This window comes from Grampus griseus, assembly GCF_964374135.1.
Source record: "Grampus griseus genome assembly, contig: HAP1_SCAFFOLD_50, whole genome shotgun sequence".
NCBI classification, from domain to species: Eukaryota; Metazoa; Chordata; class Mammalia; order Artiodactyla; family Delphinidae; genus Grampus; species Grampus griseus.
In genome coordinates, this window is record NW_028133393.1 from 688,371 (window position 1) to 832,549 (window position 144,179).

Genomic DNA, 144,179 nt, shown 5'->3' on the forward strand with positions numbered 1-144,179 from the left:
AGATCTACTCCCTCTGGGAAACATCATTTGTCTCCTTTTGAAATTATAACTGGCAGACCAACGAGACTAGATGAAGGGTTGTATGAATCTATGTTATTAAAAGGGGACATGTTACATTACTGTAAAAGCTTAATCAAGCGCCTAAAAGAGCATTCTAAGCTTCTTTCTGAAGGCTATCATAGTAATCTATCTTTGGATGAAGATCAGCTATCCCACGATTTACAACCTGAAGGTTATGTATATTGGAAAAGACATCATTTAAAGGGCTCACTACAACCCAGATGGAAAGGCCCTCACCAGGTATTCTTAACTAGCTCACGTGCAGCAAAACTAAAGGGAATCGACTCTTGGATTCACATTTCCCACATAAAAAGGACCCCTGCACCGGACTGGTCCGCAGCGAGGACTGCTGACCTCAAACTCACCTTAAAACGATGGTCAAACACAGGAGAAACTACGCTCCCACCAGGATTAGAAGAAGACGACATCAGAAGTAGGCAGCTCACCCAAGATGCTGGGCCTGACTCGTATGATCATTTATAGTGTTTTTTTGACTTCTTGGACCTTTGCATGTAAATCAAGTGTTTTTCTATCGTAGGCACGATCCTATGCTAGTTTTAAACATCAGTCCAATTGCTGGGTTTATGGCCAGTTACCTGTGTCCAGTACTTCGGGGTTACCTTGGTAGATTTCTCCCCTCCAAGGCTCTAGCTGGTCGGCTCTTAGGAAATTTATTTCAGAAGAAAGAAATGTCAGTCCTGTTCTGGCTACTATGGCTATTACTAGGTGGGAATCCCCTCACCTGGCCAATTAATAATACCTGCTCTGACACTGGCCAAGAAAATGAACTTTCTTTTATGGTCACTCAAGCTCAGTTAGAACAACGGTCTAAGTCTCAATCGAAAACTGTAACCTCCCATTTATTAGAAGAAAACCTCCAACAATTATGGGATGGGTTCATGTGGTTAACACCAGGCTATTTAAGTTTAAAGGCTTTTCTATGTTGGGAACAATTAAATCATACTAAGAATGATCAGCCTAGTAACATTAGGAAATTAGGCTGGGTGCCTTATGAACAATGCCTACATATTATTACCCTTAGAGATCAGGATTTGTATGGAATCGACTGGGTCAGACAACCAGAGATTCACTGGATCACACGAATGGGACTCAGTGGATCTGTAGTACTAATTTATGGCCTTGGCTTCCACCAGGATGGATAGGAAGATGTACCCTGGGAGTCCCATGGATTCAAGGTCATATACATAACAATTTAGAGATGACCCCAGCCAATTTACCACTGGCATGAGCCCTACGCGTCAAGAGATCCGTATTCCGCTGGTATGACCACTTAGCAGCTATTTTTGCGCCTTCAATAGGATTGGAGAATATAATCAGCCATACTGAAGCCTTAACAGAATTCACTCAACAGGCTTTAAATGACTGTAACCAGGCTATCAGCCTGCTGAATTTCGAGGTCTCTATGATGAGAAAGGTGGTGCTACAAAACGGCGTGGCCCTTGACATCCTTACAGCATCTCAGGGAGGCACCTGTGCCATGACTAAAACCGAACGCTGTGTTTTCCCACCTGACGAATCCCCTGATGGAACACCTTTAATGAACCCAATGAAAACTCGGATTTCTGCCTTAAGTCCTAAGGCTTGACGACCTCTTCAGAAACTGGTTTGCCGTGGGAAGCTCTTGGCTTAAATATTTACTTATAACTCTATTATGTTATTAGCTATATTATTTGTATGTTGCCTGTTTTACAAGATTACTGTTTCTTGTTTTACCAAATGTGTGCCTGAGCCTCCAACAAAAATAATGATGACGAAGAGACTTGAAGCGGTTGATCAACTCTATGGTTCTGTATGAGATCAACGACTGTAATAGTGCAGCTCTAGACATGGGAAGATGCAAGAGGGGATTTTTTCCTGGACCATAACAGACTAGTAACGCAGGTGGTCCAGAGACCTTCGGTTACTGTTATAAGGCCTAGTCCAGTAGTAGCACGTTGAGTGGCCTCTCAGCAAAATCTTTGCCAGACTTAGGGATAAGCCTTCCTAGCACCATGGGACGAAATGGCCACGAAATGCCTCCCAAACCATGGTCGAATTTATGACCATGAGGGGGCGCTGCCAGCTAAACATCGGCACTTGCCATCCACCTCTGCGAGGATTAAGCCGCTGCAGCCGCTGACCTTCAACACCCCCTGAAAGGAGCTCAGGGTGGAGAGCAGAAAGGAGGCCCTCTGTGCGCTGGGAGAAACTGGCAGGACAGGCCTTCAGATAGTTAGATATTTTCAGGACAAGATTTTATGACCCCAGTTCCCGTTTCTCCTCACATCTAGAAAAGCACTAAAATCATAAATGGTGACGTCTGCTTCTCATGACGAGCAGCCACCTTCTGTAAAACTGTGCTTGACTGGATGGCATGAACCCCCTTCACCAAAATCACGTACGTACTGACCTTCCTCCTGCCCCTTGGGAGCAGCTCCTCAGAGCCATCTGAAAGGCTGTCTCCTGGGCTAGAGTCCTCAAGTTGCCCCAAATAAAACAACGCACAGCTCTCAGGTTGTGCGTTTCCCTTTCAGTTGGCAATAATGACTGAGCGTTAATGGAGGAGGCCAGTAGGATAAAGAGGCTAATAAAGAAAACGCAGCTTTCGGCTTCTCTGATTCACCGGCCACCTTGAGTGGAAGCCTGGAGGGCTGAGAAGGCCGGACAGACCACCAAGAAGCCGCCTGGGCCCGAACCAACGTTCCTGTGGTCGGCAGGGGAGGCACTGGAAGGGGGAATGTCCTGAGTGCCCTCCTGTGAGACGCCCGCGGGGCAGCCCCAACCAGCCCCAGTTCCTTGCGAATATCTCGGATGAGAGACTCCCGCACGCCGACTGATGGCCCGAGTGCCTGCCCGGCTCCAGATCCCACTCTGTCTGTCCTCATTACTCCAGTGGAGCCTCACGTCACCCTCGATGTGGCAGGTCAGAGAACTGAGCTTCTTGTGGACACCAGAGTCACCTGCTCTGTTGTGACTTGGCCGGGCAGCCCCCTCCCCAACCGTGACTGTCCTGTGTTGGGAGTTATGGACAGCCAAAGGGAAGGCGATTTACTTCTCCCATTGCCTGCGGAGTCCGGCCCATTATTATTATTCACTCCTTTTTGTATATGCCGCAATGCTCTGTCCCCCTCCACGGAAGAGATTTGCTAAATAAATTAGGAGCTAGTATGTTCTTAGGACAGGATAAAATCCAAGGAGGTAAAGAATTCAAACAGAGCGTGCATCTATTAGTAGCCCCAGATGACCCACCTGCTGGTCATCCAAATATTCCCCAAGACATCCCCCAGGAAATGAGAGAACAAGTAGATTGTGCCGTTGGGGATACCTTGGTGCCAGGGAGGGCAAAATGTATTCCCCCAACAGAAATACAATGAAGGAAAAATATCCCTGGAAGAGACAGTAAAGCCTGAGGCCATGAGGGGATGCAACAGCTGCTCAGCAAATTCCTAAAACATGGACGCATGAGGCCCTGCCAGTCCCCTTCCAACATGTCAGTGCTGCCTGTTCAGAAGCCTAAGCGGGAGTGTCGGTTTGTGCAAGACGTCGGAGCACTGAATGAGGCCGTCATCCCTATTCACCCACTGGTGCCAAACCACATACCCTCCTCACCTAAATGCTGGGGAGCGCTCGGTATTTCTCTGCTTTGTACCTCAAAGATGCACTCTTCTGAATTCCCCTTCATCCAGGCTCTCAATACGTTTTTGCCTTTGAATGGAGGGACCTTGACATCCTGAAGGCTTCCCAAAATACTGGGGCAGTGCTTCTGCAGGATTTTTAGGACAGCCCCCATCTTTTTGGAAACATGTTATCAAGGAAGCTGAGGGAACTCAGCCCTGAGGAGAGAACTCTTGCTATAATATGTTGATAACTTATTGATAAGTAGTGAGAAAAAGCAAGATTCAGATCAAAATACTGTTAAAATCCTAATTTTCTAGCAGAAAGGGGACAGAAAGTCTCCCCAACTAAGGCTCAGATCTCACAGCAACGGGTTCAGTATTTAGGATTCGTTTTGACACCAGGGGCTCGAGCCTTGGCCACAGAGGGAAAAACCGCAATGAGTGCATTACCATATCCAACCACAGAGGCAGGTCTGATCTGTTAGATGAACCTCTTGACAACCCAGAGGTCAAATGGTTTACCAACAGGAGGAGTAATATAGACATGGGAGCCTGAAAGACAGGGTATTCCAGTTAGTCTAGGTGAAGCCATAGAAGCCAAGGCCCTGCCACTCCAGAATCAGCCCAGAAGGCCAAGCTAACAGCATGAATGAGAGCTTTGCAATTAGGGAAGGTTAAAAAATTAAATATTTTTACTGACTCTAAATATGGGTTCCACGCCGCTGCCACAGACTCCGGGGGTGGGCACCAACCACTGCATCTGCACACCCCCTATCAAGGGGATAATGGCCAGCACATGCTGAGGGAAGATGAGGCAGGCATCCACACGAAAAGCAGTCCTCGCACCAAGAATATTAAAACCATGCAAGATACACAGGGGTGCTCTCATGTAAAAATAGCCCTCCAAGACCACAGTAGATAATTGTTCCTCCTAACGTCACAGAGTAAGAGAAGTATGAGTACAATGAGGAAGCAGAGGAAGCACTCCCGATTAACAGATCAAGAGAACTTCCCTGAAAGAACGAACAGTGAGACAGACCTCTTTAGTCTGATAGACGCCAAGTTCCAAAAGGAGATAATGAAAATACTGAAGGAATAAAGAAAGGCTAGCGACAGAAGTGCAAATTAATGTAAAAAGGAACTAGAAACTAGAAGGAGGAGCCAAGAAAAATTAGAAAATTCATTTCCTGAGACAAAAGCTGAGCTCAAGGCAGTGAAGAGCAGAATGAATAATGCAGAAGAACAAATAAGTGATCTGGAAGATAGAAAAAATGGAAATCACCCAGCCAGAACAGCAGACAGAAAGCCAAAGGAAAAAAAATTAAAGCACAATAAGTGACCTATGGGATAATATAAAGCGTGCCAATCTACACATAAGAGGGATTCCAGAGGAGCAGAAAGAGAAAAAGGGATCAAAATGTATTTGAACAGATTATGGCTGAAAACTTCCCACACCTAAAGAAGGAAACAGATATCCAGGTACAGGAAACACAGAGGGTCCGAAACAAGATGAATACAAACAGACTACACCAAGACATATTATAATTAAAATGACAAAATTAAAGACGATTCTAAAGGCAGCAAGAGAAAAACAAAGAGTTAATTACCAGGGAACCCCCATAATGCTATCAACTGATTTCTGTACAGAAATTCTGCAGGCCAGAAGAGAGTGGCAAGACATATTCGAAGTCATGAAAGGAAAGAATCTGCAACCTAGGATTCTCTACGCAGCAAGATAATCAATTAGAATAGAAGGAGAGAGAAAGAATTTCTCAGACAAGCAAAAACTAGAAGAATACAGCAATACTAAAACTATCCTAAAGGAAATATTGAAAGGTCTTCTCTAAATAGAAAAGAAGGGACTTCCCTGGTGGCGCAGTGGTTAAGAATTCGCCTGCCGGGTTTCCCTGGTGGCACAGTGGTTGAGAGTCCACCTACCGATGCAGGGGATGCGGGTTCGTGCCCTGGTCCCGCGGAGCGGCTGGGCCCGTGAGCCATGGCCGCTGAGCCTGTGCGTCCGGAGCCTTGCTCCGCAACAGGAGAGGCCACAACAGCGAGAGGCCCGTGTACTGCAAAAAAAAAAAAAGAATTCGCCTGCCAATGCAGGGGACACGGGTTTGAGCCCTGGACTGGGAAGATCCCACATGCCATAGAGCAACTAAGCCACAACTACTGTGCTTGTGCTCTAGAGCCCACGAGCCACAACTACGGAAGCCCATGTGCCTAGAGCCCATGCTCTGCAAAAAGAGAAGACACTGCAATGAGAAGCCTGCACACCACAACTAAGAGTAGCCCCCACTCACCACAACTAGAGAAAGCCCGCGTGCAGCAACAAAGACCCAACACAGCCAGAAACAAATAACAAATTAATTAATTAATTAATTTAAAACAAAAGAAAAGAAGCAATAATCTATAGGAAAAAGAATATCAGAATCAGAAAGTAAATCATTTAAATAAGCTAGTATACAGATTAAAACATTTTTTAAATTAAAATAAAAATTTTGTGAAAGCAATGATAACCACAATGAACAGCAAAATAATAAACATGAAGATGTAGTAGAGGACATCAAAATCGTGGGAGGATAGTAAGATTTTTGTTTTTAGACTGTGTTTGAGCCTAAATGACTATCAGTCTAAAGCAAGTAGATATAGGAAGGGGTTAACATACTTGAAAAACAAGGTAACCACAAGTAAAAAACATACAATGGATTCACAAAAAATGAAAAAGAGAACACAAGCATGAAATAAGAGGAAATCATCAAACCACAAAAGGAAAAACAAAAAGAAAGGAACAAAGAAGAAATACAGAATCAACTAGAAAGCAAGGTTTAAAATGTCAATAAATTATCAATAATTATTGTAAATGTCAGTGGACTAAATGCTCCAATTAAAAGACATATACAGCAGAAACTAATACAACATTGTAAATCAACTATACTCCAATAAAAATTAATTTAAAAATAAATAAAAGAGAGAGTGGCAGATTGGATAATGAAACAAGCGCCCACTATATGCTGCCTACAAGAGACCCATTTTAGGGCAACAGACACACAATAGATTGAAAGTAAGGGGATGGAAAAGATATTTCATGCAAATGAAAGGACAAAAAATCAGGGGTCATAATACTCATATTAGACAAAATAGACTTTAAAACGTGGGCCATAAGGAAAGATAAAGAAGGACACTCTATAACAATAAAAGGATCAATACGAGAAGAGGATGTTATACTCATCAACATATATGCACCCCATGTAGGGGTACCCAAATACATAAAACAAATACTAACAGAGAAATTGACAGGAATACAATAACATAGGAGGTTTTAACACCCCCAGACATCAATGGACAGGTTGTCTACACAGAAAATCAATAAGGCAACAGAGATCCTAAATGATACAATAGAACAGTTAGATTTAATTTATCTTTTCAGGACATTACCTCCAAAAAAAACCAAAACCAAAACCAAAACCAAACAAAAAAAAAAAACCCAAACGAAAACAAAGCAGCATACACATTCTTTTCAAGTGCACATGGAACATTCTCGAGGACTGACCACATACTGGGGCAGAAAAAAAGCCTCAACAAATTTGAGTCTAGAAATTATGTCAAGCATCTTTTCTGACAACAGCAGCATGAAACTAGAAGTCAAACACAGAAAAAAAAAAGAGAAAAAACTGATTACGTGGAGACTAAACAACATGCTGATAAAAAACCAATGCGTCAACAGTGAAATCCAAGAGGAAGACACCTGAGACAAATGACAATGAAAACACAACCTTACAAAATCTATGGGATGCAGCAAAGGGAATTCTTAGAGGGAAGTTCATAGCCATACAGGCCTTCCTCAAAAAAAAGGAAAAATCTCAAATACCCTAACCTACTATCTAAAAGAATTAGAAAAAGAAGAACAAACAAAAGCTAAAGTCAGCAGAAGGAAGGAAATAATCAAAATCAGAGAGGAAATAAATAAAATAGACATTTAAAAAAAATAGAAAAAAATCAAGGGCTGGTTCTTTGAAAGGGTAAACAAAATTGACACACCTTTGGCCTGGCTCACGAAGAAGAAAAAGGAGTAACATCAACTGATACCATAGAAATACAAAAAACCTTAAAAGAATACTATGAATATTCATATGCCAACAAATTTGACAACCTAGAAGAAATGGACAAGTTTCTAGAAACATACAGCCTATCCAAAACTCAATCAAGAAAAAATAGATAATTTGAACAGACCAATCACTGGAAGTGAAATAGAATCTGTAAAACAAAGAACAAAAAAAACCCCCACAACAACACTGCCCCCCACAAAACAACAAACCCTTCCTACAAACAAAAGTCCAGGACCAGATGGCTTCACAGGTAAATTCTACCAAATGTAGAATGAGTTTGAAAATGTTCCTTCCTCTGCAATTTTTTGGAATAGTTTCAGAAGGGTAGGTGTTAACTCTTCTCTAAGTGTTTGATAGAATTTCCAGGTGAGGCCATCTGGTCCTGGCCTTTTGTTTGTTCACAGTTTTGTAATCAGAGACAATTTCAGTACTTGTAACTGGTTTGTTCATATTTTCTATTTCTTCCTGGTTCAGTCTTGGGAGATAATGCCTTACTAAGAATTTGTTCATTTCTTCTAGGTTGTCCATTTTATTGGCATATAGTTGCTTATAGTAGTCCTTTATGGTCCTTTGTATTTCTGTGGTGTCCGTTGTAACTTCTCCTTTTTCATTTGTTACTTTGTCTTGTTTAATTTTTATTTATTTTTTGGCCACACCATGCAACATGTGGGATCCTAGTTCCCTGAACAGGGATTGAATCTGTGCCCCCCTGCAGTGCAAGCATGGAGTCTTAATCACTGGACCACCAGGGAAGACCCCTTATTTTATTGATTTGGGCCCTCTCCCTTTTTTTCTTGATGAGTCTGGCTAAAAGTTTATCAATTTTGTTTATCTTTTCAAAGAACCAACTTCTAGTTTCATTGATCTTCTCTATTGTTTTCTTAGTCTCTATTTCACTTATCTGTTCTGATTTTTATGACTTCTTTCCTTCTACCAACTTTGAGTTTTGCTTGTCCTTCTTTATCTAGTTGCTTTAGGTGTAACTTAACATTGTTTGAGATTGTTCTTATTTCCTGAGGTAAGCTTGTATTGCTATAAACTTCCCTCTTAGAATTGCTTTTGCTGTATCCCACACGTTTGGGATCCCTGTGTTTTCATTCTCATTTTTCTCTAGGTATTTTAAAAATTTTCTCTTTGATTTATTCAGTGATCCTTTGGTTGTCTAGTAGCATATTGTTTAGCCTCCATGTGTCTGTGTTTTTTGCATTTTTTTGCTTGTATTTGATTTCTAATTTCATAGCATTGTGGTCAGAAAAAATGCTTGATATGATTTCAGTTTTCCTAAATTTATCAAGGCTTGCTTTGTGGCCCAGCATGTGATCTATCCTGAAGAATGTTCCATGTGCACTTGAAAAGAATGTGTATTCTGCTGCTTTTGGGTGGCACACTCTATAAATATCAATTAAGTTCATCTGGTCTAATGCATCATTTAAGGCCTGTGTTTCCTTACTGCTTTTCTGTCTAGATGATCTGTCCATTGATGTAAGTTGGGTGTTAAAGTCCCCCACTACTATTGTGTTACTGTCAATTTCTCCTTTTATGGCTGTTAACATTTGCCTTATGTATTGAGGTGCTCCTGTGTTGGGTGCATATATATTTTCAATTGTTTTATCTTCTTCTTGGATTGACCCCTTGATCATTATGTAGTGTCCTTCTTCGTCTCTTGTAACAGTCTTTATTTTAAAGACTATTTTGTCTGACTATTGCTACTCCAGCTTTCTTTTGATTTCCATTTGCATGGAATACCTTTTTCCTCTCCCTCACTTTCAGTCTGTATATGTCTCCAAATCTGAAGTGGTTCTCTTGTAGACAGCATATATACGGGTGTTGTTCTTGTATCCATTCAGCCAGTCTGTGTCTTTTGCTTGGAGCATTAAATCCATTTACATTTAAGGTAATTATTAATATGCATGTACTTATTGACATTTTATAAATTGTTTTGGATCTGTTTTGTTGGTCTCTTTTCTTCCTTTCCTCTTAGTTCTCTTGTGATTTGATGACTATCTTTAGTTTTGTGTTTTGATTCTTTTTTCCTTTTTCTGTGTATATGTATTATAGATTTTTTTTGTGGTTACCATGAGGCTTTGATGTAACCATCTACATATATACATGATTGTTTTAAGTTGCTGGTCTCTTAATTTCAAATGCATTCAAATATCCTGCATTTGTACTCTCCTCCTCTCATGATTACTGGTTTTGATATCATATTTGTGTGTGGATGATCTCCTAACTTTACTGTGTGTTTGCCTTTACTGGTGAGCTTTCCCATTTCATAATTTTCTGGTTTCTAGTTGTGGCCCTTTCTTTTCTGCCTAGAGAATTTCCTTCAGCATTTGTTGTTAAGCTGGTTTGGTGGTGCCGAATTCTTTTAGCACTTGTACGCAAAGCTTTTTTTTTTTTTTTTTTGCGTTACGTGGTCCTCTCACTGTTGTGGCCTCTCCCGTTGTGGAGCACAGGCTCCGGACGCGCAGGCTCAGCGGCCATGGCTCACGGGCCCAGCCGCTCCACGGCATGTGGGATCTTCCCGGACCGGGGCACGAACCCGTGTTCCCTGCGTCGGCAGGTGGACTCTCAACCACTAAGCCACCAGGGAAGCCCTATGTAAAGCTTTTGATTGCTCTGTCAAATCTGAATGAGAGCCTTGCTACATAGAGTATTTTTAGTGGTAGGTTTTTCCCTTTCACTTTAAATATTTCATGCCACTCCCTCTGGCCTGCAGAGCTTCTGCTGAAAAATCAGCTGATAACCTCATGAGGATTCCCTTGTATGTTATTTGTTGCTTTTCTATTGTTGCTTTTAATATTTTCTCTTTATCTTTAGTTTTTGTCAGTTTGATTACTATGTGTCTTGGCGTGTTCCTCCTTGGGATAATCTTGTATGGGGCTCTGCACTTCCTGGACTTTGATGATTGTTTCCTTTCCTATGTTCAAGACGTTTTCAGCTATTACCTCTTCAAATATTTTCTCAGGCCCTCTCTCTCTCTCTTCTCCTTCTGAGACCCCTATAATGTGAATGTTGGTGTGTTTGATGTTGTCCCAGTGGCCTCTTAAACTGTCCTCATTTCTTTTCATTCTTTTTTCTTTATTCTGTTCTGTGGCAGTGATTTCCACCGCTCTGCCTTCCAGCTCACTGATTCATTCTTCTGCCTCATTTATTCTGCTATTGATTCCTTCTCATGTAATTTTCATTTCAGTTCTTGTATCGTTCAACTCTGTTTGGTTGTTCTTTATATTTTCTAACTCTTTGCTAAAAACTTCTTGTCACTTCCCAGTGTGTCCATTCTTTTCCCAAGTTCTTGGATCATCTTTATGATCATCACTCTGAACTCTTTCTTAGTAGATTGCCCGTCTCCACTTCACTTAGTTGTTCTGGTGTTTTATCTTGTTCCTTCGTCTGGAACATATTCCTTTGCTGTCTCATTTTGTTTAAATTTCTGTTTATATTTTTATGTATGTAGTAGCTTAGTTACATTTCTTAACCTTGAAGTGGCTCTCTGTAGGTGATGTCCTATGTATCCCAGCAGTACACTCTCCTCTTGTCACCCAAGGACCAGCTAGTCCCAGGGTAGGTTCTGACCTGTGTTTGCAGACTCAGTTCAGCAGGCTGCAGGATCGTAGTTTCCTTGCTTCTCATGTCTGCCCCCTGGTGGGTGAGGCTGCTCAAGAGGCTTGTGCAGGCTTCCTGGTGGGAGGGGCTGGTGCCTGCCCACTGGTAGGTGGGGCTGGGCATGTCTAGAGGTGGCTGTGGGCACTAGAAGTCTTTAGGCAGCCTGTCTGCTGATGGGTGAAGGTGCGTTCCAGCCCCATTGGTTGTTTGGCCTGAGGTGTCCCAGCACTGCAGCCTGCAGACTCTTGGGTGGGGCCGGGTTTCGCTGCCAAGGACACGAGACATCTGCCTCCAGCCTGGGTTCACATAGGTCCACCACCAGCTTATAACCCCAGAGAGAGCCACAGCTGCCCCCTGCCTCCCCAGGAGACGCTCCAAGACCAGCCGGTAGGTCTGGTTCAGACAACTATGGAATCACTGCTTTTGCCCTGGGAGCCGGTGGATGCGGGACCTTGTGTGTGCCCACCAAAGTGGAGTCTCTGTTTCCCCAGTCCTGTGGAGCTCCTGCACTCAAGCCCCTCTGGCCTTCAGAGCCAAATACTCCGGGGGCTCCTCCTTCCGATGCCAGACCTCTAGGCTGGGGAGCCTGGCATGGGACTTAGAGCTCTCACTCCTGTGGGAGAACCTCTGCGATATAATTATTCTCCAGTGTGTGGGTCGCCCACCTGTGTGGTATGGGGTATCCTTATATTGTGGGTGCTCCACTCCTACCAAGCAATAATGGCCTACGAATAGTGTCTAGAAATACAGGAGTTATCTAACCACTGCTGTGAGAATAGAAATGGTTAAATGTGACTTTCAAGGACCAGAGCTGGAGTGGGAAAGAGAAAAAGTAAAGCGTTTCCATTACAAGCCCTTCTAGACCATTAGAATTTCCAGCACATGCACTTATAATTTTGATTAAATAATTTTAATGAATTAAAAAAATACCAAAGTCAAGTTTACTACTACTAACATTAACTGTATATGTTAGTATTTTCCCACTGTTTTTTCTTTTTTAAAATTGACATATAATTGATTTACAATGTTGTGTTAGTTTCTGGTGTACAGCAGAGTGACTCAGTTATACATATCTATATATTCTTTTTCATAGTCTTTCCCATTACAGTTTATCACAGGATATTGAGTATAGTTCCCTGTGCTATACAGTAGGACCTTGTTTATCCATCCTATATGTAATAATTTGCATCTGCTAATCCCAAATTCCCAATCATCCCTCCCCCCTCCCCCTCCCCCTTGGCAACCACAAGTCTCTTCTCTATGTCTGTGAGTCTGTTTCTGTTTCATAGGTAAGTTCATTTGTGTCGTATTTTAGATTCCACATATAAGTGATACCATATGATATTTGTCTTTCTCTGACTTACCTCACTTAGTACGATAATTTCTAGGTCCATCCAAGTTGCTGCAGGCATTATTTCGTTCTTTTTTATGGTTGAGTAGTATTCCATTGTATATATATATACCACATCTTCTTTATCCATTCATTTGTTCTTGTACATTTAGGTTGCTTCCATGTCTTGGCTCTTGTAAATAATGCTTCTATGAACATAAGGGTGCATGTATCTTTTTGAATTAGAGTTTTGTCCAGATATATGCCCAGGAGTGGGATTGCTGGATCATATGGAAACTCCATTTTGAGTTTTTTGAGGAGACTCCATACTGTTTTCCATAGTGGCTGCACCAACTTACATTCCCACCAACAGTGTAGGAAGGTTCCCTTTTCTCACACCCTCTCCAGCATTTGTTATTCGTGTATTTTTTAGTGATGGCCATTCCAACCAGTGTGAAGTGATACCTCATTGTACTTTTGATTTGCATTTCTCTAATAATTCGCAATGTTGAGCATCTTTTCATGTGCCTGTTGGCCATCTGTATGTCTTCTTTGGAGAAATGTCTATTTATGTTGTCTATCCATTTTTCGATTGGGATGTTTGGTTTTTTGAGTATGAGCTGTTTGTATATTTGGAAATTAAGCCCCTGTTGGTCACATCATTTGCAAATATTTTCTCCTAGTCTGTAGGTTGTCTTTTCATTTTGTTTATGGTTTCCCTTGCTGCATTAAAGCTTGTAAGTTTACATCCCATTTGTTTATTTTTGCTTTTGTTTCTATTGCCTTGGGAGACTGACCTAAGAAAACAGATACAATTTATGTCAGAGAATTTTTGCCTCTGCTCTCTTCTAGGAGTTTTATGGTGTCATGTCTTATGTTTAATTCTTTAAGCCATTTTGAGTTTATTTTTGTGTATGGTGTGAGGGTGTGATCTAACTTCATTGATTTACATGAGGCTGTCCAGCTTTCCCAGCACAACTTGCTGAAGACACTGTCTCTTTTTCATTGTATATTCTTCCTTCTTTGTCAAATAATTGACCATAGGTGTAGGGGGGTATTTTTGGGCTCTCTATTCTGTTCCATTGATCCATATGTCTGTTTTTGTGCCAATACCATGCTGTTTTGATTACTGTAGCTTTGCAGTATTGTCTGAAGTCTGGGAGGGTTATGCCTCCTGCTTTGTTCTTTTTCCTCAGGATTACTGTGGCAATTTTGGGTCCTTTATACTTCCATATAAATTTTAGAATCATTTGTTCTAGTTTTGTGAAAAATGTCATGGGTAATTTGATAGGAATTGCAATAAATCTGTCGATTGCTTTGACCATTTTAACAAGATTAATTCTTCCAATCCAAGACCAAGGGATATCTTTCCATTTCTTTGAATCATCTTCAGTTTTCTTTATTAATGTTTTATAGTTGTCAGCATAAAAGTCTTTTACCTCCTTGGTCAGGTTTATTCCTAAGTATCTTTTTTGGGGGGTGTGATTTTAAAAGGTTTTTTTTTTTTCTTTTTTTTTACATTCCCTTTCTGATATTTCACTGTCAGTTTAAAGAAATGCAACCAATTTCTGTAAGTTAATCTGGTATCCTACCACCTTGCTGAGTTCATTTATCAGTTCCAGTAGCTTTTGTGTGGAGTCTTTAGGGTTTTCTATAAATAGTTTCATGTCATCTGCATATAATGACAATTTTACCTCTTTCCTTCCAAATTTCTGCATCTATTGAGATGATCATGTGGTTTTTGTCTTCTGTTGCTGTAGTATATCACACTAATTGATTTGCATATGTTGAACCATCCTTGTGAATTTGGGATGAATCCAATTTGGTTGTGGTGTATGATCTTTTTTATGTGCTGTTGGTTTCGATTTGCTACTATTCTGTTGAGAATTTTTGCATCTATATTCATCAAAGATATTGGCCTGTAATTTTCTTTTTTGGTGGTATCTTTGTCTGGTTTTGGTATCAGGGTGCTGGTGGCTTCACAGAATGTCTTTGGGAATGTTCCTTCCTCTTCAATCTTTTGGAAGAGTTTGAGAAGTTTGAGAAATTCTTCTTTGTATGTTTGGTAGAATTCACCTGTGAAGCCATCTGGTCCTGGACTTTCATTCGTAGGGAGTTTCTTTGGTTTTTGTTTGTTTGTTTGTTTTTTAACAGATTCTATTTCACTTCTAGTCATTGGTCTGTTCAAATTATCTATTTCTTCTTGATTCAATATAGGTGGACTGTATGTTTCTAGAAACTTTTCCATTTCTTCTAAGTTGTCAAATTTGTTGGCTTATAATTGTTCATATTATTCTCTTATGATATTTTGTATTTCTGCAGTATCGACTGATGTTACTCCTTTTTCACTTCTTATTTCATTTGGGTTCTCTGTCTTCTCTTCTTGGTGAGCCTGGCCATAGGTTTGTCAATTTTGTTTACCCTTTCAAAGAACCAGCTCTTGGTTTTATTGATTTTTTCCCTATTGTTTCTAAAATCTCTATTTTATTTATTTCCTCTCTGATCTTGATTATTTCCTTCCTTCTGCTGACTTTCGGTTTTGTTTGTTCTTCTTTTTCTAATTCTTTTAGGCGGTAGGTTGGGTCGTTTGAGATTTTTCTTGTTTCTTGAGAACGGGTTGTATTGCTATGAACTTCCCTCTAAGAAATGCTTTTGCTGCATCCCATAGATTTTGTATGGTTGTGTTTTCATGGTCATTTGTCTCAAGGTATTTTAAAATTTCCTTTGATTTCCTCATTGACCCCTTTTTTTTTTTTTAATAGCATGTTGTTTAGTTTCCATGTAATCGTTTTTTTCTCTTTTCTTTTCCTGAGGTTGATCTGTAGTTCCATCCCACTGCGGTCAGAAAAGATGCTTGAAATAATTTCTGTATTCTTAAATTCATCAAGATTTGTTCTGTGCCCTAGTATATGGTCAGTCCTAGAGAATGTTCCATGTGCACTTGAAAAGAATGTATATTCTGGTTTTGGGAGGGAGGTAATGTCCTGAAAATATCAATTAAGTCTGACTGTTCTACTGTAACATGTAGGATCTCTGTTGCCTTATCGATTCTCTGTCTGGAAGATCTGTCCATTGACGTGTGGTGTTAGTCTCCTACTACTATTGTATTCCTGTCAATTTCTCCCTTTATGTCTGTTAGTATTTATGTATTTGGGTGCTCCTATGTTAGGTGCATATATGTTGACGAGTGTAAAATCCTCTTCTTGTATTGCTCCTTTTATCATTCTATAGTGTCCTTTATCTTTCTTTATGGCCTTTGTTTTAGTCTGTTTTGTCTGATATGAGTATTGTGACACCCCACTTTCTTGTCATTTCTGTTTGCAGGAGGTATCTTTTTTGCACTCCCTCACTTTCAGTCTGTGTCTGTCCTTTACCCTAAAGTGGGTCTCTTGTAGACAGCATATTGTAGGCTCTTGTTTTATTATCCAATGTGCCACTCTCTGTCTCTTGATTGGAACATTTAGTCCATTGACATTTAAGCTAATATTGATAAATATGTATTTATTTATTGGCAGTTCAGCCTTGTTTTCCAGTTGATTCTGTGTTTCTTCTTTGTTCCTTTTTTTCTCCTTTTGTGGTTTGATGTGTTCCTTTTATATTATGCTTGTGTTCTTTTTGGTGTTTGTGAATCAATTATGTTTTTGATTTGTGGTTACCCTGTTTTTCAAGTATGTTAACCACTTCCTGTATCTGCTTGCTTTAGATGACAGTCATATAGGTTCAATCACATTCTAAAAAAAAGAAAAAAATCTACATTTTCTTACTCTCCTCCTCCACATTTTATGATTCTGATGTCCTCCTTTACATCTTCATGTTTATCCTTTTGCTGTTCATTGTGCTTATCATTGCTTTCATTAGAATTTTGATTTTTTTTCCTTTTAATCTGTATACTGGCTTAAGTGATTTACTTTCCAATTGTGATTTCCTCTTTCCTATGGCTTCTTGCTTCTTTCATATTTGGAGAAGACCTTGCAATATTTCCTTTAGAGTAGGTTTAGTATTGCTGTATTCTCTTAGTTTTTGCTTGTCTGAGAAATTCTTTCTCTCTCCTTCTATTCTAAATAATCTTGCTGCGTAGAGTTTCCTAGGTTGTGGATTTTTCCCTTAGGACGTCTTTGAACATATTTTGCATCTCCCTCCTGGCCTGCAGCACTTCTGTAGAGAAACCAGCTGATAGCCTTATGGGGGGGTTCCCTGGTAATTAACTCTTTGTTTTTCTCTTGCTGCCTTCAGAATCCTCTTTAACTTGCCATTTTAATTATATGATGTCTTGGTGTAGGTCTGTAGTGTTCATCTTTTTTGGGACCCTCTGTGCTTCCTGTATCTGGATATGTTTCCTTCTTTAGGTTTGGGAAGTTTTCAGCCATAATTTCTTCAAATACATTTTCAATCCTCTTTCTTCTCCTCCTAGAATCCTTATTATGCATAGATTGGCACACTTTATATTATCCTGTAAGTCTCTTAGGTTGCTTTTTTTTTCATTTGGCTTCCTGTCTGCTGTCCTGGCTGGGTGATTTCCATTATTCTCTCTTCCAGATCACTTATTTGTTCTTCTGCATTATTCATTCTTCTGTTCACTGCCTTGAGCTCAGCTTTCATCTCAGCAAATGGTTTCTAAGTTTTCTTGGCTCCTCCTTCTAGTTCCTTTTTACAGTACTCTGCATTTCTGTCAATAGCCTTTCTTAATTCCTTCAGTGCTTTCACTGCCTCCTTTTTGAACGTGGTGTCTGTTAGACTCCGTTTCATTGTTTTCTCACGGGCGCTCTCTTGATCTTTTCACTGGGAGTGGTTCCTGTGATGCTTCATTTTACTTGTATTTCTCTTGCTCTGTTAGTTTAGGAGAAACAATTATCTACTGTGGTCTTGGAGGGCTATTTTAATGTGGGAGCATCCCTGTGTAGCCTGCATGGGTCTAATATTTTCGGTGCCAGGGCTGCTTTTAGTGTGGGTGCCTGTTGCCTCCTTCCTCGGCATGTGCCGTTACCAGCTTGACAGGGGTGTGACTGGTGTTGTGACCAGAGCCTGCACCGGATGTTACCCAGCACCTCCTATTTGCTCTGTGACTGTCGCAGCCCTGTCAGGGGCGGGGTCTGCTTCCTAGCTGTTGGAGTAGAAGCCCCAGCCCATTTCTGAGCTGTGTTTCTGAGATGCGGTGCAAGGTAGGAGGGATTGGGGCACTCCCACTGGGAGAGGATGAGGACTCCTCCACTGGAGCTGTCCACCTGTGAGTGAGTGTGCTCTGTGGTGCCACCTGTCACCCGTTGTGCAGGCTCACAAGGTACACTGTTGTTGGCACTGCCCTCACCCCCGCCTACACCGTGGGGTACTTTCCCACTGTTAATACTTATCCACTGTTGTTAAGCTTCTATACTATTTTATTATAATATAGTGTTTAGACCAACATAGGTGAATCTTATACCCCAATTCCATTTAGTTTAAATTTATATATCATTTGCCTAACCTACAGCATCTATTTTTTCCCCCACATATTCATGTCACTGGTGTCAGGATGGAGTCACATAATTTGGCAAGTTTTTCCTTAGTGGTACATAAATTATGGTGATGTCTTATCATCAGTGGTGTCTGCTATTTGATGAACTAGGACACTTGTAGGGAATTATACATCTAGGTATTGTTCCCCTGCATCACTTTTTGAATCTATCGCCTGTTTGTTTGTTAGGTCTTTTTCTACTGCTCTGCCACTCATCACACTGCAGCCATGTGCTGGCCTCTAGGGTCTTTTCCTGAACACCTGAGTGAGGGCCTCCGGACCAGCTGCTCCCAAGCCTGGGAGCTCACATGGCTCCTTCAGGTCTCAGCTTAAATGTCACTCCCTTTCAGACACTGGTTGACCATCCAGTTGAAATCAATCAGCTCTATGGCCCAGAAACATTTCCTATCCTATTACCCAGTTCTATGATCATCAAAGCACTTTCTGTGATATTTTCAATTATTTGTCTCTTTCCTCACTAACAACGCATAAGCTCCAGGAGAACAGAGCTCTGGCCTATCTTGTTCAACACAATATTGCAGCACTTGGAATAGAGCCTGACACCAAGCAGGTGCTCAAATATTTCTAGAAAGAAGACTTCAGGAAAATAGTTACCCTATGGACACAATATCTAGTCATTTAGCAAGGTAGTATGTTTCAAATTTATAAAGAACATTGCTTCCTTATTTTCCTATGGAAAAGAATCTCATCTCTAGAAATCATTTTGTTGGGAAGATCCATTTCTGATCACTATCCAGTTAAATATAATTTCAGAAATACACTAATGGCATAAACTAAGAATAATTTCCATAGCATGGAACAATTCATACCATCCTTAATTTATGTGTACATATTCCAAACCTACCTACTCTCGACCAGAACTGATATCAAACAGGTGGCAAACTAGGAGGAAAAGAAAAAGGTTGTTTCAAAAAATGCAAGAGTGTGACTACCTTCAACTTTTTAAATTTAAAGAAGAGTAGTCATCTCTTCCAAAGGAAAGATGAAACTAAAGTTACTGTTTATACTTACTTATAAATTTCTCCCAGCCCAATTCAAAAAATTAACTGAAATAAAGTTTGCAGAACATCTAACAAGAACGATAATGAATACCTGTCCATTTCTTTAATACTTACATTTTACATATATGACAAAAGGATAAAATAAGAAGGCTGAAATTCTGAAAAACTGTAAATTTCTGCTTTTTTTAATTGAAAAAAAGCCCACGATTCTTTGGGAGGTGATACAAGAGTGTTTGTTTTCCGGTCAGATCATAATCTCTACAATTATTTCTGTAATAACCATAAATTCCAAGGGTTCCCATTCTCCCCACCCCAATTCACTTTTGGCACCTATATGTGAAATATCACTTCTGAAAAATGGGGAAAAGTATGCTGAGCACTAGGTTTTTATGGCTGTCCTCCTTTGCTCATGAAAAATTTTCTGGCTGCTGAATTCAGAATATTGACACAAGAAAGACAATATCTCATCCATAAAAATCTTTGTCTAACTAACGAGATGGCTGTCTCAGAAACAAATTTATATTAGAAACAGCAGCCAGTTCTCAGAGGTAAAGGGGCAGTGGCTTCTCCACTTCTGAATTTACTGAGCAATTCTATGAGAGGTAGCAGGTGTCTGGCACAGGCTCTGGCTTCATGAGTTTAGAACACAATCTTAAGTCATCACGTTCTTCAGAGGAACTTGGGCTACATTGAAAGAAACAAAAGAAAAGGTCCTCTCAGCCTCTGCCAGGAGGAGTGGGTCAGGACAGAGCGTGGGTTGCGGATGGAGAAGGAGGGCCCTGACCCTATGACTGGCAATTACGAGAGGATTTAGCCAAAGGACTTCGTTTTAAAATTCTGATTAGAAAAGTATATCATTTATACAGTATATTGCTCTTGAGTCTTCATGTCGCTTATTAAAAAAGAAGCTCCTACACAAAAATCAGAATGCCACAGGAGAAAAGCGGCCAACACAGACTATAACTAACTGGCTGATACTTAACTACGAAGGGTACAACTCTTCCTTCTTTCCTACTGAGAAGGATTTCTGGGCTTGGTGTTGATCTGTTTGGCCCCATTCAACTTTATTTTTTTAGCTCTGCTTCAGATCCACAGGGTATGGCCAAGAGACCCCAAAAAACCTCCGAATTTTCCAGCGTCATTAGAACCTAATGGATGTTTCTGAGAACCACTGTTGAGCTGACAAGGGTGGGGGTAGCCTCACCCCACCCCCGCCTCCCAAGACCTAATAAAATAAGACACTTTTATTTCAAAACAAAAGACGCTATGTTACAAAACTGGGGAAAAAGTAAGAAGTTAGGAAAGTCCTTCTTAATTAACACTTGGCTAACGCCTGCCTGTAGCACTACATACGTGGCTTATTTTAGGAAGGAAAAGAGGGAGGAAACTCTGAAACCTCCCGACAGAGGAGCCATCCCATTGCACAGTCAAGGGCTTATTTCTTCTGCCAGCCACTGGTTCACAAATATTTTCCCCATTTACAGAAGCGTGTGTGAATGAGGTTGGGGAGAGCAGGGAACAGGCCGAGAGGTCGACTGGAGTCTTGGCTTGAGGAACCTGCCCTCTGTCCTTAGTGGCGAGCGACATGGTCCAGCACCCTGGCCTTCACAGTAAACAACATCTTTCTTTAAAACTTTTCTTGTTCTTGCTGCTTTTCTTGCCGTTCTTGTCTTTGTTTTCTGACATCTTCTTTGCTCTGATCTCTCTCATGAGGTCAAAGAACACCTGGGGTGGGGAGGAAGGGGTGAAAAGAACAAGGAAGAAAAAGCCATTTAATGATTTAATGAAGCAATTCGACCAAGCAGGGTATGTAATTATAGTTTAAAGTATATGTAAAGCCAAATGTATTCTTAAAAACCATGGGCCATCAAAAACAAAAGGTCTAGGGCTTCCCTGGTGGCGTGGTGGTTAAAAGTCCGCCTGCCAATGCAGGGGACACAGGTTTGAGCCCTGGTCCGGGAAGATCCCACATGCCACAGAGCAACTAAGCCCATGCGCCACAACTACTGAGCCTGTGCTCTAGAGCCCGCGTGCCACAACAACCGAAACCTGTGAGCCTAGAGCCCACACTCCATAACGAGAGAAGCCACCGCAATGAGAAGCCCGTGCACCGCAACGAAGACCCAATGCAGCCAAAAATAAAAATTAATTAATTTTTTAAAAACCCCAAAAAACAAAAGGTCTAGAGCAGAAGAGAACAACTAATGTTAGAAACGTATTCTAATTCCACAAAGGAAACCTCTCTGCTCACATCATACAACGGGTCAAGCTAAGGGCAGCAGCGTCATACCATTAGTACCACTCAGCAGCTTATTTCAAACTGATGAAACCTGTTCTGGGGATAAGTATGATGAAGGATGAAACATCACAGGACAGACCGACAACAGTTAGAGACACCGAGAGTGACAACAGTCAGCAGGCGTCCTGGCTTCCAACCACCGAGAGTGACAACAGTCAGCAGGCGTCCTGGCTTCCAACCACGGGGAAGGGAAGGGAGGAGAGCGCCTCAGGGCCCCGCCACGTTCCACCGAGCTGAGGAGTCCTGCCCTGAGCCTAAAGGCACGAGCGCCATCACGTAGGACGGCTTCGCAGCCTAACCCCCGACGGCAGACTCAGACCGGGGAACGTAGCAGGTGGGGCGGAGGAGGGGATGCAGCTTGAACAAACAATGGGGCCCCCGATGCAGGGCAGGGGGGCGGAGGGGCAGAGGGGGTGTCACCCTCCCCACGTCTGCCCCTCCCTGCCCCGCTCCGCGTGATGCCAGCTGCAGGGGCTTCATCAACAGCTGATGAGACGTGTCATTGAATGCCAGCATGCTATCAGTTGTCACAGTGGCCTGGGTTTTGCCCCCTGCTACCAGCAACCACGCCCGGGTACCGACTACATGCCAGCAGCCAAAGTACGCCTCCTACAAAGAAAGATTTGAGATTTCTCACAGAGAAGACGGAAAGCGTGAGACTGAGTGTAGCCTTTGACCTTTGGACGTTTGCGCAGAACAGGCTCCTGTTACTTTCTAGAGGAAAGCGAGACTGGGCTTTCTGAGTGGGGGACTCCACGAGCCCTCACCACTAGCTCAGGGTGCAGGAAAGGACCCCCCCAAACTGCATCAGGCTGACCTAAGCACCCCTTTCCTTCAGCCTCTCAGGAAAGCGCCCCCTCCCCCATAACAGGGACCGTGAACAGCTTCGAATGTCGCCGGTTTTTCCTTGTCCTAGCAGCACAAGGCAGGCGGAGGGAGGGGAAGGAAGGGCGTGTGTCCAGCTTCACGTGATGCCCAAGCTGTTCATCGCCAACCTCCTTTCCTGTGACCTGTTCACAGCGAACACAACGCTGCCCGGCATCAGCTTCTGCTGGTTCCCGTTTGGCAGGTCCGGCCGGTCCCGGGCAGGAAGGGGAGGTGACAAGCCGGTGTGACGGCTCCCACCCCCCAGGTCGGCAGTTCCAAGCCCGGAAAGTCTTCCTGATTTTTTAAAAATAAACTGCACGACTGGACTTCCTGTGTGTTTTCTAACTCTACAGCTAGAAAACAATTTGATAGAAACGGAAAGATTTGGAAATGCACAAGAATCAACGTAAGAGCTGAGATAGCAATCAAAGAAAAGGGAGCTGCCGCGTGAACCTGCTTCGCGCGGCAGATGCAGCTTAACAGACTGACGTTGTTGGAGAGGCTTCCAAAGCAGACGCCTCCCAACACCAGCGTCCTTCCAGCAACCCCGCAAGCTGAAGTGACACCTGGCTTCAAATCCCTTTCTCCTCAGGTGAGAAGCAAAGGAGAAAGGAGAAGGGATGTGAGGGACTCAGGTGCTGCACAGACGGCGCAGACGCGTCCACGGCTTGGCTGCAAAGCGACGCGCGTCGGTCTAACGGAACCCAGGCCGTGACGGCAGAGAGACGACCTCAGCTTTTAGGTCTGGGGCAACCGATTTGAACTTCAGCTTTTTAAAAGAAGCCCTCACAATCGCAATCACTGGAAGGTGGGTTTTCAAACCATCGGTGTTCATCACTGTCAAGGTCATCCTTTCCTTCACTTCAGAGATTTGAACGAAAAACTACGCTGGGGGTGGAGAAGAGGGGAGAGGTCCCTGGACGCAGAGACGAAGTTATAAAGACTGGACCCCTTGGCTCTGCCGGTGGGCAGGGAGGTGAAGAGAACAAATCTACCCAACCCGCCAGCGAGGGCAAAATCAAGGGCCCCCGAGGCGCCGGCCCTGCGCCTGGAGGACGCAGGCCGCTGAGGCCGCGAGGGCAGGGTCTGTGGAGGCCGCGCCCTCCCCGTGCCGCTTGTGTGACGCCAGGACCCCCGCGAGGTGCCCCCCCCGGCTCCCCAGGACCAGCAGGGGGGAGCGGGGCCCACCTTGTCCACGTTGGCCCGCGTCTTGGCCGAGGTCTCCACGTACTGCACGCCCCACTCCTCGGCCTTGGCCCTGGCCTCCTCCAGCGGCACCTGCCTCCGCTCCTGCAGGTCAGACTTGTTCCCCGCCACCAGCAGCGGGACTTTATCTTCTTCCGCCTTAACGCGGAGGATCTGTTCCCTGGGTGACAGGTCAAGAAGAAGGCGACTGAGCAGGCCAGGCCGGGCGCCGGTCCCCCCACAGGCGGGCCGCTGGCCCAGGCCCGTCCCCAGGGGGCACCGCTCCAGCCCGTGGCCAGCCAGCGGCTGCAGGCTCTGCTCCCAGCTTGCTGCGCCCCAGGGACGCGGGTGCTCACTACGGACGCGGGTCTGGGGGCTTCCCTGGAGGTCCAGTGGTTAGGCCTCTGCGCTCCCAATGCAGGGCGTCCGGGTTCCATCCCGGTGGGGGGGAACTACAATCTCGCATGCGGCATGGTGTGGCCAAGAAATAAATGAATAAAATGAACAGCAAAACGGGAGAAAAGTTCTTAAAAAAAAAAACAACAACGCAGGTTTCTGGGCCCAGAAGCAGATATGTGGGCAGGAGCCCAGGATTCTGCATTTCAACAGCATCCCCAATTTAGGCTTCGGCCAAAAAACAAAACAAAGGAGAAACGTGGGACCCTCTGTGGTAGAAACCAGATGAAAGAAGTATCTTCATATACGAAACGCTTAATAATGCCCCTGGGGGAAAAAAAAGTCTGATTTCTTTGTGAGAATAAAAGCCATGAAACCCAGGGATTTTCATATGGTCTGTTAGCAGACCGTGAAATCAATGCAGTGGGACAAAAACCGGTGATTCTTTTTCCTCAGTCAAGTAGAATATTACAGAGAAGCAAAGCAACATTTGAGGGACGCTCACAGTAAAGGTAAGTACGGCTCTGTGCCACTCCTGCTTCAACTCTGTCTGCACCTGTGCACCCCGCCCCCGCCCAGGTCTGTGAGGCAGGAGCCCCACTTCAACATGCCTTATTTTTCTACTACAAAGTGGGGGAAAAAAATGAAATACTATAAGGCCTATGGAAAAGTACTTCAAAAACATCTTCTCTAAAATAACTGCTACCTGTAGCACATTAAAGTTTACCTCTACTAAAAATAATCAGCTACCTAAAATCATTTTGGAAAAACAGAGTATTCAAGAAATTAAATATTCCGCTTCCATTATTTTGAACCAGGGGGAACCTGCCTACTTCTGTATTCCCACACATTCCCAAAAGAGACCCCTTCAAAAACGTTTTGGTGGGGACTTGCACTGACTTTTATATAATATGGGGTGACATTTCATAATAATAAAAACGTTTAAATTTTTTCCCATACAGTCGGTTTCACTACCAGATATCAATTTTTTACAATTGGGGTGTAGTGGACTTACAGTGTCATGTTAGTTTCAGGTGTGCAGCACAGTGACGCAGTTACACATATACATGCATCCCTTCTTTTTCAGATTCTTCACCCTTATAGGTTATTACAAGATAGCGAATAGAGTTGGCTGTGCTGTACAGCAGGTCCTTGCTGGTTCTCTACTTTGTATGCAGACTGTGTGTCTGTTAATCCCAAGCTCCTGATTTATCCCCCCCTTTAAGCAAAATGAAAAATAAGCAGATGCTTGAAACCTGTCTCTGAGGAGCTTTGCCACACTCTGCATTTCACAGGGGTCAAAGAGCGTGCACTGTGCTTAGAAGTTAGTGATCAGTATACATGGTGAACAGTAAAAACTGATCACATTCTGGCTCGTTAGTCTTGCAGAGCCGTGACTAATCACCTCATTGATAAACATATTGAACGAGAAACAGGAGTACCAAGCTCTGGTCTCTTGTAACAAGCCTAAAAGTTTCAAGGAAGAGAGGGTGTACTGACATTTTGTTTTACGTTGGAGGCTTTCCGTTTGGAAGATAAATGCAGAAATGCTGTTTTACAACTGCTAACAGGCATGAAGCGACTGAGTTTAAGCGTAAGGGCTCCGAGGATCTACCCACACCCGCCTGCTTCCAGCACCGTGGGAAACCGGGGCAGCCTGGGGCTTTTATCGAACTTCCCAGAGTTCAAGCCACAAGCACTAACTTCCGCTTCCTTTTTCTTTTAGGTCATCACCTGTCCTTTCTCTTCTTTCATAATAACCAAAACCCTCCTCCCAGGAGGAGGTAAGGAGGCACGAGTGCATCTGTGTGTGTGCAGTGAGTGGGGGCACAGGCAGCACTTCCTTAATGGGTGACTCACGGGGCCGATGGGAAACCCAAGGCTCCGGACGGGGAAGAAAACAGGGCGGTGAGTGCATCCATCCTGTTCGGTCCTCAAGAAGGCATAACAGCAGGATCGTGTAGATGCAAAGCCAACTGTGCACACGTGGACTATAGCCACTTACAGAAGCTTCTCGGCACATCAGGAAGAGCTACGAATAACAGGATTTCTCACAGGGAGTCCTAGCCGGCTAACAGCTCACGACATACACACCACAGCTGCCGAGAATTGCGTCATCCACCCTCGGGAGGCTTGGGGCCACGAAGACAACAACTGAGGCTCCGCCTGACTCCTCTCTGCCCGTCTCCCCCGAGGCCGAGGCCGCTCCTGAGCGCTGCCCCCCCACCCCCGCCCACCGATGCTCCTTCCACATCCTGGGGGGACGTTTAGCTTCCTCGTTCTCACCTTGGGCTGATGACCTTCATTTCTGACCAGAACTTGCTAAAGAATGAAAAAAGATTACTGGTTGTTTTTTTCCTTTTTAGTTCCCTATTAGACTCTAGTTCTGGTTCTTACAATGAAAAGTCACCTGGGGACTTCCCTGGCGGTCCAGCGCTTAGGACTCGGCACTTTCACTGCACGGGTTTGATCCCTGGTCGGGGAACTAAGATCCCACAGGCCACACGGTGCGGCCAAAAAATAAATAAAAAGTCACCTGGATGGATCTGTTTCTAAGGAGGGGGATGAAAACGCACAAGTGTATAAGAGAGATGGGAAAAGGATGGGGAAAGAGAGAGACCCTTCCCACTAGAATCCCTGGGAGGACTAGGCCCACACAGCTCACTATTTCTTTGTAACAAAATGAACTTCAAGGATCTCGACATACCGCGATGTTAAATAAATTACAGCGGTGGATACTCACCTTGTGCCCACACAGTGAGAAGAGCCTGGGGCCGCCACACCATGAAGGGTTCTCCTTAGGAAATCTAAGTCTAACGTGTCATTTTATTTCATCTCATCAACAAGAGCATTTTCAGGTAAAGAGACAGAACGCTAAGGACACTTGCCCTGGGTCACAGTACCGTGACAGGGCGGGGACTCAGACCGCCCGGGTCTATGTGAACCTGAAGCCGGTGCTTTCCGCCCCACTTGAGCTAATGTCCCCAAGGGAGCAGCACACGGTCACTCCGACCCAAGGCGTCCACTCTGCCGACATCTGAGGTTTCAGAAGCCTCAGAGTAGAGCAGAACTGTTGCTTTTCTAGCAAAACTGGGAAAAAGATAAAGATAGTTAACGCTTACCAACCCCAGTCTCTCGGGATTTACATGAAAACAAAACTACCGGCTCTTGGCTGTAGGGAACGGCTTCGTCCTCTCGAGGAACAGATCCTTAAGATCATTTATTTACATGTGGAAGTTACAAACCTGAGAAGCCCAAAGAGAGCGTAACAAATGACGAGCTATCAAGTGCCAAGATCCAAAAAGCCCCAGCAAGCTCTTCAGAGAGACTTCGTCCTGAGACGCACTCCACTCAGCCCCAGACTCCTTCCCAGGCTGCCATGAACGGAAGGCAGAGGGCCCCCCGGACGCACCTGAACTCGGCAGTGGCTGTGAATGACTCGTGCTCGGTGATGGAAAACACGAGGAGGAAGCCCTCCCCACTCCGGAAGTAGTTGTCGCGAATGGCCGCGTAGTCCTCCTGTCCGGCTGTGTCCAGGATGTCTATCTGGACCTCCTCCCCGTCCAGGACCACCTTCTTCCTGTAACTGTCAGCCTTGGTAGGTTCATAGTCCTCCACGAACTGGGCAAACGGACGACACGATTAGCAGGTAGCAAAGTTCTAAGACAAAGAACAGCTGCCAAAAACATTTCAATATATGGGTGCTTTGCTTATCATCAACCGCGGCTTTACTGAGCGCTGACGATCATCACACCACGTGTGAGGCACTAAGGACACAGAGAGCTCCTTAGCTAGTACTTCCTTGTTGCTTCCAACTCCACCATTTGTTATTTTGTTTTTAAACAATAAGAACAGATATCCCCACTTTACAGATGAGAAGAGACCAAGCAGAGGGCAGAACGCTTGGCAATATTCTTGTCAGTATAAAATTACAGTTAGGGCTTCCCTGGTGGCGCAGTGGTTGGGAGTCCGCCTGCCGATGCGGGGGACGCGGGTTCGTGCCCCGGTCCGGGAAGATCCCACATGCCGCGGAGCGGCTGGGCCCGTGAGCCATGGCCGCTGGGCCTGTGCGTCCGGAGCCTGTGCTCCGCAACGGGAGAGGCCACAACAGTGAGAGGCCCATATACGGCAAAAAAAAAAAAAAAAAAAAAAAATTACAGTTAAACACTGGCAAGGGTAAGAAACGGGAGCTCTTATTCATAATCAACAGAATTATAAAACTCATCTGAAAAGTAACTGGTCAAGAGGTACTCAGAGGCTTAAATAACAATACAACATGAAAATCTCCAAATGGGTCAAAGATTAAATGTTAAGAATAAAACCCTCAAGTACTAGAAGAAAACATGGGTGAAATCCCTTTATTACCTTGAAGTAGGGAAGGCCTTTTTAACTATGACTCAAAATCCAGAAGCCATGTAAGGAAAAATTGATAAATTAGACTACATAAAAAGTTTTAAAACTTCTGTATGACACAACACGCTATAAACAAAGACAAATGACAAGCAGGGAAAAAGTATTTAAACCCATATCATAGAGAACTATATATTAACTAGAAACAGGGAGGAAAAAAAGATCAACAAGCCGATGGGAAAAAGTGGCAACAGACATAAACAATTCACAGAAAAATACACACATATGATGTTAAACATATGAAGATGCTCATCCTCACTAATAAAGAAAATGGTAACTACATGGAGATACCATTTTTCACCTACCAGACTGGCAAAAATCCCAAAGTGTGACAACACACCTCTTGCACATTGCTAATGGCAGGAGACAGCAGTACAGTCTGTACGGAGACCAACATGGCGACACCTAATCGAGCGAGAAGCAGTCCTCCTCCTAGGAATCTAATCTACAGACACACCTGCACAGCAACATACAAGGTCATCCACTGTGGCACCACGTGTAGCAGCAAAAGATGAAAAAGCACCCAAATGCCCAGGACGGGGATCCACAGAATGCAATACTATGCAGCTATAAAAAATGAGGGAAAACACACCCTGGGAAGACAAAACAAAACAGATTTAAAAGCTGTTAAACAGGAAAACTGAAGCAAATGAACGTAAATGAATATTATATTGGTAATGTAACCCGACAGAGAAAGAATTAATCCAAGAGACTTTAAAAAAGAATATTTGGAGAGAATACATCCCACTAAAAGAGACTAAGGACAAAAAAAATTCAAAGAAATGTTGAACTTCCCTCAGTGGTTATATTATTCAGTAGCAATGATATGAATATTTCAAAGTTATTTTCTTTATATTGCATTATACATAGAATAAATAATTATTTTAATGCTAGTATAAGTCAAGATATTCAGGGAAAAAAGTTAATGATAGCAATGTACTATTAAACTTGAATTCATGCTGGTATAACTGGATATCTCCACATGTCAAAGAATGAAGCTGGATCCCTACTTCACATCACATACAAAAACTAACACAAAATGGATCAAAGACTTAAATGCAAGGGCTGAAACTATAAACTCCTAGAAGGAAATGTAAGGTGGAAATCTTCATGACCTTGGATTTAGCAATGCATTCTTAGATATGACACCAAAAGCACAAGCAACAAAAGGAAAAAATACATAAATTGGACCTTATCAAAATTTTAAAATTTCATGCCTCAAAGGACACCACCAAGAAAGTCAAAAGACAACCCACAGAATAGCAGAAAATATCTGAAAAGCATGTATCTAATAAGGAACTTGTACCCAGAATATATAAATTAACTCTTAAAACTCAATAATAAAAAGACAGTTTTAAAATTAAATGAAATTAAATGCCACTTTAAAAATAGGCAAAGAAAAAAAAACAAATGAAGAAAAAATAGACAAAGGATCTGAACAGACATTTCTCCAAAGAAGATATACAAATGGCCAATAAGCACATGAAAAGATGCTCAGCATCATTAGTCATTAGGCAAATGCCAATCAAAACCACGAGATGCCATTTTACACCCATTAGGATGCTATAATCAAAATGATGGACAAAGGCTTCCCTGGTGGCACAGTGGTTGAGAGTCTGCCTGCCGATGCAGGGGACATGGGTTCGTGCCCCGGTCCGGGAAGATCCCACATGCCGCGGAGCGGCTGGGCCCGTGAGCCATGGCCGCTGAGCCTGCGCCTCCGGAGCCTGAGCTCCGCAACGGGAGAGGCCACGGCAGTGAGAGGCCCGCGTACCGCAAAAAAAAAAAAAAAAAAAAAAAAGATGGCCAATAACAAGCATTGGCGAGATGGCAGAGAAATCAGAACCATCATACGTTGTAAAACAGTGCAGCTGCCATGGAAAACACGGCCTTTCTGTAGTTCCCACAAAGTTAAACACAGAGTTACCATATAATCCAGGAAATTTCCCACTTAGGTGCACACCCACGAGATTCTGACATGTCTACACAAAAACTTGTAGACGACTGTTCACGGCAACGTTGCTCATAATGGCCAAAGGCGGGAACAATCCAAATACCTATCAACTGACAAAAGGGTACAGAAAACGGGACATATCCAGGCACTGGAGTATTATTCCGTCATGAAAAGCAAGGAAGTACTGATTCATGCTGTAACGTGGATGAACCTTGACAAATTATGGTTGGCAAAAGAAGCCAGACACAAAATATCACATAATATATGAGTCTATTTATATGAAACATCCAGAACAGACGAAGCTATGGAAACAGAAAGCAGATTTGTGGTGGAGAGGGACTGCCCGTGGGTAAGGGGTGTCTTTCTGGGGGATGAGAATGTTCTGGAAGTAGTGGTGACGGTTGCACAGTTCTGTGAATATACTACAAACCACTGAATTGTACGCTTAAAAGGGTCTACTTTATGATGTGAGTTACATCTCAATTTTTTTTAAGCATGAAGCGCTGATACAGCTATAACGCGGATGAACTTTCAAAACGTGATGCTCAGTGAGAGAAGCCAGACACAAAGGTCACACGCTGTCTGATTCCACATATGTAAAGTGTCCAGAACAGCACATCCATAGAAACAGAAAGCAGTTGCCAGGCCGGGGGCCGGGGGGTGAGGTGGTAATGAGGAATGGCTGCTACAGTGCAGGGCTCTTCGTTTTGGGGTGATACAAATGTTCTACGATTTCATTGTGGTGATGGCCGCACATCTGTGTGAATACACTAAAAATCACTGAATGGTTCACTTTAAAAATGTGAATTTCAGGGTACGTGAATTCTTCATAAAGCTAGCATTTAAATTTTTTAAAAATTTAAAAATCGAGTTGAAAATATCAATATGAACTTATGGACCCTCTGAAGGACCTTGTGTTGTCAATCAATAGCTACTAATTCAAATGATTTTACATCTAAAGATAACCTAATACTAAAACTAAAGAGGGTACTTCCCTGGTGGCACAGTGGTTAAGAATCCGCCTGCCAATGCAGGGGACACGGGTTCGAGCCCTGGTTCAGGAAGATCCCACATGCCACAGAGCAGCTAAGCCCGTGTGCCACAACTACTGAGCACGCGCGCCCCAACTACAGAGCCTGCGCTCTAGAGCCCACGAGCCACAACTACTGAGACCATGTGCCACAACTACTGAAACTCGCGCGCCTAGAGCCCGTGCTCCGCAACCAGAGGAGCCACCGCAATGAGAAGCCCACACACCGCAACAAAGAGCAGCCCCCGCTCGCCGCAACTAGAGAAAGCCCGCGTGCAGCAACGGAGACCCAACGCAGCCAAAAATACATGAATTAATTAATTTGAAAAATAAATAAAACTCAAGAGTCTCTTACACTCATATAACAATCTTAAAATAGAGAAAATATGAAAATTTGCCTATGCTTCACAGCGGTGTCCTCCTGTTAACGTCCTTCCAGAGAGACAAATACATGACCACCCCAAAAAAACCACCGCAACACCCAGTGCGAAGGTCTCCATACACCCTAAAGCACCTCGGTTGCCTGCTCCTGCACTTCCAAGGATGAAGCAGCAAGAGTCCCACCCGCTCCTTTAACGCTGGAAGTCAGAACGTCCCCCATACGGCAGTGGGGAGATGCGTCCGCGCCGGGGAAGGGCGCTCACTGTGGGAGCTTAGATCACAGCCTTGGCATCTCCATTCCTTGTTAGCAGGAGCCACCGCGCCGGCTTGCAGGGCTGCCGTGATCCGCCACAGACGCCCAGACACGCGGTCTAAGCCCAGCCTCTCACGCCTTCCTCGCGAGCGTGGCAGCTGCCCGAACTGACCGTGGCCAGCCTCACCTCACCGGCACAGGCAGGCAGCTAAGCAGTCTTCGAGTGCATCAGGCCAGGGGTTCCAAGGGCAAGCGCTCCCTCTGCCTCACTGGCAGTCCCTTCCCATCTTTCTAAGTCAGAACTTAGACAAAAATAAGGACTTGCGAGGCTGTGGCTGCTTCCGTGATCCAACTTTCCTGGAGATTCCACCACAGAAGCTAAAAGGTTTTTTTTAAACAAAGGGCAAAGCACTGGACCAAGAACAAAGGGTCCGAGTGGCTCGGGAGGTGTCAGGCAACCCGCACCCCGAGCACGGGACTGTTTCCTTTTCTCTGGCCTCCCGGACAGGGGGAGCCACCGCTCCTCGGAACTGCTGGCAGAGCTTCAGGAAAAGAACGTCTCGGCTGCAGCTCCAGAGGGATTTGGTAAAGGAGCCCCGGGTGAGTCTGCGATCAGCTGGGCTTGGCCGTCACCCCTAAGGTCTCTTCAAGCTTCAAAACTGTGATTCTAGAGCCAGACCCTTCAACCTCGCAGCCACTAGCCGGGCACCAGGGGCTCAGCAGCCACAGGCGTTGGACAGCACAGACACAGAACACCCCCTGCATCACAGAAGGTTCTAGCGGGCAGCACCGTTAGGGGAATCGACACGAGCACCGCATCTCTCTTCTGCTGCTGCTGTGCTTTTATCTTACCATTCCTTCAATCCTTCAACAACTGCTGCTTTCTGGTCCCCACATACGTCAGCCAGTGGGAAACAGAGACTAAGGCCAAGCACAGCTTCCCCTTGGTTCTCTGAAGAAACTAGGAAGGAGAGGAAAAGCTCTTGATTCTTCTGCATCTCCTCCCCTCCCTCTTGCTGTACACACAGAAACATACACAGGGAAAGTGACACATCCCGTCTAGACTGCCCTGGTCTCCTGCGGTGTCAGCCACCAGGCCAGACAGGATGGCTCCAACCTCACCGCGGAGTCGGGCTCGGGGCCCGAACGTGCTCTCAGATTTGGCACCCGGGGCCCCTCGGTCACCGCGTGGTGGAGCAGCCTCCCCTTCCCTGACGTGGCTCCGGCCAGGCCGCCCCCCAGACAGCAGCGCGACAGACCTTCCGGTCTGGACGACTCTCCCGTGTGGGACCCTCCGGCACACTGCAGCACGTTCGGCAGCATCCCCGGCCTCCACCCACTGGCGGCCAGTCACATCCCCCCATTGTGACAGCCCCAAATGTCCCCAGACACTGCCCGTCATTCAGCGGTGGGGGCAGGACACACAGAATCCCCCCCATCGCCATTAACGCCTGCTCTTCTAACCACGTCTCCCACGCTTTGATGCCTCTCCTCCCTGTCCCTTCCTCCCCAGCCTCTGTTACAGAGGGAAAATGAGGGATCTTTAGGAAGCAAGTCACATTTTTAAGGAAAAACAAATAAAGACTTCCAAGGCAGATTTTGTAACTTGCCTCTCTTCTTTTATGCAAAAACGCTTGGCGTGGGCTTCTCTGGTGGCGCGGTGGTTATGAATCCGCTTGCCAATGCAGGGGACACGGGTTTGAGCCCTGGTCAGGGAAGATCCCACATGCCCTGGAGCAACTCAGCCCCTGAGCCACAACTACTGAGCCCGCAGGCCCTAGAGCCCGTGCTCTGCAACAAGAGAAGCCACCGTAATGAGAAGCCTGCGCACCGCAACGAAGAGTAGCCCCCGCTCGCTGCAACTAGAGAAAGCCCAGGCAGCAATGAAGACCCAACGCAGCCAATAAATAAATAAGCTAAAAAAAAGAAAAAAGTTTGGCGTAAATTAAACAGATTCTGCTAGATTTCCCCACTTTGGCCCCTAGTGTAAAATAAAGAAAAACAACCCTCCAAAATAAAAGTATACAAATGCTGAAGAGGGTGTGGAGAAACGGGAACCCTCCTACACTGTTGGTGGGAACATAGACTGGTGCAGCCACTGTGGAGAACAGTACGGAGGTTCCTTAAAAAACTAAAAATAGAGCCGCCATATGACCCAGCAATCCCACTCCCGGGCATATATCCAGAGAAAACTCTAATTCAAAAAGATACATGCACCCCTGTGTCCATAGCAGCACTATTTACAATAACCATAAAAAAGAATGAAATAATGCCATTCGCAGCAACATGGGTGGACCTAGATTCTCATACTAAGTGAAGTCAGTCAGAAAGAGAAAGACAAATACCATATGATATCGCTCTTATGTGGAATCTAAAATATGGCACAAATGAACGTGTCTATGAAACAGAAACACCCTCACGGACATAGAGAACAGACTTGCCAAGCGGGAGGGAGGGTAGGAGAGGGATGGATTGCAAGTTTGGGATTAGTAGATGTAAACTATTGTCTAGAGGATGGATAAACAACAAGGTCCTACTGTAGAGCACAGGGAACTCTATTCAATATACTGTGATGAACTGTAATGGAAAAGAATATAAAAAAAGAATGTATATATATGTATGACTGAATCACTTTGCTGTACAGCAGAAATTAGCACAACATTGTAAATCAACTAGACTTCAATTAAAAAAGAAAAAAAAGAAATTGGTCATGTAGAAACATACAAACAAAAAGTTTCTCATGATAAGATACAGTGGGGTGTGACCCAGGGGGAGATGGTCTGGAGGTTTTGGTTTTGGTCTGAAGCTTATTCATTGCAGGGCCTTCTTTTAAGGAAAGAATACAAGATTACACATATAATGGTAAATACAAAAATGATTATCGAGAAGGAGAAAAGAAATTATAATTCATTACACAGTTTTTAAAATACACAAATACTCTGGTGAACCCAACCCTCCGGGGCCCCTCGATGGCTCACGCCCTCGTACGGCATTCTCCGCTTGAGCGCACAAGACCCTGAGGCTGGCTTGCAACCAACAGTGTACAGGCAGCGTGATGACACGACCCCGTGACCACGTTTTTGTGCGGAAGGATCCGTCGTAGCTACCAGACACTTCCCTGCTGGCCGGGGAGAAGCAAGCGGCCATGGGAAGAGCTGTCTACAGAAAGGACCATGCGGCGGAGAACCGGGGGCGACCTCCAGCAGCCGGGGCCCCGTCCTGCACCCGCCAGCAGCCCGCGGGCTCGCAGGAGGCCGGACTCCCTCCCCACAGCCTGAGAGAGACCCTGGGCAGCACCACGCTCAGCCGGGCCAGACTCCTGGAAACTGGAGGTGACGGATGTCCGTGTGGAGATCCGCTCCATGGCAATACTACAAATACCACTCGCACCCCAAATCCAGCTGAATAACAGTCTTGCTCGTTGAGTGCTGACACACCTCTGCAATACCGTCCTACTCTGTTAGCTGTATGCGTCTGAGCTATCTCGTCAGATGCCAGGGATCCTGAAGCACTGGGCTGGCCAAGAAGTTCGTTCCGGCCTCACTGAAAGATGGTCTGAAACACCCGAACGCACTTTTGGGCCAAGCCGACGTTGCCTATGGAGAATTGAAAACTAATTCAGTCCTTCCTCTAGCACAGCTGGTCCGAGCTTTTCTTTCATGACGGTTTAGCGAGGTTTCTTCGGGTGACGTTCCTAGTAAGGGCGGTTTGGGAACTACTGGCAAATTCAGGCCCTGCATCCGTCTTCCCTGTAAGGAGCCGTGAGGCCTGGAAAAACCTTCCAGACCGGCCTCTGACACCGCGTTTGGAGCCGCTGCCCACTCACTTGCCGTGCCGGGCGCCTTGGACACAGCCCTCCCCGCGCCCCCATCACAAGGCCAGGGCCCCTGCTAACTGCATCCTTAAGTCGGCTTCCCTTGGCCACATCCCAAAATGTCGCGGTCACTGCAGCACACCCTGTGTGGCAGGAAGCTGGACGGGGCGGAGCCTGGTGGAAAGAGGGTCATCTTAGCTGATCGTGGTGACAGTGTCCTCTGCCGCAAATTCTGGAAGGCACGAGCCGCGCAAAGAGGGTGCCATCGAGAGGCCCCGAGGCTCCGGCTCTGGTCTGGACACGCTGCTGCACTACCAGCCATCGGCCGTCAAGCAGGGGTCAAGGCTGTGCCGTCGCACTGGACTCGGCAGCAGCGCCATCACCCCCAGGAGGTGATGCAAGCTTGGGGCTTTAGCTTGAACCGGGGGAACCAGAGCAAGGAGAAGAGATGGAGCTCTTAGGGCAGCTCAGCTGTCCCCTTCAGTGCCTGTACGGGCTGGCTGTGACAGCTACGCATCTGGCCCGCCCTTTCGACACCTCCCCCCAGCTCCTGTCATAACACAATGACGGAAACGATGCGAGCAGGGACCCCGCGTGTCCCTGCCTGAGCCGAAATGGCTCGCCTAACATCAGCGGTGCAGCTCTTCCCCTGGTGGGAACCCCCTGGAAAGCTACTCAGAAGCCACCGTAGCACAGTTTGCCCCATGACCCTGATGAGCCCCAGGGAATGGGCCCAGGGACGCAGCTGGAGGAGGGACGTGGCGACAGCAGGCCCGACGGGGAGGCGTGTCTTACCTCATCATACATGAACTGCAAGGTCAGGGCCGACTTGCCCACCCCTCCGCTGCCAACCATGATCACCTTGTGAAGGGCCAGGGAGCTCTGGCTCTTGCTCTTGTTTGCGGCCATCCTGCTGGGTTTCTGCGAAACGCGGCCAGAGGACCCAGACGAAGAGCTGCCAAGGAAGAAGACAGACTCAGAGGCGGTCTGGTTCCACCCAAAGGAAATGACATGACAGCCCTCCAGAAAAGCCTGACCCAGACGTTCCACCAGAGAGGTCATTCTCCCAGGCTCCAGGCAGAGATACAGCCCCCCAGGCACTGCCGAGTCACAAACCAGAGCTGAGCCGACCCGAGGGAAAGTGAGACGGAGAGAAGAATCGGGCGTGCGCACCCGACGCCCCATCACGGGGGGTGGGGGAGGATGGCCCACCAAACCCGCACGCCCTCGACAGAGCTGCAGGGGGTGCGAGCCACGCAGCGACCCCCGCGCCAGCTGTGCCACGGGGGCCGCTCAGGGCCCCAGCATCTCTGTACCCTCGCTCCCTCCCCGCCCCTCCAACACACCCACACGGCCCTCCCAGCGGACCAAGGTGGGCTCTGAAAGCAGGGTGAGCAGACCTGCTTTTAACAATCAGCATCCCTTCGCGACACAGGACAGTTAAAAGGAAGACAACTAAATTATTTATTCCACGTTGATTTACATTAAGAACTAAATGAGTCAGACTTTTCCAAACAACAATCCATTACTCAAAATCAGTTTAGCCTCATCAGAAGTGAGATAAAGTGAGTAGAACAGAGCAATCTTGGTGGTGGGGGAAGAGAAAGTATTCTCAATAAGCACATTTAACAGGTACCTAAAACTTGGCATCTAATTAGCCTGACAAGCTTTTGCACAGCAAAGGAAACCATAAACAAAACAGAAAGACAGAATTTTCTCCCTTACAGAATGGGAGAAAATACTTGAAAATTGATGCAAGCGACAAGGGATTAATTTCCAAAATTTACAAACAACTCATACAACTCAAGATCAAAAAAAAACAACTGACCCAATCAAAAAATGGGCAGAAGACCTAACTAGACCTTTCTCCAAAGAAGACATACAGATGGCCAACAGGCACATGAAAAAATGCTCAACATCACTAATTATTAGAGAAATGCAAATCACAACTACAACGAGGTATATCACCTCACACGATTCAGAAACGGCCATCAAAAATTCTACAAACAATCAATGCTGCAGAGGGTGTGGAGAAAAGGGAGCCCTCCTGCACTGCTGGTGGGAATGTTAAGTTGTGGCAGCCACTATGGAGAACAGTATGGAGGGTCCTTAAAAAACTGAAAATAGAGCTACCATATGCTCCTGCATAACCCAAGTGCCAATTTTTATTTTAAACGATTTTTATGGAAAATCTCTCTCACAGATGCCACAGCGTAAGGAAAAAGGGCAAGGGCTCGGGCATGTCACGGGCCCAAGTCTGGCTCTGCCATTCGTGAGATGTGGGACCTGGACACTAGTTATTCAGTTTCTCTAAGCCAGTTTTCTTATTTGCAGACACAAGTAAACCACCACCCACCCTGCAGGATTTTTCTGAGTATTAAATGAGATAACACATGTGAAAGATTGAAGCCCTGTGCCTAGCATATAACAGGAACTTAAAAAGGCTGGTTTCCTTCCTATCTCATTTTTAAGAGAATTTTTTTTCTCATTAGACACGATGGGCACCTATTTCTGACAAAGTAACTTGAAAATACCGCCAGTAGAAAAAAAATAAATACACACACACCATTGCATGACAGAAACAACAATATTTTAAATCAGTGATCCCAGCCTCGGTGGCACAAGGAGATCCCTGGGCAGTTTTAAAAACATCCCCAGAGATTCTGATGGAGTTTGGTCTGGGATGCCTGGGATCGGAGCCTGGGCATGAGAACATCTAAAAGCTTCCCAGGTGATGACAGTAGACCTCCAAGGTTGAGAACTTCTATGAATGCACAGCTGGGCTCAAAAAAAATCCCAGTGCTGGGGAGAAAAAAAATCAGAGCTGATATTTCTGTGGTCCTAGGTGGTTGCTGCTCTGGGTAACTTAGGATTTAACACACACACAAGTCAGTCCCTCAGAGACACCAAGAGCCTCGAAGGAATGCACCTTCAGGTAAAGAATGGACGAGTAGGACTTCCCTGGTGGCGCAGTGGTTAAGAACCCGCCTGCCAATGCAGGGGACACGGGTTCGAGCCCTGGTCCGCGAGGATCCCACATGCTGCAGAGCAATGAAGCCTGTGCGCCACAACTACTGAGCCTGCGCTCTAGAGCCCGTGAGCCACAACTACTGAAGCCCGCATGCCACAACTACTGAAGCCCGTGTGCCACAACTACTGAAGCCCACGAGTCACAGCTACTGAGCCTGTGGTCCGCAACAAGAGAAGCAATGAGAAGCCCGCGCCCAGCAACGAAGAAGACCCAACGCAGCCAAAAATTAAATAAATAAATAAATATATTTCAAAAAAAAAAAAGAATGGACGAGCAAAACATCGGTCCACTGTTGGGGAGGAAGAGAGTCCCTCCGCCTTCCTAGGCTCTTCTTTCTGGTCTGGGAATTAAACTGACATGAAACCGATTAACAGGAGAAAATCCAGCAAAGTCTAGTAACACGTGGACCCGGGAGAGACCCAGACAACCTGAGTACCTTGTTCAGACGGCCGAAGCCCTCACCTTGGATACCGTCCTTGCCCAAAGCAGAAGAGGATGTTGAGGATGGGCAGAGTCGGTTGTGAGAGGTGACATGGGAAGGCCGGGTAAACAAGGGCAAGGTTCTTCAAGTCCTTACCTTTTCCGCCCCTAGGAGCTGCTAGAGATTCGGTCGTCCTCGTGTCCTGGTACAGCGAGGGGGACGCCCTTGCATAGGGACATTCCCCTGGTAAATGTCCCTGTCTCTTACAAAACGGTGACTCCTACTTGGTTTTCAGAATTTCTTCTACGCCTGCTGTTTCCCGGAAAATAACCAGCTTAAAACTATTAATATGCCAAAGAGACCTATTCTGGGACGGTACCTGCTCCCCTACAGCACCAACAGCGGAGGACAGCAAGGAAGCATGTCTGCCCGAGCCCTGGCCGTAGGAAAGTGTGCCCTGAAGCTGTGACCGCAGCACTCCCCCAAAGCCAGGAAGCAACATAACAAGTAACCCCAGGCTGCTCAGGGTGCTAGGCTACAACCTCTGCGGGGGGACGCAGTGAAGACGGCTCAGGATTCCTACAACCAAGGCCCACGGATAGGGGCCCACAGCTGCGACCTCCGAGACACCTAAGGAAATACCCACCAGGAGGGTCGGCGTCCGTAACAAGTAGGACTTCTCAGGCAGCCGCCATAAAGAGCATCATTTGATCATTTTTAACGAAGGCAGAGGCAAAATGTGGGGAAACTGCATTATCAGGAGGCCAAGCGTTGAACAAGAATCACTCTGAATGTCTACAATCCTTTTTTAAGTATTTAAAATGAAAAGTAGTAACAATGTAGGGGAGGAAAAACAAACCCACCTTGGTTCATTGGCTGGGGCCCTGAAAATCAGGCTGACGAGAGACTGATTAAGGAGAGAAAAACAAACAGAGGCTTCTGAACAGGTGCATCTCACAACCACGCAGGAGAGCGCAGTGGTGGCGGCCCCACGGGGTGGTGGGACTCGGGTTCACAGAGCATCTTAACCAATGAACAACGAATGCTGCAGGGAAGTGACAAGACAAAGGAGGGGGCCTTGCACTTCTGGGAGGGGGAAACTGACGCAGGGTGCGGGCTGTGAGCAAGGGGCGTTACCCCGATTCCTCGGGGGCCTCCTCTGGGTGATTAAGGATCGCCCCGCCCTTCCTGGTGGAGAGGGGAAGGGAGAACTTTTCTTTGTGTCTGTTACTTTTCAGTTGCTTTCAGCTCAAAATAATCCTCATGTCAAAGTGGCATCTTTTGGGGTGACATATTCTGACCCCCCCTTCGGTGCTCAGTAGAAAATTTAGAAAATACACAAAACTATCTTAAAAAATAAGAGAAAAATCCTGTCACCCAGAGATATTCGGTATTACAGCGTTACTTCCTGCCCGTAATTTAATCTGTATATTCTTATATTTTAATCCATATACTCCTATATTTAACATCTTTCTGAGATCATACGTATGTAGTTTTGCATGTTATTTTTCACGTAGTATAGCTACCTGTCTTCTTAAGCAGTGAAGACTGACCATACTCGTAGCTTTCCCGGGTGATTCAAGGATCATCATCACTATGGAAACCAGTCGTGTGACCCGCTGCTCTGGGTGGGATCACTTGTGTGCTGGCTCCCCTCAAGCTGGACCCTCTGTCCACTCTCCCTTTTCTAATGACGTGCTTTTTAATAAGCCTTCTAAGCAATTAACTAGATAATTAAGCACATTTGAATTGTGACTAAAATAGGGTAAGTGGGATGAGAAGCCGGCCTCCCCCGAAGCCTCAGGAAGGCGAAGCTGCTTTGGGCCTAATTTCTGGTCCACAGCTGCCACCACAGGGCCGAGGTCAGTGCCTGAGGCTGGAAACTCCAGACCACCAACCCATCACAGGATTTCTCCGAAGCAGCCTTGCTTCCATGAATTATTAGAGTTGTATGAAAATGGAGAAATCCTTTTCCAGATTAGGGGCAGGGGTACTTTCAAACACACGTAGACATCTAACTCTGAGCTGTTATTTTCAAAACACAAAGTCAGCTTCCCTAGAAGAAACCACAATAAATGGATTGAAGACTGTTCAACAAATCCACAGATATTTGCCAAAATATCTGTGCTCAAAGCTCAAAAACTGAAACCACCATGGTGGTTCTTTCCAGTCTGTATAACCCGTGAGCACTTGACACACGGAGGGCAAGGCAGGAGAGTCAGCCTGGACCGATCCTGGAAACTGCAAACCTCCAGGCTCCTGAACCGGAGATGATAAACCCCTATTTGTTTAGACCATTCTGAGTCTATTGTTACTTGTGCCGAAAGCATTCCAGAAACAGTCTTTGCACTCCAGAAACTCAAAGTCCAGTGATTAGTTACAGAAGATTAGTCGGCGATTATAGTATGGCTGACAAATTCTACGGCAGAAGTATCCAAGGGCTCTGGGGTCACAGAGGAGGGACATCTAGATCAGAGCAGGTCAGGGGATGCTCTTACAGGGAGAACTGAGATGTGAAGGAGGCAGCTGCAGAGGAGGAGAAACACCAGGAAGAAAACAAGTCAGTGAGGCTCAGGAATGTCACGTCGACAACTTAATGTTTATAACAGATGTGCCTCGCCCATAAACATGTTCTTAAAGAATAACACAGCTATCCCTACCCCGAACATTTTATTAGCAAAAGTTCCAAGTTTTCAGAAAAGTAGAAAGAGCTGCACAGTGAACCCATATTCGCAGCCCTGGATTCTACCATCAACATGTTACTCCATTTGCTTTATCACAAACCCAGTCATCGGGCCTCCCTTGACCCACCCATCAGTCCATCTTACTTTCTGATGTGTTTCCACGGAAACTGTAGACATCAGTACATGCCATCCCTAACTTCAGCAGACATCCATTGTTTACAAAGCAATTATACTTCTCCCAGAACCATCTCCGAGGGGCTTGCAAACCTCTTAATCTCTTCCAAGAACTCTTTGGGTTCATCGCCAGTACACAAAAGCCACAACACAGACCTTCCAGCAAGGGGAATCGGGGCCCATAACGCCAAGTCCTGGCAGGCTCACACCTTACAGTCAGAAGTTTTTCATCGGGGACTTGGGAGACACACCAACAGACACCCTTTAATACGTCTCTACTACCTACCGACTGGAAAGCTCTGTAGTGGCTTCGTTTTTGTCCAAAAAAGCCATTTAAACACTACTCTGTGCTAAGCTGTGCATCTCTGCCCTTAGAAAACGCAGTCTCCTAAGGAAAGATGTATAAACAAAGCATGGAAATAGAACTGCCCATATGCAGTGATAAAGACGCTACAAGGTCTGACGGAAAGCATGATGAACTCCGGGAAAAGAAGATCCAGAAAGGCTTCGACATGGAGTCCAAGTTCACTCAGCAGAGGGGCTGAGAGCGAAGCTTCCCACGCATAACGGAAGGCGTGCGGAGCAACAGAGGCATGAAGCGTCCTGGCGGGTCCGGCATCACGTGACATGGAAGCGCAGGTATGGGGTGGGGAAGTGACAGGGCGGCGCATCTCAGAAGACAGATTTTTCATCTACAAATGAGCCTAAAACGCTGTCTGAAGAACCTATCCTAGAGAAAGCAGGGAGCCACTGCGGGTGGGTCCCCCAGCCCAACCTAACTGTAAGGCGTGGGGTAAGAATGAACACGTACCCTCCCGTACAGAACAGCAAGACAGCTTCATTTAGGTGGCTGGCAAGGAGACAGAAGAGCCGGGAAATGGTTTTCCTACGTGATGTTCCATAGGACACACTAATGTTAGAGGGGGCTCTCCACCACCAAGCACCGATTCAAACACAAGAACACATGTTCCCCTGAGAAGCAACATTCTGAAAGCAAATCACGGTCTAGATACAGGAACCATGCAAATGTGTGTGGTTTCTACTGCCCCCCAATCCCATGGGCTAATACAGTCATTAGTCTTGCGTTCAACTTAAGCTGGGAGAGAACAAATCAGTAGGTAGAGTCAACCTTGTCTGTATCAGAGGGTTGTCATGAAAATCAAATGGGAATTTGAAAAGGTAGACAAAAAGTACTCTTCAGTCCTCATAAAATTCATCTGTCCTGGGTAACATGGTACACAAAAGCACATGGGAAATGATCAAACACTGTACACGTGCAAAGAATTGCACTTAGCACTTCTTCTCCAGATAATATGACTTGAAGGTGGTAACCTGGATATTACTAATAGGCCATAATCATAATATGTAAGTCTCTTAGAATATTATTCAAGTTTTTAGTCCTTTAAATCATCAAAATGGAAGACAATCCTAAATCTGGGACAATCTGAGCACCAAAATAATTACGGACAGTAATGAAAACAAACCACTGAAAAACAAAGGATTCAAGAATCCATACCTAGAGTAAATATTAAACAAACCAAGGGAGACAGGAGGGCTCCTGCTTAGAGTAGAACACCAAAGGCGGACTGATAAACGTACAGGGTGGGAAAGTGAAAAAAACCCCAACATTTTGCAGCTATCAGAGTAAGGACCGGTTCAGGCAAGAATCGTTAGTAAGATGCTAAAGCTAAAGGGGAGATTTACGTGAGGAACAGGATACTTTTCATGGCCTTAAAGCATCTGCACAGATTGTTTATGAATCACACTCTGCACTTTAACAAGCAGCACTATTCTAAGGGTCAAGACAAATCCCCACTGTTTACCACTTCCTGTTACGATCCCAATCAGGAACAACCCGATCTAAATTAGGTCATGAAGGACCCTCCCTCCCAAAAAACCAGCACTCTCAAATATGAAGGAACACAGGAAAAGGATGGCAGGGGGTGTAAATGCTGAATAATGACGAAGAAAAGCACAGTGACACTGTCTACTCAGGGGACACCATTTCCCTTACACCAAATTACACATCGTTGTGACAAAATGACTATATGCATGAGTGCGCACGTGTGTGAGAATACGAGCTGACAGCACTGAACCCCTACATCCCTATCCTTTTAATGACACGACACACACTTGTGGTTACTTGTAGACCGTCTCACACACACTCCCTGGACAGATAGGTAGGTAGCGTCTTATTCCTATGTGTGCCTCCAGGGCCTGCAGTGAATCAGAGACCTAGAAATGCCCAGAGAATGGGTAAAGAATGAATGAACGGTGAGGGAAGAGTTTGCAGAAACCCTTATTATGAGGACGTATTTTAAAGAATTTTCCATAACACGCACTATGGCACATTTCTCATCCACGTTCCATTAAGGAAACGTCTCCTGATTGTTCTATCGTCAACACTGATTCTAGAAGGTAAGCAATGAAAGTGGCAGCCCTCCTCAGAGGTTCTTTTTGTAGTTCAGCAATAAATGCTGTTAGCTACAAAAATAATAATTTCTAAATGCACACCTGTGCAAGCACAGGCACACACACATGCTCAGAAGCCAAGTTGAAGAGATGGGGCAAAGATGGACAATTAAAGATCAATAAAGATAATAACTGCAATGGACCAAAACACATCTAATTTGTTCACAGTGAAACTAAGAAAGCACCTATTCGTCACCTTGAGAGGACAAGTGAAACAACTCATTATTTTAAAAATTGGTAAATTAAATCTTTGAGAGGCCATTTTCCAACCTCATGTACAATGCCCCCAGTATTCTCCAAAAAAAAAAAAAAAAAAATTGGGGCTTCCCTGGTGGCGAAGTGGTTGAGAGTCCGCCTGCCGATGCAGGGGACACGGGTTCGTGCCCCGGTCCGGGAAGATCCCACATGCCGCGGAGCGGCTGCGCCCGTGAGCCATGGCCGCTGAGCCTGCGCGTCCGAAGCCTGTGCTCCGCAACGGGAGAGGCCACAACAGTGAGAGGCCCGCGTACCGCAAAAAAACAAACAGAAAAAAGGTAAATTAAGGGAAAGAATTAAAAAGGTATCTTGCTTCTCCTATGTAAACTGTACTAACTGGTGACCAATAATAGATGAAGCAAAGTTTCCCTTTACAAAATATTCTAACTAATCAAGGGATGATGGAATTGGGGCTATCACCATTTTGCAACCCCTCATGAGTTAAGAAATCTAATATCAATGGCTGCTAACATTACAAAAAGAGACAACCTGACATCTTGAAAAAGACACATAATTATCAATGATGTAGTCCTGACAAAAAAGCTTCTAAACCTAACTACTGATTTAGCAGAGGTGCAGGAGACAGGAAAATGCTGAACATACCACACGGACACACCATCAGCAACACAGAGGCTGTAGAAAGCTCTACGGAATAAGCCACCCAGTTTCTTCAACAAATAAAGTGCAAGAAAAAAGAAAGACGGAGAGGGGACCTGTAAATTCTGAGACCTAAGAGCCATATCAACTGACTGATACACATGCCTTATGTGGATCCCAGCTGGAACAAACACACACACAAGAAAACTGGCGAATTCTGAACACTGGCTGAATTGGATAATATTAAGGAATTATTCTTTAAAAAAATTCAAGTGACTACATTTAACCTCATTACAAAAGAAGCTAAATGATATATGGGATTTGTTTCAAAGTTATCAAGGAGGAAGAGAGGAAGTAGGGATGTAGATGAAATAAGATTAGCCATAAACTGTTGAAGCTGACTGATAGATACAAGGTAGTTGATTATATTAGTCTCTGTACTTTTATATATATTTGAAAATTTCCACACTAAAAAGTTTTTTAAAACAATGAAGACAAACATATAGGTGCCTGGGTCCCACTCCCTTAGAGATTCCAATTCAGGCACATGGAAACCTAGGTGCTCAGGCTGTGCAGGTGATTCCAATTCACACCTAGACTGAAAACCATCCCATTAAACTTTGAGTTCTTTGAGAACAGAGCCTGTATTTTGTTTACCACGATTTCACCCATTACCTATCACAGAAAACATATTTAAATATTAATTGGATGAATTAACTAAGATGGGAGCCATTTTCTCACCTTAATTCTTTTTTTTTTCTTTTAACATCTTTATTGGAGTATAATTGCTTTACAATGGTGTGTTAGTTTCTGCTGTCTAACAAAGTGAATCAGTTATCACCTTAATTCCACAGCAATCAGAATACTCATCTAGCTGCAACCATGAATCTAACTTCAACTGGAATTCTTATTTCCTAATGACTATTGGCTGACAGTCTCACAGATAACACTGTGCTACCACCTTTGTTTTTGCAAGGGCCATGGTTCATTGCTATCTTACGAAAATTGATTCACTTTTCACAGACTGATTCAAAATTATTTTCCTGAGTTTCTAGTAACTCGATGGAGATGAGAAATATCACTGCTTACCTCTCTGATGTCATCCCTAGAGATGATCTCTTTATTTTTCATTCAGCCCATCAAGTGAATGCTTTCCTCTTCATATTCACCTCCTAACTAGAGAATCTTACTCATCATAGACTCTTCTATTTAACTTCTGTTCTGCAAATTCAAGTACTACAACCATCTCCATATATTCACACTGAAGTTTTAAAGTCTTCAGAAATAGGGGAGCCCCGAGTAAACGAGAAAGTAAATTTTTTAAAGATTGTTTCTCTTGGGAAAGCATAGAATTTTACCGTGTGTGTGTACAGCACAGGGAGCTATATTCAACTTCTCATAATAACCTATAATGGAAAAGAATCTGAAAAAGAATATATAGATATAGACCTCAATCACTTTGCTGTACACCTGAAACTAACATGACATTGTAAATCAACTCTACTTCAATTAGAAAAAAAAACCCTTTGGGTGTGAGGCTGCTTACCTGACACCGAGGGCACCAGGTGACAGCACACCTGGCTTTGAAAGTACACAAACAACTCAAGTCCAGGGACTGAGACCCAGGCAGGGCCGGGGAGAGGGGGGGAAATACATGACACAGAAGCACTTCCTCCTGAATGAATAAAGCGTGAACTCTACATACAGCTGAAGAAGCTTCCAGGGAATCCCACTGCTCTGCCCCTCGTATGTCTAGGACTCTTGTCCACAGTGACAGAAGCCCAGGTGAAAGTAGCTTAAGCAGAAAAGTCACCGATTGGCTCACACAGCCGATGTCCAGGGACCCGGCCGATGCCGCCAGGACCAGAACTTGCTCTCCCATCGTGGGTCTCCCCTCTCCAACCTCGTGGCCCGCTACTCTGCCCCAACCATCGCCCGCCTCCCAACCCCAGGCCTCTCGCAGTCAGCGCTCAGACTCGATTCCCTGTCCTGTGGGCTTCCACATTCACATCACGTCCTCAGGGAGGCCTCCCAGACCGCCCGGCCTCAGGCGGCCTCGCATCCCACACCTCTGCCCTTTGCGCCTCTCACTGCCCTGACCCCAGCCTACAGTTCCTTTCTTTTTTCCTACTTACTTGCTTTTTGCTATTCATTCCACAATAATTGAAGCTCCCTGATGGCAGGCCCCAGAGCTGCCTTTCCCTCTTGTATCCTGCCATTGCACGGATTATTTCCCTTTTATCATCACATAAGTCATGCTGCAACCTAAATAACGTGGATTTTACCCAAACTGTGATCATCATGAAATCTAGCGCATGGCGTTAACTTGACACTCGGGGATTCATTCATATCTCATTTCTGGTACTTATGGTCAAAAGCCTAAAAACTGTAAGCCACTACTTCCCTATTTCAAAGCAAAGTTTGACAAGTGGATAACATTAGTTTATGTTTTTAAGGTCTGAGAATTTGTCACTAAAGAATTTTAATCTCTTAAGGTTGTTATTTCAATACTCTTTAAGAGTCTCATCATTTCACCCACTGCTTTAAATGAGCACTTATGGTCATCTGATTGCTATCTGGTTGGCAGCGACCTTTCTGACTGGCCGTCTCGTACCCGATCTGCCTCTCGGAAGGGAGCCCAGGCCCCTGCAGGGGACAGCTGCACCTGGACGGCCAGGTGACGGGAAGGGCAGGACAGCTGCTCTGAGCACCTGAGCTCCAGGGGCTGCTGGCCAACCAGCCAGGGGTCTCCACAGCCACAGACTCACGAGGGCCGCGGCTGAGCCCTCCCGCAAATCTATCTAGCAAACAAAGACACTCGGTATGGACTTCTCTAGTTGGTGGATTTACATGTTCTTACTGCTTTTCACGAAACGGGGACTCCAGGAGTAACGGTCCTGGCAGGAAACAACTGCAGTCATCAGAGCGCTCAGTCTCTCTCTGTAGTCTCAGCCTTTCCCACGTGTACTGACTCAGAGAAGGAAACTCCAGGGCGCCCTCCCTGTGTGTAGCTGCTACTGCCCCCAGCACGGGGAATAGAATATTTTTATCTTCCCATGCAGGTGTGACTCAGTTTCCATGTCTATGAAAATAAGGAAGTTGAATTAAATGATCTAAGTTCCTTTCCAAGTTTTTGCTGTTTTTTTTTTCTTCTAAAATTAGATCTGCAAAACAACTTAGTGCTCCCGTGTGCCTAAGGAAATTTGTTTTAGGTGTTTCTGTTCCCTAAAGCATATCTCTTTATCTGTTCTCCCGCCAAAGGGGGAAAAAAAATCAACCTTAAACGCAAACAAACTCAATTAACTAACACAAAGCCAGAAAGCTCTGAGGCGCTTCTCATAAGCACCTGCCTCTGGTCTGTACCTCTGGGCACATGCTGTTCCTTCCTCCTGATGGAGTGGCCGCCTGAGTATCTCCACCCCCCCCACCTTCCTGGACAGCCCGCTGCCCAGCTTAGCTGACCCTCCCAGTCTATGCAGGCTCCCAGGCCTGTCAACACCACCCATGGCTGCACTGGATGAGGTCTGTCCCGCAGAGACACCGAGAGCTGCCCGTTCATCCTGTGTGCCCTGTGCCTGGCACTCAGGAGATGCTCAATCCGTGGTGGATAAGAAAAGCAAGTTCCCGTCTGGGTTGGGAGGCCTCAGAAGGACAAGTGGTAGCTGGTAAACGCTGAGAAGCTTATGCCCTGAAGGATGACTCTGCTGAGCTACAAGCTAAGCAATAAGAAACGGTGGCGGGTAACTGGCAAGCTCTGGCTGTTTAAGAATGTGTGATTATTTCTGAAATAAAGACCTCTCCCGCCAGGCCCCCACCCCCCGGGAATCTGAGGATCTCACTGGCCTCGGAGCGGGCCACCAGTTTAGACCTGAGCTCCATTCACCTGCACAGGCCGCCGTGGAGACACGGGAGCTGCTTCACTTCCCGACGGCCGAAGGTCAAGTCTGGAACTAGCGTACGCGGGCCCGTCCCCAGTGACTAACCCAAATAAGATCCTGTTTAGAGACGTGCTACCACCACTTCTGCATTATCTGCTAGCACATCACATGCACACACACAGAGCTATGTGACCAGGAAGGTCACTTAACTGGTCGGTGGCAGGGCTGGGAGTGGCCACCCAGCCGTCCTGCCTCAGAATCCCCACTCTGAGCTGGACACTGTGCTGCTCCATTAGTGGCCTGGGGTGGGGTGGGGTGGGGTGGGAGAGACCTTAAACGTGGTGTGAAATCCTGGAATTCATGGATCAGTAAAGCTCATCAAGAGACAGAAATGCAGAGGCAACTAGAGCACAAGTTCTATCAATAAAACACAGACCTGAGAGGAAATGCACAACAAAAAGCAGATAGAATAGATATCTGTACACCCGTGTTCAGAGCAGCATTATTCCCAATAGCTACAACGTGGAAGCAACCCAAGTGTCCATCGATGGAGGAATGGAAGCCAGAATGTGGCCCATCCATACAGTGGAATATTATTGAGCCTTAAAAAGGAATGAAATTCTGACATACGCTACAACATGGATGAAGCCTGAAGACATTCGACTGAGTGAAATAAGCTCCCACAAAAGACAAACTCCTTGTGATTCCACTTATCCGAGGGCCCTGGAACAGTCAGAGTCACAGAGATGAAAAGTAGACCAGCAGGGCCCAGGGGCCGGGGCCAGGAAGATGGGCTTCGTGTCCAACGGGCACCGAGTTTCAGAATGGGATGATGAAAGTGCCTAGGAGTCGGGACAGTGGTGATGACCGCACAACAACGTGCATGTACTTAACGCCACTGAACTGTACGTGCAAAAAATGTCAAAATGGTAAATTTTATGTCATGTATAGTTCACCACAACTTTTTAAAAAGTAGGTATATACCAACTGCAGTGTGGATCAGGAGAAAAAGCCGCTCAACTTGAAGTCTGGAGCCTGCCATGAGGGCGCTAACGACCTTGGTTAAGTTGCGTTTCTCAGCCTCCGTGTGATGCATAAAATACACAGGAGATCTGTATCCTCCGGGTCATTATGAAGAAACGAGAAAAGCCCTATCGCGATACCTGGCTCTGAGTAAGCACTTCACCTTTGGAGTATCACTCTGATCCTCTAGAAAGTCTCGAGAAAGAAACTGGCCGAGGCACCGAAGCTAAGCCACGGCAGGGCACCACCATCCGCGCCATGTCCTCCGGCGGGCCAGCCCCGGCCGCCACCTGCTAGCTCAGCGGCTCACGGGCCAGCCCGCCAGCACTCTCCGCCTCTGCACGCGGCAGCCCTGGCCTCCAGTAGCTTCCCCCGCGGGCCCACGCCCCACCTTCCCCGGCAGAGACCCTGCAGCCCCTCCCTCCCGCTCACCATCCTTCCCAGCACCCGCGCCTGGTGGAAAAACGCTGCCAGGGCGGGAAAGCACACCACGCAACCAGCCTCAGGAAGCGTCACAGGCCGGGCATTTAGGGTCACAAAGCGGAACGGGCATGCACTCCCCGCTTCCTAGAAACCTCCCTGGGAGGCTCCCCAGGCCCTCCCCGTGCTCACTCTGCCCCCGTGCCCTTACCTCAGCTTCCCCAAACAGAGGCCACGAGCATGCCGCCCCTCTACTCCCCCCCCCCATGCCCAGCATCCACACCCACCTCCTCCTGGGCTCCTGCGGGCCAGCCCTCCACGCAGGCTCTGGACCGCGTGCTGCCCCCTTGCCCAAGAGCGGCACTCTGCCGTCACCCTCCTTTCCCTGCATCGCCAATCGGCCTTCGCCTCCCTCCGGGATCCTCCCCTACAACATACAGACGCGGTCTGCTTAACCTTCGTCCTAAACATATACGCCCCTCTGGCCGGTGACACAATTTCTCTGTGGGCCTGGCTCTCCGTGCCAGTGCCTCTCGGGCAGATTCCCTGGGAATCTTGTTCAGACGCGCATTCTGACTCGGCGGGTCTGGGGTGGCGCCGATTCGGTTCCGCCGGCGCCGCCCAGACGCCGCCCCCGCCACAGAGCCCCTCTGAGCAGCAGGGCCTTGGGCTTCCTCCCTCCGTTAAGAATCCGCTCGACCCGGCACCTCCCCCAGCACAAGCTCAGCGAGACCGTCCCGTCAAGGTCGCCGATAAACTCCATGCCGCAGACTCCAACTAAACTTCTCTTTCTCCTCTCCGGTCCTCTCAAACACAAGGGTGCAGCAGCTGGGACAGAAGTGTGCCCAGCAAGGGGAAGGCGCCTAGCGGGCCAAGCAAAGAGCCCTCTGCATCTCCCTGCAGACACGGCCCCCCGGGCCCTGCAGCCCCACTGGCAGGGGTGCCGTCAGGTCCTTCTCCTCTACCTGGCTTCCCGTGTCAGTCCTCCGAGCTCAGCCTTCCCCCTCACGTCCCCACTCTCCCCTGTGGGGATCTCATCCGTCTCAGCAGCTTTATCTGTAGCCCCTGAACTCTCAGGACGCAGCCCAGGGTGCTCTCCTGACCTCCAGGCTCCTTCACCTCCTCTGCCTTGGGCCACCTCTCCCCGCTTGGGTGTCTCACGAGACTCTCCAGCTTAACGTTCCCAGAAGAGAACTCTTGATTCTTCCCCCCTTGAAACCCGCTCTTCGTGATTCCCCATAGCCAGCCATACTCATCACTAAAACCAGAAACCCAGGAGTCACCTGTGACCCCTCTGGCCCCGCTGCCACCTCAACTCACAGCCAGTTCTGCTGATTCCACCTCCAAGTCACACTCCAAAGCCATCTGCTTCCACAGCCCAGGCCCAGCCACCAACCACTGACCGGCCACGACCTGCTAACTGACCTCTTATCGCCACTTCAGCCTCCCCGCAAGCTCTTCTCCGCACAGTCCCGCTGTAAACAAAAGCCCCTACAAGCGGACGCGTGTTTACGGCCCGCTTTGTGTTTCCAAACCCTCCGCACACCGTCGCCCCCAAGACCCCGCACCGGCCTTCCCCCAGCCAGCGCGCCTTCCTTCAGCTCCCAGCACAGGCCAAGTACTGCCCCGCGCAGGACCCCTTCCACGCGCTCTACCCTTTCCTCATCTGGCTGTAGGAAGACCGGAAGCAAGAGGAAGCACGGTACACTCAGGCAACTGAAGAGAGACCCACGTGGCTGCCTGGAGCAGAAGGAAAGAGGCGGAGCCTGGCATCCTATGAAGGCAGAGGGGAAAGTAAGGGCCAGTAGTTTAGGGATTTTAGCCTTTCTGCTGAGTGCACGGAACAGCCTTCCAAGAGTTGCAAGCAAATGGGTGACAAAATTAGACTTGCAAGTTGAAAAGATCATTGTAGCTACAGTGTGGAAAAGCAGAGGGGCCCAGGGCAGACGGGGCCAATGCAGCAGGCCTGGCCTAAGGGAATGGCAGTGGACAAGGGACGGTGGACAGGTTTTCCACTAGTTAGGAGGTTATGATACTGTGAGGTATACGTGGTCGTTCAGATGTGACCTGATTATAGTTCCCACATGTCCTTGGCCTTTGCCCACAGCTCCCAGAACCCTGGGAATTTCCTGAATGACAAGAGCAAGGGGAGCACCTTATGTTATGTTTGGCACTTGTCCTCAGTTCCTGAAAACGATTCAGAGCCATAAAGGTGATGTGAGTGTCGTCTTGTTCATAGCCAGCCCCTTCCCACCACAACTGGGTTAGGCCGATGACGGGACTCTGGGGAAGCACCCGAGGACGCTGGGGGACCCAGCCTTGAAAAGAGGGCTGGAACTTTCAGCCCCACCCCCTGATTTCTGGGGAGGAGGGAGGGGCTAGAGGTTGAATCAATCACCAATGGCCAGCGATTGAATCAGCCATGCTGTGTGATGGCGCCTCCGTAAGAACCGAAAAGAAGGCGCTGAGGAGAGTTTCCAGGTGGGAGACCAGAGTGCACGGTGGCACGTGCCACCTGGGGGCCCCAACTCCACAAGGACACATGCTCCTGCGACTGGGACCTCACCCTGTGCACTCTTCACCTGGCTGTTGACTCACATCCTTTGTAACAAGCTGGTCATCTAACGAGTAAATGGGCTTCCTGAGTTCCGTGAGCCACTCCCGCAAATTAACTGAACCCAAGCAGGGGGTGGTGAGAACCTCTGCCTTATAGCCAGCTGGTCAGGAGTGCAGGTGACGACCTGGCACCTGAAACCCAATCACGGTGTCACGGGGACCTCCGATCTGTAGCCACTTGGTCGGAAGCACAGGTGACGACCTGGACCCGCGACTGGTGTCTGAGGCGGCGCCAGTCCTGTGGGACTGGGCCCTTGAGCTGTGGAGTCTGGCGCTACCCCTGGGTAGAGTGTCACAGTCGGGTTGAAATGAAGGACGCCCCGCTGGTGGCAGAGGGTTTCTCAGTGGTGTGCCCTCACCCACCCCACCTTGGAATCAGGTGTAGAAACCCTTTAGAAGTTAAAAAACCGGCAGACTTTACTGAACAAACATGCAATTTGAGATTTAAAAAAGGCCTAATATGCAAGGGTGAGGAGAGGTACCACGCTGGCTGAAATCCAGTCCTAACGATGGGATCAGCGCCTCCGCAATGGCTGACTGGCCCCCATCTTTTCCTGTTTTGACTGGCGGGAGGAAAGAGGGGACAATGGGAGAGGATAAACGGTAGGATAAAGGAAAGTAAGACACTAGCTCATAAACTGGGGCAGCGGATGGGAAAAGAGCCAAAAATAGGAAGAAAGGAACGGCAAATTGTGCTGACTTTTCCACTTGGCCTCCTGATAAGTCCAACAGCCTTGAACTGGGCTGGAATGAACAGAAGCGATTCTCAGAAGACTTCATTTGCTGAAGTTACAATTTAACATGATTTATGAAGCTTCTTGTTATAAATATGCTTGAGTCAAAGGATATCTGTTACATGAAAGTACTAGAATCATAGAATTTTTAGAGACGGAAAGAAACCTGGAGGTCACTGACTCAGGCTTCCGGCTCAGGATCCCTAAATTCTTCTCTCCACGTATGGACACTCCAGAAAGATTTCATCTAGAAGCTAAAAGAATAGGGCCCTTCTGTCCAGGTGGATGGTTAAAATGTATTAGGGTTTCAAAAGAGAAATGAAGAATTGCTAAGCAGAGAAATATTGTCCAAAGCTTTATAATTGGAAGAGGGCCTTTTTTTTTTTTCTTCCTCCTGGAATGCCATAGTTTATTTATTGGTCTTAATGTCAGGGCTCCAGAAAACTTTTTCCTGTGATTATGCCTCTTTTCTCCCTCCCCCCTTTTCAAAAAATCTTTTTATTGTGGAAAGTTTCACACATACATAAAGTCAGGAAGAAGCGTTTAATAAAAAGCCTTGTGTCCATCACCCACATTTTCCAAGAGTTTTTCAGCTACTTTGCCAGTGAGTTTTATTTTTAAAAAATACACAGATCAGGGCTTCCCTGGTGGCGCAGTGGCTGAGAGTCCGCCTGCCGAGGCAGGGGACACGGGTTCGTGCCCCGGTCCGGGAGGATCCCAAATGCCGCGGAGCAACTGGGCCCGTGAGCCATGGCCGCTGAGCCTGCGTGTCCAGAGCCTGTGCTCCACAACAGGAGAGGCCACAACAGTGAGAGGCCCGCGTACCGCAAAAAAAAAAACAAAAAAAAACAAAAAAAAACCACAGATCACTAATGACTGGCTAAGCTGTTCATCAAGGAGATCATTTTGGCAATAATTTTTTACCAATTTGTCCCAGGGTTAAAAAAAAAGCTCAGCTGTTCCATTTGGTTTAGGGACTAGCGAGATTTTAATTTCTAATTTCCAAAGCTACTGAATATTTGGCTAATTAATCCTAGCATCTGACAATGAAGGAGCAGAGAAAGAACACAACGTTTCAAGTGTAGAATAGTAAAAACTCCAGCTGCATTTTAATCTCCCGTGGTACAAACTTCAGGAAGCGTATGAAACAAAACCTTCAAAAGGAAACTGTGGTAGTTAGCCTCCAAGAATGCCAATGGTCATCAGGCTTCCCCAGGGCAGCCCACTCCCACACTGCACCAGGTTGGTCCATGTGCTGGCAGAAGGGATGGTACACGGCTTCCAAGAGGAGGTACCAGGGCACGGCAGTCTCCATCGTGATCATTCTCTCTCTCTCTCTCTCTCTCTCTCACACACACACACACACACACACACACACACACACACACGTCACTTGCCCCGGGGGAGGTGAGCGCCCAGGTTGTGCAGAGCCCTGCGGAGCGGCCACGTGGTGAGCACTGAGGCCCCCAGGCCACAGGCCTGTGCGTGCCCCGTCTCAGGAGAAACTCTGAACCAGAGCGCCCAGCCGAGCTGCTCCCAGATCCTGAACTTCAGAAACTATGTGATCATAAATGTCTGTTGTCTTAAGCTGCTAAATTTGGGCCAATTTATTACACAGCAGTAGAAAATTCACTCAAAAGACAGACAAACTTTTGAGGCAGGCAGCCACACAGCACCAAACTACTCTATTTCCTCCAACTCATGACATATACCAAGCAAAATTACATAGCTTGGAATATTTTAATTTGGATGAGACCTAACTCAGTATTTTGTATGTCGATTCCCAATCTGGTGGGCCTAAATCATACTGTATACATATTGCCCACTAAGCACTGACAAAAGCAACAAAGACAGCAATGTATTAGCCATTATCTATTGATAGCACCCGTTTCTGCATTTAGACTTCGATTTTTTAAAAGGCAAAAACTCCCCAAAGATTGGTCTACAACCACGACAGAGAACACTCAGGAAAATGATAAGCACTTACTTTTTTTTTAGAGTAACATAAACTTGAAATTGAGACCCGGCTGGTATTTTGCAGTTGCTATAGGAACCACACGTACCTTCCCTCTTTGACACTCCGCATCCACATTCTCTTCGTCTTTCTTTCCACTCTCACCCACCCAAAAGCTCACACGCCCTGCCCTCATGTCTGCTTGGCCCCTCTACTTTTTGGAACATCCAATATGTACACGTGCACACCCGTATTTGTATTCCTAGGAACCAAAAGAACTGAGGACACAGCTCATGGTCAAATCTCCAAGGCCAGATACTTACCTGGTATTGGTTAGATCAGGGGGTCTGTGCCAGCAGATAGCTGATGCTCAGTAAGGATCAGGTTCCCTCCTCCTCCTTGCCCACCCCGGCCCCCTCCGCATGATGAGGGAAGGGCTCCATTTCTCTGGTACTCAGTCAGCTCTCTTCCATTCAGACTCCTCAGCAACACTCATTCACTTTAGAAAAACATCCAGCAGGCTCTATGTTCTGTACAGGCAGCCCCCAACTTAGGATGTGAGCCACGATTTTTCACCTTTATGATGGTGTAAAAGAGATAAGCATTCAGTAGAAACCTACTTCAAATTTTGGACTTTGATCTTTTCCCGGGCTAGCAATATGCGGTAAGATGCCCTCTTGTGTGCGCAGAGACCTAAATAGACAACGTCTCCAAAGAAGACGTACAGGTGGCCAATAGGCGCGTGACAAGATGCTTGACATCGCTAATTATTAGAGAAACGCAAATCAAAGCTACAATGAGGTACCAACTCACACCGGTCAGAATGGCCATCATCAAAAAGTCTACAAATAATAAATGCTAGAGAGGGTGCGGAGAAAAGGCAACCCTCCTACACCGTTGGTGGGAATGTAAGTTGGTGCAGCCACTATGGAGAACCGTATGGAGGTTCCTTAAAAAACTGAAAATAGAGCTGCCATATGATCCTGCAATCCCACTCCTGGGCATATATCCAGACAAAACTGTAATTCAAAAAGATACATGCACCCCTATGTTCATAGCAGCACTATTCACAACAGCCAAGACATGGAAACAACCTAAATGTCCATCAACAGATGAATGGATAAAGAAGATGTGGTCCATATATACAATGGCATATTATTCAGCCTTAAAAAAGAATGAAATAATGCCATTTGCAGCAACATGGATAGCCCTAGAGATTCTCATCCTAAGTGAAGTTAGTCAGAGAGAGAAAGACAAGTATCATATGATACCACTTATATGCGGCGTCTTTTTAAAAAATGATACAAACGTGAACTTATTTACAAAACAGAAACTGACCCAGAAACATAGAGAACAAATTTATGGTTACCAAAGGGGATAGCATGTGGGGATGAGAGGCAGGGGGAGGTAAATTAGGGAGTTTGGGATTAACGTATATGCACTACTCTATACAAAACAGGTGAACAACAAGGACCTACTGTATAGCACAGGGAACTCTACTCAATATCCTGTAACAACCTATAATGGAAAAGGTTCTGAAAAATATATGCACACACATATATATGTTTCACTTTGCTGTACACCTGAAACTAACACGACATTGTAAACCAACTATACTTCAATAACTAAAGAAAAAAAAAACAAAACTCCTCTCTGTGATGCTGGACCACAGCCCCAGTCAGCCACAGGACCACAAGGGGGAACAGCTGATACAAGACCAGTCCGTACCCTCCATACCCACAGAGCCGGTCTGTTCTCCACTCTGAGTACAGAATGCAATAAGCTACATGAGATATTCAACACTTTATTATAGGACAGGCTTTGTTTTGGGTGATTCTGCCCAACTGGAGGCAATGGGGGTGCTCTGAGCAGGTCTAAGGTGGGCCAGGCTAAGCAATGGGTTCAGCAGGTTAAGCGTATTAAATGCGTCTTTGACCTACGATGTTTTCAACCTATGGTGGGTCTATCGGGACGTAACTTCAGTAAGTCAAGGACGAGCTGGATTTGGAGCCAGTGAAAAGTGGGACTCTTGCTATCACCCTGAGACAAGTTGCACTGGAAGCCTCAGAAGAGCTGCCAGGATCTCTCAGTGCTATTGCTCTAGGTTGTTACACTGTCTCCACGTTTAGCTTTCAGAAAGAGGCTCCAATTATGTTTCTAGGTGGATAAGAATTTAGTAACTGAACGCAAAGACTTATTGTGGGATTGGGTGATGCAGCCCAAAGAATTATCTCAACCCTGTGGTCTAAACATTTCCAGAATATCAAGCCATCTTCCACCAAGGCAAGAACCCTGAAGAATTAAGGCAAGAAATCAGAACTTCTCCACCTCTTCCACCTTCTACCAAGACCCACTGAGATCCCATTTGCGGCCCTATTCTTGTTTTCCTATCTTTATGTGTCCAGTCCCGTATTCCCAAAAGACATCTAATAAGTTATCCCGCCCACTTTTTTTCATACGAAACCCTGGGCATAGGGAAATCCTGCTGACATCTCAGGTCAGAATAGTCACTGTTTCCAATGGGAAATAACATGAATAGAAAAGGAAGGGAAGACCCAGATGGGGCAGGAGAAAGACTAGCTGTAGCAACTGAAGCCACACACGAGGGATGTGTGTCCCTGGCCTTACTCCCACCCCTAACCCTAACCCCCACTGCCACAAAGGAAGCCGCCAGCGTTCCTTACTTCGTTTAATCCTAACAAGGAGGATGACTATCACCTTTTTACAGCTGTGGACTCTGCGGCACAGAGAAGTGCAGAGCTGTGCTCGAGATCACACCACGAAGAAAGTTTCAGAACGTGGGTCTTCGCACCTTGCCCTCCTGTCCTTCCCAATATTCAAGCCTACCTTTCCCGCTCACCCCGTATCTGAGAACTTGACATTCCAATCATATTGTTCCAGGTTGACGGAACACTGCCTTAAACTGTTTCCAACTGTGACATCCGAGAATCTTGCTGCTTTCTTAAAATACGGGTCATTTACCCGTCTGAAAGATACACTAGCCCTTCTGACAATCAGTGCCCACTATCCATCCTCAAAACCTAACCAAAAAAACATTTAAAATGAGGTTAGGAAATCGGGGCAAAGCAGAAAGTTCACTGTTCTACAAGGGACGAAACCAAGTCACAGACAACTCCAACGAGCCATCAGCCAAGTCTCTCCCAATGGCAATTCTAAACGAGTCCGGGGGACACAAGAGCTTCACTCCGGAAGACTCACCTGAAAGCAACATCAAAGTTCCAACGTTTCCAGAATTCACCCGAAAACGAGCACAGAACGGACGCTGCTCCCACGAGCAGCCTGGGCGCAGCTGTCTCGGCACCAGCGTCTGAACCCACCACGGGCACGACCTCCTAGACCTACGGGGGCGAGACGAGGCGCACGGGCAGGTCCAGGCGCGCCCCGGGAGAAGCCGCCCCAGCGCCAGCCCCTCGCGTAAGGGAGCTGGGCGGGGTGGGGTGGGGCGGGGGGCAACTTTGCGCTCAGCACCAGGACGGCAGCAAACCCAACACGCAGCAGACCGCGCAACTTCCGACGCGCGGCCCCCGGGAGTCCACGGCCAAGCTCTTGAGGCGCCAAGAAGTTTGTGCAACATTCACAGCCTCACCCTGACCACAGCGGCGACTAAGGGCCTGAGGAAGTGGACCCTCCTCGGCTGGAGGCCCGAAAGGCAGGAAGTGGCGGCAGAGGCCACTTGCGGGACAAGGGAAGGAGCGCCGGACTCGGGAGGTGGCTGGGGCGCCGCCCCCATCTCCTCCGCCCCAAGCGGGTCTGGGAGGACCCCCGCCCCCGGCCCGAGTGGGGCCGCCGCCCCCAGGTCGCCCTCCTGCCACAGCCCTGCGCGGAGCCGGGGTCAGGTGCCACCCGGCCCGGGGCGCGCCCCACCTCGCCCGGAGGGCCCCGCCGGGGCGCCGACACCCTTACCTGCGACCCGTCCGGCGCCGCCTGGCCGTCCGCACCGGCCCCCGCCCTTAAACCCGCCCCGCCCGCTCCTTCGCCTCCTCCGGCGGCCGGACCCCAGCCCTGCCCCGCCGATTTGTCATTGAGCCGCCGGCTCGCTTCCCCACCCCCCGAGCGCGCGCCCGGCGTCGCCTAGGCAACCCCGCCCCTCGAGAGCGCGCCCTGCCTTCCGCTCCCGCCCGTCCCCCGGAGGCCTCGCCCATCGGGAGCCTACTAGCCAATCCGAAGCGGAGTTTCCCAGCCTTGGGCGGGGTGAGGAGGAAGCTTCTCCAATGAGAATCCGCCTAGGGCGGGAGGGGCGGGCTCCGCACGCAGGCCCCGCCCGCCTCCACTTCCTCCTGTCGGCGGCTGACGCGCTGCACGTGACCACTGCTCCAGTGAAGGAATCCGAGCAGGTCTGGGGACTCTGGGCGTGGCGGGCAGGGGTGCTTCCGCCGTGGGCTTAGGTCAGGGCGAGGCCAGAGCCCTGGAAAGCAAAAGGGAAAGGCAGGCCTGATGTGGAGAAACCGAGGCAAATCACGATGCCTCCAGGCGGCTGTCGGGACGCCGGCCCGGGGCTTCCGAGGCGGGACCTCCGCCTGCCGCCACCACTCACCACGCTGATGACACCCCATTAGCAGTAATGGGGTTGCCAGGGCCTCGCAATGACTTGGCCCAGGTCACGTACAAGGGCCGGAATCCTCACCCCAGCTGTAGCCTTGATGTCGGAAGTTCAGTGGGTAAGCTCGTGGCCGACGGGTTTTTCACCCACAAGGCTCAGGAACTTGTAATTTCGATCCAAATAGGGTTTGGGTTGATCTTCCTAACTGCCCCTTCTTAGAGCTGAGTCCTACCCTCATTCCACTTCGCCTCCGCAGGATTTATGGCCCCACTGATCCCTACACAAACGTCATGGCACGTCCGTCACACACTGTATGGCAATCAGTTGTTTAAATGCCCGCCTCTATATCTCTAGGGATGAAAACTGTCTCTTGTTCAATTTGATATCCACAGCAGCTAGCACCGTGTAATTAATCCTTTCCTTGTTGATAATTATACACCAGGCTGCTGCGTGTGGTACATGAGAGGCTTTGTGCCTTGATTACATTGCTATGTATAAGCAGCTAACAGATTCAGGCCCTTTACCAAGAGCTGTATCAAAAAGCACAGAAGCTTTAACTTAGTCTTAAGTGACAGTCTTAGCCAAAAACATGTCACCTGAATATCCTAGTGTTACCCTACTATCCTAAGTATTCTGTTTTACCCTTCTTGTACGCATTAAAGGCTTATATTGCCTGCTAATTATATGACGGAAACTCTGCCAGGTGCTATAAGAGCGAAGGTAGGAGGCTTCTCAAAAAAGGAGGCTCTCTATGGACCTAGAGATGATCACACTAAGTGAAGTAACTCAGAGAGAAAGACAAACACCGTGTGATACCGCTTATGTGTGGAACCTAAAATACGATACCAATGAACTTACCTACGAAACAGACTCACAGACAGGTGGAGAACAGACTGGTGGTTGCCAAGGGGGGGCGTGGGGGAGGGATGGGCTGGGAGTTGGGGATGAGCAGACGCCAACTATTGTGTAGAGAATAGATACAGAACAGGGTCCTACTGCAGAGCACAGGGAACTATATTCAATATCCTGTTAAACCACAATGGAAAAGAATATGAAAAAGAATGTATATATATGTATATGTATAACTTGAATCACTGTTTGGCTGTACAGCAGAAATTAACACATTGTAAATCAACTATACTTCAATAAAATAAACTTTAAGGTAAAAACTTTTTTTAAAAAAGGAAGCTCTCTAGTGTTTATAACCTAGAAGGGGAATCAGGTGCAAACTTTTTCCTATGGAGTAACAATGAAGTGCACAGGTTTAGAATCAGGAAGCACAGATTCACAGAACTAGCAATGATTAGGAAGTTGGTTAGGAAGTTGCTTAGCCTCTGTGGGCCTCAGTTTCCCCAGCCATCCCATAGGAGCAGCGCCTGTGCCCTGCAGGCGTGAAGATTTAAATGCAATTACCTATAGAGCTCTCGGTAGATACAGTGCTAGGAACTTGATGAGCGCTTAACAAATGTTAGCTTCAACTGTGATTGCCAGCAGAGGCCAAGATGTGCACTCAAGCCCATCGTAACCACCTAGGGGACAGCATTTCGTCCCGAGGCCCGTGGTGTCTGGGGTGTGCGCACCGCTGTCGCGCAGCCAGCGCTGTGTGCAGCCCAGCGGGAATGACCTGCTGTGATGATGTCATTTGACCAAATGCACGTTGAGACAGTGGAGCGGCTCCCCGCAGCCCGGCCAGCTGAAATGGGCAGTTTAGGGGACAGGATCAGGGTTGTGGAGACGACCAGCGTTTCCTGTCCCCACACCCCTAGGGTCCACAGTGGCCACAGGCGGTTTCCTTACCTTTCCTGGGTGCATAAGTGCCATTGCTGTGACTAGCAACAGAATGTCATGCAGGATGGATGCAGTGGGCTTTCTGAGAAATGCTGTCCTTACTCTCTTCCCCCCATTGCCCGCCCCCCCCCACCTCCCTACCTCCTTTAGCTCCCAGGACTCGGAGGGATTCCCCTGGGAGGAACATCTGTTCGGCTCCTAGACACGCCAGGCCCCGGCTGAGCGTGGTGGGTGCAGAGAGGATCAGAACACTTTTGGAAGGGCTGTCTCACAGGGGTCACAGCCCAGGAGCATGTCCCATGGGGGGATGAGCCCTGAGAGGTGACCGGCCACAGAGCCTCTGGGACTGCTCCTGTCTGGTCTCGGGGCACCCCTGTCTGCTGAGCTTCTCCTAAGGGAACCCTGACTGCCCGCAGAGCCCAGGGCCTGAACAGCAGGGATACGAGATCCCCAGCAGGCCCCTGTAAGGTGACTTGCACCCACTGCAGCTGTAGAAGAAACATTCTAGATGCTCCCTCTTTCAAAACTATCAACCGAGTCCTGAGCGCTGTCTGACAAGTATTTCCACTTCTCTTTCCAGGGCACTGGCGGGACCTGAACTTCCCAGCTCCCTGTGCTTGAGTGAGGCGATGTGACTAGTTCTACCCAATGACGTGGAAGCGGAAGGGACACGTAGTCATTTGGGGGCAGGAGACTGTCAGTGTGAGACCCTTCTCGGTGGCACGGCCACTGGGAGTGTTTGGGAGGGTGGCCGCGCCGTCAGCCCCGGCGCCTGCAGTGAACACAGCGCCTCTCACCCCTGCCCCCGACGGCCTGAGATGTCCACTGACCATGGCGAGACATAAACGTTTGTGGTTTGAAGGCGCTAAGATTCAGGAGTTGTTTGTTCGGCTGCAAAGCTTCGCGTCCTCTGACTGACGCCGGGCCCTAACGTGTACCAAGCTGTGGATGCAGTGGTGGGCAACTCAGACGAGAGAACCAGTAGACGGACAAGCAACCTGAGAACTCCCGATGACCTCAGACTGGGTGGTCAGAAAAAGGTCTCTCTTCATACACACACTACCATGTGCAAAACAGAGAGCTAGCGGGAACCTGTGGTACAGCACAGGGCGCTCAGCTCGGTGCTCCGTGACCTCCTAGATGGGTGGGCTGGGCGGGCGATGGGAGGGAGGGGATAGGTGTATACACATAGCTGATTCACTTCGTTGTACAGCAGAAACTAACACAACGTTGTAAAGCAACTATGCCCCCATTTAAAATTTAAAAAAAAAAGTCTTTCTCAGGAGGCGACATTTAAGCTGGGACCTGAAGGATGCAAAGGAATCAGTGTCAGGAAAGGTTGGGAGTGAGGGGAAGGAGAGGACCTTCGGAGCGGAGGAACAAGCCGCAGAGACAGCGGCCAGGAGGCGTGGACGGAGCGCCGTGGGCGGGGCGGGCGGGTGACACCCCAGAGGGTGCAGAGGGAGGTGGGATCTGGGTCATGCGGGGGCTCCTAGGTTAGGGGGAGGAGATTGGAATGTGTTCCAAGTGTGACAGGAAGCCACTTAGGAGGTTCAAGTCTGCAGGCGGACAGGCTTTGATTTAGGTTTTAGAAAGACCACTCTCGCTATCGTGTAGAGGTCGAGCTGTAAGGGGCAGGTGGGGGCGTGGGGCTTAGAAGGCTGTTCCGGGGGTCCAAGCAAAGTGGGGTCCGCAGGGCCAGAGGCTGGAAGGGAAACCTGCCCTCAGGAGGTTCGGGGAGATTTGCAGAAGGAGGGGAGCAAAAGCACTGAACAGAAGGTCCTCCTGCCAAATCCCAGAGGAAGCAGAGGCAAGGCTGGACGTCGGGACCCCCAGAGGTGCACTGACTCCAGGGAGACGGGTGCTCAAAAGCCAGGCGGAACGGGGCTTGTGGAGCCACGGGGTGTGGAGCAGAGAGCTGGCCAATTTCCTAGAACATCAGCCAGAACAGCCCTGGATGGTATTATTGCAAAGAGTCTGACAAGCTCTGACATCCCTGTGGGCATTTGATACTTGGTGACCGCCTCGATTAGAGGGGGGGCCACCGATCTATAGACGGAAAAAAGCCATTCTTACCTACTGACGGCGGGAAGAATCTACTGTAAACAGCAAGACTAGATGGGGGTGCATCTCCAGTGATCCAGTCACCTTGCTACTCTATGTTTCCCCAGCCCTCAGTGCCCTGCACTTCCTGTTCTCAGGAACGGGTCTCACAGGCTCATTCACACACAGGAATAAATGACTAAAGACAGCTCAGTGCAGGACTTCCCTGGCGGTCCAGTGGTTAAGACTGCGCTTCCAATGCAGGAGACACGGGTTCAGTCCCCGGTAGGGGAGCTAAGATCCCGCATGGCGTGGCCAAAAAGAAAAAAAAAAAGACGGCTCTGTAGGTTCCCATTTCTTCCTGGGCATTTGCATCGTCCAAAACTAAAACCTGAAGTCTTAGGTCAGGGCAAGTATTTAGGGGAGGACCAGAGAACTTTAGTTCACACAAGTAGCATGGAGTGACTTATCCGTCCCCGGGAAGAGGTCCCGACTCCTGAGTTCTCACTTGGAATCCTCCTCCAAAGTCTGGGGAACAGCCCCAAGCCTCCCCTTCCTTGCAGCCTTTCGCTGGCAGCTACCAACAAAAGCCCCTGGTGCTCACTTATTCCTAAACGTGTTCAAAATCTTGCCTTTGGTGTTCAGTTTAGTTACTGTCACTGAAAAAGACTGTTTTATCAAGAGCTTCTCTCTCACCGTTACCACCTTCCTATGTGGTCTCTACGGACCTAGCCAGGCAGCAGGAACTACCCAGACGACATCCCAGCAGTTGCCCTGCAGAAGCCCCGTAATTAGGTGGAGGAGCTTTCCCCTTCCAAAAGAGGCGACTCCACTTGGGACGCACATCAGAAAACAATGATTCCTTGCTAGTTTGAGTTCTTGAATCAGCTGCACTTATCCTTCTGCCCTCACAGCTTACCAAGAGTTGTCCCCCAGAAATGAGGGCAAGTCTGTCTTGCCATTAAGTAATAAGTCTTCATCGTTGTGGCTCAACCCACCATGTGCCAGCTCATCCTCTCCCCTTCCCACTCTGGGGACACACGTGCTCTGTGCTTCCACAGTAACCACCACCAAGATCCAGTGCTGACCTCCAGGTAACCAGAGCAAAAGTCCTGCAGGGTGACAGCGGCAAAGCCCTCGAGGGTGAGCGAAAATGAGCCCCGAGTGTCTGGATTCTGTGCTGAGCTCTCTCCAACACGAAACACTAGCCATGGTCTCCCAGGAAGCCAGCCCCCTCTAACAGCATGAGAACAATCCTCTCTCCCAGCCCAGCCGTGCTCCTGAGCTGCAGATGCATGAGCCCCACGGAGCCTAGCTCTGGGCGGCTAGGTGGACACACGGACAGACACAGAGGACGCGGGGACACACAAACTTGAGCTAGGAGGAGGGATGAGGAAAGAAGTGATGCTGGCTGTGTAGGGGAGCGAACCTTGCCACCCCAAGATGTGTCTCTTCGACTTGCACATTATTTTGAGCTAAATACAATCAAGGCCCAAAAGACTTCGACCCTCCCCCTAACTAACCGCCTAAAGAATTTAGATGGAGGGCCTGTTCCGGGAAGAACTATCGCTGCGGAAAACCGTAATATAATAACGAGTGAGGGGTGGTCGACGGGGGAAACTAGCAAGGCCCGTGCGATCACAGAGCACCTCCGTGTCCCAATGCCCCTGCACAGCCCGGCAAACATCTGTTTATCCAACATTTGCTCATTTGCTTCTTTTATCTGCCTGTAAATTGCCTTCGTCCCCTTTGAAGGCCAACCGCACCCGTTCTCCTCCTGGATGGCGCGTAAGCCTCACCTGCGTGACTTGTGCTGGGCCCGTGTTCTTAGGGGGCCCCTGTATGTACCTAATTACAGTCGACTTCCCCTGTGAATCTGCCCTGCGTCTAGTTAATTCTTAGGCCAGCCGGGAGAACCCAGAAGGGGCCGGGAAAGTTCCTCCCCAGGAGCTGGGTGCGCCGCGGGCACTGGCCTCTGCTCTCTCCCGCCCGCGCGCAGCCCATGCTGCTGCGCTTCCTCTCTTTCTAGACGAGGCCCCTGAGCACAGAGGACCAAGGCGGAGAGCCCGAGGTCAAGCCCGGCCGGAGCTTGGCCTTGAACTGGCTCTGCTCTTGGCCTAGGGCAGCCAGAGCATTCCTGGCGGCCTCCCAGCGCGGACCAGGCGCCCCAGGCCTCATTCACCGCCTGCCGGCTGCTGGGGGAGGAGTTGGGCTGCACCTCCGCCCCTGCCCCGCCCCCTCCAGCGGCTGGGTTGCCCCGCCCCCTTCCAGCGGCTGGGTTGCCCCGCCCCTCAGCCACTGTCACTCTGCCCCTCCCCCGCTCCGTGATTCTTTTCGTGAGCCGCACTTTTTTTATACTGTGCTTTTCTTTTTTTATGGACAGCCCAGCTCATCCCTGCGTCCGCTCCAGAGAGCAGGGCAAGGCTAAGGGGTCAGAGGGCTGAGGAATGTGGGGTGGCCAGTGGGGGATAAGGGACCCCTGAGCCAGGGGCCCCTGCTTTGGAAGGAAAGGAAAACTACCACCAGTAAAGTCAGCCCCGCCCCCCAGCCCCTAGTCCCTCCTCCAGCAGCAAGACCACTAAAACATGAGTTTTAATTCTTTACAACAGCCAAGAAGAAGCTGGGTAGACAGGAACAAGGTTAAAGTGGCAATGAGGTGAGCATGGCCCCCAGGGCTGGGAAAGCTGCAGGTTCCCATGGAGGCCGGGTCCCTGCTGGGAAAGCCCCAGAAGGATGGGGTGGCGACCTCCTTCCACAGCCCTCGCAGGTGGCACATCCTGCAGGACACTCAGACCCGGAAACCCCAGGAAGCAAGGCGGGCCCCAGGGGGCTGCACAGCCCCACAGCATGATGGCAAGGGCCAGCCGGCCCGCCCACACCTCACACAGGTAGGAGACGAGGCCCAGACTCAGGAGGCCGCAGGGGTGGGTTTGAGGCCACAAGGAGCCTCTCGGCTGAGACTGGGGTCCAGCCCGTCCCCCCGCTGCACTTCGCCACGTCCCAGGCCGAGCAGTTTACAGTGGGTTCTCAGCATGTCTCGTGTCGCACAGTCCAAGAGGGAGGTGTGATTTCCAATTCACAGGTAGGTCAGTGAGGTCGAGAGGCAGACCAGGCCTCAAACCAGGTGTGCCTGACAAGTCCACACTCTTTATCCCAGTCCCATGGCTGCAAGGCTGTGTGACCTTGGACAAGTCACCTCCCCTCTCTGGACCTCGGTCTTCTCCGTCTCGTGAGAGTCTCAAGTCTCTGCCAGGCACCAGCTGTCAGGGCAGAGTGCTTCTCGGGCCCTGTGCTCTGCGCCTCCCGACAGGCGCCCGACAAGGCGGAGGCCACGCCTCTGGCAGCGCCAGCACAGCTCCCTGCTCTCGAGGCCCCACCCCGTGTTCCTGCTCCCACCTCATCACAGCCTAAGCCCTCTCCAGGAGTTTCCCTGGAGGAGTGGCTGCCGTCTAAAGGATGAGGCCAGGGACTTCCCTGGTGGTCCAGCGGTTAAGACTCCGCGCTCCCAACGCAGGGGAACTGGGTTCGATCCCTGGTCAGGGAACTAGATCCCGCATGCCGCAGCTAAGACCCGGCGCAGCTAAATAAATAATAAAATAAAATAAAGGGCAGGCTAGAGAATCTCTCCCCAGATGACCTATTGCTGAAACACGGGAGACTGGGTCCTTTTGTTCATATCTGATGGCTGTCATCAGCCACTCACATTTAAATATTAATTCCTTTAATCCCTCCTACAGCTGAGATGTTATGCAAAGTGCCTGCTTCAGTGTTTGACACATAGTAAGCCTCAATACTTGTTAATTAACGGACGGATGGACTGATGGATGGGTGGGCGGGCGGATGGATGGATGGATGGATGAATGGATGGGTGGATGGATGAGAGAATGGTTGGAAGGATAGGATTAGGAGGCTCTAGGACAAGGCAGTGGCATTCACTGAACTGGAGACGTGTGGTGAGGCCGATGTGAGGTGGTCGACACACAGCAGAAGGTACGTGGCAGCCAGAGGGCTGCGTCTGGAGGCACTGGTACAGCAGAAGGCGGGGAAGGCACATGCAGGGACCAGCGTGCCAGGTCGGGAGCACAGGCCCCCAACGTGCTGACAGCACCGGTCCCTCACTGCAGGCTCCGTGTGGCACGCAGAGCAGGTCAAGCACACGGCCCATCTTACTCACGCCTGGCGATTAGAGACCCTGCTGTCAGCCTGGTCAACTCACACTGGGTAGCGGCTTGACCCAAGGCCACCGCGTATGTCTCAGCAGAGCCGTGACAGGCTGGGCCCTGGCCTTGATGACCAATGCCGGCAGGCCCCTGACCTGGAACACCCAGACCACCTCCCTCAGTGGACAACGGCCGCGACTACTAAGGGGGCCACGTCGACTACAGCTGCAACACTGCGGGCATATTTATACTACAGGTTATTCACTGATGACCGCAATTCAGATTCAGCTGGGCCTCTTGTATTTTTATCTGCAAAATCTGACAAGCCTGCCCAAGCCCAGGGATCTCTGGTTGGGCAAATATCAGTGGCCCACACCCACCAACGTTTTCAAAGCCCCAGCTGCTGGGCTTGCCCAGAAGGGAGGCGAGGGTGGCCGGCCCAGACAGAGGGACCCCCCGCCCAAGGCATGCGAGTGTCCCCCCAGCCACGACAGCGGGGCTCACATGAGATGGTGTGTGGCAGCCCTACCCCTGGGGGGGGCATGGGGGAGGAAGTGCCCCTCCAGGCCTTATCCAGTCCCACCCCCTCCTCTAAGAAGCCTCCCCATGACTCAGGCCTCTCTGATCTGTGCACACCTTTTCACCACCAAGTACACGTTCTCTCCTGCTGTCCTGGGGGCGTGAGGAGCCCCAGCAGGCCAAGTGCCGGACGCTGCAACCCAGCACGAACAGTGGAGCAGCTCCCACCCGTAACACAAAGATGACTTAAATCCCGGCCTGCCATAGCCTGGCCGAGGGCCCTTGGGCAAGCTGTGTCATGGCTCTGAGCCTCAGTTTTCTAAGTATTTTTATTCATTTACTTATTTGGCCGCGCCGTGCGGCATGTGGGGTCTTAGCCTCCCAACCAGGGATGGAACCCGCGCCCCCTGCAGTGGAAGCGCGGAGTCTCAACCGCTAGACCGCCGGGGAGGTCGTGAGCCGCAGCGTTCTTGCCTGCAGGAGAAAGTCAGCTCACACAGGATGCTGGGGATTAAATAATGCGACGCCAACCTGGCCTGCACGGGCCCTTTGGTTCACATCCGTTTCCTTGACTTTGTTTTGCTTTGAATTCATTTATTATTATTTTTTAAACCGTGGTAAAATACACAACATAAAATTCACCACCTCAACCATTTTCAAGTGCCCGGTTCGGTGGCATTAAGCACGTTCACATCGTTGTGCAACCATCTCTGAACTCTTTTCATCTTGCAAAACTGAAACTCTGTCCCCATTAAACAGTAACTCCCCAGGCCCCCTCCCCACCCGCCCCTGGCAACCACCCTTCTGCTTTCTGCCCCTAGGGATCTGACTACTCTAGGGGCCTTGTATAAATGGAATCATACAGTATCTGTCTTTTTGTGACTGGCTTGTTTCACATCACTTAATGTCCTGAAGGTTCATCCACGTAGCATGTGTCATATATATATATACATCTAAGATTTTGGTCATCCATTCACCCATCAGTGGACACTTGGGGTGCTTTCACCTTTCGGCTATTGTGGATAATGCTGCTATGGACACGGGCATGCAAGTATCTTTGAGATCCTGCTTTCAAATCTTTAGGGTGTATACCCAGAAGTGGAATTGCAATCATATAGTAATTCTATTCTTAACTTCTTGAGGGCCCTCCACAATGTTTTCCACAGTGGCTGCACCATTTTACATTCCCACCAACAGTGGGCAAGTGTTCCAATCTCTTCACATCCACATCTACACTTATTTTCTGCTTTTTCATAGCAGCCATCCTAAGGGATGTGAGGTGGCAGTTCCCCCTGTTTCTGGACCCCGCTCCCAGCGGCAAATCGTGGGTATTAGAGCCGTGATTCTGTCCTGAGCTTCCTTCTTGGTCCTCTGGGTCCCTGGGAGGCAAACGGGCTGTCTCTCTCCCTGCGGGGGACCTTGAGCCTGTGGCCCCCGGGGATTATTTACAGCTGGGGCCACCTCCGTCCACCCTCTTGGGCAGGCTCAGGATAGGCCCTCTGGGGGTGGGGGCAGAGGGCAGGCAAGGGGTGCGGCTTCTCCCCGCCGGGTGAGCGCGGCCCCCATGGCCTTCCTTGCTGGCGCCAGAGCCGAGCCCCGCCAGGCGCACCGCCCTGCGACTGCCGCGATCAGGGCCCCATGGCGGCGGCTGCCCTGCCAGCTCCCAGCAATGACTCTGCTTCTGTTCCAGGTCCCCAGGAGAGGCCGTCCCTCTCCCCCTGCAGCTGGGCTCCCACTGCCCCACCCAAAGGAAGCATCGGTGGCGGCCGGAAACCCCACCGTGAGGACACCGTCTCCCGAAGTCCCCAGCACTCGTGCTTGATGCCTGGAAGCCGCCCCTCACTGACCCGGGGGCACGCACAGCAGAAGGCACCACCGCGAGGCTGGCAGGTGGACGTGGGAAGCGTTGACGGAGGGAAGGCCCGGGATGACCCAGGCCTGTGTGTATCCTGCTGTTTCTCCCACCAAAGGGGACGCCCCATCACCACCTGCTGTGTGACCCTGGGCAAGCCCCCTCACCTCTCTGAGCTTCTCCTCCCACGTGAGAAGGCTAACACCTGAATCCCAGGGGCACCGTGCAGCCCGGCAGGACAACCTGGGTCCCACTCGCTGCACCCACCTGCAGACCATGATTTCATGCAGAAACCCCCCTCCTCCCAGCCCTGTCCCCAGCTGCCAAAATCCCAGCTACATGCAGACCCTCTGGAGAGGAAACGAAGCACTGGACTAAAAGGACAACAGCCTTCCTTTTCTGCCTGGGGCTGGCCGGATCGGAAGGGAAAAAACAAGCCCCTCCGCAGCTCCACCTCTACTCCACCCTTTCTTTGTGTTTGGGCTTCTAAGGAAACAGTGGGGCCAAGGGCGGTTTCCTTCCAGGACCCCCGCCTCCCTCCAGAAATTCCCCAGTGGCTGCCACGCTCAGTGATAAGGCAAGTGAACCATTTCAGAAGGGGGACAGCACGTTTCAGAATGTGGAACAGAGGCGCGGCGTCTCCTGTGGTCCCTCCCGCCCCGAACCTTTAGAGCCACAGGTCACCTGGGCCACACACCCATCAGCATGTGACCTCCTGGAATGCGCTGAGACGGGGGACAGATAACCTGACGGGGGTAGAGTCGGTCACCTCCTCCTGCCGCCGCCCTCAAATCCTGACATCTAAACTATGGGGGGGCGGTGACATCATCGGGCGCCCACTGAACACCCGGAGATGCCGGCACTCGATAAGCATTCACTGCACAACGACAGGCCGACCACACGCTAGTGGCCGGGCATCGTGCTGGTATTCAGGTGCCCTCGGGGGGCACAGGGAGGGGGGCCCGGGGAAGGCGAGGCCGGCTGTGCCCCTCCCCTCGGCCCACGTGGCTGGCGCTCAAAGCTCTGCTCACTTGAAGCTAAGGGAGCCGCGAGAGCAGAGGGAAACGGAGCGGAAGAGCGAAGTCCAGAAAGGAGCCGGCGCCCAGCAGACAGACAGACAGACAGGGTGTCGGCGCAGAACTGGAGTCCAGCCCGAGGAAGTGGGAGGGCACAGGGGAAGGAAGGCTGGGGTCCTGAGGAAGGAGACGGATGGGCCCCTAGGCCGGACACCTGGGCTTTGTCACGCGGAGCAACGCTGAGGCTCGGGTCTCACCCACACGCTCCAGGGACAAAGCTGGTGGCAGAAGCCGAGCTCTGCTGAAGTACAGAGATGAGGCGCCCTCTCCGGCGGTCAAGGAAAACGTGCTGCCTGCACTCGCGCACCAAGGCCGCTTGGGGGTCAAGAGGGAGGGGCCCCACCCCATAATAAGTGTGGACACGCACCCACAGGCCTCTGCACCGGGATCCCTCGCAGCAAAAAGTCACGCACGCGTGTGGGGAGGGTCCTGGGACCAGTCAGGTGTGAGAAAAGAAAGGAGACAACTGGCCAAAGGTAAACAAAGGCCAGAGGCCTGTCCTACAGAAGGGACTTAAATCGCCTCCTTGCTGAGCCCCTCAGCAGAGAGGACGCCCACACCTTTCTCTCCGGGTGTGTATTTCCGCCCTGCTTCTGTCTTCAATTAATACACTGCTTCTCTGCGTGGTGCTCTCCCATAGGCTGTGCTGTGTCTCTAATAAGAAACTTCGTACCTGTTTCTGCAGTTTTTGCCTCCTTGAAACACTCTTGCTTTCAAACGGGGGAAAGAGCCAAGGCCATGGTGCTCGAGCCTCCAGCCCCGGGTGGGCTCGGCTAGGATCCCTGGTTTTCATCCCAGCCGCCCAGCTCCAACTCCTGCACCGGGAACTCAGAACTCGCTTCGGGACCGACCGCTCACCGCTGTCCCCCCCCGAGGTCACGCCCACGAGCTGCCCCCAGCTCCGGCCCTCGCAAGCTCGCCACACACCGCACGCCTGCCGATGCCCGGAAGCCCCGCAGCCCTGCCCCTCAGCCGCGGAGCACGCGGAAGGTGACGGGGAAGCAGGGACCGTCTGCCCAGCAAGCGAGGAAGGGTGCCAACCCACCCACAGGAAACGAGCTCCTGACACAGAGGCCCCCGTTACGATCTGGGACCCCACAAGTCAGGCTCCCTGTGCTTGTCCCAGAGCCCTCAGAGGGCAGCCCCAGGCCCTGAGGCCGCAAGGAGGCCGGGCAGCAAGGGCTCCCCGCCTCCGCCCCGCAGGGCCCTCCCAGGCTCCTGGCTCTGTGTCTGGCGGGTGGCACCTAGGCCCTCACCTTGACCACGTGATGCGGCAGCCAAGGAGCTGCCTGGGGGTGCAGGGCGCTGTCGCTCGGGGCGCGAGAAAAGCAGGACTGGGGGAACTTACGGGGGAGGCACAGCTGCCGGGAGAGCCCCAGCCCGGCTTCACCCACCGCACTCGGCAGGCGGCCACGGCGGCGGGGGAACGGGTCCCGGTCCCCCTTGGTGGCGGCAGCCCCAGCGCACACCCTGCACCTTCTGTCTCACAAGAGATCGGAGGTTTGCCCAAACCACCAGCAGACGGATTTCCCCACCAGCCCACACTAACTGCTTGTTGGATTCTGCAACCCAAAGTGCCGAGTCAGAGCTCCTGGGTGTCCCATGAGGGCTCCGATGGCGAGGCCGTGACCCTGAAGCCGGAACCGTCAGGCACCTGGGCTGTGCCCACCTGTGCGATGAGCCTGGGCGAGCGGCCCTGGGGGCCGGGCTGACAGCTTCCGCGCTCAAGGAGGCCCTGTGGGACGGGCGGACACTCAGCCAGCCCCACAGCTGTGTTCCGGGTTGTCTGCCTGCAAGGAGAGCCGAGGCTGCCCGCAGCTCTGCTCTCCTCCTGCGATGGCCCCGCCGGCCCCGACAGTGCCTCGTGCCATCAGCTCCAGGCTGGCAGAGTCAGGCCCAGGGGGGCAGAGCCGCCTGCTGCCCATCCTTCCCTCCTCCTGGGAGGAAGGAATGCATCAGGGATTTTAGTAACGTTTTCCTACATCACGCTTGGAACACAGTAGGCGCTCAGCAAACGGTACTTTCTCCTCACTGGGTGGAAGGAGGCTGTGCACCGAGACCCTGGAGCTGGCCCACCTGTGCCCACCGGCCCTGCTGCCCCAGCGTCTGAGCTGAGCAAGTCCTGTCTGCTCTGAGCCTCGGGACCCTCGAGGGTCTGGATGCAGACAACGATCCTACCTACTCCCCAGCCTGCAGCTGTCCCGGCTCAGCATACAGGCCACGCAAGTGTTCACTATGATTTACTTAAGAGAGGAATCCAGCTGCGTCCAAAGGAGGGGATCAGACAAAACAAAAGCTTGAGAATACTACCAGCCATGAAAAAGAATGAAGTAATGCCATTTGCAGCAACGTGGATGGACCTAGAGATTCTCATACTACGTGAAGTAAGTCAGACAGAGACAAACACCATATGATACCGCTTATATGTGGAACCTAAAATATGACACAAATGAATTTATCTGTGAAACAGACTCACAGACACAGAGCACAGACTTGTGGTTGCTGAGGGTCGGGGGCGGGCGAGGGAGGGAGTGGGAGTTTGGGGTCAGCAGATGCAAACTGTCATCTATAGGATGGATGAACGACAAGGGGCTCCTGCAGAGCACAGGGAACTTTATTCGACATCCTGTGATAAACCGTCATGGAAAAGAACATGAGAAAAAGTGTATATATGTGTAACTGAATCACTTTGCTGTGCAGCAGAAATTAACACGACACTGTCAATCAACTACACTTCAATAAAATAAATTAAAAAAAACAAAAGCTTGAATCCAGCCTTAGGGGTGGGGACATGGGCCCCCCGGCCCCCCACCCTCTCCAATGCCACCTAGAGACGGGGTCCTGGCTCTGAGGACAAAAGATAACCCCGCGCGTGAGCACACACACACAGCCACACCGCCCCCCCCCCACCCGCCGCCCGGCTCCCTCGTGGATCCACCGCTGCAGAATTGTCCCCGTTGCACAAGGGCGTCAGGGTTTAGCACGGACCCAAACAATACGTAGTTTTTCCCACCAAAGAGGCAATAAAATCCCACTCCCTTCTCCAAAGCTGCATACAAAGTGCTGACCTTGACAGAGGCCAGCACACGGCTTCTACAAGACCTCTTTCCACAAGAGAGAAAGGGATCACACTGGAGTGGAAGCATTGCAGCTGGCAGCCAGCACGCCCCGGACTCTGTCCAAGGGAATCCGTGGACGGAGGCTGAAGGCGGCACGACGGCTTTCTAAACAGAAGGGCGGCCGACAATCCTTGGCATGGCTTCCCGCACGCCAGGACTGGCCCGGCGCTTCCCAAGCCTGCCCTCTGCCAGTCCCACAGCTGCCCTCCTGGGTCCTAGCATCGCCCCATCTAACAGTAAAGAGAACAGGGGTGCGATGACCGAGCTGTGTGCCTGAGGTCTTGCAGCCAGTGATCAGCGAAGCGGGGATCCGGACCAGGGCCGCCCCACAGAAAACCCAGCCTTAGGCCCACAGCGCTACCCCGCAAAGAGAAGCTGCCCCAAGGGCACTAGGCCGGGAAGCAGCCCGGCCAGCAGACAGGAGCGGTGGCAGGATGAGCACAGGGACCCACAACAGCGGACAAAGGAGCTGGAAGAAGCAGGGCCCCAAACCATGCCCTTCGCCAGCTCTGCTGAGGGTGTTTGCTTTTCGAGGGGAGGAAACGCAGCTTGATGCCAAGGCCTGCTCCGTGTGCTGAGAAGCCAGACCCAGCCCGGGTTTGAGGCCCTGTTCTCCCCGCCCCACCTCCTCTGGTCCCCGTGTTCAGGTGGAAACGAAGGGGTGATTCCATCCAGACTTCTCCACTGGAAGATGGGGACAATGCAGCAGCCGCTGCAGAACCTCGCTCACGGGAAGCCGGCAAAGTCTGCTGCTTGGACTGCGCTACCCAGGACAGATACGGGAATTTCACGTTCCGGCCAAGCTCACAAGAAAAGGAGAAAAACCTGCTCTCCCCGCCAGCCCGGCCACTAACCTCACCCAGCTCGCTGCTCCGCGCAGCCGTGACTGCGATGGGTGAGCAGGTCTCCCAGTACCCGGGGCCCTGGGGGAGGGGCAAGGACCCCTCCCAGCACTGCCTGTATTATGATGTCAGAAAATAGGTTCTCATCCACCGCCCTCTGTATTCGCCCGAGGTCAAAACATACTTTTTTTAATGGTGAGAAATTGATTATTTAGGAAATGATTCCTTAAAGCCAACTTCTCGATCCACCAAGGTCATGTGATTTTCTCTGCTGTTAAACTTCACTGTAATAAAATGACAGGAAAAAACAAACAAGCAAACAAACAACTTCTCACCAGCTGTTTGGCAGAAACCCTCTGGGTTTTTCCTGGCTGTGTGTCCGACTTAGCGCTAGCGTGGACGGTGCTCTGTCTTCTCCCTGCGCTATTGGGCAGACAGGGCAGCGAAGGGCAGGGACCCCGGGTCCACAGCCCGGCCGTGGCCCTGGTCAGACACTCGGTCAGTGTCCGCCCGGAATGTGAGCGCCGCCCTCCCCATGCGAATAAACCGCGGTTCTTCTTACTCTGTCACTGCCATGGTCATCGGTTTCATATTTAACAGTGAAAACTGTTTTCCTGCCGCTCGCTCCCGAAGACCCTCTCAGCCCAAAAGGGGAAAACTGGGCCTTCTATTTACTTCCAGATGCGTTCACGTTTGTTGTTAATTAAGAAAAAACATCCTAGGTGTTCTTCGTACCTCCGCTCCCCACACACCCCAGCATCCCAACGGGTAATTGATGGCGTTTCCTTTGTGGATACATCTGTTGTGGTGGCCCTGATGGCCAGTAAAACCATTTTACTGAGCTTTTTAAAATCATCCACTTAGAGACTGTAAAGTAAAACCTCTTTCCCTCAACCCCCTGCTCCATAAAATCACTTGGAGTTCAAGAAATTATCTGTCTTCATGGGGGAAATCTGCTAATGCTGGATTTGCAATGGGAATTCATTCTGTGAACAGTAATTCACCGCCCTGAGGGCTCCCTAGATAAAGCCGGGAAGTTTACAGCCGTTAGGGGCAACTTGGAACGAACCTCAGCGACAGGTAAGTAATTTGATGTTCTTAAAAGGGAAAAGTCTAGGACCAGCAGGAACTCTGCAGAATTTCATTTTCTCTGCTACACGAGAAGGAAGGGATTGCTTGGGCTCGGTTTTGATGCTGTAAGGCATCTCCAAGCCTAAAGATGTATTTTCCATTTAGATTCAGATATTTCGTGGTGAGAAAGCAGCACGGGGCTCAGAGGTTGGCTGTTTCCTCTCCTTGAACCACCTCCAGGGCTGGGCACTGGGCGGGGGCTAGAGATTTATTCCTAGACTTAGTGGTCCCTCCTCGTGGTCTCATCACCTGAGTCAGCAGCAGGTGAGCTCTGGACCAGATGCATGGACGCCAGACCCCCACAGAGGAGGCACGGGGCATTTGGTGGGAAGAGAAACACAGACCCTCAGGGCTAAGACGACGTTTCAGGGGCCATTTGGCCGAGGGTTCTGAGAGCCTGCTGCATGCTGGAATCATCTGGGGAGCTTTAAAAACGTTTGGATTCCAGCTGCTGGCCCCCAGGACTCTGATTTGGGGAGTCTGGGTTGAGGTTGAGCCAGCAGGGCTGCATTGGGACCTGAATTTGGAGACTTCTGTCCTGCCCTGGCCCGTGGTAAAGCAGACCTGGGCCCAGGGTGGAGAAGTGAATTAGTTGCCAGTCATCTGGGTTAGTTATTTAACTAACAGAACTGAAGTTCTCCTTTAGGTGATAGAGGAAGTAGGGGTGTGTGTACAGATACTGGTCATGGACCGGATGTGCCAGCCCTACACCTCTGTCTTCCCACCTCCATCCCATGAGGCTAACATTACCATCCCCGTCCCACTGAGGAGAAACCCAAGCCTCACAGGCGCTGGGTCGTCTGCTTGAATGACAGAGCTGGGATTTGAATCCAGGCGGTCCCTTCCGTGACTCATCTTAAATACCCCAGGGCGGGTGTCCCCGACCTCCGGGCCGTGGACCGGTACCGGTGGGCAGCCTGTTAGCCGGGTGGCACAGCAGGAGGTGAGCGGCGGGCGGGCGAGCGAACCTTCACCTGCCGCTCCCCATCGTTCCCCGTGGCTCGCATCACCGCCTGAACCATCCGTGCCCCCCTCACCGTGGAAAAACTGTCTTCCACGAAACCGGTCCCTGGTGCCGGGAAGGTTGGGGACTACCGCCCCGGGGACCTCCCAGCATCGGTCTAGTTCCAGGCTCTGTTCCAGCTTCCTGCCCCCATCACCCAACCTTCACCCTACGGTGTACCCCCAGTGCTTCTTTTTTCTCGTTTTCAGCTGACCATTGGTCCCTTTCAGCCCAGGGACCTCTGGACAGCTCTCTGGGTGTGCCGTGCACACACTGTGCACACACAGTGTGCCGTGTCTGTGCCCTCTGCCTGTATGACAGAGTAAGCAGTCCTTGGGGCCAAGGCCACGGGCCTGGCACTTACCAGTCCCAGAGGGGACCACAGATGGGGGACGCGTGGATGGCCTGAAGCTCGTGTGCGGGGCCAGGCTCAGTGCCACGTCCCCCGGGGAGGCATCTGCGCAGGCAGGCAAGCCCACGATGCCCCTGAGGCAGCCGTGGGCCAAGCGGTCAGATGAGGCAAGAGAGATTGGCGGAGGCTGGTCCACCAGGCCTTGAAGGGCAGCGGGGAGCTTGGCTTTGGTCCTGAGAAACGAGAAGCCACTGAAGCTGTGCAGCAGGGACACCACGCCCTGTGACCCCGTGTCCCCCTGTGCCCCACATGCCAGACTGACAGCCTTCTGAAGGCAGGAGCCCCCTACGGTTCCTGGGGTGACTGCAGGGCCTGGCTCTGAAGGACAGGCAGAGGCATTTCTTGTGTTTACTGGTTTGTTTATTATTGCTTGCTACTTCACACCAGTCCGTGAAAGAATGAGAGGCACCCAGGGTGAAATTGTGACCCAAATTGGACAGTCTTGTTTCTGCCCCGGTAAAGACAGCATCCATCCACGACACAGCAGCCCGCAATTTACAGCAAATCCAGGCGACAGCAGGAGCGAGGGTTATCTCAGCGTCACAGAGGACTCTTTGGCCGAGTAAATTAATAGCGTACGTGAGACTGGAGAAGGCTCGGATGACACGTGCAAACTGTTGAAGATGTCGAGGTGTGCCGATTTATTTACTTAAATATTTATTTATTTTTATTCTGGTTGCACCGGGTCTTAGTTGCAGCAAGCAGGCTCCTTAGTTGTGGCATGTGGGATCTAGTTCCTGGACCAGGGATCAACCCCGGGCCCCCTGCACTGGGAGGACAGTCTTAACCACTGGGCACCAGGGAAGTTCTGGTGGTGCCAAATTAAGTACAAACGGTGGATGCTTGAGCGGCCTACCATTTGTTGAACAACATTCCCTCATTCAGGAAGCTTCTAACCACAACCACAAAAAAGAGTTTGAACTAATAAAGTTTAACTCCTGGGACTTCCCTGGTGGCGCAGGGAACACGGGTTCAAGCCCTGGTCCAGGAAGATCCCACATGCCGCGGAGCAACTAAGCCCGTGTGCCACAGCTACTGAGCCTGTGTGCTACAACTACTGGAGCCCGCACACCTACAGCCCGTGCTCCGCAACAAGAGAAGCCACCGCAGTGAGAAGCCCGCGCACCGCACCGAAGAGTAGCCCCCGCTCGCTGCAACTAGAGAAAGCCCACAAGCAGCGACGAAGACCCAACACAGCCAAAAATAAATAAATAAGGTTTAACTCTATTCGGATTAAATTAAATTAAATTATCCCAGGGCTCAGTTTATGGGTTCCTAACATTCGGAGGTCACTGTGATCGACCCCAGTAAACCACTGACCGCACACACACGTCAAAGCCAGTCCTAGTTTTCAGTTGACGTTCAATCTTGTGCAGCCCGACACCTGAGTCTACCTTTGATTTCGGCCTTTTTACCTCGTTAACGTTAATTCTTCACCTCTGTGGAGTTTCCCAGCCCGCAAGCACTCGGCCAGCTGCTGCCAGTACAGGCAGATTCGCACCAACTCTGTTTCTGCAAAGATGACACAGAAGAAAGAAAAAAAAAATCAACCTCCAAAAACACTAGGCTTTATGTGTCAAGGGTCTTTGGAATATTCATTTCTTCAGTCTGGCAATTCGATTTCCAGGAATTACCTGAAAGAAATCATGTGAGTGCAGAGGAAGCTGTGTCGAGTAAGGAAGACCGCAGAAAAGAACACAAATTACCCCAAGACACAGCAAGGGACTAGGAGAGGACGGCAGGCGACCCCGGGAGGCAACGTGCAGCCGTTACGTAGGTGCTCATAAAGGTGTGTTTACGGGCATCTGAGACGCGCTCCTCTTTGTGGCATATTTCATCACACTGAAGACAACGTGGATTATAAGACACACCGCTGTCTCATGCACCAGGAAGGAAAAAGAATTCCCAGCATGGGGTAGCTAGTAAGAGGCATCTAAGTAAAGCTGGGACCCCAAGGGGCTGTTCCCTGCACGGAAGGGGAATGACAAACAGCCCTGTCAGACAGAAATGGTGTGTCGACCTTGGCCCCGGGTGTGGGGAGGGAACACACAGAACAAGCCAGGACTCACGCAGGCTGGAGTCTGAGTTTGCGCTACAGATGTGGTCTGAAAACACCTCGAGCAAATGCTGTAACCGAATTTATTTGAAATTTAATGCAAAGTCTTCTGGAGTTGGCAGTGCCCCCAGGTGACCATCAGAAGCAAACAGGACCCCTTTGGAAGAGCTAAGTTTCAACACAGGCTGACGGCGCCTGTAAGACACCATCAATTGTTCGGTGCATGATCCAGAGACGTGTAAATAAGTGAGTCACAGGATTCGTGTTAAACCAAAAAGCAGAATAAAATGGCATGTGGATAATGACACGTCTTTGCAGACGTGACCAGCTGGAAGGAACTACACTAAAATGTTAATATGGATTTTCTGTAGGTAGTAAGACCAGAGTTTTCTCTCTCTTTAAACAACTCTTCACTTTCTGGATTTTCCTAAAGTGAGCATGTATTTAGTGACCATATAGGAAACAGGAGAAACAGAACAGGGTGATGTACGTAAGGAGGGGCTGGTCAGGGAGGGCTTCTTGGAGGAGGTGACTCCTGAACTGGGAAGGGGCCTGCATGGGAGAAGCGGTCGGAGCTGAGCAATGCTGCAGCCCACGTCAGGACGGCGCCCAGGGCACGGGGCAGATGCTCGATACATACCTGTTAAATGAATACACTAGTTGAGGAGAAGCTGCTAAAACGTGAGGCTAAGTCTCCAGGGGTCCCAACCAGAGTCTGGGTCTTTAGCGGGGCCATTCTCACCAGACTGAGCTACAGCACAGGCCGGGCTACCAGCGGAGCCAACAGCAGGGCTCAGAAGAAAGTCTGCAGCTGCAAGTTCAGCAGAAGACTGTGGTCGCGTCTAGTTTCCCCACCTGTGAAATGAGAGTCGCACCTCTGCCACCACACGAGCTTCAGATGACACAGAGCTTTGAAATACTGAGCCCGGCGCAGGTACGAGGGGCTGAGCTGCTCCAAGGTGTCCTCGTGGGAGCCCAGACTCCTCCCTGCAAACCCAGCACCTCTGGGCTCACAAGCTGTTCTGGCCCGCTCCTCAGCACGTGGAAAAGATGCCGCATCAGCTGCGTCCTTCCTGCCCGCCTGTGCTTTCCCGGACACGTTTACTGTGTACAGGCCTGTGCTAGAAACTGCGGATACGGACATGAAAGATGGGGCCCTGCCCTTGGGAGATGCAGAGGGTGCCAGGGACAGCCGGGCGAGCAAGGAGAGTGCTGTGAGCCCCGGGACTGATCGCACGGCAGGGAGGACAGGCTTCCCGAAGGAGGGATGCCTCCTTTACAGCCAAGACAGAAACGACAGCCGCCCACGGGGCAGGATCAGTGAGCACATTGTTTCGTTTTACGCTCACAATTTTGTGAGGTTATCTCCATCTCACAGATGGGGGCCGGAGGCTGGGCTGCTTGCCAAGGTCACGGAGCTTAGGGACAGCAGCACCAGGATTTGCACGCTAGCCTGGGGGATGGGGGACAAGGGGCACTGGGGCGCCGAGGGTGACACGAAGGGCCAGGTGGGCTGTGGCCTCCTTGTGAAGAAGCCGATGTAAGCAAATCCAAACGGGCCTGAAAGGGAAGATGTCCCTGGGCTTTCTGTCCAGGTCACCCCCCTGCCCCAGCCACCTACTTGGAGGACATTCAGCGGGGGGATCCTGCCTCCTGGGGCCAGGGGGCTGTGGTCCCACCCAGACTCCTGCCCTAGTCCCAGCTGCTCAGGGTCGAGGCACTGGGACTGACCATCTAGCTGGGCCCAACGCAGTCACACGAGTCCTTAAAAACAGAAAAGGCAGGCAGCAGAGAGGCCGCAGGAGGCTGAGCCGGAGAGATTCAACAGTGGGAGAAGGACTCAGCCCAACATCGGTGGCTGTGAAGGGGTCACCGACCAGGGATGCGAGTGGCTGAGAGCCATCCTCAGTTGACGGCTGGCAAGGAAATGGGAACCTCAGTCCCACACACAATTCCAGGGAACTGAACTCAGAGAAGCTAAATGAACCTGGAAGCCGACTCCCACCAGAGCCTCCAGAAGGGACCGCAGTCCTCGATTCCGGCCCGTGAGACTCAAGCAGAGAACACGCTGAGCACCCAACGCCCAGACTCCTGACCCACAGGCACTGCTGTCAGCTGCTACGTTTGCAGCAAGCTGTGACGGCCACAACTGGAAACTGAGAGTCCACCGTGAGGTGGACTCACGGTGAGGTGGTGGGATGGGGACACATCTCACGTCCCCACTGACTCAGCATGGCAGGCCTGCGCGGGGGGACCCGGGCACTGACACATACACACACACACACACACACACACACACGTGCTCTGTAAATGAAAGCCTTTACGCTCTGAGGTGCGTGCCAGCCTCACGGGTGGCTGGGTCGCCAGCCCCTGGCACAGAGCAAACAATCTGTTAGCTTTAACGGTCAACATGAAGACAAGGGCAGACACTTCCCTGGCAGTCCAGTAGTTAGGACTCTGCGCTTCCACTGCAGGGGGCCTGGGTTCGATCCCTGGTCAGGGAACTAGGGTCCAGCACGCCTCGTGGCCCGGCCAAAAAAAAAAAGAACAAGAGCAGGTCCCTGAGAGACTGGTCACATTAGGGAAAACAGCCAAGGAGAAGCGTCCATGTACAGAAGAGAGGGCCCAGGAGAGCTGGCTGAGGGGCCGGCAGACAGCAGCCCTTTCCCTGTGGCCCCACCTCAAACCCGGAAGTGGGCTCTGACCTCTCTCAGGAGGGGGGCAGCAAGGACACATCAGATGGCGAGGGGCCATGGCAAGATCCCCCTACCTGGACGAGGAGAACCAGGCGCCTGAGGAGCCGCAGAGAGGAGCAAACACCCTCCAAACTCCCCTCTTTGCCACAAAGCCGGCAGCAAAGGCCCTGAGGTCATCTGGCCACAGGATTCCTGCCTGTCTCAACAGGGTCCAGAGGACCTGGCTGGGCCACCATCTCCCTGCGGAGTTGCCAGCCGGCCCCTCCCCTCTGGAGGCTTTACTTCCCCCACTGTGGTAACATTGATATCTCACATGTCTTTAAACGCAAAGTGTTTTCCATGTATTCATTCATCTCACCCTCAAAACGGTCCCAAGTGCTTCTATTAGCCCACTATGAAGTTGGTAGAGGGTTGGTAGAGGGGTTTGGAATTTAAAATTTTGTTTTAGCTGACAAATCCCTTTCTGAAAGGGAACAGTAAAAGAAAATCCAAGGTGCAAGACAGACATGTTAGAGCGACTCAGGATGGGAGGAAGGGGTTGGGGGTGAGAGGCTGGCACCCCACTCAGCTAACGGTCTCCCCACAATGACTCCCAAGGGGCTCCTCACAAATTAGGGGCCCTGAAGACACGTGTCTGAGATCGGGGCTGAACCCTGAGGCCTGGCAGGGCTCACTCGGCCGGGAGTCCCTTCCCGAGAACGCCCGACTGCCGCGGCTGAGGTGAGGGTGGTGAAGCTTTGGGAGAGTTTTGGGAGGGGTCCGCACCCGGCCTCACCAACACCATGTGGATGCCGACTGGGGGAAGCCAGCTCCCGAGACTGGACCGTGGCAGCCCGACGACTGCCGGTGCCCCGCCAGGTGGGGACCGGCCCCGGAAGCCGTCCGTTCCAGGCACAGCCCCGCACCCCGCTCCCGGCGCAGACCGCACCCACGGGGCCCCCCCGACCCCGGCACAGGCACAGACCCGCCACCTAACGTGCGCGCGCACGCCCGCCCAGCACTTTCACAGTCACGGCACCCACTCCCCCGCTCGCAACCCCCCACACGCGACCGGCCTCGCGCCCACACCGTTCCCCGCCTCAGCGCGCTCGGCGCCAAGCCTCCCCGGCGCGGGCAGGAGCCCCTGGGTCGGCAGCGGGCGAGGGTGGGGCACCCGCGGCAGGCCGCGCCCACCGCTCCTCGGCCCCGCCCCGGCCCCGCCCCTGCCCCGGCACGGAGGATATGAGCTCACTCCCACCTCCCTGCTCCCGGCGCCGCCAGGAAGCGTCCGCCCGAGGTCGCGGCCCGCTCGCTGCCAACGGGCCGGCCGCGGCGTCAGCAGCGCGCCAGGCACCCGGCCCCAGTCGCCCGCCCCGACCCTCCCGGCGCCACACGCAGTAGCTGCTTTGCAAATGGGTACGGGGTGAAGGCGGGCACCGGGGCGGAGAGAGGACCCCGCTCGCCGACTCCGCGCCGGCCAGCCCCGCCGGTCGCCGGGGGAGGGCGGGCGCGCACGCCCCGCCCAACGCGCTTCCGGCCGAGCCACGTGACCGCGCGCGCACGTGTTCCGGCTCCTCGGCGCCGCGGGCCGGAAGCTGCTCCCGGCCGGTTCCCGGCTGCTGCCCGCCGAGAGCCGTCGCGGGCCGGCGGGGGAAGCGGCGGGCCGGGAACGGCGCAGACGCGGCGCCCGCCGGGGAGCGGGCAGCGGCCTCGCCATGAACCCCAGGGGCCTGTTCCAGGACTTCAACCCGAGTAAGTTCCTCATCTACGCTTGCCTGCTGCTCTTCTCCGTGCTGCTGCCCCTCCGCCTGGACGGCGTCATCCAGTGGAGCTCCTGGGCCGTGTTCGCCCCCATCTGGCTGTGGAAGCTCCTGGTCCTCGCGGGCGCCTCGGTGGGCGCGGGCGTCTGGGCGCGGAACCCGCGCTACCGCGCGGAGGGGGAGGCCTGCGTGGAGTTCAAGGCCATGCTGATCGCCGTGGGCATCCATCTGCTGCTGCTCATGTTCGAGGTCCTGGTTTGCGACAGGGTGGAGCGGGGGACCCACTTCTGGCTGCTGGTCTTCATGCCGCTCTTCTTCGTGTCCCCCGTGTCCGTGGCCGCCTGCGTGTGGGGCTTCCGACACGACCGGTCCCTGGAGCTGGAGATCCTGTGCTCCGTCAACATCCTGCAGTTCATCTTCATCGCCCTGAGGCTGGACCGGATCATCCACTGGCCGTGGCTGGTGGTGTTTGTGCCCCTCTGGATCCTCATGTCGTTCCTCTGCCTGGTGGTCCTGTATTACATCGTCTGGTCCCTCCTGTTTCTGCGCTCCCTGGATGTGGTTGCCGAGCAGCGCAGAACACATGTGACCATGGCCATCAGCTGGATAACGATCGTGGTGCCCCTGCTCACCTTCGAGGTTCTGCTGGTGCACAGGCTGGACGGCCACAACGCGTTCTCCTTCATCTCCATATTCGTCCCCCTCTGGCTTTCGTTAATCACGTTGACGGCCACCACGTTTAGGCGGAAAGGGGGCAACCACTGGTGGTTTGGTATTCGCAGAGATTTCTGTCAGTTTCTGCTCGAAGTTTTCCCATTTTTAAGAGAATATGGGAACATTTCCTATGATCTCCATCATGAAGGTAGTGAAGATGCTGAAGAAACAGCGGCTCCAGAAGCGCCTAAAACCGCCCCGATGTTTGGAAAGAAGGCCAGGGCGGCGATAACCCAGAGCCCTGGAAAATACGTTCCCCCGCCCGCCAAGCTAAGTATTGATATGCCAGATTAAACCCGTCTTCTGGGGCGTGTCCGCTAGTGGAAGAGGAACCGCATACACACAGAATCCACCTTCCCTGGTCCTCTTTTGCTCATCCATGCCAAACCTGGAACTGAAAACAGGCTCCAAGCATCATTCATGCCTTGTTTGAGATTGGTGCCTGTCAGTCAGTGACTCATCAGTATTCACCAGAGCTGTAGGAGGTTTTTTGACTGTACAGCCGTGTGTGCGTGCAGTGTGCCTCCATATGTGAGGAGCTTGTTCTCTAGGCTGGTGTTTGTGAGCTCGCTGAGAGCAGTAAATAGAATTGTTCAGGTAGGTCCTCAAATGGAGTGACGACACAGCTGGGTTTTTTTTAAAGTGGTACTGTACCTATCAAAAGTATTGTTTTGAAAAGTATTTTTATACACTGCTAACGTAAAACTGTATTTCAGATTGTGCCTGTTGTGACAGTAGCAGATGTAAAGAATCCTCTTTCCCACCACTTGCATATAAGCCTCATAGTTGTTATTTTTAGTGTTCCTACTGTTAGAATGGTTTTTCTTTGGGTTTTGCAGATACTGGTTTTTAATAGCCTAATAGGTGAATTTTTCTAATGCAGTGAATACATCCATATATGATATTTATATGACTATTTTAGCACTGTAACATGTTGAATTCTAGTTCTGTGCAGTACGGTGTATTATGTTAAAGTATTTTTTTAAGTTTATATGTGAAGATACATGTCTACTGCAGATGTTGTTAAAGATTGCTTAAAATATGAATATGTACCTGGCATGGGGTCTTATTAAAATTCTAGGCGTGAATATGGGGGTTGAAAGTCCCAAGGATCTTCATATTCAGGTGTTAGATGATTCCGTCTGCACAGCTTGGAGGTCTCTCTTGGAAGGAGCCCCATCCTTTGGGAACACGTGACATGCTCCAGTGCGGTACCAGAGCCTAAAGTGACACTTACTTAGCACCTTGAATTCTTCTCTTCAGGAACAACCAGAAGAAGCAGGTGGTTTGTCCATTTCTAAGAATCTTAGAATATTGGTTGGCCACGATATAAAGTGGTGTTGGTACGTGTCATTGGAAAGCTGGAGAGAGTGGCCTTAACCGGAAGTGGTCAGCAGGATCAAGGATCGTTTTAAGGTCCAAACGTTTTGATCTGGCAGCGACAGGGAAGTAATAGTTCAGGTTATTTTTTTAATTTTGCTTTAGGTACTGGTGGTACCAGGGAATCAGAAGGGCAAAAACCAGATCCTGGGAGAGTAATGTTCTTCTGACTGAGAACAAATAAATACTTCCAAAAGAAGGTTAAAATTAAAAGGAGTATTGATGTTATTACTGGGGAGAAGGCTGGAGGGAACCTGTTTCTCTTACTAGCAACCTAGTAAAAATGATCTCAGCTGCGCTCCGTATGAATTAAGTAAACAATTTACCTGGTGAGAGGACACGCTAGCAGCAAAGCCACCCGTGGGAACCTGGGTCCCTGGAAGCCTGAGGGTGCCGCAGCTCAGTTTAGTCACGTAGGACTGCCCCGAGGTCACCACGTGCACACGGTCACCTTCTGCCAGCCAGCAGCCCTGAGCAGCAGTGGGTGTGACATTTCATGAGCAAGGATTCATTCATTTGCTTTCTCAGCAAATATTTGTCGAGGACCTACTCTGAGCCAGACATGGATGTGCAGATCCATCGGAAAGCAACTCGAATGTGGCCCCGGCCCGCACGCACAAAGCACGCAATTAAAATCGACGGGAAGGTGGTGCTCGTCATAGCAGCCGGCCTGGGGGAGGGGCCGGGCCCAGAGCAGGCCATGCTGAATGCCTGGGAGGGTGCTACCGGCCTCGGGGTGATGATAGGCCTTGGCTTACCCTTGGGTAGGATATGGGAGCAAAGGAGGAGGCTGCTGAAGGAACTGAAGGGCAGGTTCGGGGGCAGCCGTGGGATCACCACCCCTCCTAGTTACAGTTTGAGGCCAGGGGCTTGCTGACACCTAAAACAATCCCTCCTAACCTGGGGGTGGGTCCCTCCCCACACTCAAGCAGCCCACCTCCTCTCCTCCTACCCCTAGGCGGCCCGGTGTTGGAGAGCCACTGCTTGGATGCAGTGACAAGCTTGCTCATCCCATCAGGCCTCTTTCCTGCCTCAAGTCCACTAAGTAGAAACAGTGGGAGTCACAGCTTGTAGAAAGTCGTTGCATCTGTAAAAGTTGTTAATAATACAGTCTCAGCTGTGCCTGGGGATTTACTTAATTGCTGCTGCAACTCGACTATCCACAGTATTTAGCATGGGTCAAATTCTGTAACTCTTTAGTTTCTCCTGTTAAGATGCTTAGCTTTTACTGCCAAACAACCTCAAAAATCTCAGCGGCCTACCAATTACAAATTCTCGCTCTGGGGCGTCTGGCACTTACGCTCCGGGCCATGGCTGTGGTCCAGGTCTGTCCCACGAAGCATCCCGCATCCCTCCTGATTCTGTTCCGGGTCCCAGGGGCATGTCCTTTCTCAAGGCAGAAGCACAAGAGGCCAAGCCAATCCTGCAAGCACCCCTGTAGCCCCTGCTCTTGTACGACAAGGGCACTGTTCTGTTGGCCCAAGCACAAGGCCAAGCCCAACCTCAGGGGGCTGCCAATTCAAGCCCAAAGAACAATGACACAGTCTGCACAGATGTTGCAAGATAGTTTTGAAGGCTGGAAAGAAATCACAAAATTTGTGGTAAAACATTTTCCCCATTTTAAAAACATTCTGTAATTTTTAAAGTTCACTGTTTAATATTGTAATAACAATTAGAAGGGACTCTGGGGTGGGTGGGGAGGGGATTTGAGGTGAGAAGAGGAAGAGCCTGCGTTCACAGCCCTCTGTAAAGTGTGGAGGGTCACGGGGGCGCTGCCCGGGATGGGTTTATGACAGTGCTGGACTCTTGAGGGTTTCCTTGGGGGCCCTGCGGGATGCTCTGGAAAGGTCCAGCCTGGGCTCAGGGGGACCAGCCGGGTAGGAGGTGCTGGGAAACAAGGAAGAAGCAGAGACTAGACGGGCCTGGCGGCACAGCTGGTGAGGGATGAAGCAGAGCCTCCCGCCAGGCCTGAGCTGGACAGGACGCTGCCAGGGGCATCCGGGGAGCTCGCACGCTGGCAGGAAGGCCGGCACCAAGCTCAGCAGGCACGTGGGGGCCGGGGGAAGTCGTGTTGCCAGAAACCCCAGCAAGTTCGCACCTCAGGGGCCACGTGGTGACGATGCTCCAGCTGGTCCCCACCACCGGCCACGAGACACTGCCACCAGTGTGGCCCCTGCTGCCATGAGGAATTCCTCAGGCGTCTCTGCCATGAGGTCAAGATTCAGGCACCAGGAGGGGGGTGTGATGGGCAAACCTCAGGCGTGCATTTGCCTCGCAGACCCCGGAGCTGAGGGGAAGTGAGCTGGTCCCCTTGGCGCTTGGAGAGGACCTGCCCAGGAGAGAGGGTGTGCAGCTGCTGGGTGACCAAGGCCAATGACAAGAGCCGACGCATATCGTCCTCATGAGCTCACGCTTCAAAATCACGGCTCCCGTCTGGCCAGACACAGCTGGCCTCGCGGCCAAGCAGGGGCTCCGCCCTCCCCCAGGGAGGAGGCGACGACTCAGAGCTGCCCCATGGACTCCCTCGTCCTCCTCTTAATCCAGGCCGCCTACTCCCCTCCTCTGCATGTTCTCTGTATATCCTAGAACGTGTGGATTCAAGTTACCACCACAGCAGGCCTCCAAGTGCAGTCCGAGGACCCCAGGGTCCACAAGCACGTCCCTCCCCACGACACCTCTGGGGGAAGCAGACCCTCCTCATTCTTCAGCCGAGACGACGCACTGCAGCAGGTGAGACGCGGGCGCGGGTCCCAGACGCGGCTGCCTTCCACCAGGCCGGGCGCTAAAGGCTTGCAAATGTGCAAGAACAATGCCACTCCTCTACTCACCACACTTCTTGTTATTTTTCATTAAAAAAAAAGTTATCGTGTAATGGACTTATTGTTTTTAAAAGAAGTGATATTTTTTAAAGTCATTGGCTTTCCCGTGTACCACGGAAAATGCTGCTACGACTCACAAAGAAGCGCCTTGGGGTCCTCACCAATGTTTAAGAGTGTTGAAGCGGTCCCGTGACCAGAAACTTTGAGAACCGCTGCCCTGTACTGTAGTGGGGGGAAGAGAGAGGAAGGAAAATGAACACCGGGTGAAACGCGTTCAACTCTGCATGCTGTGGCGGACGGGCACGGCTCATAGGGTGCGCCCTCCCCTGCGACCCTCCACCACCCTGCTGTCCTCCGCGGGCACCTCGGGTGCTCCGGTTACGTAACCGGTGGGGTAACTCCCACCATCATTCTGGGAGCAGCCCGAGCCCTTTGCTGGTCCTGCTGCTTTTTCATTTAATTTCACCTGAAACAATGAGGGGCCTGGCGGAACGCCGGGGTTCTGGCCAGAAGCCCCGCTCCTTCTGTGGCAGCAACACTACAGTCCCAAGGGCCCCCCCCAGGGCAGCTGCGTTGGCTGGGGGGGCAGTGACCCCGACCGCCGAGGGGAAGCAGGGTTGGACAGCGGGCCCCCCGGCGCTCACGGGCCACCTTCTCTGTCTTCTCAGGATGTCCTGTGGTTAAATCGCTGCCTGAAGGGCCGGGGAGGGGAAGTGGGGCGCGACACCTCCCTCCACCCAGTGGCTCAGGGCTCCCCGCCGCCCCCAGCCTCCACCCTGTGTCCAGACACCTTGTGCAGAATCTGGGGCCACGTGGTCCATCGCACCTCTTGTCCCCCCCAGCTTCTGCTGGTCCCCTCACAGCCGGGTCGCAGGGGCTGCCCCTCCCGCCATCCCCGGCTCTGCACCCCTCCCCACCCATCCTCTTCTTGGCCTGAGCAACTCTCTGTAAAGACAATGGGACGTGGCTGAAGTCCCGCCCCTTGTGGCCTGCCCCAACTCCCACCCCCCGACCCTGGGCTGCCCTGCCACGCCCCCACCCCCAGTGAGCTTGTTTGATGACAGGACTCTCGCTTGGGGGTGCGGGGCCTGCGGTCCTGGTGGTTAAGTGTTCTGAGCATCACTTAAGGCCCCTTCTCCGCACAAGGCCTGACTTGCCCCTCTCCTTGGTCCCTGACCAGCTCCTGTCCCCTGGGACAGGACACTTGAGCCTGGTCTGCCGGCTGACCCTGAGGACCAGGCCGGACTCTGCCCCAGGCCAGGGGTGCATGCTGTAACCACAGGGCTCTGAAGCATCAGGCACACCCCTAAGAGCTGGGAGACCAGGGCCACGGCCACCTCGACCCAGGTCCCAGGCTCGGGAGGCCAACAGGGCCAGACGTGCAGGCGGAGGAGCCTCTGAACGGCCACCATCCTCCCCAGAGGCTTTGGGCAGAAGTCATGGGTGGGGTGGCAGGGCCTTGCCTGGGACGTCCCCGAGACCCTGCCGCACTATGGACGCTGCTTGAGGACTCCTGGCAGGTGAGAGCAGGCCAGCAGGCCACCCAGCGCTCCAGTGATGGCCTGGGGCCAGCCCCAGGGTCCGTGGGAGGGAAAGACCCAGAAAGGAAGAAGGCGCAGGCCCCTCCCTCGGGAGGGCAGCAGTCCCCACACGCAAGGTCAAGTGACAACCATGTGCCCAAAATGCAGTCTCAGCTCAGGCTGCCACGAAAGACTACTATAAACTGGGTGACTTAACAACAACTGGGTGATGTAAACAACATATTTATTTCTCACAGTTCTGGGGGCTGGACATCTGAGACCAGGTCCTGCTCCTTCAGATTCCGGTGAGGGCTCTCTTCCTGGCTGGCAGATGGTCCCGTTCTAGCTGTGACCTCACAGGGCCGAGAGAGAGGAAGCAAGCTCTCCGGTGCCCCTTCTTATAAGGGCACTAACCCCATCACGGGGCCCCACCCTCATGACCTCATCTAACCCTAATTACCTCCCAAAGGCCCTGTTACCATCACATTGGTAGGTGGGGTTTCGATTTATGAATCTGGGGGGGGGGGACACAATTCAGTCCCACCCACTAAGCACGAAAGGCCCAAAGGCAGGGGACCAAGCCTAGCACTCACTCAGCTCACACATCCCGAGCACCTTCCGAGTACCAAGTGCAGTGATGTGAGATCACAGAAAACATATACACTGGTCTCTGTCCCTGGTCCCTGACACAGAGCTCCTGAACCCCTTGTAAATTCCTAAGTGATAAAAGTACTGGGAGCATCTTTTGTTATCATGAGGTGATGCTGGGTGGCTCCTGGGTGGGGCTGGTCACCAGAAAGACCAAATTGTGATTAGACGCTTGGAATTTTCACCCCGTCCCCCAGAGAGAGGAGAGGGGCTGGAAATGGAGTCCACGTGAGGAAGCCTGCCTCAACTCCCACTGGTATGTGGTCAGAGAGCACCCAGGTGGAGGAACCAGGAGGGCGATGCTCCCGGGCTCCATGGGGACAGAAGCTCCTGTGCTTGGGACCCTCCCAGACTTGGACTCCGCTTCCAAACAAGGTCACAATGGCTGGTATTGGGGGTTAGGACTTGACCAGATCTTTCTGGAGGGGGTGATCCCACCCCAACACGAAGGTCGTGGAGAGTGGCCCCAACCTCCAGGAGCTAGTGAGTCTAAGTTGTAAGTGGCAGGATTTCTGCCAGTTTGGGAAGACTTTCTCAACTGGAAGAGCCACCTCCCCCCAGGCCTGCTGGGGAGCCTCCCCGCCGCCGTTCGGGACGCCTCTCCCTGGCTTGGCCGTTGGCGCCAGGTGAGAGGCACGGCTGCCCCACAGCGACGGGGCCCTGCCCTCCCTGGGATCTATGGCAGCAGCTGCTCCCAGCTCCCCAGGAGGGGAGGAGCTCCCAGCCGGCCCCAAACAACACGGGCCCCTTCACAGAGAGGTCACCCTTCACCTGAGGGCCCCTGCAGGCGAGACTCGAGGATCACTGCCGGGACGGGAACAGCGGAACTGTCCTGGGTCGGGAGGTCTTGCTTCAAATCCCACCCAGGTAAGTTCAGCCGGATACCCAGGCTGGTGCAGGGCTCGGAGCACTGAGAGGCAGGGCTCACTGTGTGACCAGGGGCTGTGGGCAGGTGACCGATGTTGGCTTGTCTGCAGAAGCTCAGAGAGGCACCAGAGGGGGTGCTGCGGCCCCCACCCCATCGCTCCTCTCAGAGCTGCGCGCACGGAGCGGAGGGCCGCATCCTTTGCTAAGGCCGGCAGCTGCCAGCCCATCGGCCACACCTGCAGGCGTCACCTCAGCACTCTCGGCTTGGGGTCCTGCTGAAGGCCTGCAGCTGATGCTGAAAGCCAGCACCGTCTTCCCCGGAAAGCTCTCCTTCCCACTGGAGACGCTGAGGGTCCCCGGCTTCCCCATCCATCTCACAGCGTTCACCCCGCCGCGGCCGGAACCTGACCCCTCCAGGGCGGGCCTGGCCCGCTGCGGCTGAAGGACAGACAGGGCATGGCTCTAGCTCCTGAGCCGGCATCCCCTGGACGGGCCGTGGGGGACGAGAAGGGAGAAGAAGAATCAGAGAGAAGGGAGGTTGGGGCGCAGGAAGCAAGGGTGGTGAGAAGCACCCAAAGCCCCTCACAGACACGTGAGGCTCGGCTGCCCGGGGGTGGGGGGGAGGGCAAAGCTCCCGAGGCCACAGTTAGAGACGGGCAAAGGCCGGCCAGAGCCGTGACGCGGCCGTGCCAGGCACGGCCAGGGGCCTCGCGGGGCGCTAAGCCCGGGCTCCCAGGGCAGCGCTGACCTGGTGCAGACGTGCCTCTAGACCCGCAGGCCGCCGCCTCGAGCCCCAGGAGGCCAACCAGGGTCCAAAAGTCTGTTCCGCGCCCCAGCGGCGGGGCCAAGCCCAGGGCCCTCTTGGTGCGGCCTGGACCTTCCATCTGCGTGGACAGAGCAGCTTCTGCCGGAGGGACACAGGCTGCTCAGCCAGAGGGCGCTACGGCCTGGGCTGGGGTCTGATGGCAGCCCCTCCCCGGGGCCGCGCACCTGCCGGCCATGGCCAAGCCCTGCCACCCCTACCCACGGCTGCCCCAGCAGCGCCCCGCGGGCTTCGGTGCAGGGTCGCGGGGACCCGGAGCGGCCCCGCGTGCCGCCCCCCACAGGGGCCCCGGCACCTCTTCCGGCTAGGGGACCATCCTGCTGAGTTTGGATGCGCCGGAGGGGCTCAGCTCAAAGGCGCACAGAGCGTGGGAAAGCGACGGCCTGGGACCCGGAGGGGGACAGAAGGGCCACACCTGCCAGACAGAGCAGCCCAGGCAGGAAGTCCCCCAGGTCAGTGAGCCCGTCCCTGCTGCCCCCACGGCTCAGGGGCTGGACGGCCGCCCATCACCCGGCACCGGCACCGGCACCGGCACCGGCACCGGTCGGGCCCGCCCGCCCTCCAGCCTCCCCCGCAGCCCGTGCCCCCGCGCGCCCCCCGGGGCCTCCGACAGACTTGAGCAACGAGCCCTCTCACAGGCCTCCAGCCGCATCGGGGCTGCCGCAACGCCCCGCGGTGGGCCGGACGGGAGGCACAGGACAGTGCCAAGCCCCACCTCACCCCTCAGCCTGCGGGCCTCCTCCCCTCCAGCCCCACGGGGCAGCTCCCTTTCCGAAAGAGCCACACGCGCACCGTCAGGACGGCTGCGACTCCCAGCTCCCGGAAGGCGCCCTGGGAGGGCAGAGACCCAGCTGCTTCGGAAAGACGGCTACTCGGTGAAAATTCACCCTTTCCCCGCGAGCTCAGGAAGGACTTGAAGTTTCTACCTCCCCCTTCCCAACTGCGATTCTACGGCGTGGATTTCTCAGCTTGGAGGTGTTTACTATGATCTTCAAGTGGTCCGTTATTCTATCTTCTTCAGGTAACTTGGTGTGCCTTCCCTCTCCTATTCCTTTTTGCAACAGTTTTCAAATAAGGGTTGAACTGGAACAAGGGTTCACCTTCCAGGAGGTCTCGGTCGTAACATCGCGCCCCGAGTTGCCCCCCTTTGCCTTTCTCTCCGGGCCCCGAGTGTGCTCTCTTCCTCTCCGTCCTTTGGCTTCTTCTGCTTCCCTGAAGACGGGCCTGTCCTCCAGAGCACCTTCTAGTGGTGTCTGCAGTTCTTCTTTCTCTTGATGGATTTTTGACGGCTGTTTTGGTCACAGTTACTCGAAATGGGAGGTGTTTCCACCCATATTCTCAACCTTTCTGGTGAGGCTGGCCACAGCCCAATCCCAATGTGCCCGAATACCTAGATTTCTCACCTTTCAGGTCTTTTTGAAAATTCTCTATGTTAACTTCAAGTAAAGATTGGGATTTTCGAGCTCTTTATTACTTGTCTCCAGTGTTTGTGTTGCCTTCAAAAAAGAACAATACGAAACGCATTATCTTACATGACTGTAAACCCCAGGACAGGACTGACTTCTCAGCCCACTGATTCAGCAGCTTGATGACATTAGCAAGGATCCTTCTGTCTGCTGCTGCCTTCGCAGTGGCTTCATTCTCAGCCTAGACTCCAGATGCCGCGGCCGCTCCAGATGCCGGGGTTGGAGAAACAAGGGAGTATCTCATCGCCAGCTCTCGGCTGCGAACTAGGAAACCCTTCCCAGAAGGTTTCTCCTCCCATCTCACTGGCCTGACCTGGGTGAACAGTGAACTACATTGATGGGTTTTCATTCCAGGATAAATCCTACTTAGTCATTATGTTGTATCCTTTTAAATGTATTACTGGATTCAACTTGCTCAAATTTTGTTAAGATTTTTCATACCTGTGATTGTAAAAGATGTTGGTCTGTAGTTTTCTTTCTGTTGGTAGGTCTCTGTCTAGTTTGAGTAACAGGGAAATGCTGGCCTTGTAGAATAAGTTGGGGGGTGGGTACTCCCTCTTCCATTTCTTGCAAAACTGTGTAGAATGAGCGTTATGTCCTCCTTAAATGTTAGTTAAAATTCTCTAGTGAGACCATCTGGGCCTGAAGTTTCCTTTGTGGGAAGATACTTAACTACAGATACACTTTCTTTTGTTTGCTCATTTACATGTCGTCTGAAGCTCCTTTGTCCGACACTGATAGTAGCTGCAACAGAGACAATATGCGCAGCAAAGCTTAAAATATTTATATCTGGTCCTTTTGAGAAAAAGTCTGCAGACTCCTGGTTTAGTGGATGAAGCCTGAGTTTAAGAGTTGACTGATGGAGTTACATATGAATCTCAGATATTTTCCTAAGTGAAATTTCAGAGAAAGTTACTTAGCACTAATGAGCCTTAGTTTCCTTATCTGTAAACTAGAAATACCAACAGTCAACGCCTTCTATAAGGCTTATTTCATCTCCAGCCTAAGACTATTACCGTAGACTCTCATTTTCTCAGTTTGTTTTTTTCCCATAATTTCTTCTATACTGATATGACTACTTAGGTTATCTATTTCTTCTTGAATGAGCTTTGGTAGTTTGTGTCTTTCAAGGAATTTCTCCATTTCTTCTAAATTGTCAGCGTTATTGGCATAAAGTTGCTCATAACATTCCCTTATTGTTTTTTCAAAAATTTTTTAAATTTATTTTGTTTCTCTTGAGTGAAAGATCCTTTAAATTCTACAGGGCTTTACAATTTTCAAAAGTTTCACACACATAATTTCATATAATCCCCCTTATTATTCTTCAGGGTATATCGATTCTGTTGTGATGTCACCTTGCTACCTGAAAACTGGGTTTGCCTCTTGGTGGGTGTCGAGCCAACGAACACAACCAAGCCAAGATCAGGAGAAGGAAGGATTTACTATTACTTGCAGCAAGTAAGGAGAGCACTGGGGATCCTTCCCAAAGCAGTGTCTACCCAAACAGCAAAATTGGGGACGTCTTAAGCTAAGAGTACATGCATATTCATGAGGCGGCTTGAGCAGAGGAGAATTCAGCATGGAATTGGGGCAAAGGTCAACAGAGTCCAAGCTTTAGTTGACTGCAATCAGGAGGGTCATCATCATCATTCCATCCTCCGCCTGGGAGGCGGCCTGAGTTCCTGAAGAACTCAAGAGACATATTGTTCTGTGTATCACGTGAGGAGAACCAGGGCCCTGCCCCAAGGCTGCACTATTGCTCCTTGACGCTCCTCCCCTGTCTCTGCATCCCCTCCCTTCCCTGATTAGCAGCGGTTTGAACCTGCCCTTTGGAACTCAGGGAAGGTTGTGGAGGCTGAATGAAGCCTATTTCCTACAAACAAGAATCAGGGGGACACAGAAAGGACTTGTACCCAGCAACCCCACAGGGTCCCGCTCGGTTTCAACCTCTCTATTAGTAATTTGTGACTTCTTTTTTCCCTGATTTTACAAAGAACCGCCTTGTGGTTATTTTTATTTCCTCTATTATTTTTTTGGTTTTCTTTTTCATTGATTACTTCTCTTTATTATATTCTTTCTTCTGCTTATTTTGGAATCAATTACCTTCTCCTTTTACTATTTTTGTAAGGTGTAATCTGGGGTCACTGACTTGAGTCCTTCTTTCTTTTCTAATATATGCATTAAGTGCTATCAATTTTCCTTTGTTTACTACTTTAGCTGCAGCCAGCAAATTTTGAGATTTTGTGATTTTATTTTCATACAATTCAAAATACCTTTAAATTTCCCTTTTGATTTCTTCTTTCACCAGTAAGTCATTTAGAAGTGGGTTATTTACAATGTTCATTGCAGCACTATTTACAATAGCCAAGACATGGAAGCAACCTAAATGTCCATCGACAGATGAACGGATAAAGAAGATGTGGTACATATATATGATGGAATACTACTCAGCCATAAAAAAGAATGAAATAATGCAATTTGAAGCTTCATGGATGGACCTAGATATGATCATACCAAGTGAAGTCAGTCAGACAGAGAAAGACAAATACCATGTGATATCACTCATATGTGGAATCTAATTTTTTAAAAAGATGAAACAAATGAACTTGTTTGCAAAACAGAAACAGACTTACAGATATTGAAAACAAACTTATGGTTACCAAAGGGGAAACATGGTGGGGGTAGGGATAAATCAGCAGCCTGGGATGAACACAAACACACTACTATATATAAGATAGATAACCAACAAGGACCTACTGTATAGCACAGGGAACTATACGCAATATCTTATAACCCATAATGGAAAAGAATCTAAAAAAGGATATATATGTATAACTGAATCACTTTGCTGTACACCTGAAACTAACATTGTAAATCAACTATACTCTAAATAAAATTAAAATATAAAAAAATGAGCAGCAATCAAAAAAAATTTTATTTAAATAAAGCATATGATGGCAACAACAACAAAAGAAGTGGGTTATTTAGTCCCTAAATACTTGAGAAGGTTCCAGATCTCTTTCTGTCACCGGTTTCTAGTTTAATTCCATTATAGTCAGACAATATACTTTGTATGATTTGAATGTTTTAAAACTCATTAAGACTTGCTTAGTGGCCAGGATATGGTCTCTCCTGGCAAGTCTTCAGTGTGTACTGTAAAGTAATACGTACTCTAGTGTTACCGGGAGAAAGTGTTTTATGGATGTCAGCTAGGTCAAGTTGATTGCTGGTGTCCTCCAAGTTATCTATATCCCTGATTTTCTGTACACTGTTAGTTACTGGTCTCAGCTGACTGACGGTGAGGCTATTGGCCAGGAATGCCTGAGGGCACTCACCTGGGCCCCACAGACACTGTCCCCCACCCCCCACCAGGGCCGATTTGTGGCCGGACAGGCGCTTGTGGTTCTTACTATGATTGCAAGGTGCATCTCAGCAACAAGCAGCAGGGAACTCGGAAGAAACAAGGTCTACTACTCATAGGTCCTGGAGGGCACCGGCACATCCAGGGCACACAGAGATGCAGGCAGAGAGAGAGAGGACAGGGCCTTGGGTTCCACCTTTATTGAGGTTGAGAATGGGCGCCCTAGGGTTTCATGGGTTCAGTCTTTATTAGTGAACGTAAAACCAAGAGCAGGAATTAAAGTGTGAGAAGGGAAAAGCAATGTCACTCAAGGGCCAGTTGTCTGAATGACCCAGGGCCTTCTAAAAGGGAGCTTCATGGGTGGGGTGGCCTCATTCTTTATCTGTGTGGCTGGCAATGTGTCTTTGAAATGGATGCCTTAGCAGTGAAAAGCTTAAGGTCAGGCACTTACAATTAAAAAAGTGAACTCTCAGGCACTTATACTACAGGGGTATTGAAATCTCTGTATATAACTGAGGATTTGTATATTTCTCTTCACACTTCTGTTAGTTTTTTTTTTTTTTTTTTTTTTTTTTTTGCGGTACGCAGGCCTCTCACTGTTGTGGCCTCTCCCGCGGAGCACAGGCTCCGGACGCGCAGGCTCAGCGGCCACGGCTCACAGGCGCAGCCGCTCCGCGGCATGTGGGATCCTCCCGGACCGGGGCACGAACCTGTGTCCCCTGCATCGGCAGGCGGACTCTCAACCACTGCGCCACCAGGGAAGCCCTTCTGTTAGTTTTTGCTTCACATATTCTGAAGCTCTGTCATTTAGTGCATAGTCATTTAAGATTATTATGTCTTTTTGGTGAAGTTACTCTTTTATTATTACCTATTGTCTGTCTTTATTCCTGGTAGCCTTCCTTGTTCTGACTTCATTATTTTTTGTTTTATTGAGGTGAAATTCACAAAGTATAAAATAAATCATTTTAAAGTGTACAATTAATTGGAATTTAGTATATTCGCAATGCCGTGCAGACACCATTTGACAACATCAGATGTTGTCTAGTGTCAACATTTTCAGAATCCCCAAAGTGAAACCGAGCAGGACCCTGTGGGGCTCCTGGGCATGGAAGCCCTTCCGTGTCCCACTGTTTCTTGTTTGTAGGGAATAGGCTTCATTCAGCCTCCATGACCTTTCCTGAGTTCCAAAGGGCAGGTTCAAACAGCTGCTAATCAGGGAAGGGAGGGGATGCACAGACAAGGGAGAAGAAGTCAAGAAGCACTAGTGCAGCCTTGGGAAAGGTCCTGGCCCCGCCTCAAGGGATACACAGAACAGGATCTCTGAGCTCTTCTGCAGAAGTAAAACCCCCAACAAAAGCTCATCAGGAGACCCTGAGGCCAGATTAAAGGAGCGCAGGCCCTGCGCACGCCCTGGTCCTTATCAGCAACCCTGCCCTTGAACCACTGCTGTAAACTCCTCACCAAATCCACCCCCCACCCCGGCCCCGGTTTGGGACACACAGTTTTGAGGGCACGAGCCTGCTGTGTCCCCGCTCTGCCTGGCAAAACAATAAAGTTGTTCTTTTCTGCTTCACCCCAAAACTCTGTTCTCTGAGATCCGATTCGGCACCGGTGCGCCGAGGCCGAGCTTTCGGCATTAGGGGAGACCCCACGCCCATTAAGCTGGTCCCCCACCTGCAGCTCCTGGCAGCCACTGACCTGCTGTCTGTGGATTTGCCTGCCCTGCATCTCTCACAGTAATGCAATCACACGACATGCGACTGGGGTCTGGCTTCTGCTACACAGCGCAATGTTTGCAAGGCGCACCCATGTTGTAGCACGTACTCTGTTCCTTTCCATGGGTGAGCACTTTGTGCTTATCCATTCATCCACTGACGGACACCTGGCTGTTTCCACCTTCTGGCAGCAACCTTCCAGTGCCATGAAGCCAAGCATATCTTTGGTGCCTCCCCACCAGGACTGTTCTACGTTCTGGCCCCAGGATCCTCAGCGGCTTCAAAGACTGCCCTCTGTCACTCTGATCACGCCTGTCCTCCCTTGATAGGGCACCAGGCTTCCAAGGGGTCTGACGCCCACCCCCCCATCTCATATGCATACACACACGCACAAGCGAGCACACGTGCGTGCAGGCCAGGGAAAGGCTCTGTCCTCCAGGGGAGTGGATGGCATGTGTCACACCAAGCCCACACGCCCCAGAAATAACTGATGAACAAGGATGCTTGTGAAGCCAAGGAAATCTCTAACTTTTGTTTGCGTTTTAAGCAACCTGACAACAGGCTGAAAATTACACACATTTCTGTAAGCAGCCATTTTGACCCCTTTGGACTCAAATTCCATAAACTCTGTTTTTCAGAGTCGTTTCTACTCCCAAACCCTGTCTTTAGGCTCCCCCAAGTCCCCACCAAGTGGCAACAGAATCCTCGTACCATCTGGTGTCACTGACCTTGATCTTCCTAAGGAGTCCGGTTTTCCCACCCCTGTTTATCCACCATCAGTGCAAATGTCAACAAAGCAAAAGGAAAATTTCAACATTATTATATAAATAGCTTTGACCTCCCATGCCCCCAGGTTCCCCGAACTAAACTTTGAATACGTCTGGACTGAAACATCTCAAAGTCAGGGATTGAATCACTCTCTCACTATCTTCCTAACATGCCTCGTAAGCCCCTATGGGCTGGGTCCCCCAAAAAGTGCAATAAGTGAGCGATGGCTAAAGGCTCGGCATCTTTGTGATGCAAGTTTTAGGGACGGCACATGCATGAAGGCTCTGGGACTTGGAAGTTAATGTCAAGAGCTCAGGACCTGAGGCCAGACAAAGACACTACAAGTAAAGAAAATTATAGACAAATATCTCTTATGAATATTGATACAAAAATTCCCGACAAAATACCAGCAAACTCAATTCAGCAGCATGTTGAAAGAATTATACACCATGACCAAGTGGGATTTAGGCCTGGATGCAAGGGTCAACATACAAAAATCAATGCATGTAAGACACCACATTAACAAAATGAACGAAAGTAAAAACACATGGTCATCTCAATCGATGCAGAAAAAGCATTTGACAAAACTCAATCCCCTTTCATAGAAAAAACACTCAACAAAGTTGGAATGGAAGGAAACTACCTCAACATGATAAAGGCCGTAAAACCCACAGCTGACACCACGTTCAATGGTGAAAGACTGAAGGCTTTTTGTCTTGGTTCAGGCTGCTTTGACAAATGATCATAACCTGGGTAGCTTAGACAGCAAACATTTCCTTCCCACAGCTCTGGAGGCTGGGAGGCCGGGAGCAGTACGCCAGCCTGGTGGTGTGCTAGGCCAGGGCCCTCTTCCTGGCTCTGTCCTCATGTGGCTTTCCTCGGCACATGCGTGCAGAGAGAGGTATCTGTGTCTCTTCTTCTCTGTATAGGGCATCTATCCCATCATGGGGGCTCCGCTCTCATGATTTCATATAAACCTAATCACACTCCAACGGCCTCACCTTCAAACACCATCACAATGAGGATTACAGCTTCAACGAGTGAATTCTGGGGGGACACAAACACTCAGTCCATGGTGCTTTTCCTCTAAGATCAGGAAAAAACAAGATGCCTTTTTTTGCCACTTGTACTGAATACTGGAAGTCCTAGGCAAAGAAATTAACCAAGAAAAAGAAATAAAAGGCACCCAAAATCAAAGGGAAGCAGTAAAATTATCTCTGGATATCCACATGCAATGTGAATATTATGCATAACAATTAACTCAAAATGGATCAAAGACATAAATGTAAGAGCTAAAACATATGAAACTCTTAGGAGAAAATATAGGTTATAGGGAAATCTTCATGACATTGGATTTGACAGTGATTTCTTGGATGTGACACCAAAAGCACAGGCAACGCAAGAGAAAATCAGATAAATTAGACTTCATCAAAATTTAAAAATTTGTACATCATAGGACATCATCAACAGAGTGAAAAGGCATTCCACAGAATGAGAGAAAATATTTGTGAATCATTCATCTGATAAGAGATTAACATCCAAAATGTATCAGGGACTCCTAAAATTCAACAACAAAAAATAAACAATTCAGTTTAATAATGGACAAAGGATTTGAAGAGCCATTTCTCCAAAGAAGATACACAAATGCCCAACAAGCCACATGAAGATACTCAACGCCACTGATCAACAGGGAAACAAAAATTAAAACTACAATCAGATCACTACGCCCATCTGGATGGCTATTATAAAAACAAACTAACAAACAAAAAAAGAAAACAATAACCATCGGTGAGGGTGTGGAGAAACTGGAGCACAGGGGCACTGCCGACGAGAACGTGAAATGATGCAGCTGCTGTGGAAAATGGTTTGGCAGTTCCCCAGAAAGAATGACGTTATGGTTCTGCAATTCCACTCCTGGGTTTATAGCCCAGAGATTTGAAAGCAGGGACGTGCACAGATGCTCATACACCCATGTTCCCAGCAACAGCTAAAAGGTGTAGGGGAGCAGGTACCGTCCCAGAATAGGTCTCTTTGGCATATTAATAGTTTTAAGCTGGTTATTTTCCGGGAAACAGCAGGCGTAGAAGAAATTCTGAAAACCAAGTAGGAGTCACCGTTTTGTAAGAGACAGGGACATTTACCAGGGGAATGTCCCTATGCAAGGGCGTCCCCCTCGCTGTACCAGGACACGAGGACGACCGAATCTCTAGCAGCTCCTAGGGGCGGAGAAGGTAAGGACTTCAAGAACCTTGCCCTTGTTTACCTGGTCTTCCCTGGTCACCTCTCACAACCGACTCTGCCCATCCTCAACATCCTCTTCTGCTTTGGGCAAGGACGGTATCCAAGGTGAGGGCTTTGGCCGTCTGAACAAGGTACTCAGGTTGTCTGGGTCTCTCCCGGGTCCACATGTTACTAGACTTTGCTGGATTTTCTCCTGTTAATCTGTTTCATGTCAGTTTAATTCCCAGACCAGAAAGAAGAGCCTAGGAGGGCGGAGGGAATCTCTTCCTCCCCGACAGGCAAATGCCTCTTGACAGATGAAAGGGTAAGCAAAATGTGGTCTGTACACACAATATAATTCCGTCTCAAAAAGGAAGGGAATTCTGACACCTGCTACAGCATGGATGGACTTTGAGGACATTAGGCTCAGTGAAGTAAGCCAGTCCGGAAAAGAAGCACTGCAGGATTCCACATACATGAGGCACCTAGAAGAGGCGCATTCATAGACACAGAGAGTAGAAGGGTGGGTGCCAGGGCTGGGGGAGGGGAGTCGGTGTTTAATGGGGCCAGAGTTTCAGTTTGGGAACCATGGGAAAGTTCTGGAGCTTATGCCGGTGATGGCTGTACAGCAACGTGAATGTACTTAGTGCCCCTGAGCTGGACACTGAAAAAGGGTGCAATGGAAAATCTTATGCATATTGTATCAGTTTAAAATTTTTCAATTTAAATTGTTAAAATGGGTAAACTGGTAAATCACATATTTTATCCCAGGTTTTGAATTTTTTAACTAAAAAATTTTAAACTGTAAAACGGTAATAAATTTTACATCATATAGCTTCCACCACAATAAAAAAATTTTTTTTTAATAAAAAACTTTTCAAAAGCTCCTTGGAGGGGAGAAAAAAGTGCAAACGCAGGAACGGCAAGTTGCCCCAGCCCCCAGCCCCCGGCCTCCCCGAAGCCACAGAGCCGCCCTGTAGAGAGGCCCGCGGGGGGCAGTGGGGCCTGTGCCTGGGCAGCGGTGCAGACCGGGGGACCGCTGACCCACCCTGTGTCCCTGCCCGTCTCAGGGCAGCAGTGGCGGCCCCCTGTCAGCCCTCCGGGCGAAGCAGGGCCCGAGGGCAGGGGTGCGGGGAGGGCGGACGTCCACCCGAGACTAGGAAGGGCGCCGGCCCCCACCCTACCCAGCGGCTGAGACTGCAAGAGTCGGGGTCCTGCCCTGAGGCCTCGAGCCCTGCGCACCGCCCACCCCGGGGCTCCTGGGCGTGTCCTCCCGCGGCCCCGGGAGTGGCGGCGAGGGTCTGGGCGCTGGAGGCTGAGCGGCCGCCGTCCGCCGCGGCCTCCCTCGGGAAGGATCCCCTCGTGGGGAGCATCTCGCCACCAGCTCCGCCGTCTCCAGGCCGGGTGCGCTTGGCGGCAGGAGAGGGCACAGAGGCTCGCGGTGCCTTCTGAGGGTCTGTCAGGGTGGCTCCTGCAGGACTGATGGAACACAAGCCCCGGGCCTCCTGGGGCTCTGACGGCACGAGTCCACACGGCCACCGCCTCTTGCCCCACCTGCCCCAGTTCACGGCCACTGGGCGTTCGCGGGCCACGCCCGGCCCGGGCTGCCCTGAAGCTCTCTCCGGCGTAAGAACACCCGTGGGCGTGTCCAGTCCTCGCAGAAGAGCCATCGGTCCACAACCGCACCCCCTGGGTGTCCCCTGGGCCGGGCGGCCTCCTGTAGCTTCTCTCTCAACTCGGTGCAGCTGGGGCTCTGGCGGGGCTGCCCGTGGGCGCTGCCGACCCACAGGCCGGGCCGGGCCGGGCCTGGCTGTCCGTCTGAAGGGCGACCACAGAGCCACTTCCCTCTGCGCCACCACCAAGCCGGCCGTTCCCTGCCCCGCCCCCCCGGGCTAGACGGCGCCTGCCTGCGGGTGCTCCCAGGGCCCTCCACCCCGCACCCTCAAACGCAGCCAAGCCTGGGGCAGCAGCTGGCCTGTAAGCCCCCCTGGGTCTGTGGCCGGACGGGAGGAGAGAAACTTGTGTGTCTCGTAAGCCCGCCCTGGTCCCCACCCTCAGTGAGGCAGGATGGAGGGGTGGCTCAGCATCCCACCCTGCACCCTGGGGTCCGAGGTGGAGAGGGCAACGGCCCTCCGAGACCCTGCTCCTGGGTCGTGGTGAAGGAGAGGGGCAGGCCACCAGAACAGCACAGCAGCACACGCAGGACGACCCCCCTGCGGTTTCCGCGCGGGAATCACCAAACCCGACTTTTCCACACAGCTCGAGAAGCACCCTGAGGCTCCCTGGCCCCCAGGGCACAGGAGGTGCCAGGCCTGGGGCTCGGGGTCTGATGCCCGGGGCCCACTGTTTGCTGTGTGTCCTGCAGCGTGGTGTCTGCTGGTCACCTAACGAAGTTTGAAGGAGCTCCCCCGTGTTGGTGGGTGGCGGGAGGTTTGGGGTTACTGGTGGGGACACGACATCCCTGTGCAGAACAGCCTGGCGCCCAGGAGGTGCTAAGTCACAGGGTGCTGTCCGCCCACCCAAGCATGCTGGGCTCAGAAAAGCAAAGCCCTGCCCGCGCGCCTCTCGGCTTCACTCTGCGGGGTGTGGGAACCCGGGACCCCAGCAGGAAAACCAGGGCTGCTGAGACAGCAGGCCAACCGGGTCTTGGGGACCGGCTTCACCGGCACCCTGGAAGCCTGGGGGTGGATATGCCCTCCCAGATGCAGAGACCTGGAGGGCCCAGGCTCCCTCGGCTGCCCCACTTCGTTCTGCCTTTGGTTTCAGGGGGAGCCCTGCAGCTCAGGGGACACAGGGCAAGGTCGGACGTGGCTTTCCTTGCTCCAGGACAAGCCCTCTTCTCAGTTCAAAGGTGTCCTCCCTGGGCCTGAGATGACCGCAGGGCAAGGGAGGGAGAACAGGGCGCAAGGGGCAGCGGCACGGGGGCGGCCGGCCACCAGGTCTCGTAGGAAGTGGGCAGCGGAGCGGGGCTTCTCCTGCCTCACGCTGCTCCTCCCAGGATGCGCTGGGGGCGGCCGAGGTGTTCCCAAACTTTCAGGATGCCTCTAGCCCAGTTACACCATCGCTCTGAAACGAGCGCCACACAGCACGGTGCTGCTTCCGCTCACCGCTCGCATTCGTGCGGCAGCGACTCTTGCTGACAGTTCTGCCGAGGAGAGGAACGCCCAGCCGGTGGGTGGGTGCTGCACGTCCAAGAAACCGGGACAGCTCATCAAGCGTGAGTGTTTCACAAAAGCTTTATTTGTGGTCACATCTACAGCTGTCATCTCAGTGTACAAACAGCTCACAGCTGAGTGCAGCGCTTCTAGTACAAGTCGTATAAAACCGCGGACACGTGGCATGAAGAGTGCACTTGATAAAAAAATAAATTACACTTTAAAAGCTACTGCAAAGCTTTACACAGATAAAAAGTAAACACAAAATAGTTAGTGAGGTCCTTGTAACTGTCTATCGTATCCAGCTATGAAGATCCAAAGAGCAGGGCTCTGTGCCCGAACGCCTCTCCGACAAAGAAACCTGGAGCGTGCCTGAGCTGGTGTCCGCACCACGGCGACACGGGGGTCCCCGGACACCACGTCTCAGAGCTGCAGACAAGCACAGCTCCGCACCTGCGACCTCGGCCCAGCCGGCTCGGGGTAAATCTCTGTGAACCAAGCAACGTCCCTCATCCTGGAGGCTAACAGGTAGCAGGAGCTTCCCGCTTTCTTCTGACCGCTCAGGAGCCACAGCGTCCACATGGTGAGCGCAAAAGAGAACAAGTGATATGGCAGTGTGTATCATGCACTAGAGGTCTCCAGGTTTCAAGCAACCAAAAGGCTGAGGGCGAGATGCATCAGAAGTGCGGAGACCTGGCGGCCTTCGGGGACGGAGGCCAGGCCTGCCCCGGCCCACACGTGAGTGAGGGTGCCGGGGCCTCCAGGGCTAGCCCACCCTCGGAGTCCATCTGAACACGGGCCGCACGCAGCCGGGCCCTCACCAGCCCTGCTCCGGACAAAACTGCCTGCTGGCCCGCCCTCGAGGAGAAGCTGAGGCCCTGGCTTCTCTGGGGCCTGACTCAGAACAAGAGAGCCTTTCCCGTGTCAGTGGCTGCCACACAGCTCTGCTCTCGGAGGTGTTTGCAGTGACCTGGCGCTGGTCTGAGAGGAGACAGGCAGGGCGGCCAGAGCCGAGACACAGGAGGGCAAGCAGCCAAGATGCAGGGCTGCCCCGGGCTCCACCCTCACCTGCCACAGAACACTTGTGGCCGCGCACACACACACACACACACACACACACACGTAAAGACAAAAGCCTAGTAGACTAGAAGACACATTCTTAATGAGATTTTTTCTCAAAACAACATTTTAGACAAGCAGCTAAGGGTACGTCTAAATTTATCAAGAGCAAAGGCATCTAATCACTCTGTTGTTCACCAGGGTTTCCTCAAGGGCAGGAATAAAAGGGCGATGAATCCTTCCTGTGTACACAAAGGGGACACTACGACCTCTGTGAGGTCCCCGAGAAACAGGATATTCCACAAGTTCTGAAGAGGAGTCTAGGGGAGAAAACCGACACCTACCCAGCTCATTGTAAGCCCCCAGGGCCAGCTCTCCCTTCCCTGACCTTCCCCGGCCAGGACCTAAAGCCAGCTGATCTGAGCTCCCGCCCTTTCCACTCCCCACCCACCCAGACAGAGGCGGCAGCAGGGTGCCCCCTGCAAACCATCAGAAAGCGCAGACCCCTGCAGACCAACGAGGCAACAGCAAGAGGACACACACAGCCCCCCAACCTGAGCCCCTTAACCTGCTGACAGCCACAACTCCATCATCCCGGCTCCTAGTGAGTTAGCAGAGCGAAAGCTGGTTCTGGAAAGCCTGGAAAGAAAGTGACACAGAGCTGAGTCTGTGGCTCAAGCAGCCTCCTGTCATTTCTGCTGAACGGCTCTGTCAGCTCAGCTATAAACCCGTCGTCCTGCTCTTTCCAAATACGTGCTCGTCCCTCCTGACTGGATCCAACACGGCCAGGGCTCTCCTGATAGCTACACTGTCCTACTGCGTGGGAGCCTCTCTAGACACAGAGAAACTTCCCGCCCAGCCAGCCACCGTTTAGAACAGCTACTGGGCTGTTTCAGCTCATCCGGGGACCAGAGCTGCACTCAGCCGGTCGGGTAGTTCCGGTGGGCAGGAAGACGCTAAGATCTTCTGTCACCAGAAACCGTGCCGAGGGCCAGCGGCCTGCAGGGCTGCCACAGCGAGGTGCCCTCCCCCAGTGTAACCGCCTGCGTCCTGGTCCAGAGCCATCGCACACCTGGCTCCCTGCCAGCATCCTTCCCTGACTCACACCTGCTGCTCCCCCCCCCCCCCGGCACCTGTCCCATTCTCAGGTCAGCGGAACAGGGTGAACGTTACAGGCGCCCGGGGACGGCACCTGCAGCAGACAGGAAAGGAAAGGTCTACCTGACAGGTATCTATTCTGTCAGGGCTAATTCATTAAAGTATTAATTTCCATACGTACCATTCTTGCCAGGACATGAGACAGAATTTCCTTTTACCTTGAGATTCAAATGCACTGTAAGAAAGTCCCTATCAATATTCTGACTGGCAAGAATACAGGTACCTGAAGACACAAAGCTTACGCAACGTTTTCAACAACTTAATTCCAAAATCTAGAAAGCTGCTCTGTGACCAGAAGCACAACCTTAACCTTCTACCTTCAGGGTCGTCGGTGTGCTGAAAACTCGATGTCCAGTCCAGCATGTCCCAGGTCAAGTCCCTGGTTCTAGGTGTCATTAGAGCTGCGAGAAAATCTGTTTGACAATTACGAAGTGGCACGAGCTCCCCCAACGAAATCCACGAGCTTAGGATAACAGCTAAGGGGAGACAGCCAACAAGAAGTGCCAACTGTCTTTCCTTCGGCAGAACTGTTTTGTGAAAAGGTCGTTTCCAATCTCTACGGCCCCCTGGGAACAGCACAAGATTAAGATCCCAGGGCTTTCCAGTCAGACAAGAGTGTGCGTTTGCCTGAGTGTGATTATGTTACAGGGAACCCAGGACCATCCAGAACATGGAGTTTTAAAGATCTGAAAACTGGATGTTCTTTTCTGGTGGACAGCAGACACTAACACTCAATTACGTGCACACCTCAGGGCAGCAGACCAAAACCAAATTCCAGGAGGTAGTTTAACACCAGCCCTCGGTAACAGGGATTCACAACAACTTTACCAACGCGATTTCCAGATCACCCTCATTCCCCACAGCAACTGAGGTTTCCTTTACGCAGTCCAAAGTTTTGAAGCTAAAATAGTGCTTCTCTGGGTGTTGAAATTCTTTTCTCTATTTTCTACAATGAGCATATACTACTTTAACATCCAGAATTTTCTGTACAGATGGAAAGTAGTGAGGGAATTCTAGAGAACCCTTCTTAACTAACACAAGATCCCTAACGTTCTTGCAGCACCTTGCATTTAGTTTCAGACATGAATCCCCTCAACCCGATTCCCTATTTCTATCCTGGCATTTTTTTCCTTCAGTTTACACCATCTGAATTTATTCAGCTTACATTAAAAGGAAATGGAGCCCACGTCCAAATGGGGACCTGGACACTACTGTGCTCTCCTTCGCCGCCTGAGCCGACCTCAGCCTTCAACCCCACGCAGCCCAGGGAGCCGTGTGGACGCCTGGAGGTCTCTGCGGCCACCCCACCCCTTCCAGGCCAAAAGCTACAGGATGCGCGTGCGCTCCACGCAGGTTTGCTTCCCAAGGGACGGCTGGGCTGAAAAACTGTGCCGGGCAACTGATTCCTCTGTAATTCTTCTCAAGGTCTATCTTACCTTGATGTAAACTTGGAGTATTAAGATAGCCAGTCCAGCAAAAAGTCAAAAGTATGGGAGACATCTGAAAACCCTCTGTATTCTAAAAACCTCTCTTTAGTAATAATTAATCTACCTCAATTCCTGATTTCCAGGCAATGCACAGAAGGGTACAATTTCTATAGCAGGCGTTCACATTAAGGACACTCACCCTGACACCAGAGAGAGAAGTAACCTTCCCAAGGCTGCTGACCACCAGGGACGGCCCACCCAGGGGGGGCGTCATGAACAGTCACAACCACTGGGCGGAGCAAAGAGCTCGGAAAAAAACCACAGGGAAAGGGATCCCCCGCGGCAGGAATTCACAACTTCGAACGAAATGAGAGAAAGTAAAAGATCACAGACGCTCACTTGGGCTAACGTGTAGTGTAATTACGCCCTTCCACCTGGACGGAAATGTAACTGCTTTTTCAGAGGTGAAGTCACACCCGGGTGAGCTCTTTTACCCACAAGTGCAGAACCAGCTCCAGCAGAAGCGGACTCCAGGACGGACGGCTGGAGGGCCCGGCCTCGGGTCACGGTGGGGAGTGGCCGCCCCTCAGAGCTCTGTTGTCAGCAAACACTTCTGCTTCAAGGTGGCTTCTCCAGCAGAGGCTGGAGCCGAGCTGACAGGAAGAAAGAACACGTTACTCACTTTTTGGAAAATGCAAAGACCATCCAAGGCGGAAGCGACCTGCGTTTCTCCCAGGCGCCTCGCGGAGCATGCGGAGAGTAAAGAGGGGTGTGTAGTAGCACTTAACGTAGGCGATTCCGCAGAGGGTCATTTTCTAGATAACTGATGCTTATTCCATCTTGAAATGGAACCTAAAGACATCAATTTCCCCTGCTTCCTTGGATAAAATACACCGAACAGACACCTCATTTCTTGCTGAGCCAGGGCTGTCACAGAACACGGAGGACAGGGCTGTGCCGAGCGCCATGGCAACACGTTCGGCAAGCACCAGGGCCGGGGGTCCCGTGTGTCCTCACGCGGCCCCCGCGGCGGCTCTGAGCCCCGCGCCACCTCCCCTGCTGCGTCAGAGGTGAAGCAAGAGTAAGAGTGCGACGCTTCGCCGCAGGGCAAGGGCATGCGTGGAGGTGCAGGCTTCAGGGAGACTGAAAACGATACCGAAGTCCCAAGGCCAGAGGTTAACATCGTTGATGTGCTATCAAGACGTGTGAACGAAACCGCCGTCACTGGAACGCCCCCTTCCGCGTTTCCACTCCACAGAGACGACACTGCCGACTGGATTTTCCTGATACTTCCCTTCTTGTTCTGGATCCCTGGTTCTCAAAGCGGGGTCCTGGAACTTGTCATAAGTGCAAGTTCTTAGGCCCCGCCCCTGGCCCACTGGCCCAAAGCCTCAGGACAGCCCAGCGCCTGTGCTCTAACAAGCCCTCCAGGCGGGCCCGCCAGCTGCCGTCCATCCTCACTGTTCTCAAGGGGGTGTTTCCACAATGACACACAGGCCTCCCTAATAGTCATCGTCTGCTATAATTACATAAATATTTCCACAGCTCACTATGGGCGTGTTGTATTTCTTCTCTTGTACAATTCGTTTTCTCGTTGTAACTGCTTGCTCGGCGTCCGATACTTCGTTTCTAATTTATCCCTAACCAAACGCAACCAGGCTTCTGGTCTCAGGTCCTTTTGTAAAGCTGGGCGCGGGCCACGTGTTGTTCGTTCTCCCTTGGCAATACCCTTCCTGGGGCTCCAAAGCCTCCCCTTCCAATCTGTACAGGAGCCTTCCTAGGCCTGCTTGGAACTTCCCTTCACTCTCCTCCTGGTAAATTCCGGCACCTGTTTCCTGGGTTCCCCGTTCTCTTTCCTGGACAATCACCTTGTTTTGATGGAACACATCCTCCACTTAAGTAGCTTCCTGAGGAAGGCCGCCTTAGAAGCATGTATTTTAGAGAAACTCCACGTTTCAAAATGTCTCCATTTCTTTTTTTTCTTTTTTGGTTGCGCTGCACGGCTGGCAGGATCTTACCAGGGACTGAACCTGGGCCCTGACAGCGAAAGCACTGAGTCCCAACCACTGGACGGCCAGGCAACTCCCTACAATGTCTTCATTCTAATCTCACACTTCACTGATAGCTTGGGTACAAAACGTGAGGTGAGAAATGATTTTCTTCCAGAATTCTGAAGGCATTGCTCTGTTATCTTCTAGCTTTCAGTAAAGCCTGCTGCCATTGAGATCACCAGTCCTTTGTATGAACTCTTTTTCCCCTCTCTGAAGACTAACGTCCTCTCTTATGTTCTGAAACTTCACGATGTTCCTTGCTGTTGTCTATTTTCATTCTGTTACTGGATACTCACTGGGCTCCTTTAATCTAAAAGCTCAAGTGCTTCTGTCCTGGGAAGTCTTGATTTCTTTCTTGGACACTTTATTTACTGTGTTCTTTCTTCTGGACCTCCAACGATTCACATAGTGGACTTCCTAGACCAATCTCCAATCTTCTTTTCTCTCCCAATTCTCAACGTTTGTTCTACATTTTGGGGGATTTCTCCAATCTTACCTTCCGTGCATCCTTTGAATTTTATTTTTAACATGGTTAATAACTTCCAAGAATACTTCATTTTCTGTTCCTTCTTTAATTCCCTGTTATTGCTGCATGGATGCAGTATCTTCTTTCTCACACTGTCACTTCGCAAAGTTTTTGACGCTCACATTCCTTTATTTCCTCCCTGTTTCTTTTTCAAGTTGACCTGCTCTAGTGTTCCCTCAAACATCTGACAATCGTTGGCTCTGTTCACATTTAAGAGGGAAGCAGCATGCTCACACTTGAGCATGAAGCGCTGGAACGTTGTCTGAAAGCTGTGCACGTGTGGGCAAAATCCACTAACTATGGGCTTCCAAGTCGAGGTACCAGATTTCCTGCGATCCACAAATGTCAGTCTCTCTGGGCCTTTTTCTTCGCTCGGTCAGGTTCTCTAGAGAAAAATCTTCTGAATTTCTCACCTGAGACGTTTATACGTGGCCCACAGCATTCTGGAGGCTGGAAACAGAAGGAGGGCTGGGGGTCTCACCCCTTGGCGTGTGGACACTGAGTTAACCCCCCCAGGTCAGGGCCTTCCTCCCAACAGCGCCCCCAGACCCAGGGCCCTGCCCGCCCAGCTCCTCCAGAGGGGAGCCTCCAGAATGAGGCCGGCATCAGCAGGGCGGGAAGGGGGAGTGTATGAAGGGGCACATTCGCAGCCCCACCTTGGACCCACCTTCCCAACACTCGGTGCCTCAGCTCCTGAGCCAGCCCGGGTGCTAGCGCACGGACTGGCTTCGTATTTTCCCAGTTTCCACCCCCTCCCCTTTTCAGGCTTAGATCTCAGCTTTATCCTCTCTGCCAAGCTGGTCACCACTTATCTGTCATTTAGCTGCTCCTAAAACTTGCTCGGTAATCTCAACTGCTCCTGTTTCCTCTCCTGTTCTTTTGTTTTTATTTTTTTGGGTTACGCGGGCCTCTCACTGCTGTGGCCTCTCCTGTTGTGGAGCACAGGCTCCGGACGTGCAGACTCAGCGGCCATGGCTCACGGGCCCAGCCGCTCCGCGGCACGTGGGATCTTCCCGGACCGGGGCACAAGCCCGTGTCCCCTGCATCGGCAGGCGGACCCTCAACCACAGCGCCACCAGGGAAGCCCTCCTCTCCTGTTCTTTAACCTTAAAATAAAATTTACACAGCGCACACCCCAAGTAAATCTGAATCTGTACAGATGCAACCCCATCACCATTCTTTTAAAAACACGCTATTGATTATAACATACATACGCTGAAGTGCACAAATCAGGAGTTGTAAGTTGAGGACCCTGTGCACACTGACCACACCTGTGCAATCAGCACGCAGAATGAGAAACAGAAAGTCACTAGCACTCTGAAACTAGCCACCTCCAGGGTAACCACTACTTCGGTCTCTGAGAGCTGTGCCTCCTTCCCATCATCATGCGGAGGAGACTCTAAGATGACCCCAATGACCCCCTCCTCCCCCTGAGCACGGCAGGCCCTGTGGTCTGTTCTAACCAATGCAAATGAGCAAAGGTAACAGCAGGCTGTCACTCCGCGATTACAGTATACAGATGGCGACCTCTGGCCGGCTGGCAGGCGTCCCACCGCCTTCCTGGTTTGCTGGCTCTGCTGAAGTAAAGGCCCCAGGCAAGTAGCGAGGGCAGCGCGGCCTGGAGCCAGCCCTCAGCGGGCAGCCCCTCAGGAGCTGAATTCTGCCAACGGCCATGACTGCAGACCCTCCGCCAGCTGACCCTTCACATGAGAGCCCAGCTCCAGCCGACTCCCTGAGTGGAGCCTGGGGGAGACTCGCAGCAGAGGGCACAGCTAGGCTGTACCAGACCCCTGACCTGCAGGGAATGGGGTGTAAGCCGCTAAACGTGTGGTGATCTGTTACAGATCAATAAATACCTCACGTAACTGTGTGTGCGCGACTCATCTGTATCTCTCTACCGCAGTTACAGTTCGTTAGTTTTCACTGCTCTAGCCCAGTACTTATCTAGTTAACGGCCAGTGGGCTTTTAAAAAGTCTTCAGCTTGGGCTACGATGAACACAGCTGCTGTGAACATTCCTGTGCATGCCTTCTGATGGACACATATGTGTGTTTCTATTGGGTACGCATGTAAACGTATTTTCAGCTTTCGTAGATACAGCCAAATCTATGTCCAACACGGTTATTTCAATTTACAGTTTCAGTTGCCCCATAACTTCACCAATACCTGGTACTATGTGTATTTTCACTTGAGCCATTCTAGGTGTATGCAGTGGTATCACACAGTGGTCTGAATTTGTATTTCTCAATAACTTGTCAAGATGGGCCACCTGGATACCCTCTTGTGAACTGCCTATTCAACTCTTTTGCCAATTTTTCTATTGAGCTCTCTTTTTCTTATTGATTCACAAGAGCTCTTTATATATTCTGGATATGAGTTCTTTATGAGAGAGACACAGACAGAGTCAGGGGGAGGGGGAAGTGCGGTTGTCTTCTCCACTGTGTGGCTTCCTTTTTGAGTGCTTGAGATAATATCTTTCGATGAATGGGAGTTTTTTTTTTTAATTTAAAAAATTTATTTATTTATGGCTGTGTTGGGTCTTTGTTGCTGCATGCAGGCCTTCTCTAGCTGCAGTGAGCAGGGGCCCCTCTTCCTTGCGGTATGCGGGCTTCTCATTGCAGTGGCTTCTCTTGTTGCGGAGCACGGGCTCTAGGAGCGCAGGCTTCAGTAGTTGTGGCACGTGGGCCCAGTAGTTGAGGCTCATGGGCTCTAGAGCACAGGCTCAGCAGTTGTGGCACACGGGCTTAGTTGCCCTGTGGCATGTGGGATCTTTCCGGACCAGGGCTCGAACCCGTGCCTCCTACTTTGGCAGGCGGACTCTCAACCACTGCACCACCAGGGAAGTCCCTGAATAGGAGTTTTGGACAAAATCCAAGTTATCAATTTTTCCTGTATGATTGAAGCTTTTTGTGACCTGTTTAAAAAATCTTTGCCTATTTCAAGGCCATAGGATGTTCACTTATATTTTCTTCTAAAAGCTTTATTATTGGACATTTCATATTTAGATTTGCAATCCACCTACAGTAGATTTTGGTGTGTAGTATGAGGTTGGGTCAAGATTTTTTCCCACCAAGGATATTTAACTTGTCGGGCTGATTTACTGCAAGACCGCTCTTTCCCTTCAGCATTGTACTATCATTTTTCATAAATCAGGTAACTATACTTGTGTGATTTGTTTCTGGACTCAACTGTTTCACTGATTTACTGGCCATGTTTTCCTTACTGAGATACTGACATATTATATTAGTTTCAGGTGTACTACCTGTCATCTTTGATCTAATTGCTTTATGACTACTTTGCTTTGGGAAGGAATGGAGACAAGCTCTGATGTCATCTGTAACTTCTCATTTGGAAGTCCTTACGATCTCGCATTTTACTGTGTGAACTCAATTACGAAGAATTATCACCTGGCCCTCTGCACACAATCCTTCTGTTTGCAGTGGGAACTACCAATCATACAGATATTTAGGAAAATAGGCCCCATGTCTGTCCTGTTCACGCCTACCTTCAGTGCCGGACACAAGCAGTGCCTGGTACCTAGCAGACAGTAAGTGTTTGCTGAGTGAACAATTATGTTAAAGACTATGGAGATAAGACAACAATTTTAAAATGAAACTATGAATTTCTCTCAAGTTAATCATCTCTAATAACTTTCCTGTTATAATCAGGGATTTTGTTCTCTAAAGCAATCTACTTCAACCAACCCGCATTCTCAACACCAGGAGGATGTGAGAAACAGCAGACATACCAGGAAGACGTCTGAGGTGAGAAATGAGGCAATTATAGATGTTCTGAAAAACAGGCACAGTCTTGATCCTAACAATTAAAAGTTGAAGAACTACATGCTGAACAAAAGCTCTGTCTGTGGCAAGTGATATGCTAAAATAAGCTTGCGGTAGAAGCTACATCAGAGCCCTCACTTTGGGAATCCCCTACCCCACCCTTATCTGAGCCTCTTCCGCTGTATTCATGGACAACCTAACAGTAAAGCATGACAGGAAAAGACGTAAATCAATTTTAAAACAAATACAAAGTTTTAAAGGTAAACCTGCTCATATCTTTATCTAATAAAGACTTCATAAAAAAAGAAAGCAAGGTCTACTTCATAACTTTGTAGAAGATTGCTACTGACAAGAAAAAAGAAAAAAACACTACTCTAAATAATAATCACAGAAAAGATTTATTCAGTTTCAATTAAGTTCAACTAGAGGAGAATTGACATTATTGCTTTAAGTACAATTAATTTCGTTATATTTTCCTCTTAACAGAGGCCCGAGAACTGCAACTGAGAAAAGATTCCTCACCTGGTCACAGCATCCACGAAGAACGGCGCTGGGGGAGAGATGAGGGAGACCACACCTCTGTTGCCAGGCCCCTCCTTCCCGGCCGGCGAGAGCCCGCTGTCTCCTGCAAGCCCGTTAGGAAGGGCAGCGCTCTGCTGAGGAAAACACGCGGGCCGTCTGAGCGGAGGTGACCACACCTGCCCCGCAGCCAGCACTCAGCCCCGCGTCATCTTCTCCAGTGATGACGGCGATGAGAAGGGTGATGTTCACCGTGACAGCTGCTTTGTTTTTCTACCATCCTTCACATCAGACTTATATTTTTGTTTTTGTCAGCACCCTTAAGTATTTACAAACAGAAAAATTAAACCTCTAGTTTGAAGCCAGTAGGTTCAATCAGTAGAGATTTGATGATGACCCCGTGTTTTCAAGGAAAAATAAGAACCTGGTACTCCTTCAGGCCTCATTCTGAAAGGGTAGTGGAAAGAAACATTGCAAATGTTAACTTACTGGCACAATCCAACGGGGTGTGATCGTGGATATGGAAGACACCTGAAAAAAATTGTACATGTGTATTTATTTTTAGGGAAGACTGACTTATTTTCATAATTATACTCATAATGCTTTCTTCTACTATGAAATGCACTGGGGTGGGGGGCAGGGAGCAGGTCTTAATGGTGCCCTTGAGCTGACATGGACTTCTGAACCCAAGGTCCTTTTCTACAGCACACACGCCATGTGTCACCACTTAAGCAACTGTCATCATCTCGAGAACCTCTTTAATCTAAAAACTTACTACTCCCAGAATGCTACTAATGCTACTACTACTTTCAGGTCATTCACTAGGACTGTCCCCAACCCCTAGCATCCAATTTAAGATTTATTTTCTGAAACTTCATTTCAGTCCATTACAAACAATCATAGCCTTCTTGGTAGCATGCTGCACAGCGGACTGTGGCTAACTCAAATGAAGACAGAAGAAAGCTCTGTCCAGCTACAGGCCATTTTCTAACTCTGCCTGGAGGAGAGAGCAATGAAAACACCCACGCTGCTCCTGACTCACAGGGCCTCTGCTACATTCTTTTTAAGGTTTAATTTTCTGTATCTTACTTCTGCATGTAGAATTGTAATCTAATGAACTCCCGACTCCCCCCTATTTTGTGGAAGCTTAGACTAGTCCTTGCACTGGTGACAGATTCTGGTAAGAAAAAATTAATATAAGTCCAGGTTTTAGTAATCTAGGTAACCAACAAAAGAATAAAAATACAAAATATGACTTTCCCACCAATATTAAGAAAGTGCACTTCTAACCACAGGAAATAGAAGAGAGAGAAAAAAGAAATATGGTAAAAGTAAACAAAAATGGTTTGGCAGAAACAAGTCCTATAATAACCATAATTACAGTAAATATAAATGGATTTAAACTCAATCAGAAGATACAGACTCTCGAATAAGATTTTAAATACAAGACCCAGCAAAACGCTGAAAGGTCCACTTAAAACCAACAGATAGAAAGAGGTTGAAAATAAAATGACAGAAAATTATACATAAGGTGATTCAAACTTAAAGCTAGGGTGTCAATTTTTTATCAGTCAGAAGGGAAATAAAGAGAGGAAAAAAAGGGCGAAGAAGGACACTCTAAAGTGCTAAAAGGAGCTCAGAAAGTATAATTACCATCAACATATAGGCATCTCACAGCCTATCTTCAAAATATACAAAAAATTGGAAGATCCAGCAATAGGTAAGAAATGGATTAATCAATAACTGCAGACAGAGATACTAAAGACACCCCAGAAACTGACAGAATATTTGAATCAGCAGATTGGCTACTGAAAGAATTCATCAAGTTTGCCAGACACAAAATTAACTTATGAATTCAATAGTAAAAAAATTAAATACCATTCACAATATCAACAAAACTATGAAGTATTTAGGAGTTAACCTAATGAAGAATAGAGAAGACTTACAGAGAACATTTAGAGACTCTCTATTTTCTGTTAGGTTAAATCCTAAATTCTTTAAATATAATGGGGAAAAAAATCTCAATGGCAAAAAAACATGAAGGACCTGGAAATAACAAAAATAGGAAAATATAAAACTTATATTGGGGAGACTGTAACTACAAAACTTCTAGGAGAAATAGGAAATCATGGATGAGAAAAACATATTATACTCTTGGCTAAGACGAATTATCACAAATATATCAGTTCTTTCCACAAGTTAATTTATGAATTTAACGTAATTACAAATAAAAATTCAAAGGCTTTCAGAGGGAGTGAGACTTGACAAAGTTATTCTAAAAATCATCTGAAAGAATTAACAAGCAAAAACAGCAAAACACCTGCATAATGATGCTGGACTGGCCTCAACATGTATCAAAATCACTTAAAAAGTTATTAGAGGGCTTCCCTGGTGGCTCAGTGGTTAAGAATATGCCTGCCAATGCGGGGGACACGGGTTCGAGTCCTGGTCCAGGAAGATCCCACCTGCTGCAGAGCAACAAAGCCCGTGCACCACAACTATTGAGCCTGCGCTCTAGAGGCCGCGAGCCACAACTACTGAGCCTGTGCTCTAGGGCCCGTGTGACACAACTACTGAGCCTGCATGCCACAACTACTGAAGCCCATGCGCCTAGAGCCCGTGCTCCACAAGAGAAGCCTCCGTAATGAGAAGCCCGCGCACCGCAACTGAGCGTAGCCCCCGCTTGCCGCAACTAGAGAAAGCCTGCGCGCAGCAACGAAGACCCAACGCAGCCAAAAAAAAAATTATTAGAAGAGTATTACAGTTCTAACAACAGAAAAATCAGTAAGTGTAATGGAATAGATAGCTCATATGTAGAATCTAAAATGCATCATAGTCTACATTTTTATTTAAAACATTCTAAATTTGTAGGGAAGGAAAAATATATTAGTGATAAAAAAATGTCTTTAATCAAATTGATTTTCATCACTGTACTACCCCCACTTGTGAGACAGCACAAACAAGCAGTAAGTGTTCTGAGTTGGGCCCGAAGGACTCCTTCTCCGGGCTTCAGGCCATCTTGCATTGGCCTTAGAAGTTACCTCTTTCATCTGGTTAAAGGATTATTGCAGCCCGATATTGCCAACATCCCTTTCATTTTCTGCTTGCTCACCTGGTAAAGTCTCTTGTGATTATGGCCCTAAGCTGGTGGTTCCCGGCCCACACCCACATCACTGGGAACGTGTCAGAAATGCAGCTTCTTGGGCCCCAGACCACATGCACCACATCCAAAAGCCTGAGAGTGGAGGCCAGCAATCTGTGCTTTCCTACTCTTTCCAGTGATGCAGACACACACCTGAGTGGGGGCTGGTGACCTACGCAAACATCAGGGGAAGGACTGCCCTCACTTGCAAGCCTTCAAGTGACCCCTACGGCAACTCCTGCCACGTCACTCACAAGGCACTAAATGCACTATCTGTGTTCCTTGCACCCCAGTATGTCTCTGGAGGGAAGTGACTGCTTCCTCTTTGTATTATGGTCACAGTACTTAACACGGTATCTCCCAAACTCAAATAATGATCAATATGTTTAACGCCAACCACTCTTATGCTCCCGCCATTCTCTAAATGTTTTTAACAACTGGAGGTCTTACTGTCTGAACTCTTCAGAAGCTGGCTTACCCCCACATGTCCCTCTCACACTACTTAACAGGGCGCTGAGTTACAAAGAGGCTCGGCAACATGTGGCTGCTGTCCAGTGACACACAGATTCAAGAGGGCAGAACTTCCCTACAGAAAAGGCAATGCTAGGTGGCTACCGAAGTACAGACACTTACTAATGAAAAGTTTTACTAAACTGCAGAAAAGGCAAGAACTGGAATCTACTGGGAGCATTTTCAAACAGAAATACCTTTCCATCCTGCTGTTTTAAAGCCTATTTACCTGAGGTGTGGTTGTGTGGTCAATGAGATTCTCAGTTAGAGATAAAAGCAAGGCATCCAATTCATCTGTAGCACCCTACAGAAGACAAGATACACGGATGTTAAATGACCCATTAGTCACCAGAGTAGATTTTTTCCATATCCTCTCAATGTATAATTTGGACCCAGGCCTGGATGGTGTTAACCTTTAAACGAAGGGGACCCTCAGGAATCATGATTATTAGTGATTCCACTTTTGTTTGGAGGGGAACCTAGACTACAGTCAGAACTTTAAAAAGCTAAAGTGTCATGTGAATTTTCATACAACTATTCCTTCTGGTGAGACAAAACTTGCGTAGGGTTAGGACCGTCCCGGCTCTCAGTTCTTAAACCAGATGGCAGAGGCTAAAGGTTCAGCCCAGGAGACGATGCCTAAGGACACGCCTGAACTTGGAATGCTTCTTTATCCACATGGATGCTTCACTGTTCACAAAGAGTATAATAGAACCCCCCCATAAATGTTAATACTTTTGTCTAATTAGTATTTGAAGCACCTTATAGAAACAGAGTTCTGTACTGCAGTGTGTGTGTTTCTGGGCACAGGAAGAATTTTAAAAGGATAACAGATAAAATTCCAGTCTGGAAATAAGAGAAGTAAGTATCCAGGGTGTAGTCCATAACAAAAAAGGCCCTTCATTTATACATTTCTGCCTGTCTTCAGGCCACCGTGTGTTTCCTGTTCGATGTCAACTGAATTTTAATCGCACATGTGAAAACCTGCCTGTCTCCTCCCCCACCCCCTCCCCCTCCACGCCCTCATACCCTGTGACCTGAGTGGGCCCCCCAGGTGGCCTGTGCATATCTCTACCACAACGTATCAAAATTCTCTCTCCAACTGTGCTGGAAGCAGTTTGAAAGAAGAGGCCATGTTTCACTCATTTTTGAATTTTCAAAGCCTATCACGCTGTCTGGTACAATATGCAATAAATCTTTGGGCTAACTGTCCTTCTCTGTTCCAAAAACATCTCGGGTTCCAACTAACGATTTTCAGTGATCAGAGATGTCAGCGTATCTTTTTAGAATTTTAATTAGCAGAAAGAAATCTCCTGATTAAAGGTATTTTAGGTTGAGTTTTTTTTTTAAACCCCTAAGCCTGAAAAACTATACACCTGAATATTAACTACACACTGTCTTTGGGTAGTGGGAATCAGGTGATTTCGAATGTGCTGTTTTCATGAAATATTTGGTAAACTTCTACAATAAATGTGGTTGCACTATAAAAGAACAAAATGGTAAATGTTCACCTACAAAAATAATTTTTTGTTTAATTTGCAAATGAAAGCGTTCACTGGGCATGAGCTGGGTCTCTGTGACTTGTGACCTGCTAAGACTGTACGGCCGATGGATAGAGGAGAGGCAGAATTTGAGACAAGCTGGTTATGTTACAAACACAATCAGTGTCAGAAAGTCAATTTCGATCCATCAATATTTATTTGGTGCCTGTTATGTGTCATGTAAAGTCTGAGACACTAGGGTAGCATAGCCCGAATCCAAAATCCAAAAACACCGAGACCCCCTAAAAACAAAACTACCAACAAATACCTCAAAAATGGAGAAGAAACCCTGAGCTGCTCTTGGGAGGGATGTGACAATTGGATTCTCCCTAGAGAGGTGAGGCTCAACGCTCTTCGCACGGCTGACGTTCTGGTGGCCGTCAGAGATCACCAGGTGTCCTGTACAACCAGGATTCAAGGCAAGGGAGTCTCTGTGGAGCGACCTTGAAAGTGGAAGGAATCGTTACCTTTAGAGCAGGCCCATTTTCTGCAGGTGTGGTTCGCATCGGAATGAGAGACCCTCCAGGGCCGGGCATGGCGTTCTCATTTAACTCAGCACTAGGAAGACAAAGACAGGTTTGTGTCACGGACGACCGATGCAGGAGCAACAGGCAGTGTGCTGAAGGAGGTGGCTCGGGGAAGCAGGGTAACTACCCCGCACGGAAGGAAGAGACAGCGAGGGGTAGGGGGGGTCAGACAGTGGTCCGCGCTGCCCCACACACCACCATGAACCCCTCCCCACCCACTGCATAACAGGTTCGCAACCAGGTCAGACCCGTTCACTAGTGCTTTGCTTCCCTCCTGAAGCTCAATGAAATGACAGAAAAGATTTCTTTTTAACAAAAGAATAAACTCATAAAACTTCAGAACCAATAAAGGATGTCAGTGGTAGCTCACGAGCTTTGAGGAAATGCCGAAAACCGTGAAACACACAGTACAAGAGGTGATTTCAGGGTTATGGGCAGATTAGATGCTACAGTCTGCTCCAAAGAGCAACCGATCCAGAGAAATCATGTAAAAGACTAGGCAGATACACAAAACAAGACAGACAAACACGAAGAAGACAGATCAGGAACAGGACAGCTCAGTGACACGGAACACCTGAGGCACGGAGAACGAGGCAGGAAGCCCCTGCGGGAGGCGGGTGGGAGCACACTCCGCGGCACGGGGCAGTGGCCCACCTCCAGGGCTCCAGACGCGGCGGCGGGATCGGCCCGGGGGAGGATGCCAGCAGGAAGGACAAGGATGTCAACCCCAGGTGAGGATCACAAGAACAGGCAGCCTCGATGCCAGGGAGGAGACGGGGAAGCCAAGAGACCGCCACCCACCAGGATGACACACCCGGCAGTCCTCTCCAGCATCACTGGAAAGCATGCAAGTGACAGGAGCAGTGCCCGTCCAATCCCACAGGGAGACTGAGAAAAGACAAGAGGCAAATCCTAGATGGAAAAGTCAGCCTCGGGAGCTAGACGGAAGCTAGCACTACTGCAGCCACAGTACCGAGGCACGCAGAGGCAGAGAGATGAAAAGTAAGAAGGAATAGTTACGAGAGACAGAGAAGGGATCGGGGCATTTCAGCTAATGTCTAACGGATGCTGGATATTCACAGAGATAAGGGCTTATGACTTTCCAAAACTAAAAAGAAGACATAGGTCTTCAGATTGAAACACCACCTTGAATACTAACAAGAATGAAAAATAAAACTATACTTAGATGCACCGTAATGAAAATGCAGAATCTCAAGAATAAGCAGTGAAAAACCTAAAAGCTACCAGAGAGAAAAGATAACTTTGTGCTCCAAAGAAAAGAAACAGCTGAGACTAAAGGAGTGAGCCCCGAAAGGAGTGAAATACATTTCACAATGAAGTCTCCCAACCCCTCAACAAGAGATTAGTCCTGCTTTTCTACACGCTAATAACAAACTATCAGAAAGAGAAATCAAAAAAAACAACCCTGTCTAAAACTGCATCAAAAAGAATAAAATACCTAGGAATAAACTTAACCAAGGAGGCAAAAGACCTATACTCTGAAAACTAAACTCTGAAAACATTGACGAAGAAATCTCAAGATGATACAAAGAAATGGAAAGATATCCCATGTTCATGTATTAGAAGAATTAATCTTGTTAAAATGTCCATACTACCCAAAACAATCTACAGATTTAATGTAATCCCTATCAAACTTCCTATCAGACATTTTTCACAGAACTGGAACAAATAATCGTAAAATTTATATGGAAACACAAAGGACCCCGATTGCCAAAGCAACCTTGAGAAAAAAGAATAAAGCTGGAGGTATCCCTGACTTCAAACTATACTACAAAGCTACAGTAATCAAAACAGGCTGGTACTGGCACAAAAACAGACACATATATCAATGGAACAGAATAGAGAGCCCAGAGATAAACCCATGCACTTAGGGTCAATCAATCCACAACAAAGGAAGCAAGAATATACACTGGGGAAAAGACAGCCTCTTCAGTAAATGGTTCTCAGAAAACTGGGCACCTACATGTAAAAGAATGAAATCAGAACACTTTCTCATACCATATACAAAAATAAACTCAAAATGGATAAAAGACCTAAACGTGACCAGAAACCATAAAACCAATAGAAAACAAAGGTAGAACACTCTTTGATATAAATCATAGCAATATTGTTTTTGGATCTGTCTCCTAAGGCAAAGGAAACAAAAGCAAAACTAAACAAATGGGGCCTAATTAAACTTAAAGGCTTTTGTAGAGCAAAGGAAACCACTGAAAAAATGAAAAGATGGCCTACAGAATGGGAGAAAATGTTTGCAAATGATATGACCAGTAAGAAGTTAATATCTAAAATACATAAATAGCTCATACAACTCAATATTAAAAAAATAAATAAACAAACCAATTAAAAGTGGGCAGAAGACCTGGATAGGCATTTTTCCAAAGAACACATACAGATGGCCAATAGGCACATGAAAAGATGCTCAACATCGCTCATCATCAGGGAGATGCAAATCAAAACAATGAGGTATCACCTCACACCTGTCAGAATGGCTATGGTCAAAAAGAGCAAAAATAACAAATGTTGGTGAGGATGTGGAGAAAAGGGAACCCTTGTGCTCTGCTGGTGGGAATATAAATTGGTGCAGCCACTATGGAAAACAGTATGGAGGTTCCTCAAAAAACTAAAAATAGAATTACTATACAGTCCAGCAATTCTACTGTATTTCTGATATACATCTGGAGAAAGCAAAAATACTAATTCAAAAAGATACACGCTCCCCAATGTTTACAGCAGCATTATTTACAATAGCCAAGATACAAAGCAACCTAAGCGTCCATCAAGATGAATGGATAAAGAAGATGTGGTGTATACATGCAGTGGAATATTACTCAGCCACAAAAAAGAAATTCTGCCATTTGCAACAACATGGATGGACCTAGAGGGTATTATGTTTACTGCAATAAGTCAGACAGAGAAAGACAAATACTGTATATTATCACTTATATGTGGGATCTAAAAAATAAACAAATGAATATAACAAAACAGAAACAGATTCACAGATAAAGAGAACTAGGGGTTACCAGTGGGATGAGGGAAGTGGGGAGAGGCTAGATAGGGATAGGAAATCGATAAGTATAAACTAAATACTATGTATAAAATAAATAGGCTACAAGGATATAAATATACCCAATTTATAATAAATTTAAGAATGGAGTATAATCTATAAAACTATTGAATCATTATATTATACACCTTAACAAACATAATATTGTATATCAATTATACTTCAATTTTAAAAAAAGAATCCTGAGGCCAAACCGAAAAAAAAAAAAGGAGAAAAAAAGATTAGTCTTAATGTAGTTTACACTGCTGCAAAACACAGAAAGCAGATGAAAAATCCTTACAACGTGTGTATAATGAAGAACATGCGCAATGTTAATTGGGAACAAACAGTTGTCCATAAATTAAAAAATGAATATATTGTGGCAACTGAAATGAAGAAACCATGGATAAGTTTTTAAAGATTCAGATATATCAAAACAAAAGCGACTGAATCGTACACTGTAAATGTACAAATCCTCGTGTGGGAATGTTCAACAACAGCTATATTCACAGTAGCCAAAAAGCAGAAACAACACAAATGTCCATCCATTGACACATGGACATACGATGGAATATTATGCAGCCATGGAGTACCAATACAGGCTACAATATGGATGAACCTTGAAAACATTATGTCAAATGAAAAACACCAGACACGTATTTGTATGAGTCCAGTTATATGCACTGTCCGAAGCAGGCAAATCTAGTGCAGGCAGAAAGTAGGTGGGTGGCTCCCAGGTGCTGGAGGAGCGACGTGGAGAGCCAGCGTATGCGGAGGGCGCTTCCGTTAGGGGTGAGGGGACAATATTATGGAATCAGAGAGTGGTTAGGGTTGCGCAACTTTGTCAATTCACTAAAATGCATTAAATTGCCTACTTTTAAAGGGTTCTGTATAGGAATTACAGCTCAAAAAAAAAGATAAAAGCAAAATGATCTAAATCTACTACAGCAAAATATGAGGACATGACAAAGCTTGACATTTGGTACACAGACATGTATTATATAGTCTCCATACCTTTCTGTATGCCTGAAATATTTCCTTTTAAAAAGGGGGTACAGCAACTTTTTAAAAGTGTGGTATGGCACGAGGAAAAAAACAGTACCAGAAAAGGAAAAGATCCAGAAACAGACCCAGGTTTGTATAAGAACATAAGCATATTTCAAAGGATCCATTTCAAATCCTGGGAGGAAAACAGATTATTCAAAATACCAACAGCCATTTGGAAAAACAAATCCGGAAGTTGGAGTCCATTCCAGGACCTGTCCACCTTCCAGAGTTCAATGAAATTTCTGATAAACAACTGGGTCGTCACATCCTCATCATCCTCCTCTTGGCAAAAAAGTCTGTGATGAGGTTACTCTAAAAAGCTCCAATAAAAACAACAATAGCATTAAAAATGTTGTGGGCAAACTGATTTCTTAGAAAAGGTTAAGTCGTAATTCCAGTTGTACCCCGATCACCAAGTAGTAGGTTTGCTGAGTACTAACTGTAAAGTCCTTTACACGAAGCATGTGCTTAAGTGCTGTGTTAATTACAGCACCTGGAACTGAATATCACTAATCAGAAAACTCTTCACTGCATAAGTTCTGGATAACGGGAAAAGAAACACATTCACTCATCAATGTTTAGCACCAACTAAGCACAGAACACTGGATACGCAGGGACGAATGAAACAAACTGCAACAGAGCAGGGGATGGAAGTCTAGTAAGACAGAGACATGGCATAACACTCAACAAGAAAAGACAGGCAGAAGGAACTCGGAGGGAACAGCAAAGAAATCTGCTTGCATCATGTGAGAGCCTGTAGTAAGACAGTTTATAAGAGCAATCCCACCCTGCCAACAGCATGGCACTAAGGCAACTACCACACCTAAGAGAAATAGTACACATTCTTCACCAGGTATCTTATGAGATTAAAAATATCTTCAAAGGCTGTTTTTGCTCTACAGTTTGAATCAGCTGAAGAAGAATCAGGATGAAAAGATTAATTAGGAGTATCTTCAAATGATCTAAAATTAGGTCCTAAGAATCTATGTAGTGGATAGAACAGTGATTTCAGGCTATCTTTCAAATAGATATCCTGAAACCATGTGATCACAGAGTGGGAAAGAGGAAAAAAACACCCCCCAAAGAAAGTTAAGAGGAAAAGAACACCAATTTAATTCAGTCTACCCACAACTGTACCTGTTGGTGGCAGCATCCTGAACACTGGCATTTTTATGACTTAATAAGCTATCTTCTCTTGTAACCTAAGAAAAAGAAATCATAAAAATTAAATCTCCTCAATACATTGTAATAACGTATATGGGAACAGAATCTAGAAAAGAGTGGATATATTAACTGATTCACTCTGCTGTACAGCAGAAACTAACACAACATTGTAAATCAACTATACTCCAATAAAAATTAATTAAAAAAATTAAATCTCTCTCGTGGGTAATAAAGTAATAAATTTACATTCCTTTCCAGTAAAAATAGAAATAATCTGTTTGCTTCAGTTCCAGAAAGAGGTAACCACAACTTATCTATGGAAATATCAGTACTGTACCCAGCACAGCCCTATCCCACGCCCAAATTCATACTCCAAGTTTCCACTTCAATATGTTGGTCCATGAATCCATACGCTTTACTGGACAGCTCTAAATTATTTAAGACACAATGCTATGTTAGTCAATGTACACAGAATCCAAAAAGATTCAATGCCAGAATTTTTCAAATTTACATGATAAAAAGCAGAAACATATTAAGCTGCATATCTGGCTTTGTTTTTCCCTGAGTACAAGGAATATTTCAGAGGAGAATTCTAAAGAGGTCAGTTATTGAGGTATCATTTACATACAGTAAAATGCACACATTTTAAATGTACGGTTTGGTACATAATCAACACTACAATCAACACATGTAACACTTCCACTACCCCAAATGTTCCCTTGAGGCTTCCGATACAATCCCACCAAAAACCCACACACGTGGCCAGCAGTGATCTGTGCTTTCCATAGTTTCATATAAATGGAATCATAGCATCCTTTTGGGGCTCCCTCTTTAGACTAACAGGATGTTTTTGAGGTTCACCCATGGTGTTGCATGTGTCACTAATGCGTTCCTTTTTTGCGTGCTGAGTAGCTTTCCACTGCATGGATACACCCCAATTTGTTTATCTGTTTACTTGCTGATGGACATTTGGATCGTTTCTAGTGTTCACCTCTTACAAACGAAGGTGCCAGGAACACTCACGTACTAGTGCCTGTGTGAACCTGCGCTCTCACTTCTCTGGAGTAAATGCCTGAGAGTGGGGCTGCTGGTCACATGCTAAGTGTACGTTTACTATTTTACCACCTCTTTTTTTCAAAATTAATTCATTAATTTTTGGCTGCATTGGGTCTTTGTTGCTGCGCGCAGGCTTTCTCTAGTTGTGTAGAGCCGGGGCTGCTCTTTGTTGCGGAGCACGGGCTCTAGGTGCACAGGCTCAGTAGTTGTGGCACACGGGCTTAGCAGCTCAACCACATGTGGGAACTTCCGAGACCAGGGATCGAACCCGTGTCCCCTGCATTGGCAGGTGGACTCTCAACCACTGCACCACCAGGGAGGCCCTTACCAACTCTTTTATAAAGTACTTGGAACATTTTATGTTCTTACCAGCTGCGTGCATTGCAGGCAGTCACAGGCCTGTCAGTTGTTAACTTTAGCTATGAATTACAATGTTAGCTGTAGACTTTTTTCATAGATACCCTTTATCAGGCTGAAGTTGCATTCTACTACTAGTTTGCTGTGAGCTTTTATCATGAACAAGTGTTAAATAATGTGAAATGCCTTTCCAAATAAATTGAGACAATTTTCCTTATTTTTTAACATGTTATACTACACTGGTTTTTGAACGATAAACCAACTTTTCTCCTGAAATAAACCCTACTTGGCCATGGTGTACTATCCTGTTTATAAGCTGTTCAGTATGATTTGCCTCCGCTTTGTTAAGGGCTTTCGAGTCCATGTTCAAGAACAGTCCTGGTCTGTAGCTGCTTTTCTTGTATTCTCCTTCTCTGGCTTTGGTGTCAGGCTAAGACTAGCCTCATAAAACGAGTTGGGAAGTGCTCCCTGCTCTTCTAATTCCTGAAAGAGCTTGTGTGGGACTGTCATTACTTCTGCCTTAGATGTTCAGTAGGCCTTAACAATGAAGGCGTCTGGTCCTGAATTTTTCTTTGTGGGATGATTTTAACTACAAAACAAAATCTTTCATTTAGGGCTATTCAAGTTATTTCTCTCTTGTTCAAGTCAAAACAGATCCAAAGTACAACTGAAACGTAAGGTGACGAAAAGCTGTCACCACCACTGCTGCTACAATAGGTAGTGTCAACATCAGGACCAACACTTACTAAACACTAATTCTGTGCCAGAAGCCATTCTGTGGCCTTTACCTTTATCATTTTATTTCATCCTTATAACCCACCTTCGGGAAGGTATTACCATTACCCCTTTTTAAACATAATTAAACTGAGGCTCAGGGAAAGTAACTAACTTGCCAAGTCACAAAGCTAATCGGTGACTAGCTACTAGTAGATTAGAAACAGGATTCAAACTCCAGTTGTCTGATTCCAGAGCGTGTACTGCCGTATTTTATATATAAATATTATGTTTTATCTTTACACTGGGGTGAGAAGGTACATAAAGTGCATGAACGACATTCCTCAAGTCCTCTCAGCTCTCTTCAAGGTCTGTGCCTGGGAACACAATGGGTAAAGAGCCCCTTCCCAACAACAGGATTATTTTGAAATCCTAGTTGACAACCGGACTTGGTGAGACAGGCTTCTGTCCTGCTTCAGTGCAGAGGATAATCTGAAAGTTGGGGAGGGCCAAGGAAAAGCTGATTTTGAGAGCATGGACGCCATCAACTTCATGGGGGCTGGTCCCTACCCACTGCACCCTTCATGAGACGACACAGCCAACTCTTCGCCTTATAACCATCACTCTGTTGCCAATAACATCACAATTTTGTTGAATTGGGGGTAGATGGGTGGTGGGGAACAATGAATTGATACAGACAGACCTAGAGTCATAGACTTAATATTGACAGGAACCTAAAAATCACTGTAGAGTTTCCAGCTATAAAAGTGACAAAGATTAGGGACTCACTTCTACAGGAATTTGACTTTTTTTTTTAAACTTCTTATACTGTAGAGCAGCATCTTCACTGTTTTTATCCTGTGACTCCCCGCTCTTAATCTTGCCCGAGTAGAATTTGGAGTTGGGAAGGCATGTGCCATCTTTTTTTTTTTCCTTTTTTTGGCCGCACTGTGCTGCATGCGGGATCTCAGTTCCCTGACCAGGGATGGAACCCGCACCTCTGCGGTGGAGGCGCAGAGTCCTAACCACCGGACCGCCAGGCAAGTTCCGGCATTGCCATCTTGAGTGTGCTTCCTGGTACTACTCTCTCTCTAATCACCGGCCAAGTCACTCATGTCTACCGTTTGTATACTTTCCTTGTTCTACAGGGTCTCCTTCCACTTCACCAGGACCCTCGTAAAGGCAGCTTACCTTCTGCACTGCTTCTACATGAGCCTTCAAAATGTTACTCTTCAAGTCAGGAGGAACTCTCCTGGCATTCAGTGCTGGGCTGTCAATGGCATTATTCAGACATTTCTCAGTTAACTTCACCACTTCCTCCTAGATATTAAAAATATACTGTAAGCAACTCTGAGAGAATATAACTCAATGCAAACAGAAAAGGACTGATGAAATTTCATATTCAGACAATCAGGGAATCATGTGTCTCAGGCAGTCATATCCTACTCCAGGAAGAGTCGACTCTTACATGGGGTTTCAAACTAAGGCACAGTAATCACAAACAAGAACTATGACTTGGCAGGGACCCCTGGAAATCATCTAGCCCAATTTCCTGTCTTTAAGCAACTGAATAACTAACGATACCACCCTGGACAAATGCCTGAAATAAACCACAAAATGTGTGCCTTTTGCTGTAATTAATTTCAATTGGATTTTAGGTCAGGCCCTATGCAGGCTAAACCCTGTGATTCTGGAACTGTCACCAGGTAGATGACTGTGTTTGAGATTATGTTACATGGCCAGAAGGAGGTCACTATCAGGTAAAGACTTAACGAAAATGATAAAATAAAGTCCAAGTCCACTGAATGAAGATCATAATTGAAACAATATAAATTAACTATTATGAAAGGAAATGGCAGAAAGCAAATTAATAAGTTTAAATTATCTGCACTACAACTGATATTTTACCTGACTTGAATGCCAATCAATAACAACAACAACTACCATTATCATTACTATGGTTACCATTTAACACTGGGCTAAATAACAAACTCACTCTAAATACTTTCTTCGTCTCAGATACAGCTTTTGTTCTATAAAACAGGCTAGCTGCCACGTATGGGATTACATACTGCACCGCTCTTTCACGTTTGAAAATATTTAACTAATGTGCTTATTCTAATCTGTTTTTTCTAAGTGTGGTCTCCACACATCTGCCTCTGGGTGGGATTCTAAAATGTGAATGTTTAACAAGCTTCCCTGTGTGATTCTGATACCTTTAAACGCTTGAGAATCACTACTTTGCACTAGACTGTAACTTCCTAGTCTTTTTTATATTTATTTTTTGCGGTACGCGGGCCTCTCACCGTTGTGGCCTCTCCCCCGTTGCGGAGCACAGGCTCTGGACGTGCAGGCTCAGCGGCCATGGCTCACGGGCCCAGCTGCTCCGCGGCATGTGGGATCCTCCCAGACCGGGGCACGAACTCGCGTCCCCTGCATCGGCAGGCGGACTCCCAACCACCGCGCCACCAGGGAAGCCCTAACTTCCTAGTCTTCAGAGTGGTTCTCAGCAAGTGAAAGAAGACCTGATGCCCTTTCTCAACCATACCCACTTCACCACCAGATGACCCAGCAAGCCCACCTCTGGGCTTACATCCAAAGGAAACAAAATCACTATCCCAAATAAACCTGCACCCCGATGTGCACTGCAGCCACGACATGGAAACAACCAGAGGGCCCGTCAACAGGTGATGAAGAGGATGTAAAATACACACACACGCGCACACACACACACACACATACACATAAATACACACACACAAGGAAATACTGTTCAGCCTTTAAAAGGAAGGAAATCCCGCCATTTTCAACAACACAGATGAAGCTGGAGGCCTCGTGCCAAGTGAACCAAGCCAGATAGAGAACAACAAATATTGCACGGCACTACTCAGATGTGGGACCTAAAAAAAAATTCCACATCAGAAACAGAGAGCAGAATGGTTGCCAGGGACTAGGGGGTGGGATAGCAGAGGGAGGTTGGTACAAGTTATCAGATGAATAAATCCCGAGGACCCAATGTACAGCATGGTGACTACACTTAATTATACTGTTTTCTACACTTGAAATTTGCTGAGAGAGTAGATCTCAAGTGCTCTCTCCAAAAAAACAAAACAAAAAGGTAACTTACGTGAGGTGACAGATATGTCAACTAACTGGACAGCAGGAATCACTTCACAATGTATACTTACACCAAATCATCAAGGTGTGCACTTTGAAGGTATTTACATTTTATTTGTCAGTTATGCCTCAGTAAAGCTGGGAAAGTAGCGTGGCTAGTTCAAATGCTCTGACATTTTCTTTTCAGAGACAGTTACACTGCAGACTTGAGAATATTTGCTCATCATTTATATTTGCGCATCACAGCATTCTCAGAGCAACCTGCCTCTGATATAGGCAAGTATTTATTTTCCTGCCTATATTAAAAACAAAAACAAGAATTCAACACACGTATCACAGGTAAAAGTACCCGTGACTGTTACCACCTTTCTGGAAGGCAATTTTGCAAAAGTACCAAAGGCTTTAAAATTATTCCTGAAATTTGACCTAACACTGTGCCATACCATGCGCCTTGCAGGATCTTACTTCCCAGACCAGGGACTGAACCTGGCCCAGACAGTGAAAGTGCAGAGTCCTAACCACTGGACCACCAGGGAAGTCCCAAACCTAACACTTCTACTCCCCAGTAAAATAATCAAAGATGATGGCAGATACTTACATAAGACTATCAGAGCCCTGATTATGACGGTGAAAACTAGCAACAATCTAAATGACTAGTAGGAGACTGAGTAAATGCAGTGATGATATATGCATGCCATTCAACTATTATCAGTAATATGTTATTGAAATAAAGAGAGTTATAATGGATTGGTTATAAAAAAGTGTTAGTGCATTTTTATTTAAAAAAATATATATCACATTTCAAGGTTTGGTTTAAAATGTTAACCATAGTTACCTCTTAGTACTGGGATAACGGAGGTTAGATAATGTCCTGCTTTTTAAAATCTGTATATTGTGTTACTATGCTGCTGATATGTCTGCCTTGGATGGCCAAAATGTGCAAACAGAAGACCGAAAGAACTAAAAAGACACTCTGATTCCTAAACACCCCAAATTAGACCTGTTCTAACATGACTGGATGCTCAAACTCTCCTGTAGAGCTGTCCTTGCTGCCATCAGTCAGCTTAGTTAGAAGCTTAAGTCGGGTTAAAGTCATCCAAAGTCTGCTTCAGTTTGTTACCAAGCAAGGGGTCGTGTGCTCGCAGCACAGAAAGCCAAACTCTGACAGTGGGTGTTGGCAGCAAAGTAGGGTGCCAAGCAAGGAGAACGGGCAGATCATGTGCAAAAGATCTGAACTCCCCGACGGCTTTCAAGCAAGGGTCTTTAAAGACATTGTTAGGGGAGAGGGTCCAGGATACGTGCTCAACCTGTGGACCTCCTTCTGACTGGCTGGTGGTAAAAAGGGTGATGACTCGGGAACCTCAACCTTCTGGTTCCAACCAGTCTCGGGTTGACATGCTTGTGGTCAGCATGTCGTCACCATCCCGCAGAGGGTGGGGGTCTCAGCTTCTGCAGAACAGCTCAGAGATACGCAGCAGACGGTTATCCACATCCCTTCAGGAGGAGCTAGGAGCCCTGTGACTCTACTGTCCTAATCATTAACTGCTAGAGTCAGCTCTCTGGAACTCAGGAAAGGCCCAGGAGGCTACAGCCTGTTTCCCACAAACAAGAAACGGGGGACATGGAGAGGCTTTTTGTTCCTGGGAGGGCCCCACGGGGTCCTGCTTGGTTTCAGTCCCCCCTTTTCTTTGATCCTCCTCAATCCTGAGGGGAACAGGGGCAGCACAAGAAAGGGAATGAAGTTTTTGGATAGAGAGATTAGTCATACACTCAGCAGGGCCACTCAGCGTTCGAAGTTCTCAACCGGAATGCCATCAGATCTAAACTCAAAACCACTCTTGAGGGCTTCCCTGGTGGCGCAGTGGTTGAGAGTCCGCCTGCCGATGCAGGGCACACGGGTTCGTGCCCCGGTCCGGGAAGATCCCACATGCCGCGGAGCGGCTGGGCCCGTGAGCCATGGCCGCTGGGCCTGCGCGTCCGGAGCCTGTGCTCCGCAACGGGAGAGGCTGCGACAGTGAGAGGCCCGCGTACTGCAAAAAACAAAACAAAACAAAAAACCACTCTTGAAACAATCCTGGCTAGAAGAGAAGTCTTATTTCGGAGAGCTCCTTCTTTAAATGGCTCAGAAAAACTGAAACTGTTTAACTGAAAAAAAATTACATAAGCCTTTTAACTAAAGTGAAGTTCTTTTTAGTTCTAACCTCGGAGAGATGCAAAGAGTTATTTTAAAGTTGGTATGGTTCACTCTTTTTGAGAATTTAATAAAATTTGGACCCACTTTCCAGAAAAACGTATAAGTGAATCAAAGACAAGAACATGTATTCAATTTCATAGGGTTTAAGGCACTCCTTATAATGATTCATGGGCAGATCCATGATTTGCAAGAATCTTGCTTCAGAAGAATACACAGTTTGCCTTGTATTTTACCTAAATATACACAAAAGTTTTAACCACTTTATAAGCTTTCTTCCCCTTCAACTGCTGAATGTATCTAAACGAAGCCAGAAGAGTCCCTGAGATCATGATAAAAGAGATGTGAACTTTTAGAGCTAGCTTACCACGTAAACTAAAAAATGCTAAGATACCAACAGCTTAACAGTCTGATATCCAGACTTAAGAATTATTCTTTAAAAAACTGGCACCTGGGACTTCCCTGGTGGTCCAGTGGTTAAGACTGTGCTTCCACTGCAGGGGGCGTGGGTTCGATCCCTTGGTTGAGGAACTAAGATCCCACATGCTGCACAGTGCAGCCATAAAATAAAAATTAAAAATTTTTTAAATTAAAAAAATAAAAAACCTGCACCAACAATATTAGTATAATATTAGTAACTATTCTTTAAGCTGAAAATGTCAAGAGGTAGCAGAATACGCCATCCCCAAATATGCTACTTTGGGGCATATTATTTTGAGCTGAAGGCAATTGAGAAGAAGCAGATAGAAGAAACGCTCTGTCCTTACCCTATATGCCTAAAAGCAGAACGGAAGTTTACAAAGGAGTCCCTCCTTCCCTCTCTACCAGGAAGGACAAATGTTAGTCCCTGCAAACAACTCAAACCCCTACCATGAAAAGCAAGGACTTGAAGCTGTATAACAAGCCTTACTGCTGTTTACCCCGCCTTTCCAGGTGCTCTCCACCAACTCACCTTTCTTCTTTCTGACTTCAGCTGAAGATGGTATTTGGCTGCAATTCTAGCCACCTCTGAGAGTTACTCATTCTTCCCTGGTATTTCTCATCTATACCTGAGATACACATATCAATAAACTTCTGTTTTTCTCTTGTTAATCTGTCTTTTGAAACAGAGGTCTCAGCCAAGAACTGAGAATGGTAGAGGAGGAAATTATTTTTCTCCCCTTCAGCAATTACTGTCAAATAGGAAGTATTTGCCTTTGCATTTGTAAAAGTATCATTTCTATTTACTACTTACATAATACACAACAGCTCACAGATCCCTGGACAAGGGTGACCTTTGCATGGCTAATATCTGAAGACTTCCCCAAAGGGAAGTCACACCCATCACCACACCTTCTGTGTCCAAATTGAGGGTAGAGGGAAAGAAAGTAACCACTTACAGAACCAGACTATCAATAAAACGTTTGGAATCACTTGTGTCAGGGACAAAATGGAGACGGTCAACACGGGCACACAAAGGACACTTAACCTAACCTTGCACAGAACGTACAGCTCTTCCTCTGAGGTCAGCAGAAGACCCCAGCCAAGCCCCACACACCAAGTCCGTCCAAGCCAGCTCTGGGCTTCCTGTTCCCCTAACTCAGCTACTCTGATACAAATAAGAAAGAAGACCACTAGGCAACCAAGTAGCTGAAAAAAACAAAAAACTTCTGCATTTCTCCCATAAAACCCCTATTAATCTGTCAGCAACTTGGAACTTACTGCTCCCACAGTCTTGCGTTTCCAGGCTTGCAGGTCAAAATCCTTGCAATAAGTTCATCTTTTTGCTTTGTTTTATTCAGAGTGCAGGTTTTGGGTTTTGCTATACTTTTTGGTTATACCCTATTAAGGTTCGGATACAAAGAAAATCAAAAGCGTAAAAACGACAAAGATTATTCCAAATCTTGTGTGGTAGCAACCTGCTGCTAGATTACATTCCCAACAAGAGAAGGACAACCTGCAGGCCAAACCTGGCCCACACCTGCTGTAGTAAGTAAACCCGATGGGAACACGGCCACCCCCAGGCCCAGCGGCTGCTCTCCTGCCACGGTGGCAGAGTCGAGTACAATGACAGAGACTGTACGGCAGCCTAGACTAAACTATTTACTGACCTTTTAAGGAAACAGGCTGCCAACCTGTGGTCAAGAGAACAGTCATCGTGCCTGATTTTTAATGCTTTCCCTAAAAAGATGAGCGTTTAAAGACCACGCCTTCACTGTGCCCCGATCCCACTAACAAGCGCAGGTTAGGTTTTGTTACTTTAAGCATTCTGTAAAATTTTCTGATCAAGGAACAAGAAAAAAATGATTCTTGAAATGAAATTTGAAGATCAAGAAAATTCTGGAACTGTCTCAAGTAATTAAGAAGAAGAAGGTAACTCAAAAATCTATTCATCTTGACACAGCATAAGCCCTAAAGGACTTCCAACACGAGGTCAGGCAGACACTGTGAACACATTTCCAACACGAGGAGGCCCCAAGGAATGGGAGAATCCCCACAATGACACTGGGAGTCATCAGTGTCAGCATCCCCAGGCTTGCCTCACGCCACCACCAAAAATCCAAAGAGCTGATTAAGTTAGTCTTAGCCTGAGGAACTTCCCACGCTGGGGAACTTGCTGCTTCCTAAGGCATCCTGTTCAATTTGCAGGTACCTTAGGACGCGTTTTCCTACACCGAGGTGAGATCTGCATAACTCTATCATTCTCGCTGACCCTAACTCTTCTCTGAGGCTACTAAAGATCAAGTCACTTTACTTCCTGTGTCACAGCATACACAGCTCTTCAGATAATCCTGAGTTACTGATCCTCCGCCGTAACTGTGTCTCAAGACCCCTCACCATACTTTCTCAAACCCCTTTCGTTTGCCTAAGTTGCTTTTCTCTCTCTCACTTTGTCATACTGTGGTTGGATCCCCCCTTTCAAGCCCTTTCAGTTAATACAACAGAGACGTTTCAGCAGCCACACTTCACACTCCGTTTACAGATTCTCAAACATTTTTCACACATGCTTGTTACATTCTACCTCCCGACCCTAATCCTACACTTGTGTCAGACTTGGCATAATATATATTCTTAAATCCAAACCATCATTCCAGCCTGTCAAGGTCTTCGTGGATCCTGACTTTTGTCTTTCAAACTGTACTTCCCAGCTGTTGCCAACTGAAAATTGAGCATAGGAGATCTGCGGTATTTCTATGGGTGAGACAGGTCCAAGTTTCCAGAGGGCCAAGATTTTGTCATTCTTCTGTGGATTCCCCGCAATACTTATTATTTTATATCTGATAAAAAGTAAACAATAAACAGGTCTGTAGGACTGAATCAACAGTGTACGGTTCTCAAGTGACCCTACCGACCCTGGGTGACGCGGGTCTGACGGGGAGGAGAGCGCTCTGAAGTGGCTTCTCAAGACATGAGCTTGCGTCCACTCTGCTTTCAGTAGCACTAGTCCGAGCCTCGCGATTCTGTGGCTGGCTTAGAGCTTCTCAGTTACCCAATTCTTAGAGCTAATCATCCGACAACTGACACTTGGTTTTAGAATATATTTTATTTACAACAGGCTTTTCAGCCTAAAATTACTCAGTAAAGCTGATATTAAGATTAATTTCTTACATGTTTCCTTAAGCAAACATTAACAGTTGATGGCAGAGGTAGAGAAATCAGATAAAATGTTGCTGCCATATCAGCAAAGGATGTTGCAGCCATCAAGCCACCACATTATAGCTGCCTGACAGTGAGCCCTGAGGGAACTCAGGACTGAAACAAATGGGCTGCCCACTGTCAAGTTCATCTAGCACAGCCACTGCAGCTCCCTCCCCCAACACGGTGCACCCTGAGGGGACTCAGGATGGAAAAGCACAGGATCTTGGCCCCAGATAGTTGAGGTACATATCAAAAGAATGATTTCAGTGAGCCCAGACTCTTGTATCTTCCCATATATAGAAAAGCACTAAATTCCTTAATGTGAGATGCCTGGTTTTCTTTTTTTTTTTTTGCGGTACGCGGGCCTCTCACCGCCGCGGCCTCTCCCGTTGCGGAGCACAGGCTCCGGACATGCAGGCTCAGCGGCCATGGCTCACGGGCCCAGCCGCTCCGCGGCATGGGGGATCTTCCCAGACCGGGGCACGAACCCGCATCCCCTGCATCAGCAGGCGGACTCCCAACCAATGCGCCACCAGGGAAGCCCCCAGGTTTTCTCTTATTAACAGTAATCTTTTGATGTTCCCACTACCTGGTCTTTGTTGCAAAAACTCCTATAGATCCTCGCCCGCCTCTTTGGAGCCGTCCCTCAGAGCTATCTCAGATGCTGTGTCCCAGGCTCAAAGTACTAAGAAAGTCCACCAAATAACACATATCTCTCAACTTGTAGGTTGTGCTTTTTTTTCAGTTGACAAACTCGTACACAGCACTAGCTGAAGAGTTATTAACTAGTCTGATATCCCTTATTTATTAGTACAGTACTGAATTCTCTCCTGTTATTCCTGCCTGGCACTGAGTAAGCCCTCACTAAGTATTAGCTATTATTTTCCTAGCTATGTGAGCCCTAAAATACGCCTTGATGGCATACCATTCACCTAACCCACTCTCTTACTCCCTGTCCTATCTTAAACCCACATTTGTACTCATTTTCCCAAGGCTTCACAACGAATTTAATAGAGCCTCTGGTTGAGAGGCTCAGTTACATTATAGCAAAGTGTGCTCCCCACCTTCACAACCCAGCCAGGGTTTACCTGGCTTCTTTCTTCTTTATGATCACTCCAGGCCTCCACCAAATTTTTGTCAGATTAATTGTCAACTATCTAAAGCTTGCATCTAAAGCTTTCAATTAACCCTTCTGTCTCTGACCCCGCATTCCCCTACCTTACAGAGTCAGCAGAAAAAAATAACAATGTGAAGGGAACAGACCAATATAATTGAAAAATACTGAGGGGTCAAAAACAGGAAAGACTTTCTGAAATTCAATCAGCTTCTAAAAGACATTTCTAAGAAAAAACACAATAGAAGGGAAAAAAAAAGACTTGGATTCAAAAGGACAATCTTCACAATGGCTACATAAGAAAGGACATCACTCTGTGCTCCATCCTGGTCTCTGAGGAATCCCAGCTAGTGGTCCAGGGATGAAAGAGCTGCAAGTCAGATGTTCCCCTTCCCTCTTTAAAACCAAACCAAAACAAAATTCATTCAACAGGGATGGCTGGGCTGAATAAAAATAAAAGTTTAATAACCATATCACTTTTGACTGTGTTTAAAAAAAACTTGCGATGACCTTATAGGTCTTAACGTTGATGCCCATGTTTCCTCCTGCACATCCACGAATTTCACCTTTGTAAATGGTAAAACAGGTTTATAAGCGTTCAGCACAGACAGATTTCCCAGTGAAAGAAAAGAAAAAGTAATGGCTTTCGATGGAAATGATTTCTCAGAGGTCTGGAGCTGTGTGACAGGCAAACAAAGGAGGACTCTGAATACCTGGTTGCTGATGTTAACGTCCCTGTTGGGATGACTGGCTGGCAAAGGACCACTTTCCATTTCAAGGTGTTTGAGCTTCTCTGAGACATCTTTTAATGCTGGAAAAAAACGGGAAAACAGCCGCTTAGTCTGACAGGCTGTCACAGCCGTGTAAGGGTGAAGACTTAGGCTTTCTCCACACCCCTCAACATCAGTTACCATCAACTACAGGTAATAACCCAGATCACTACGGAACAGATACTCCATCACCAAGAAACTCTCCATTAATTTGATTAAGAGCTAACCTAAATAGGAACATCACCCTGTGTCTGCTCTGCTGCATGTGGAATCCCCATGGCATGTGTGGCTGAGAAAGCTCAGTCATGAGAGTAGAGGAAAAGGCACAGAGCACCTGTGGCGCGGCCTTCCTTCCTAGGTGCAAGCCAAGCCCCCGCTGCAAAGCTCAGCACTCGGCTGTCTCCTCCCCTGGCCCTGACTACACACAGCCGCAGCTAAACTTACGTGGGGCAGACTGACGGGGGCACACATTTATGCACTCGCTGACCCAACCTACTACATCCTGGTGACGCCAGGTGTGATGAAGGGCAAGCGCTCTGGCTTCACCACATGCAAAACACATTGCAGCCACTGAAAGATGATACATTAAAGACAATTTAGCTTTAAATGAGTTCTATTTAACAACTGGTAGTTGTATTAATCTTATTTTGCAGGGACCAATTTGGTGGGAGTTTGAAATTTTACACTGTCCACTTGACAAAGAAGCTGTTGAATGCCTAATAATTTCTATATAATCAGGTAGAAGAAGGGAGGGAAAAACTATGAAATCATTTGCTCTTGGTCAAAGGGATCTTCCAAAAGTGTCCATCAGTTAATTCTGTACATCTTTCCCTTGGCTACACATTAGAATAAGCTGTGGAATTTTTAAGAAATACTGATTCCCAGAGCTGACCCTAGAACAATGATATCAGATTTCTGAATGTAGTTTTCTGGTATTGGTAGTTTTTAAAATTCTCCAGGTGATTCTTCTTTAAAATAAATTTACTTATTTATTCATTTTTGGCTGCATTGGGTCTTCGTTTCTGCATGCGGGGGCTACTCTTCGTTGCGGTGCGCGGGCTTCTCACTGCGGTGGCTTCTCTTGTTCTGGAGCACTGGCTCCAGGTGTGTGGGCTTCAGTAGTTGTGGCGCGTGGGCTCAGTAGTTGTGCCTCGCGGGCTCTAGAGCGCAGGCTCAGTAGTTGTGGCACACGGGCTTAGTTACTCCGCGGCACGTGGGATCTTCCTGGAACCCGTGTCTCCTGCACTGGCAGGCGGATTCTTAACCACTGCATCAGCAGGGAAGCCCCAGAACCAATTTTTAATTCCAGTTACCAGCAGTACTTCAGCATGTTCTATGAAGCAGAAGCACTGTGCAACTTTTCACTAATGCTTCTTTCTAAATTACTAAATACTACTGCTGTATTCTACACTCCTCAGAGACAACAGCATACTCACTGGCAATTTCCAATAAGTTGTTTAAAGAGAGTGTCTTAATTTTAGCAACAGAAATCAAAATTGGCAAGAGCCACATAAACATAAGCTGCTTTTCAATGAACACACACTGAGATTCAACAGAAAGCTCCTGTTTGAAGACAGTTTATGCTTTAATATCAAATCAAACTCACAAGTATATAGAAATTTTCAATGTGCAACTTACTGTTTCCTTTTAACCTTCTAAAAAGTTAAGGAAGGCAGCATTCTTTCTGGATTATTTATTTTTGTGGGTCTGGGCAACAACAGCCCTCATTAATAACAAAATACTATCTGTGAACTAATGGAATGTCCAAACATTCATTCAATCCTGTGCCCTAGATCTCTAAGGAAACTTTTTACTATTAATTTTCACTCAAGAAACAAAGTAAAAAGCAAATTTGAAAATTCAAAAATGTTTAAGAACTTATAAATGATACAAATGTTTAATGGTCTCAATTATGTGATCTTAAATATTTCAAGGGACCCTTAAGCCAAAAAGGCAAGAAGGCATAACTATTCTACAGTAACATTTCAAATCCAACCACTGCATAAAATATTCTTAGAGGAACTGCCTGTTTAAGCTCATTTCAAAGGCGGGCACAGACTAGGGCGATGCCAGTGATGTTACACAGAACGTTTAGTTACTCCTCACTCACCTTCCAGCCCCTCTAATCCAGCCTGCCTGGTGGCTGTGCTCACTTCACCTGGGGCTTGGGACATGGCCATGGTGTCAGGTGCCCCAACTACATCATCAATGGTTGTTTCCAGTAAGTCTGGACTATCTAGCAAATCAATCTTCAGAGGCAAGCTATAAAGGTAACAGAAAACTTAATTAAACCAAGAAGTTTATCAGGAAAAGAATTTTAAATACTAACAAAAATCTCTGCTGGAAAAATAATTCATTTAATAGTTTGGATCCCAAGTAGTTTATTCATCTGTCAAAACCCCCTGGGCAGATTCTCTTCCATCCAAGATGGAGTAAAAGGAACTGAATTTAGCTTCCCAACTGAAATAACCTAAGGGGAAAACAAACAATTTTCAAGAGTAAGGCCTCAAAGAACAGAAGGCAGTGATCCTGAGCTTCGGAAAACAAATGAGGAGCCCTGTGCTTGACCTGAGGGAGTCCCTGGGCCGGGGTGCAGAGAGAGTGCAGTGTGGCAGAGCACAGAGGCCTCCCTTGGCTGACAGCGCAGGGAGACCAAGGCAAGCCAGAGTTCACAGCACAGCCTACCAGACAGAAGAGAGCAGCCCGGCAAGGAGAGAATCCTACAGGTCTGCAGAGGCCCCCCTCAAGTATGCAGGAGAGCACTGATCAGGGAACATGTGTAAGGAAACTCCCTGAGGCTGGGAAAGAACTAGTGGCACTCACACTGGGCCACAGTGCCCCCTCCACAGACAGCATGTAAAAACATGTAATTCAAGGGCATTTAGTATTAGGAAGGTCCTGCCTCTGTAGCACAGAATAATTAACCCAGACTGACCATGGCAACAAACCCACTTAACACATCATAAAAGACCTGAAAGGATCAAGCTGCTTCCAAGTAACTTAACTGCATCCCAAGACAAAGCTCAAGAAGACTGAGAGAAAGACAAAACGATCTGGCATCCAACAAAGTAAATTTCACATGTCAGGCACCCACTCAAAGACTGTCAGGAACGCAAGAAGGCAGAAAAAGACATCTCATACTAAAGAGAATAATCACTCAAGAGAAACTGACACAGATACTAGAATTAGC

At 48.8% G+C, this 144,179-nt stretch overlaps 2 protein-coding genes and 1 long non-coding RNA gene across 6 annotated transcripts; 2 read left to right on the plus strand and 1 right to left on the minus strand.

Moving 5' to 3' along the window:
- Nucleotides 1-19,337: 19,337 nt before the first annotated feature.
- Nucleotides 19,338-60,161, minus strand: RALB (RAS like proto-oncogene B). Of its 3 annotated transcripts, none has more exons than XM_082682076.1 (5): nucleotides 60,008-60,161; nucleotides 36,620-36,779; nucleotides 27,395-27,603; nucleotides 23,590-23,767; nucleotides 19,338-20,960 (listed from the first exon to the last, which is right to left on the minus strand). In XM_082682076.1, exons 2-5 carry the CDS (start codon nucleotides 36,731-36,733, stop codon nucleotides 20,841-20,843), a joined length of 621 nt encoding a protein of 206 aa, XP_082538202.1. In that variant the 5' UTR covers nucleotides 36,734-36,779; nucleotides 60,008-60,161; the 3' UTR covers nucleotides 19,338-20,840. The 3 variants fall into 3 exon arrangements, with proteins under 3 accessions (XP_082538202.1, XP_082538203.1, XP_082538201.1); XM_082682077.1 differs by lacking the exon at nucleotides 60,008-60,161 and adding an exon at nucleotides 59,303-59,404; XM_082682075.1 differs by lacking the exon at nucleotides 60,008-60,161 and adding an exon at nucleotides 51,067-51,149.
- Nucleotides 60,162-60,389: 228 nt separating this feature from the next.
- LOC309817773 lies at nucleotides 60,390-63,296 on the plus strand. Of its 2 annotated transcripts, none has more exons than XR_014296249.1 (2): nucleotides 60,390-60,438; nucleotides 63,013-63,296. It is a non-coding gene; the product is annotated as an uncharacterized lncRNA (long non-coding RNA). The 2 variants fall into 2 exon arrangements; XR_014296250.1 differs by lacking the exon at nucleotides 60,390-60,438 and adding an exon at nucleotides 60,488-60,762.
- Nucleotides 63,297-85,034: 21,738 nt separating this feature from the next.
- TMEM185B (transmembrane protein 185B) lies at nucleotides 85,035-87,343 on the plus strand. Its single transcript, XM_082682071.1, has one exon. It carries the CDS (start codon nucleotides 85,036-85,038, stop codon nucleotides 86,086-86,088), a length of 1,053 nt encoding a protein of 350 aa, XP_082538197.1. The 5' UTR covers nucleotide 85,035; the 3' UTR covers nucleotides 86,089-87,343.
- Nucleotides 87,344-144,179: the final 56,836 nt, after the last annotated feature.

Bases quoted from the DNA above. Each gene is read 5' to 3' on its own strand.
- RALB (XM_082682076.1), bottom strand. From the start codon at position 36,733: ATGGCCGCAAACAAGAGCAAGAGCCAGAGCTCCCTGGCCCTTCACAAG. The intron at 23,768-27,394 runs GTGCGTCCGGGG...CCTGTCACCCAG, and splicing joins ACAGCCACTGCCGAGTTCAG to GGAACAGATCCTCCGCGTTA. The intron at 20,961-23,589 runs GTGGGCCCCGCT...TCCCCACCCCAG, and splicing joins CGCGGGCCAACGTGGACAAG to GTGTTCTTTGACCTCATGAG.
- TMEM185B (XM_082682071.1), top strand. From the start codon at position 85,036: ATGAACCCCAGGGGCCTGTTCCAGGACTTCAACCCGAGTAAGTTCCTC.